Source organism: Cervus canadensis, chromosome 13 (genome assembly GCF_019320065.1).
Source record: "Cervus canadensis isolate Bull #8, Minnesota chromosome 13, ASM1932006v1, whole genome shotgun sequence".
Taxonomy (NCBI): domain Eukaryota; kingdom Metazoa; phylum Chordata; class Mammalia; order Artiodactyla; family Cervidae; genus Cervus; species Cervus canadensis.
Window position 1 is genome coordinate 27,363,420 of NC_057398.1, and position 121,896 is coordinate 27,485,315.

General features: G+C 47.2%; 2 protein-coding genes across 4 annotated transcripts in view; both read left to right on the forward strand.

Moving 5' to 3' along the window:
• KAZN (kazrin, periplakin interacting protein) overlaps positions 1-9,850 on the forward strand; it is a 1,309,958-nt gene extending 1,300,108 nt beyond the window's left edge. For all 3 annotated transcript variants that reach the window (XM_043485112.1, XM_043485113.1, XM_043485115.1), the window contains 2 exons: positions 4,400-4,514; positions 6,336-9,850. In XM_043485112.1, the coding sequence (XP_043341047.1) occupies positions 4,400-4,514; positions 6,336-6,500 (280 nt within the window). In that variant the 3' untranslated portion in view covers positions 6,501-9,850. The remainder of the gene's footprint in view (positions 1-4,399; positions 4,515-6,335) is intronic.
• Positions 9,851-56,046: 46,196 nt separating this feature from the next.
• TMEM51 (transmembrane protein 51) lies at positions 56,047-111,001 on the forward strand. Its single transcript, XM_043485646.1, has 4 exons — positions 56,047-56,248; positions 101,252-101,319; positions 106,290-106,812; positions 109,851-111,001. The coding sequence occupies exons 3-4, from the start codon at positions 106,475-106,477 to the stop codon at positions 110,257-110,259; spliced, it is 747 nt and encodes a 248-aa protein (XP_043341581.1). The 5' UTR covers positions 56,047-56,248; positions 101,252-101,319; positions 106,290-106,474; the 3' UTR covers positions 110,260-111,001.
• Positions 111,002-121,896: the final 10,895 nt, after the last annotated feature.

Here is a 121,896-nt window from a genome sequence, read left to right on the forward strand (position 1 = left end):
CCTGGGGCTGTTAGCTGATAAAAACCGGGGAGATGGAATTCAAAGCACCACACTTTGCTGCTTCCCTAACGGGTAGGAAGAGTGGTCAGAACAACAGAGGAACTGTCAGGCAGTGGTTTCACTGCCCCTGGGCCCTCCCAGGGAACTTTGTTTATCTTTAGATCAGTCTTCAATTGAAACAGAAGTTTACTCGTGGCTCAGAAATCGGGCACATTCAAGGTGGAATAGCTAGATCCAGAAATTCTTGGTTAATAAGTCTCTTTCTGATTATTGGGTGTTTCCCTTTTTTCCCCCATTTTTTAAACTGAGACTTTATTTTCTTGGGTTCCAAAACCACTGCAAGATGGTGACTGCAGCCATGAAATTAAAAGATGCTTGCTCCTTGGAAGAAAAGCTATGACCAACCTAAGCAGCATATTAAAAAGCAGAGATATTACTTTGCCAACAAAGGTCTGTCTAGTCAAAGCTATGGTTTTTCCAGTAGTCATGTATGGATGTCAGAGTCAGACCATAAAGAAGGCTGAGCACCGAAGAACTGATGCTTTTGAACTATGGTGTTGGAGAAGATTCTTAAGAGTCCCTTGGTCTGCAAGGAGATCAAACCAGTCAATTGTAAAGGAAATCAGTCTTGAATATTCATTGGAAGGACTGATGCTAAAGCTGAAGCTCAGTACTTTGGCCACCTGATGCAAAGGGCAGACTCATTAGAAGAGATCCTGATGCTGGGAAAGATTGAAGGCGGGAGGAGAAGGGGACGACAGAGGATGAAATGGTTGAATGGCATCACTGTCTCCATGGACATGAATTTGAACAAGCTCTGGGAGATGGTGATGGACAGGCAAGCCTGGCGTGCTGTAGTCCATGGGATCGCAAAGAGTCAGACACAACTGAGCGACTGAAGAGATAGTTGCTTTACAGTGTCGTGTATAATGAAGTGGATCTGCTATATTGAGCCTCCATCCCTGAGTGTGACTGGTGAGGCAAAGTGAACGCAGTGCCTGAAGCAGAGATGCCCCACGATAACTGACAGTTCATGTGCCCTGACCTCCCAGGAGCGCTGGAGTGTCTCAGTGAAGCAGTTTCCTCTTCGGTTAGTTACATGGGGCTCCACTTTCTGTCACTTTGCTCCAGTTTTCTCATTAGCGTTTCCGCGGAGAGTGATTTCATTATGAACTCAGACAGATGCAACTCCCAAGCCCAGAGAGTAAGAGGCCTTGTCACAGCTCTACCTCTGGGGCTGGCATGTGGCCCCGGTCTGAGAGATCCCAGCAGCAGGCAAAGGGGAATAGTCCTGGGCCACCCGCAGATCACCAGAGCTGGAGTGGGAGGAGGCAGACTGAGATTTGGGGGGGTACCCACGGGAAAGTGGGGTTTATAATATCCTGCCCCACCCCACCCCGGATGACCACTGAAGTGTGAGCCCAGGCCCTGGGGTGGCCAGTGCCTGCAACCATGGTCCTCTGTAAGGAGAGGGTATGGCAGGGCCTTTGGAGCTGAATTGTGGCTCCTCCTCCATCATCTGAGGTTTTTCGGTTCCCTCATCTTGAAAGGGGACCAGTCACTCCTCCTGAACCCTGGGGAGAGTTCAAGGAGCTATCACACAGGAAGGACCTGGCGTCATGCCTAGCACACAGTAGGCGACCAATTAAGACTCTGTCCTCCCCTACTCCACTCGTCTCCACCTAAGCATCTTGCACCTCGTGGGCCTCGTAAACCCTCGTTTAATTGGGTGAGACTCAGCTCTCAGGCAGCCCAGCTGGCAGAGTCTGATTCTCCCCTGCCACCTCCTACCTGCACGGGATGCCTTTTCAGTGCCCCAGACACCCTCTGTGTTGACTCAAGAAATTGCACGGAGATGCTCTGTCTTCCAGAAACTTCCCTCATTAAAGCGTATCTTTCCAGCATTCCACTCCCTCAAGGTTTGACGAAGAGACTAGGAATACTCAATAAGCCATTTCAAGCCTCCATGGGCCGTAGCCTTGCACTTGACCTAGTCCCTGCAGCATCTGTGTTTTAACCCAAAGGAGGAACAGGGTAGGATTTTAGCTGCTGTGGAAAAGCAAGAGGAAAGCTGTTTTAGCATGGTGGGGGCAGCAGCTGCCCCGTGCTCCTCTGTCTACACCACAAAGATGCCACTTTCTGCCCAGGGGATGGTCTGTTAAGACCAGAACTGAGTACTGGGCTCCACTGTACAGATGAGGAAACTGAGACCCAGCCAGGGAGTCAACTCACACAAGGGCACAGCTAGGGGATGTGCAGTGCCTTGAGTGGGGACTCAAGTCAGGTCTGTACCCCTCAATGCCTGTGTGGGTCACAGCAGTTACTCATGATATGCAGCCCCTTCTCAGCATTTTATATGTGTCCTCTCATTTAATCCTCCAGTGACTTTATAAGAGAAAGGTTGTTATTAACCCCACTTCACAGAGGACACAGCTCAGGGGACATGACTGCTAAGGGGGTGGAGCCAGGCCACTGCTGTGGAGTCCACAGTCTTACACTGACCCCCAAGGAGGTAAGAAGAAAAAGGTCTAGATCTTGTTCCTAGAAGTTCAAATTCAAGTTCCATCCCTGCCTCTGTGTATCTTGTATATCCTTGTATAAGACACACATCCCCTCTGAACTCCCATCTCTTTTTCAGTGAAAACCAAAGAAGGGACTCTGGAGTTCTCCCAAGCTCATGGAATGGCTAATATTCCATAAATTTGGAATGGGGGGGTTAATGTCCTTCTCACCAGACAGCAAACGGAGTTGGCTGTGCGAGTTTAGATTGTCATGGCTTCTGTAGTTTGAACAGCTTCCCCGCTAGACCCAGGGCGTTCCATCCCCAGGAGGAGGAGAGGGGAGGGGTATCAGTGAACATGTTGGTCCCTGACCCACCACAGAGTCAGAACCTCCCTGTGCTGGGGATGCCCTGGCACCTGGGGACCTGAGAACTCTGCTTCATCTGCCATCCAGCAGCCAGTGTGGGTCCCTGCACGACACCCTCCCGTCCCTTGAACTTTCTCAGCAGAAGTTCCCCCACAAGAAGCAGAGCATCTCTGAGGCAGGTGTTAGAAGATTCATTTCTCTTCATGTGTCTTCCGTGGTGGCCTGAGCCAAGCCTCACTGCTCCTGCGAAGCCAATTCCTGACCGCCCATCAGCCAGAGCCAATTCCTCTGTCATTAAAGTTATAACTGTTAATTTGAATTATTATCATTGTAGCCATTTACTAGATGCTCAGCTCAGCTCCAAAGTACTTTTTAACTAACCTTCGCAATCACTTGATGAAGTCGGCTCTAATACCTTCTCCACCTGGCAGCTGAAGAAACCCAGCTTTTGAGAGACAAAGCAATGAGTTCAAGGTCACACAGCCAGTAAAGAGAAAAGCCAGGCTCTCAATGCAGCTAAAGCCTCAAGGAAGATAACTGGACATTAGTGTCTTGGGACTGGCAAAGTTTGCAGGAGAGGTGCAGAAGGCTCTGCCCTAGCTGGGGAGAACCCTGCAGGCAAAGAAAGGACAGGAGCCCCAGGGACACTGAGGTTCACCCAGAATCTAAAAGAGAAGGAAGGCACGTGGGAGGACTAAGTTCCAAATTCCTGGCTCTGAACCAATTTTTTGCCCCAACTCCGTATCCCATACACACTAGCCCTGAGATTCTAACACAGGCCTCAGCAAACTTCTCCCATAAAAGGCCAGGCAGTGAAGATGTTAGCACTCGGGAGCCATATGGTCTGGGTCAAAACAGATTTGATAGCAAAAAAGCAACTGTAGACAACATGCAAACAAATGGACTAGGGTTCAATAAAACTTTATTTACAGAATCCTTCAGCTGGCTGCATTCGGCCACTGGCTGTAGTTCACCAAGTCCTAGTCTAACAAACCTTTGATGCTTTTATACAGGGAAGGGGGTGATGGGAGTAACTTCAGACAACAAGTCAGTGGGGGACACAGATTTCAAATGCAAAGTGGGGGAAACTTTCCTGATGTTTCTCAAGCTACACCTAGTGAGCTGGAATGTGGGGCTTCTCCCATCATGTCTTGCCTCTCCTGATAGGGTTTGCAGGGTCCTGGGGGCTGAAGAGAGACTTTGGGGGTCTCTGAGACCCCAAAGTTCAGATCTTGGCTCTGCAAGATTTGCTCACACACTCCAAGTTGTGTGATCCTGGGCAGATTGCTTAGCCTCTCTGTGCCCCCTTTTCTCCAGCAGAGATGGAAGCTGGACCTCTAGTATGCTGTGAGGATTATGTTTGTAAAGTGCCTAGCACAGTGGTGGCACATAAGAGGTACTAAGTGAACCGCAGTTGTGATCGTTGTGACCAGTATGAGTGACTGAGTGTCTGTGTCTCTGGGTCGCAGTAGCTGACCCCACCTTGGCCCACCACCTTGGCCACACTGACTTGCAATGGGTGTCTCCCCAGCTGCACAGGCATCCGGGAAGCTGAGCGATTTGGAACGCCCCCCGGGAGGGCCTCCAGCATCACCCGGGCAGGGAAGGAGGAGAACAGCGGTGGGATCAAGTACAAGGCTGGCCGGGTAGGTCACTCCATGTATTTTCCTGGGGGTCCCGCAGCCTTTGTGTTGTCTGGGCCCATGTTACCCTTTTCCAGCTCCCCCTGTGGAACAGTGTTGATGGACCAGGTCACACGCACAGCTGGGAGGAGGGCCCTGGAAGCCACCTTCAGGGGCACGCATGATGGTTAAGACACACACAGCCTTGTGAGGCTTTTGACACTGTATCTCAAAGTGCAGGTCTCACCTGCCTACATAAGACTCACCTGGGCGGCTGCTTAACGTGCAGACTCCAGGACCCACCTGGGCTTCCTGACACTAGGGCCTCTGGGGCGAGGGGGACCTGCATGCTGCCAGCCTGCCCAGAGGGTTCCAACGCACCCCAAACTCTAAGGGCCTTAGATTTGGAACTCCAGTGGCCTGACCAAGAACAACTGATGAGCCTTTGGTGCATGAGACCATGCACAGTTGGGCCTCAGAGTGACACAGATTCTTAAATGGAGGTGTGTGTGTAGACACAGACAGCAGAAGTGGGTAATTCAAAATTCTTCCATTCATTCAGCTGACAGTTTTGGGTACTAAGTGCGTCCCAGACATGTCCTGAGCATGGGTGATAAGCATGGATAAATTAACCATCTTCATCGTTAAGATGCTTTCAGTATAGAATGTACCTTCCCACTTGGGGGTCCTATCACCCCCAAAGTGGTCAGAATTGCTTTTCAGTGGGGAGGATGCAGAAAGTCTTACTCTTTTTATGTGTAAAGCACAGATATACACATGGCACATATACACATGCACAGAGGCCCTATGGTATGAAAATTTCATGGTGGGGGTGTGATTAGGGAAAAAATATGTAAAAGGTCATCTTTTTAAAGGGGACAATAATGGAAAAAAAGGTTAAGAAACACTGGTCTGGAAGAAAGGCAGTCAAATAAATAAATAATTACACAGTGCTGTCACGACTACTCCAATAGACATCTGTTCAAAATAAGAGAGAAATATTTAATGCGGGTCCACCGTGTCTGATAATAATAGCTTCTCACTGCCAGTGCCTTGAGGCTTCCCATGTGGCTCAGTGGTAAAGAGTCTGCCTGCCAATGCAGGAAACACAGGCTGGATCCCTGGGTCAGGAAGATCCCCTGGGAGAGGAAATGGCAACCCACTCCAATATTCGTGCCTGGAGAATCCCATGGACAGAGGAGCCTGGCAGGCTCCAGTTCATAGGGTTGCAAAGAGTTGGACACAACTGAGCTTGCACACATGGCATAGCCAGAACCTTGCTATGTGCTTCCCAGATGGGATTTCTACTCTTTGCAAAAACTCTGAGAGAAAGGAATTACTAGTTCTATTGTGTAGCTGAGAACACTGAAGCTTAGAGAGGGTGGGTGACTTGCCTAAGGTCACACAGCTGGGACGTGGCAGAGCAGAGATCCAAACCCCAGTTTCTGAGTCACCAAAACCCACACTTTTTTTTGCCACATCTAGAATATTTCTTCTTGACCTGGGAATGCAGTCAGACCTCATACCCGCACATTCTCACCTCTCATCCTGCTGAGGAGGAAGAGAGAAACTTTGATGGATAATCAGAAAGACTATACTTGTCCTCACTCTCGGCAACCAACTGGCTCCTTCAGGTTGGGGACACAACATAAGGTTAACTCACAAAAACCTCCTCTCAGTCTCCCTGAGCAATGGAGTATTATTACTCATAGAAGAAGCACAGAGTGGTTAGGTAAGTTACTCAAGGACACACAGCAATTGGAGACACCACAGTTCCCAGATCCAAGAACATTCAATTCTTTTTTCTCTTCTTCCTATCCTTTGTTCTCCTTCCTCTCTTCTCAGCTGCCCCTGGGAAAGATAGGAAGGGGCTTCAGCAACAAAGACCCTGATTTCCATGATGACTATGGCTCTCTTCAAAATGAAGATTGCGGAGACGAGGACTCCCAGGGCAGGCCGGAGCAGTGCTGTCTGGAGGGCTACAATGGCCTGGAGGTCACCAACGTGTAAGGAGCAGATGCTCCACCAGACCCAACACAGAGAGGCCCGGGGAGGAAGGACATCCCGGGACCGTCACCACTGTACATAGTCATCTCGGCCTGAGGATGCTCCTCTGGTCCCCAGAAATCTCAGCAGACTGCCATGACTTTGAATGGGATCCCAATGGAACGAGGGGGCACCAGCCTGCCTGCCTGGAGTGGACTGAAGACTTCCCTGCTCCCTGGAAGAAGACTAGCCCGAAGGACCAATCAGGGTGCCCAGCACCTCCATTATCAAGGCTCCACCACTGAGTGACTCAGCCACTGAGCAGTCCAAGTGATCCTGGGAGCCTTGAACTAAGCCTCCTGGGTGTAAAGAAGCACAGGGTTCCCCAAGATACCATCCCAAGAGGAGCAGGTAGGACTCTAGCGAGATACACAGAGCCCAGTGGTGACAATGCCAGGAGCTTGCAAAGCTGGGGACTCAGCATCCTCACGTGGACCCTTCCAGCCAGCCTGGTGGTGGTCTCAGCTCCCACATACATGCCCTCCATGACCGAGAACTTAGCTTCTGGCTTGAGTCGTTGAATCTCCCTTGGGAGAATGCAAAACAAGAAGGTCATTCAAATCTTAAAAGCCTTGTGTCATGTCAGCGTGGATGTGTTGAAGGGCTACCCGGCCCCTCCCCTGGGGAGGGATGGCAATGATCCCTGTAGAGGTGGGGCTGAGCAGCAGCCTTCCTAGGAAGCGTGGATACCCCATCATCTGGATGAAGGACATCGTGTCAACAAGACTGGGATGACTGAGTTCGGTCTGTGACAACTTGTCCCAAGTGTGACCGTAGAGCAGGGAAATGCTTGTCGTTGTGCACCCAACAGACCTTGTCACCTGACACACAGGTGTGCTCACCAGTGCCCTAACGGAGCTGAGTCTCACCAGTCGCTAAGGTGATGGAGAGGACCCCCAGCCTTCTTCTTGACTCTGCTGCTGTTTTGCTGTGTGGCTTATTCCCAGTGGCCTCACCTCTCTGTGCCTCAGCATCTTCATCTACAATACTTCTGGTTCCCTCCTGGGAATGTTGTGAGGATTAACAGTTGCTAACGTCTGTAACATTTTTTACCCTCTTAGGAGACAGGTGGGAAGTTATGGGGTCTGGGATGGGTGTCTCATTTCCCATTTACAACACAGAATTGACACTGTACTCATTCTCTCCAGCTGTTTTGGTTGGAGCAATGTGCACAAGGAGGGCAAGGCATGTTTAATGTGCAAGCTCTCTAGGGCCCCCATAGGGCTGGGCCCCCAAAAGAGGAAAATCCCACAGCCCTTGAAAACCAGTTGGATTCCTGTGTTCAGACTTGAATTCATTGACTGCATTACTCAAAAATGATTAGGGATGGACAGACAGTATTGGGGTTCCACTTACACTTTGGTTATCAAAGCACGTGATTCATTTGGAACCACGATGCTTGACTTCCAATGAAGACCTTTGGCACCGCCAATCTATAAAAGGTTGGAATTTCCAAGACTGGAAGCAGGGGTCGGCCTCCAAGAACCATCAAAGCACCTGTTCTTCAACTCAATGAATGATTTCCCCTCAAGGGAAAAGCACAAACCTAGGCCCCTGATGAGCTTAAGAATTCCTCCTCCCTGAGGCTGAAGACCATTATATTCTAAATTTAACACAAGCACAGCTTTTCTCACCATCGGAAACCAAACGCCTACTTGGTAGACAGGCGATGCCCACTCTTGTCTGAACTTTTGACCTCCTAGGGACACATGTCTGATTCCTGGGCCCAAGGAGTGAGGCTCTGGAACCTGACTTGGCTTTGCTGAGGCTCCAAACCCATTATCTTTATGACATTCAGCCACACACGTGGGGTTTGAGGCTGCAGTACCCACAGCCCAGAGAGGGGAGTAAAACCTCCCTCTAACCTGATGCCACAGGTCACTGCCAGGCCAGCATCCAGGCTGGGTGACCGGGGGCACCAGGGTCTGCCTCTCAGGAAGCAGCAAACCTGAACGGCAGTTTTTCTCACAAGGTGAGCAGGAATGGCAGATAGGGAGGTGCCTGAATGCAGGTCTGATTATATGAAACCAATGCATTGTTCCACAACTCAATCCCATTGGGGACAAGATGGGCAAGTGGACAATTGGGGCGGGTCACTGGAAGGAATGGCATTGCCCGAAACATTCTCAGCATTCGGCTAGCAGGCCTGGGGCAATATGGGCGACCTCGAATGCGCCTTTTAGTCCAAATGATGCTCTAAGTTCACATTCTCACTTGCCCAGTTCTCTGTATCCCTGGCAGTCAGGTGAGCATTTGGAACTGACTTTTCAACATGAGGATGGGTTGGTTGATAAATGAACAAGCTCCACACAGTTAAATCAGGAAAGCTCTGTCTGCGGGAAAAATCCTAAATGTCAACTCTGCTACAAGGGCAGGCAAGAAGAGCAGGTCATGTGGACTTGGCAGAGAGGTCCTGGTAGCTGGTTAGCAAAGGCTGGCAGTGTGGCCACCCATGGAACATTGACTGGCCACATCCTGTCCAAACAGCCTGGGTCATGGTCTTGGTCCTTAAAGGGTGGTGACATGACATCTGGACCTGGGAACCATATGCATGTGTTTCTCTGAGAGGTGATGCCACCTGTGCTCATGGGTGCTGGCCCTATCCAAAGAGATAGTTGCTGCCAGAGGTTGGGGAGAACCAGGGTAGGCAGAGACACCCCATATTCCTCCTAGTAGCTGGGGGCTGGAGTCATAAGAAGACTCAGCTTTCCAACCCTGCGCGCTTCTGAAAGGCTCCCTTGTCCTTGGCTGAGAGGGCCTTTCTCCCAGAAATCTGTCTCACCATTGCAGTCATTGGACCCCAGGGTGCAGGAGACAGGGAGACGCCACAGGAGTACCTTGACCAGATGAAGTTGAGGGGAAGGGCTCTCCCCACAGCCCAGCCAGCATGGAAGGGGCCTCTGAATAGTGACCCCACATCTTGAGGTCACTGAACGGGGCTGGGTCCAGCAGAATGGGATGATTTGGCAAGATGTTCCAAGCCTTCCTTTCCCCCTTCCCATCACAGCCCACATGTTCTGGACACCATCACTTGTGCTCTGCCCTTCCAGATTCCAGTGGGCTCCTGGCAGTTGAGTGGCAAGAAAAAGAAGCCCTGTGCAAAATAGCATCTTCTGACACTAACATCCTTCCCAGCAGTTGGCTGATGAGAAGAATTTCCTGAGCCCTAACACCCCCAGGAGTTTGTGGCTGCAAAGGAAACAAGTTGTCCATGAGCTAGGATGATGTTCCTGACATTTAATTGCTGGTCATGGCCCCAAATGTCTTCCCAAGAGTGAATTTTAACACTGTAACAATAAATACTACTTCACAGCACTTCATTGATGAGCTGGCCTTTTCCTCTGTGTGTTCTCATTCAGTTTTCTCAACAGTCTCTTTGATAGGGGGGTGGGGGGCTGTGGGTGGTGATTAACCCATTTTATAGATGGAGAAACTGAGGCTAAGGTTGAGAGGCTTGTCCAGCTCCATAAAGCTAAGACATTACAGAGTAGGACTCAAACTGAGTCACCCACCTCCAAATCCTGGACTTGTTCCTCCCCGTGGAGCACCCCTACCCCCACCTTCCAGCATAGGACTTACCTAGGTCTGAGGAGGCCTTACAAATAGCTATGAAAAGATGGGAAGCGAAAAGCAAAGGAGAAAAGGAAAGATATACCCATTTGAATGCAGAATTCCAAAGAATAGCAAGGAGAAATAAGAAAACCTTCCTCAGCGATCAATGCAAAGAAATAGAGGAAAACAATAGAATGGGAAAGACTAGAGATCTCTTCGAGAAAATTAGAGATACCAAGGGAACATTTCATGCAAAGATGGGCTTAATAAAGGACAGAAATGGTAGGGACCTAATGGAAACAGAAGATATTAAGAAGAGGTGGCAAGAATACACAGAAGAACTGTACAAAAAAGATCTTCACGACCCAGATAATCACGATGGTGTGATCACTCACCTAGAGCCAGACATCCTGGAATGTGAAATCAAGTGGGCCTTAGGAAGTATCACTACGAACAAAGCTAGTGGAGGTGATGGAATTCCAGTTAAGCTATTTCAAATCTTGAAAGATGATGCTGTGAAAGTGCTGCACTCAATATTCCAGCAAATATGGAAAACTCAGCAGTGGCCACAGGACTGGAAAAGGTCAGTTTTCATTCCAATCCCAAAGAAAGGCAATGCCAAAGAATGCTCAAACTATTGCACAATTGCACTCATCTCACATGCTAGTAAAGTAATGCTCAAAATTCTCCAAGCCAGGCTTCAGCAATATGAGAACCATGAACTTCCAGATGTTCAAGCTGGTTTTAGAAAAGGCAGAGGAACCAGAGATCAAATTGCCAACATCCGCTGGATCATCGAAAAAGCAAGAGAGTTCCAGAAAAACACCTATTTCTGCTTTATAGACTATGCCAAAGCCTTTGACTGTGTGGATCACAATAAACTGTAGAAAATTCTGAAAGAGATGAGCATACCAAACCACCTGACCTGCCTCTTGAGAAACCTGTATGCAGGTCAAGAAGCAACAGTTAGAACTGGACATGGAACAACAGACTGGTTCCAAATAGGAAAAGGAGTACATCAAGGCTGTATATTGTCACCCTGATTATTTAACTTATATGCAGAGTACATCATGAGAAACACTGGGCTAGATGAAGCACAAGCTGGAATCAAGATTGCCAGGAGAAATATCGATAACCTCAGATATGCAGATGACACCACCCTTATGGCAGAAAGTGAAGAAGAACTAAAGAGCCTCTTGATGAAAGTGAAAGAGGAGAGTGAAAAAGTTGGCTTAAAGCTCAACATTCAGAAAACTAAGATCATGGCATCTGGTCCCATCACTTCATGGCAGATAGATGGGGAAACAGTGGAAACAGTGGCTGACTTAATTTTTCTGGGCTCCAAAATCACTGCAGATGGTGATTGCAGCCATGAAATTAAAAGACGCTTACTCCTTGGAAGGAAAGTTATGACCAACCTAGACAGCATATTAAAAAGTAGAGACATTACTTTGCCAACAAAGATCCATCTAGTTAAGGCTATGGTTTTTCCAGTAGTTCATGTATGGATGTGAGAGTTGGACTATAAAGAAAGCACCGAAGAATTGATGCTTTTGAACTGTGGTATTGGAGAAGACTCTTGAGAGTCCCTTGGACTGCAAGGAGATCCAATCAGTCCATCCTAAAGTATATCTGTCCTGGGTGTTCATTGGAAGGACTGATATTGAAGCTGAAGCTCCAATACTTTGCCCACCTGATGCGAAGAGCTGACTCATTGGAAAAGACCTTGATGCTGAGAAAGATTGAGGGCAGGAGGAGAAGGGGATGACAGAGGATGAGATGGTTGGATGGCATCATCGACTCGATGGACATGGTTTGGGTGGACTCTGGGAGTTGGTGATGGACAGGGAGGCCTGGGTCGCAAAGAGTCGGACACGACTGAGCAACAGAACTGAACTGAACTGAACTACCAGGTGGTAGGATTCAAAATGGATGCATTCTGATGCATCTGTCCTTTAGGAAAAGTCTGGTGCCTCCTGTCAGAGTGCTGCCTTATATCCTGGGGCCCCATTGTCAGGGGGAAACAAGTCACCGCATCCTTGGTATCATTTGCTTTGCTGTGTCCCTCCTCCAGGGAATTCATATTTCCAGATGATCAGAATAGATTTTTTTGTGGTTATTTCAGTGGCTCAGGCTGCTACAACATAATACCAGTGACTAAGGGTCTTAAACAACCAACATTCATCCCTCAGGGTTCTAGAGACTGGGAAGTCCAAGATCCAGGTGCCAGCCAATTCAGCCAGTGGTGAGCCCTCTCTTCCTGCTTGGCAGATGGTGGCCTTCTCATTGCGTCTTCATATCTCATTGTGCCCTCACAGACTGGAGGGAGGGAGAGAGGATGCAAACTCCCTGACGTCTCCTCTTGCAAGGGCACTAATCCCATCATGAGGACCCCACCCTCATGACCTGATCACCTCCAGGAAGGCCCCACCTCCTAATGCCAACACCTGCAGGTTAGGGTTTATCAATGTATAAATTTTGGGAGGATGCAGACATTCAGTCCGGAGCAGTGATGGAACACACAGACTTCATTGTGCACCTTGGAGGGACAGGTGTTTCTGGAATGCAGATGCTGACTCGGGAAGTCTGCACTGGGGCCTGAGGTTCACATTTCTAATATACTCCCAGGTTGTACTTTTGGTTCAGAGACACACTCTGAGTATTAAGATCCTGGCTGACAGCTAGGCCCTCCTGACAAAGCCCAAATCACAGGAGGTGGGGGCTGGTCTGAGGGTTCCACCCAGGGGTCCCGCTGGCCCTGATGGAGTTCCAACCCAGTGAACCCAACTGTTCGCTTCTCCCAGGACAGGAGCCCAGCCTGACTCCCCAGCTCATTGCTAAATTTAGGAAGAGGGTGGACACTCAGGAAGTGTGCATTGAACAGGGAGGGTTTGGAAGAGTTAGAAGACACTGTGAGATGGGCCTGGGCACAGCCAGCTTCAGCAGGCTGACCACATGCACTGTATTTACTGAGTCCTCTTGGGTGCCATGGCCTGTTCATGGTGCTAGGGATGCAAGGGTAGAATTCATATAATGTAGTGAAGGAAGACAAGAACCTCATCCATGACTGGGGTGACTGATGTCAGATGTGAAAAGCGGCAGGTGTGATGGAGGGGTGGAGGTCCCAGAGGACTTTTGAGCTGAGACATAAGTTTTGAACAGGAGCCAGCCCTGCAAAGATCTGGGGGAAGAACATCCAGGTAGGCAGTTGTTATTTAGTCACTCAGTCGTGTCCGACTCTTTGTGACCCCATGGACTGCAGCATACCAGGCTTCTCTGTCCTTCACTATCTCCTTGAGTTTGCTCAAACTCTGTCCTTTGACTTGAGCGATGTCATCCAAACATCTCATCCTCTGTCGCCCCCTTCTGGATGGAGACAATGTGAATGAAATTCTGCCCAGCCTCTGTCTGCACAAAAATTACCGTTCAGCAGGTAAGAGAGTAGTTTTTTCAGTAGTCATGTATGGATGTGAGAACTGGGAAAAAAAGAAAGCTAGCACCAAAGAATTGATGCTTTTGAACTGTGGTGTTGGAGAAGACTCTTGAGAGTCCCTTGGACTGCAAGGGGATCAAACCAGTCCATCCTAAAGGATATTAGTCCTTGGAAGTTCTGATGCTGAAGCTGAAGCTCCAATACTTTGGCCACTTAATGCGAAGAACTGACTCATTTGAAAAGACCCTGATGCTGGGAAAGATCGAAGGCAAGAGGAGAAGGGGATGACAGAGGATGAGATGGTTGGATGGCATCACCGACTCGATGGACATGAGTTTGAGCACGCTCGAGAGTTGGTGATGGACAGGGAAGCCTGGGGTCCTGCCGTCCATGGAATCGCAAAGAGTCGGACATGACTAAGTGACTGAACTGAGGGAAGAAAGGCATAAATCAAATACTCCTGAGCAGCGTGAAATTGTAACTTTGAACAAGAGAGCCAAGATAGCTGGTAGTCAGAGAGCTTGTCTTATGAGGATTTAATGTAGTTGAGAGGAAGTGAGGCCTGGACAGAGGGGAGTTCAGCAGAGGACAAGGGTAGAGGATTTCAGACAGCAGGTCAGCATGTGCAAAGGTCCTGTGGGAGGAGCACAGTAAATAAGGCTGAAAAAAAAGGCCCATGTGTGGACTTCCCTGGTGGTCCAGTGGCTAAGACTTCCCATTCCTAATGCAGGGGCCCCAGGTTCGATCCCTGGTCAGGGAACTAGATCACACATGCTACAACTAAGACCTGGCACTGCCAAATTTTATAAATATTTAAATAGATTTTTTTTTTAAAGGCCCACATGACTGGAGTGAAGGGAGTGAGAGGCTCATCCTCTGAGGGGCTCAAGGGGCACCAGGCAGCAGCAGAGCCTCTGCTGGGTCTCTGTCCACTTCCAGGGCACTTGAGCTGCCTCCTGCCCATCTGTGTCATCCTTGATGCAATTAGAAATGTTCTCTAGTGGCAAAATCAGACACAAGCCCCCACCTTCTGCAAAATGGGTCCATCTTTCCCTTCGCTGTGGTTCTTGGCTAAATTAGGTTCCCTGGTTGCAAAATGATACAATCACCCCATGGGCACTGGGGATCCCAGGACACAGATGACTTGGAGGCAACAGAGATGCCAAGTGCCTCTTCTATCGCCCCACGTGGAAACCCAAGATGTCTCTTTTAGGCCATACTGGTTGCCAGATGTGCTGCTGGTTTCCAAGAGTAAGGAAGGAACCTCAAATGAAACTTGATCGAACCTGAATGTAATGCCCAGCTCCTCTCTTTTCATCTGAACCCAGAAGAGTGTCTTACTGGGGTTGACTTCCCATAGCCCGGCCAACCCTAGCATTTAGGGGGTGTACTGATGGACGGCTTCCCAGGTGGTGCTAGTGGTAAAGAACCTGCCTGCCAATGCAGGAGACATAAAAGATGTGGGTTTGATCCCTGGGTTGGGAAGATCCCCTGGAGAAGGAAATGGCAACCCTCTCCAGTATTCTTCCCTAGAAAATCCCATGGAAGAGAAGCCTGGTGGGCTACAGACCATGGGGTCCTAAAGAGTCGGACATGACAGAAGCAACTTAGCATGCATGCACTGCTGGATGGTGGGGGTGGAGCCCACTGCAGGGCTGAGGTGAGGGGCTGGGTCTCTGGGAGGGTCCTAAGTTTCACCACGCCCCCCAGAGGTGGGGACCCAGTTTGCATCATCATTAGTAGCTAAAACGTTGTGTGTTTGTTCTATCCATGCGGGGCTTTCCCAGTGGCAAAGGATCTGCCTGCGATTCTCCTGAGACACAGGAGATGCAGATTCAATCGTGGGCCAGGAAGATCCCCTGGAGAAGGAAATGGCAACCCACTCCAGTGTTCTTGCCTGGAAAAATTCCACGGACAGAGGAGGCAGGCATAGTGTTACTAACTCTGTTTTACTGATGAGACAACAGGCACCGCGAGGGAAGGGGCTTCTCCCAGGCTCCAGAGCTGAGAAGCAGAGCCCCATCTACGCACCGTGCTGCCTGGCCCCACCCCTCCACATGCACTGCAGATGTAGGCCTGCCTCCCAGAACAGCCCCTCAGCAACGCACAGATTCATCGATCTCATACTTGATTAATCCCCTTGAGAACATTGTTTGATGCGACCCCCAGCCTCCCTCTGGACCACAGTGGATCTCCCTGAACTTCCAAAGAATCTGATCTGGGCCTCCTCTGAAACATTCTGCATTCTCAACTTTGCATTACACTTATCTGCGTGGGACCTGTGGGGCCGTGACTGCCCACGTCCTATATCCACCAATACAGCAACGTCACCCTTTCCCTGTTCATTAAGCAAATGAACAGATCAATCCATCAATCAATAAAAATCGACTGAGCACCACCACCACCACCATGGCAAGATGCTATACCACTATGCTGTTTAATCTGGCAGCCAAGCCACTTTAAATTTAAATTACCAATCAATTAAAATTAAATAAAATTTAAAATTCCTGTTTCTCAGTAGCACCAGCAGATTTCAAACACTTCATAGCTGCCTGTAAGATAGGGAACATTCTCATCGTGGCAGAAAGTTCTGTTGCCACATAGAACCCAGAGAGAATTTAGTTTTCTATACAAGCCCTGCCCTCAAGAAGCTTATGATTTGGTGAACGGGTGGGGAGGGGATAGGCAAGGCTCTAGAAAAACTTAACTAGGGGAAGAAAGATTCTAGGACAAGTGGTATTTCTGTGTTAGTCAGTGACCCAATTCAAAAACTAGTTTAAGAACAGGAAGGAAGTGATCAGCATCTGTAAAGAATAATGCAGGATGCAACTTCCCTGGCAGTCCAGTGGTTAAGAATCTCCCTGCCAGTGCAGGATACAAGGGTTCGATCCCTCGTCCAGGAACTAAGATTCCTGGGGCAACAAAGCCTGTGAGCTACTACTGAAGCCCACACACTCCAGAGCCTGAGTGCCACCCCTGCTGAGGCCCCGTGCTCCATCACGAGAAGCCACTGCAATAAGAAGGCCACGCGCTGCAGCTAGGAAGCAGCCCCCGCCCACCGCCACTAGAGAAAGAGCATGGACAGCAATGAAGACCCAGCGCAGCCATAAATAAATAAGTTTAAAAAACAAAAAAAGAATAGTGAAAGAGAACTAGCTTTGGATGCAGAGCGTCAAGTGATATTTTCAGGATCTTCATCTTTCCTCATCCCTTGGCTTTGCCTTTTCTATGTCAGATTCATTTCCAGACAGGTTGTCCCCAGCAATTGGCAAAATTGCCACAAGACTCATAGACTCCCAGCTTAGCTACCCGTACGTAAGAGAGGCTCTCGCCCGGTAGTTCTAGTAAAGTCTCAGGGTGGAATCCCATGGGTTGAGTAGACTAGGGTCACATGCCCACCATGGGTGGGATCAGCCCAGAGTGTCACTCCCAGGGGACTTTGTGGTGTGGGATCCTTTCATGTGGCCCGAGGTGGGAGAGGTGGGAGATTTGTCTTTCCTGAGAGATGCTTTCTCTTCCTCGCAGTGGGGCAGGGCTCCCCAGGAAAGCGGAGCCCCTGATATTCAGACAGGAAAAAGAATCTTGAGTCCAGGTGCCTGACAGCACCAGAAACAGAAGTGAAAATTCAGAGATCGGGTCTAATAGCCAACACTGACCGGACACTTGCCCTTCACAGCAGAGTTTTTCGACCTTTGCTCTGCTGACACCCTGGAGGTACTTCGGGGGTTGGAATGCTGTCCTGTGCATCGCGGGATGTTTAGCAGCATCCCTTGCCCCCAGTCACTAGAAGACAAGAGTGTAACCCCCTCTAGACATGATAGCCCCAAGTTTCTCCCGACATTGCCAGATACCCACCACAGAGGCAAAATCATCTGTAGCTGAGCATCACATCTGTATGTGGTTTGGCCCATTTACTCCTCCCAGAACCCCTTTCCAATAGACATTGTTTTTCTCATCTGGGCTTCCCTGGTGGCTCAGATGGTAAAGAATCTGCCTCCAGTGCAGGAGACCAGGGTTCAATCCCTGGGTCAAGAAAATCCATTGGAGAAGGAAATGGCAACCCACTCCAGTATTCTTGCCTGGGAAATCCCATGGACAAAGGAGCCTGGGGGGCTACAGTCCACAGGGTCGCAGAGTCGGACACAACTGAGTGACTAATACTGACTTTTCTCATCGTCAAATAGGGAAACTGAGGTACAGAGACGTTACATAGATTCCCAGAGTCCCGAGCTGGCCCGTGGGAGCTGAGATCTTAACACAGCAGACGACGGGCTCTCTGCAGAGTCTGCGCTGGTACCCACTGCCCTGAGGCTGGCCAGCCATACCCAGCTGTTTACAGTAAAAAATTCCTCAAGCCAGATGTTTGCAGGGCTGAAGAGACTTCCCAAGATTAAGTGGGGGCATTACCGGAAGACGAGATCCACTCCCTCTGCCTAGCAGAAAATTGCTCTGTAAATTACAGGTTTAAAGGGCAAAGTCAGCTCCTGAGCTCCTGACTTCAAACAAGGTAACAATTTAGGGATCAGAATGGTCTGGTTGAGTGAGTACTTATAATGGCTCATCCTCCTCTATCCTCCCGTTTTATTAAAAAAACAAACAAACAAAACATGAAACAAGAAAATTAGTGATGGATTCTGACAGCAGCTGATGTGCCAGTTTGCCTTCTCTTTCAACCACCTGGGAGCTATAGACCTGGCAAGGACTAATGCCCCCTGCCTCCCTCCACTCCCCCCACTTTCCCCGCTGCTAGCTCGGCCACAGACACAGGCGGTGTGACCAGGGCCACTTCCTTTCCCTGGCTGGGCCTTAGGATCTGTGCTGAGCACACGTTCCCCTCTTCTCTTGGCCTTGTGGATTGCTGATCATGTGCCCTCTTGCCCTGCGGCCTCCATCATCAGCCCCATCCCCGCCTTTGGGGAGAGCAGATGATCCAGGCTGGAACCCTAACCCAGCCCTGCACCCCCACTCCCCCCCAGCCATTGCAGATGGCCCCAGGAGTGGGCGCTGAGACCCGAGAAGGGAGAATCAGAATCCCTACCTGGATGGTTTCGGATCATGAGTGGAAGGTTAGCTCTTGCTTTTCTTTTGGATCTTGAGTTATGAAATTGCCCCCAGAGTGCAGGCTGCCATGTCCCTCCCACAAGGAGATACCCAAGAGAAGGAGGCCAAACCAGAGCCCCATATAAGATGGGGCAGGGAGCAGGGTGGATTGTCATATTCCCTGGATCCCACTGTCCCTGAAGCCAAGTCCACCCTGCTTCCTGGGGGGTTGGTTAAATGATACCCTCACCCTTCCGACCTCCCTCACTCCTTCCTGATATTAGTTTGCTAGGGTCATCCTAACATCAGGGCTTTTTAAAACCCAGAAATTTAATGTCCCACAGTTCTAGAGTCTAGAAATCCAAGACCAAGGTGTTGGCAGGGTGGGTTTTCTCTGAGGCTCTCTTTGGTTTGTAGACAGTCATCTTCTCCCTCTGTCGCCCCTCTGCATGGGGGTGTCTTAATCTCCTCTTCTTATAAGGACACCAGTCACGTGGATCAGGGTCCACCCTGACCTCATGTAAACTTAATGATCTCATGTAAACTTAATCACCCTTTAAAAGACTCCCATCTCGAGATGGGAGGGAGGTTCAAAAGGGAAGGGATATATGCATACATATGGCTGATTCATGTTGAGGTTTGACAGAGGTTTGACAACAAAATTCTGTAAAGCAATTATCCTTCAATTAAAAAAAAGGAGGGGGAAAGACTCCCATTTCCAAAGACAGTACGGGGTTTAGGATTTCAACATATGAATTTGGGGGGCACACAATTTAGTCCATGACACTCCCATACAAGCCCACTGCCACCTGCTTAAATTGACTGGAATTGGGTTTCAGTCTCTACACCCTAAAAGAGACCCCTCCACCCACTGGGCTTCACCCCAAAGCAATTTCTGTCCTTTTTCACACCCACTACTTTCCACACACACACACATACACACACACACACACACACACACTCACATGCATGCAGACACACAACTTCCCCCTGCATTTCAAGCATTCTGTCTGCATTACATAGAATAATGGAAAGATGAAATAATCTTTAAATTCTTTTTTTTTTTTAACTGACCCAATCTTCCTAGCTAGAGATGCCCTCCCTCTGACATTGCAAAGTCAAAGGCTAAACTACATTTGCAGGGGATATGCATTTGTTATCCTGTGCCTCCTTGTTGCCACCCGCTGTCTGGACACCCCAAGGGATGTCACCCCACTTTTCATTTCTTGGGTCTCAATGCCTCTTTGTTCAGCAGGGTCTTCTCCAGAACCACTCAGCTCTGGCTCAGCACAGAGGTCAGTCTAGAGCCAAGGGGGCAAAGCCAGCATCGCCCTGGCAACACTGAGCCTGAGATCACCTGGAACCTTGCACTCCAGGCAGATGGCATCATCTGAAGTAGATGGTGGGCCCAATAAGGTCTCTGACCTCAAAAAATGGACAAAAAGGGACTTTCCTGGTGGTCCAGGGCTAAAACTTCCAGTGGCTAAAACAGAGCTACCAATGCAGGGGGCACAGATTCCATCCCTGGCCAGGGAATTAGAGCCCACACCTCACAACTAAGAATCCACATGCCAAAGCTAAAAAAGATCCCGCATGCTACAAGGAAGACTGATGATCCCACGTGCCACAGCTAAGACCCAGGACAGCCAAATAAGTAAATATTTTTTAAAAATAATGTCTAAAAAAGTGGACATAAAAGAAACAACATGAAAGCAGGGTCTGTGAGGAAAACAAACAATCCAGGAAGGGGAGAAACCTGCAAGAGATGCCCGGTAGGTGGGCAGGGGGCCAAGTAGGCAGGTTCATTGGCACCTTCGTTCTCTGGAACTGCCCAGGGTTGTGGTTTTGCAGCCACTTAACTGAACGAACTCTAGCATTGAAGTGGTCAGCAGCATCAGGCTGACTTGCTAAAGATGGCTTCCCTTTCACAGATGCAGCCCCTTGGGTATGTGGAATCATGGGGGGCAGTGTACATTCACGGGAAAACAACCAGGAGCATCACCAAGGTCTGCCTCCAAACCTGAGTGGACAGCTCCTCTGAGGCCAGGTTACCCAATACCACTCGGACTGTGTCTGCCACACCCTCAAACCAGCTATACATCAGTGATGTCACATCTTAGTCCATTTGGACTGTGATAACCAAGAACCCCAGACAGGGGTGAGGAGGGCTTCAAAACAACAGAAATATGTTTCTCAGAGTCCTGACGGCTGGAAGTGTAAGATCAGGGTGGTGATGCAGCCAGGCTCTGGTGTGAGCCCTCTTCCAGGTGGAAGACAGGTGTCTTCTCATTGCATCCTTGTCAGGAAGAAGGGGCAAGGGAGCTCTCTGGGGTCTCTTATAATGAGGGCACTAATCCCATTCATGAGGGCTCCACCCCCATGACCTAATCATCTCCCAAAGGCCCCACTGCCAAATATCAAGACACTGGGATTAGGTTGGGGGTGTAAACATTCAGTCTGTAACATATATATGTGTATTTTAAATATAGCTCAGGCCCCACATTGCTACTTATCTCTGTGAAACCACAGCCCTGGGATTTTTTTTTAAGATTTTTTTTGTTTAGATCATTTATAAAGACTTTATTGAATTTGTTACAATATTGCTTCTGTTTTATGTTTTGGTTTTTTGGCCTCAAAGTATTTGGGATCTTATCTCTACAACCAGGGATTGAACCCACACTCTCTGCATTGGAAGACAAAGTCTTAACCACTGAACCACCAGGGAAGTCCTGCCCTGGGATGTTGACTTTATTTTTTCTAATATATCAACATACATACATACATACATGTGTACATGTATGTACAAAGTATATGCACATATATGCAACAAGTATGCCAAACTATGTAAATGGCTATCACAACAAATGTTTGTCTGTGTGTCCCCCGTGGTCAGAGCACACTCCATGAGGGGTACAGGTAAGGCACTGGGAACCACTCATGTTCTATTGCATAGAGTTCTCACACAGTAACTGAAGGTTTCCATGACAGCAACCTGGTAATTATTATGCAGTACCCTCACCTTGCTCCCCAAGACCTCTGCCTCCCAGATACAGAACCTCAAGCCTTCCCCTTGGTTCTTCCTCAAGGTCTCCTCTCCTCTCACTTCCATCTCCTCCTCTTCTGGACATCGCCTTCATAAATATGTCACTGAAATGAAACTCCCAACAGATCTGAGCAATCTGTCCGGTAGACTGTTAACACAGGGCCCATTTCCTAAGGGCCAGGTAGCACTAATGGTAACGAACCCGCCTGCCAATGCAGGAGACTTAAGAGACACAAGTTGGATCCCTGAGTTGGAAAGATTTCCTGGAGGAGGGCATGGAAACCCACTCCAGTATTCTTGCCTGGAGAATCCCATGGACGGAGAGCCTGTAGGTGTCTAGTCCATAGGGTTGCATAGAGTCAGACACCATTGAAGTGACTTAGCACATACATAGGCCCTGTGCTAAGCGCTCTGTACATTATTTATTGTATCAAGTCTTCCAACAAACCCGACAGACAAGACATTGGCCTAAGGTCACAAAACCAGCAATAGCAAAAGTAGGACACGAACCTAGATGCTTTTAACTACTATATTATATTCTTGCTTAATCTAGACGGTATGTTTCTAATAATATGACTGAATAGAACATTGTTGTTGTTTTTTTTTAAGTCCACATCCCACAGTTGGCTCATTTATCTTATGAGCTGCTGAATTAGTAGTGTTAAAGTCAAGTTGCCCTTTGGAGTCACTGGAGAAGTCTGGTTAAGAATTCAGATTCCAAGGACTTATTTCAAACCTAGTAATTAAGAATTTAGAGGTAGGGCTTGGGGATCTATACTCTAAAGCTAAATGGCAAGTTTTCTGATGGAGGTGTGGAGTGGGGCTCGAGCAGATGTATTTTTCAAAACCTCCCTGTGTGATTCTGTGGCACCGCCAGAGGTTGGGACCACTGCCCCGGGTTAACAGCCAGGGCAGATGCTGGGCTTCCCTGGTGGGACATTGGTAAAGAATTTACCTGCCAATGCAGGAGACCCAGGAGACACACGTTCGATTCCTGGAGGAGGAAACGGCAATCCATTCCAGTATTCTTGCCTGGAAAATCCCATGGATAGAGGAGCCTGGCAGGCTACATACAGTCCAGGGTGTCGCAGAGTCGGACTGAGCCAGAGATCGTGTTTGGGCAATTACGTCCTGCAGTCCCACAACTCGCCACTAGATGGCAAGATGATACACTCCTCACCACAGCCCCGCCCAACCCAGGAAGAGCGGACCAGCACAGACTGCCCAGCAATCCAGGCCCAGGACCCCTGCCCCATCCTGCAGCCCAAAAAGCGCGGCTCTTCTTTCCACACAGAAGGCAAGGAACACATCTTTAGTGGGAGAAGCAGAATTTGGAAGCTGGCCTCAGGACAAATTTGCCACCTGTTGACCCACCCAGATTCCCTCCCACCCAGGAGACCACCCCGCCCAGCAGAAGTCCAGCTGCAGTAAGGGGCCAGTACCAACCAGGAGGCCTGCCTCTGTGATGCATCTTCAACATGAGGCACCAGCTGTTTCCCTTCCCCGAGAAAGTCCCAGATGGGTGGCCTCCAGGAGCTGGACACCTGTGGTGAAGCAAGTGGGGAGCAGCCATCCATTGTTCCCAGGGCGAGAGGGATAAAGACAGCCTCTGGCGACTCTGTGAGCAGCCTGGAGGGAGTCAGACACACAGCTGGGGTGCCTTAGGAATGTCCATAAACTTCACCTTGTCCAGCACCTGCCTCCTCCTCATGTTCCTGCAGAATGAATAGGCCTTCCTCCTGGCCTCTGGGTGTGCCAAGGAGAACCTCTGCCTCTTGGGTGCCAGGATGCCACAGGGACAATCAGGCAACTGTGTATGGGGTGTGGAGTGTGGGGTGTGGGGAGGGACACCTCAGGGCAAATGAAGACAGGTATGTGGAAGGACTACAGGAGAATTTATGGCCTCCAAACCTCCTAATCCCTAGAACATGTGGCTGTGTTACCTTATGTGACAAATAAGGAATCAAGGTTGCTGGTGGAACTGATTGCTTATCAGGAAACCTTAAAATAGGGAGATTATCCTATTTTAGGATTGTCCGGGTGGACCCACTGTAATCCTATGGGGCCTTAAAAGATGATGAGAGAGATGGACAAGGAGAGCTGACACATTGGGAAAGACCTTGATGCTGGGAAAGATTGAGGGCAAGAGAAGGGGCCACAGAGGATGAGATGGTTGGATGGCATCACTGACTCAATGGACATGAATTTGAGCAAACTCCAGGAGATAGTGAAAGACAGGGAAGACTGGTGTGTTGCAGTTCTTGGGGTCGCAAAGAGTCAGACACAACTTAGCGACTGAACAACAACAAAGGCCCATGTCAGACTTCTGCCCTACAGAACTCTGTGTGTGTTAGTCACTCAGTCGTGTCCGACTCTTTGTGACCCCATGGATTGGAGCCCACCAGGCTCCTCTGTCCATGAAGTTCTCCAGGCAAGAATACTGGAGTGGGTTGCCATTCCCTTTTCCAGGGATCTTCCCAAGCCAGGGATCGAACCCGAGTGTCCCGCATTGCAGGCAGATTCTTTACTGACTGAGCCACCAGACAAGAACTCTAAAATAATGCATTTTGGTTGCTTCAACTGCTAAGTTTGGCAACTGTTACACCAGCCCCAGGAATCCAGTACACTGGGCAAGGCAGCGTACCATGGTGGATCACACTTGATTCACATCTCAGCCCCAGTGGGGCAGATGAAATGGCCCCCATTTTACAGATGAGGCTCAGTGAGGTTGAGAAACGTGCGAGGTTTACCTCACAGATAAAGAGGAAAAGCTGGCATCAAACTGTTTCTGCCTCACTCTAAGCCCGTGTTTTTTCTAATGCACCTGATCCCAAATTGATGCCCAGGTGTGGCAGGCAGCTCCTAAAATGGCTCCAATGGCCCCACCTCCTGGTGTTCAGGCTCTGACCAAATCCCCTTCCCCGGAGCGTGACTTGCTTCTAAGAATATCGTTGTTGTTCAGTCACCCAGTCATGTCCGACTCTTTGCAACCCCATGGACTGGAGCACACCAGGCTCCTCTGTTCTTCACCAACTCCCAGAGTTTGCTCAAATCCATGTCCATTGAGTTGGTGATGCTATCTAACCATCTAATCCAGCAAACAGGGTGGGCTGTCACTCTTGAGGTTAGGTTATAAAAGACTGAACTCACTCACTCTCCACCTCTCTTCTCATTCTCTGGTCCTTCTTTGCTCTCATCAGCGGAGCCACCTGCCAAGTTGTAAGCTGAGTTACAGACAGACTCACGTGGCAAGGAGCTGAGGTCGATCTCAGACCAACAGCCAGCAGGGACCTGAATCCTACCAATGAATGAGCTTGGAGACAGCTCTTGCCTCGTGGAAACTTGAGCTGATGCAGCCTCAGCTGGTACCTTCATTGCAGCCTGTGAGACCTTGAGCCAATGTCCCCCAGCTAAGCCACACCTGGATCCTGACCCTTAGAAACTGTGAGATAGTGACTGTTGTTTTTCCCAGAACCACCAAGTTTGGAGAAAATTTGTTACACAGCAGTAGATAACTAATACACCAAGGGAATAATGATTTACAGGAACAGAGCACTTCCCTTCCAAAATGTACTTAAAAGTTTGATAAAAACTGATAAAAAAAAAATTGAATTGGTGTGTGTGCGGTCAGTCACTCAGTCGTGTTTGACTCTTTGCAGCCCCATGGACTGTAGCTTGCCAGGCTCCACTGTCCTTGGAATTTTCCAGGCAAGAATACTGGAGCAGGTTGCCACTTCCTACTCCAACTGGTAGCTAACAGAAATTTATTATTATTATTTAACACCAAAAACATTTTGCATTGGCGTATAGCCAATTAACAATGTTGTGAGTGTTTCAGGTGAACAGTGAAGGGACTCAGTCTTACATATACACGTTTCCATTCTCCCCCAACCACCTGTCCCATCCAGACTGGCACATAACATTGAGCAGAGTTCCATGTGCTGTACAATAGGTTTTTGTTGGTTATCCCTCTTAAATAGAGCAGTGTGTACATGACCTTCCCAAAGTCCTCAACTATCGCTTTCCCCAGGCAACCATGAGTTCGTTTTCTAAGTCTGTGAGTCTCTTTCTGTTTTGTAGGTAAGTCCATTTGTATCATTTAACAGAAATTAAAAATAATAATAGCTCATCTTATATAGTACTTGCTAAGTGCCAGGCACTTTTCTAAGTTCTTTAAATATAATAAAATTCATTCAGTCCTCACAGCATAACCACAAGCAAGTATTCTTAGTATCACATTTTACAGATGAAGAAAAAGTTAGATTGTACTGTATATATTAAAGCAAATGTGAGTACATTGCCATTCAGATCATCATTATTGTGAAAATGTTAAAACAGACATTATGAAACAATTCGATAACAAGCATAGGTATATTCGCCATCTGGATTATACTATTTACCTTTCTCTATACTTTCTCTATCACATATCTATCTCTTATGCCTGTTATCAATCCATCAATACATCTGATTTTTTAAAATTAATTCATTTATCTGGCTGTGCTGGGTCTTAGTTGTGGCCTGTGGGGGTCTAATTCCCCTGACCAGTGCTGTGCTGGGTGCACAGGGTCTTAGCCACTAGACCACCAGGGAAGTCCCAGTATTTTATGCACACAAATGTGAGTGTCTTATTGAGAAGACTGTGAAAGTTGCATGAATTTGTTTAAGATAAACCACAGTATTGCACAGCAAGTCTGTGCCTGCCAGGATGTGGCTCCAGCTCTGCCCCTTGTCCTGGGGGCACCCATCCTTCTCTGGGCCCCACCTTGTTCCTGGCAGGGCAGAGTCTGAGACATGGCATCACATGGAGCCTGGGGTTTCCGGCCACAGGTGAGCTGGTGTTCCTGTGGGAAGCCCTTGTCCAGGACAGAGGCCACCAACCCTCACAGCACAAGGCTGGGGGCACAAACACCCCAGGCTTGAAACACAGGACATTCGAGGGAGCCTGGGGCAGGTCGCAGAGCTCTAGGTTAACATCTCAGCACCCAACCTGAGAAAACCCATACACCATGCTGCATGCCCTGTGTTTAATGTTAAATAGGCATCCTCCTCCCTCCGGAAAGACTGGCCAACATCTGTCAGTCACCTCCGTCATGCCAGGCACTGTGATGGGCACTGGTCTTTCATCGAGAGAACAAGAGTGACCCTCATGCCGCTGACAACAGAGAGGGAACAGGTACCAAAGGTTTTTTTCTTCCTTAAGTTTTCCAATTTATTATTTTTAAAAAGTTTTATTGAAGTATAGTTAGTTTACAATGTTGTATTAGTTTCAGGTGTATAGCAAAGTGAATCAGCTGTACATACACATAGATGCACTCTTTTTTAGAATCCTTGCCCATATAGGTCATTACAGAGTGTTGGGTAGAGTTCCCTGTGCGCTACAGTAGGTCCTTATTAGTTATCTATTTTATAGTTGTTTTCCATGTAATTGTGTATCTAAGTCACTCCTAATCTCCCATTTATCCAAATGACATTTGGGATAAACGTCACCAAGGCACAACCCAGCAGGTCTGAACGCCACCTTTCAAAAAGGAGAAAATACTTTTCATTCTTTTCTTGATTTCTGCCCCCAACTCTTGCCCCATGAACCACTTAGAAATGGTGGGCGGGAACGCAGTTAGCAATGACGGGTCCCAAGGCTATGCAGGCAGAGAGGGGATCATTTTCCTGCCCTCGCTGGGCATACGCAGCCACTGGAACGCATCCTCTGAATTGCGGCTTCTGGCTGTAGGTCTGATTCTGAGGGAAATGAGCCTCTCCTTAGAGGATCTGTGGCAACTAAGACCCTGCCCATGAGCCTGCTTGCCTGCCTTCAAATATTTGCGCAGCCTCTTACCGACGGTGGGACCTTGGACGTGTATGTTACCTCTCTGAGCCTCAGTCTGCTCATCTGTAAAATGGGGTGGCAGTAACCCTTCCCAGGTTGTCATGAGGATGAAATGGTAAGGGACCCATAGGCCCTGGGACATGGTCTCCCCCAGGTGGTTGTTAGGGTCTATCAGTTACAGCTCTTATAATTTTTCTTCTCACCCTTGTACTGTTTCCCGAGTGAGCCCTTGTAACCAGCTGGGAAATTCCTGCCTCAGGGGCTGTGGGGGTCATCTCCAAGGCTGAGGCCAAAAAGCTGGAGCAGGGTGAAAACAAGATGCGGTTCTCTGGGCTCCTCAGGAAGGGCTGTGACAAGAGGAGGTGCGAGGCGGGTCGACCAGGCTGGGCAGGGCCTGGGAGGCGGCCTGGGGTGGCCCTGCCAACACCCCTCACCCAGGCCTCGTGCACCGTCTTCAGCACCTCTGTGGGTCTGGCTCCTTTCCAGCTGCGCCCTGAGCCTCTGAGCCCCTCAGCTGAAGTGGCCTTGTCAGGGAGCTGCTACAGGCAGAGAACCAATGCTTTTCAGGAATCTTTCAGAATCATCCAAGACAGGAAGACCCCTCACCAGCCGAAGCAGCAGAGAGTCCTGGGACCAGCGCTTTGTCTCTTGTCTGGGCCAGCCCCGGGACGTGGGAGCTGGCTAGTGGGACCCCTGCCTTTCTTGTGGACAGTGGGGCATGTGGCCTGACGAGCTTACATCACAGGTGAGGGGACTGAGGTCCACACAGGAGACGTGGCTTGGCCAAGGTCACACAGCTTGCAAGAGCCAAAGCCAGGTATTAAAAAAAAAAAAAAAAAGCCAGGACTGGAGCTACAACTTTGGTCCTTACTCTTCTTAATCCTGGCAGAGAGAATGGCTCTACAATCATCGCTTAAGGAAAAAATCCCTAAAGCAGTAGTGGTCACACTATGCTCTGCAGAACCCCAGAGGGCTCTGAGGAAACCCGCAAACCATCTAGGAACATGTGATCCACAGCTCACCCGATAAGGAGGTACTTTTAGACAGTCTGTGGAGGCTCAGTCACAGCTAAAAGGGGATGGTATTCAGCACCCAGGGACCTGCCTTCACCACTTACCTCCTGCATGGCCTTGATGTAGAGGAGAACCCAAGCTCAGTTGCCTCATTTGGAAGGCACTTAGGAACAGTCATATCTTTCTCTCCCTGGGTTGCGGGGGAATGAGCCTCACATAAAGGAGAATTATGAGCAGCAAAACCTTTAAATCCCAGCATAGAATAATCACAGCTGAGTTTACCATGTACCCACCCATGCACTAGTGTTCAGAGTGGGGAGTGGTTCTAGCTAAGAAGAGGGGCAGATGAAGGCAAAGATATAGTTTGGAATTCTATTTGGAATGAAAGTAGATCACGCTGTGATAAGGGCTTCCCAGGTGGCTCAGTGGTACAGAATCCATCTGCTAATGCAGGATACGTGGGTTTGATCCCTGGGTTGGGAAGATCCCCTGGAGGAGGAAATGGCAATCCACTGTAGTATTCTTGCCTGGGAAATCCCAGACAGAGAAGTTACAGTCCATGGGGTCACAAAGAGTCAGACATGACTAAGCACGCACACACACGCATACTATGATACTCACACATTCATTCATCAAATGCTTATCAGATGTCCTTCTCTGGGTGGGATCTCAAGCTTGTCATGGGCATAACGAAAGCAATGGGATGCAGTCCCTCCCCACTCAAGGAGTTTATGTTCTACCAGGAAAAGACTTGTGGGCAAATCAATTCCCTGGAGAGTAATGGGCGCTCTCCTAGGGTCCCAAGGCTCAGAAAAGGACAAAAAAAGAGGGCTGGCCTGGCCTTCTGGGGCTCTCCAGTGTGCCTCATATGCACACCTGGGGCGACAGGACAGCTGTTTTCTTTAACCAGAATTTGAGAAACATAAAGGCAAGAGGAGAGGGGTGTTAGGGCAGAGTAAAAAGGGCTATGCACTGGCGGTCAGAGTTGCTGCTGCTGCTGCTAAGTCGCTTCAGTCGTGTCCACCTCTGTGCGACCCCATAGACGGCAGCCCACCAGGCTCCCCCGTCCCTGGGATTCTCCAGGCAAGAACACTGGAGTGGGTTGCCATTTCCTTCTCCAATGCATGAAAGTGAAAAGTGAAAGGGAAGTCGCTTAGTTGTGTCCGACTCTTAGCGACCCCATGGACTGCAGCCTACCAGGCTCCTCCATCCATGGGATTTTCCAGGCAAGAGTACTGGAGTGGGGTGCCATTGCCTTCTCCAGGTGGTCAGAGCAGGTGAGTTCAAATCTAGTGCCGCCTCTGATCGGCTGGGTGACCCTGAGCGCAGGAGCCGCAACCTTTGCTGGCCTCAGATTCTCACCCAGAAATGAGAGCATCTGGACAATGCAGGCCTTCCAGACCCGACTATGGGGATTCTAGAAAAGATGGTGATGTTACGATTAGGACGCTTGACCAAACAGGCCCTGAATTTGATGGCTCGGTTGGACTGCATTCCTTAGGGAGACAGTGGTGGTGGGGGTGAGGGGCAGCCCCTCCCTCAGCTCTATGCCTTTGTCCTAGAGGTGTCCTCTGCTCCGCACAAAGCTCATCCCCAACATCTCCTTGTAGCTCTTCATGAGAAGCGGTGGCCCCGGTAATTAATGTTTATGACACACGGCACGTGGGGCCGCCAGGTCATTTAGCACAGTCAGGAGTGGGCAGAAATGACCTGTGTGTGATTGCCACCTTGGGCTCGGCTGAGAGTGAACAGTCGGGCTGCAGACTGTGGGCCCCGTTATGCATGTCAGCCACGAGGGACGGTCATTATCAGGATGGTACCCCTCCCTGCCACCTGATAAATGTGCTTGTCACACACAACTCATTTGCTGTTCTAATATTATCCTAGTTTGGGAAATACAATGGACGCAGAAGACAGGACATGGAAAAACAAAAAAGATAAACGCATTATATGCCCAAAACTTATGGATTAGGAAAGAGATGTAAGTATTTTTGTAATGACACAAATTCTATTAACTCTTAATCAGTAATTTTTTTTCCTACCTAAAATGTTAGATGAGTTATGTAAGTGATAAGTTATTCCTATTATTCCATTTCAGCACTTTCTACAATTATTCATAGGACTTGAATGGATCTTTGTGAGCTAGCTTAGAAAATCACCTTGGTTTTAATAACACGGTCGCTGTAAGAATATAAATTTTGATTCCCAGTCACCCACCTATCAAGGAATCTTTGGAATAGAACTAGCTCCCATAAAACTTTCTTGAATATTACAATCAAGAGAATTCAGTGTACAATTGTGACTGGTAGTATCATTGGGTGAATAAGGACAGAATAACTTTTCCTCCCCCAGGTAGCCGTTCTGTTAAAGAAGGTCCACACCTGGGAGAGGAGAAATAATTCTCAAGTCAATGCAGAGGCAAAGTCTAATTTAAAACCTTCCAGGGAAGACGCTGTTAGTTTCATAGGAACATGAGACTATCAAATAATTAAACTGGGGTCCTTCTACAGGGGGTATCACAATTTTAAAGATTCACAGATGCATAAAAGAGAACTTGGATCTGGTTCGCACTGCAGAATGGTGAAACGGTGCTTGAGATATTCATCCAAATACCCTCAGGTGGCCAGCAGGTGTACCCAGGCTGCTCACCTCTGCCCAGGAGCAAGCAGCCTTCTCTGTCGGCCCCAGGGTGCCAAGCTACGATGGAAAGCAGGGGGCCTTCAAGCTCTAATACGCATAGGAAACACCTGGCTGGTTGTTAGACCTACAGACGCCTAACTTGAGATGAGCTAACCAGTTGTTCTTAGTCCTGGAGGCTAGGTGCAGTAGAAACATCTGAAGAGGTTTTTGTGTTTTTTTTTTTTTTTCTTAACCCTAATGTTAGGGTCCCAAACTCAGAAATTCTCATTCAATTGGTCTGAAGTGGGGCCCATAGTTACTCTTTAAAAGGTGATCCAATCATACAGTCAGAGTTGGACACCACTGATTTTTTAATCCAAACTCCCTCTCAAGTTTCCTAAGATGCCTTAACAGGTATATGTAGCTGAGTTCCCAGACATCCTCCCTCTTTCTTGCCACTGAGACCAGATTAAGTACTCGGTAAATGTTGGCTGCTATTGTTATTGTCATTATTTGGTCATAACTGCAAGTTCAACCCACCTGGCCCCGTGTCCCATGTGCCATGACCCTGTGGTTTGGATGGAACATGGGAGCTAGGCTAAGCCAATCAGAGTGTTGTTCCATTCTCCTACCTGCCCCCCTCTCCCCCAGTGATTGGTTCAGCAATGAGCATCTGGCCCAGTCAGAGCCAAAAAGATTTATATCGAGACTGTTGGCCAAGAGAATCTCTCTTTCTCCCGCTTGTACCCGGGAAGATGTCAGCCCTAGAGCAACCAGGGACACCATGATGAAAGAAAAATAAAAGCAACACAGAAAGTCAAGAGATGGAGACCTTATCTAGATGATGTCATTTATACCCTGGATCCAGCCATACCTGAAGCTGGTTATAGTCACAGACTTTACATTTCATTTTCTGTTTAAGTCAATTTCTGATTGGTTTTCTAAGACTTGAAATGACATAGATATCCTATTACATTACCTAACATCCCAGCTCACTCACTGGAGCATGCCCACACTGTTATCAGCCTAGAAGGGGTCTTCTGCCCCTGAGCCTCCTACTGGTGAATAAGGCATTTCTACATGATTACAAGTGTCTCATATGCTAACTACCTGCCAAGCTACACTTTTTCTCCATTGCTGTGCTCAGCTCACATGTCAGAACACCTCTGGGTCATCTTGAATTCGGATGATCAACTGTTGCAATCTGCCCAGCACTGAGGGAGGGTCCCAGGATACAGGACTTGCAGTGCTAAAACTGGGAAAGTCCCAGACAAATCAAGGAGGGTTGGCCACCTAATCTGTATTGGACAGAAACTGCTGGGGCCACTGGATGTTGGGCTCTAAGAGCTGCCAACACAGCTGCGGCTGCCCCCCAGGGCTGACCCATACCAGGGGGCAGGGAAACTCTACCAGACCTTTCATCTTGCCAGCCTGCACCAACGCCAACACCCGCCAAAGCCTGACACGGCCACCCCTAAGAAAGCAAGCACAGTACAAATAGCACACAAATGCATCCTTCCCACTGAGGGGAAACTCACTTTCTCACAAGGCAATCTATTTTTGGTTGGAAAATCTAAGGTGTTAAAAATAACAAGATCATGTATATAGAGATTTTAGCACATCTGTAACTCTATTGCTGTTTGGTGGATAAGTTCATCTGTCCCTTTAAAAATATCTCACAATATTGTAAAGTAATTAGCCTCCAACTAATAAAATAATTGGGAAAAATAAATAAATAAATAAAAAGTATCTCACATATGAGAGATATCACATAGAGTTAAAGATACAGAAAGCAACTTGTTACTGAGGAGTAAGGGGGGGAAGATAAATTGGAAGATTGGGATTGACAAACACAATCTATATATAAAGACAAACACAATACTATATATAAAGTAGATAACTAGTAAGGACCTACTGTATAGCACAGGGAACTCTATTCAATACTCCGTAATGGCCTGTGTGGGACAAAAATCTAAAAAAGAGTGGATATATGTATATGTATAACTGATTCACTTTGCTGTATACTTGAAACTAACAAACACAGCATTGTAAATTAACTATACTCCAATAATAAAAAAAATTTTTGAAGAGATTTCAGTACAGTATCTGATATGCTGTGAACCTTAAATAATGATGGTAGCTGATATTCCTGCTCAAAACAAAAATTGATTATCTGTTTCCCCAGTTAGCACTAATTTTATGGTGCTCCTTATATGCCAGGTCTTATTCTAAATACTTGCATGATATTGACTTACTTAATCCTCACAGTAACTTCAGGGGGTAGGTATTGCCATTGTCCTAATTTTACAGGAGAGGAAACCCCAAAACTTACCTCATGAAGACTGACTCTGTCAGCCATTATTCTGGAGTCAGCCTCCCCTCAGGCCTGACTACTGTATACTCATTCAGCAAACATTTAATTGAGCACCTGCTCCATGCTAGGCACTGCGTTAGACACTGGGGATATTTCACTGAATCAAAAAGTCCCTGGAGCTTACAGTCTAATGGAAAAGACAACAATAAAGTGGTAAATCAATTGCAGAAGCTGCTGTCCGCAGGTTCCATGGGTAGAATTTTGCTTCATCAGAGAAGCCTCTGCTCTGCTTATACTCTCTTCAACTGATTGAATCAGACCCACCCAGACTATTTAGAATAATCTCTTTTAATTAAGGGGCTTTGCTGGTGACTCATACAGTAAAGAATCTGCCTGCAATGCAGGAGACATAGGTTCAATTGCTGGGTCAGGAAAATCTCCTGGAGAAGGAAATGGCAACCCACTCCAGTATTCTTGCCTGGAAAATCCCATGGACAGAGGAGCCTGAGGTCACAAAGAGTTGGGTACGACTGAGCGACTAACACACTTTTATTTAAAGTCAATCATTATGAACTTTGATAACATCTATAAACATGCCTGTAGCAGCACCTGTATTAGCATTTGATTGAATAACTGGGGGTAGAACCTGGCCAGGTTGACACACAGAAGTGACTTCACTAAGTCTCTGAGAAAATGTGGCATGTTTAGGGTTGCCAGATAAAATAGAGGAAAACTTAGCACCCTGTTAAATTTGAATTTCAGATAAACAATGAATAATTTTTTTAGTATATGTATGAAAGAAAGAGATGGAGAGGAAGGAAGGAAAGGAGGGAGGGAGGAAGGAAGGAAGGAAAGAACGGGAAAGAAATATACTTTAAGCCTTCCTGCACAAAAAGACTTGGAGCTCTGAAGCAACCCTGGGAAGGATCGTGGCATATAAGGACTGGTGCATGTGTGCTAAGTCGCTTCAGTCATGTCTGACTCTTTGTGGCCCTATGAACTGTAACCCACCAGGCTCCTCTGTCCGTGGGGTTCTCCAGGCAAGAATACTGGAGTGGGTTGCTGTTTCCCCTCCAGGGGATCTTCCCAACCCAGGGATTGATCCCAGATCTCTTATTTTCCTGCACTGGCAGGTGGCCACCTGAGAAGCCCCAAGGACTGGTGGCCCCTCTCATTTATCAGACAGCCATGAGTTTGGAGAATGTTTACTGAGCACCTATTATATGCTAAGTACCAAAAACTTCAGCTAACACTCACATAGCGTTTCCATGTGTCAGGGTACTCTTCTAGCTGCCTTTTAAATTATTAATTCATATAATACACACAACAAAAGGGGAGTAGGTGTAATTCCCATTTTATAATGAGGTAATCAAGGCAAAAAAACTAAAAAAGTATCCACAATCCCAGAGTAGGTAACTGGTAGACCTGGGCTTTGAACCCAGATAGTTTGGCATTAAGATCCATATCCTTGATGGCCTATGTACCAGTCAGGATTCAGAGAAGCTGAACCAGTAAGAGATTATATATACAATATATAACATATATGTTACATAATGTGTGTATATATGTATGTACATACATACAGACGAAGGTGGAAGGAGGGGATGGTTTCAATTTTGCCAGCCGCTCATCTCCTGCCATGCCCATTTCATTACAGGCCATGGACTGGGAACATGGTCCAGGGGTTGGGGACCCCTTCTTTAAATATACATATACATGTATTCAGCAGGGAAGGCACAAGCTGTCACCTCCACCATCCCCCCACTGTCAGTCACACAGGATCAGCCCTCTCTTGTGTCCAGGAAATGGCCCAAGGGCGGTGGATACCTTGGGAAGAGGGGTCACCCAGACCATCCCAGAGGCTCTGCCACACTTTTCTGCTAATCTGCCCTCTAGATCCTGAGCTTGGTACTTGAGGAATTCATAGTCAACAAGACTAACTCCCTCCTTGATCTTCTAATACCTTAGAATGTGAGGGACGAAACCATCAATAAGTAAACAAACTGTTGGTGTTGTTTAGTTGCTAAGTCATGTCCGACTCTTTGCAATCTTATGGACTGTAGCCCACCAGGCTCCTCTGTTCATGGGATTCGCCAGGCAAAAATACTGGAGTGGATCGCCATTTCTTCTCCAGGGATCGCCCACGGATCAAACCTGCGTCTCCTGCATTGGCAGGAGGATTCTTTACCGCTGAGCCACCTGGAAAGCCAAAGCAAATATATAAACCATTACAAATCAGGGTATGTTTGAAGAAAGCAGCAACTGTACCTAGGGTGGCTGAATTCCAGTAAGGATATCAGGGAAGGCCTTTCTGAGGAGGTGACATCTGAGCTGAGACCTGAAAAATAGGAAAAAGATGCCACTCAAAGAGCAGGGCTGAGCAGGGCATGCAAAGGTACAGAGGTGGGACAGGCTGGCAGGAGCCAAAGGAGGAAGGTCCGTGCGGCTGGAGTGTCTTCAGCAACCAGGGGGCATCCTTAGAGGAAGTGCCCTTGGGCAGGCACTTGTAGGCCTGGTGAGCAGTGAGAGCTTTGTCAAAATGAGAAAAGAGAAAGTGGGGGAGCAGGTAAAGGGACAGACTCACAGTGACTTCCCTGGTGGCCGCGTGGTTAAGAATCCACCTGTCAACGCAGGGGACACAGGTTCAACCCCTGGTCTGGGAAGAGTCCATATGCCACAAAGCGACGAGACCCACAGCTCCTGAAGCATGGGCACCTAGAGCCAGTGCTCTGCATCAAGAGAAGTCACCACAGTGGGAAGCCTGAGAACCACAACTCGAGAATAGCTCCCGCTTGCCGCAACTACAGAAAAGCCCATGCGCAGCAATGAAGACCAAGCATGACAAAAAAAAGTGACTTCTCCACCCCAAACACACACACACACATAAGCACACACACATGCACACTGACATTTACTTGGCTGAAGGGCTCCACCCCATGTTGGAAGGAGACACAGTAAGACTTCCCCTGCTGACTATAGGAAAGGGAAACTGAAAAAAGGATATAGAAGAAAGAGAAAGACCTTGTACCTGAAACTCAGTAGTAGCCTTCTGTGCAAAGTGCATATGCTTTGCATTTAAGGTGCAAAGGTCTCTTGCCAGGACCAATGCTCAACTGCTGGAAGTCCTGTTGGTTTGACATCAAAACATTACCAGGACCTGTCTCCCTCCACTGTCCCTGTCTGGCCAAGCCCCACCATATGTCACTGAACTATCATCAGAGCCTCCTAAATGGTGTCTCCCTGCTTCTGTCCTTGTATTCATCTATATTCTCCATGCAGAAGAATATAGATGCTTGCGACCTCATGGACTTCAGCACACCAGGCACCTCTGTGCTTCACTGTCTCCTGGAGTTTGCTCAAACTCATGTGCATCGAGTCGGTGACCATCTTATCCTCTGTCATCCCCTTCTCCTTCTGCCCTAAATCTTTCCAAGCATCAGGGTCTTTTCCAATGAGTCAGCTCTTCACATCCCGTGGCCAAAGTATTGGAGCTTTGGCATCAGTCTTTCTAATGAATATTCAGGGTTGATTTCCTTTAGAATTGACTGGTTTGATCTTCTTGCAGTCCTGAATATAATCCCTTTCTCTCAATATATAGATGAGGCCCCTAGAAGCCAGAACTCATGTTCTGGGCCCTTTAATTTACCAGTTGTGAGGTTTTCATCAAATCACTTCCCTGGGCATCACTTTTCCTACTTGTAAAATAGGAAAGAGGGATTCGATCATCTCTGAAGACTACAAGACAGTCAACACTTCAACAGGCATCATCAGGAGGGGAAGGGGGATACTTTCTTCCAAGATTCAGAGAATCTCTCATGCACATTGCCAGGAAAGATCAGATGACATTTTGAAAGGGGAAATGCTGCTGGCAAGTAACCAACATCTTTTCACATCTTCTTAATGGGATTGCTGTGGTGGGGTGCCCTCTCTCTCCTTTCTGCTTCTCATACCCTCACACCTGCAACCTCAGAGTGCCTGTGTCAGAGGAGGGAGTGGGAGGGAAACACAGTCGTGCCTTTCCCCTTGTTTTGAAGCATTCTCAAACAGAATGTCTCTAAGGCCTGGGCTCATTCCAGAGTATATGCCTGACAGAAATGAGAGCTTCTACGCACCAAAAAACAGGTACAAAATGGATCATAGTTGTTTTGTTCTTAATTGCCCCAAGTTAGAAAAAACCTAAAGTCTATCAACAGAAGAATGAAAATACCAATTATAATATATTCAGACCATGGAACACTATAGAGCAATGGAAAAGAAATAAAGTACAGTCCTACAAAAACCTTACCTGGATCTCCCAGACACAATACTGAATGAAAGAAGTAATGCAAAAAAGAGTACATACTGTATAATTCTGTTTATTTGAAGTTCAAAAACAGGCAACATTTATTTACAATGATGGAGATTAGAATTAAAGTTACTTGGGGCTGTTTGGACTAGGACAGGGTAAAAGGTAGCCTTCTTGAGTTCTGGAAATGCTCTTGATTGATCTGGGTTGTGGGTCCATGGACATGAACTTAAGTAAAATCTCTGAATTTTACTTTAAAACTTAAGAGTTTTACACCCTCACTGAATATAAATTATGCTTCAGTAAAAAAAGAAGAAATAAATATAAGTAACCCATCTCAGGGATCAAACCCAAGTCTCCTGCATTACAGGCGGATTCTTTACCAGCTGAGCCACAAGCAAAGCCCAAGAACACTGGAGTGGGTAGCCTAACCCTTCTCCAGCAGATCTTCCCAACCCAGGAATCGAACCGGAATCTCCTGCATTGCAGGCAGATTCTTTACCAACTGAGCTATCAGGGGAGCCCAAGAAGAAATAAATATAAGCAAAAGGCCTGGAACAAAGGAGGGTTCCAGCACAAGGAGATTCTAGGCCACCCATTTGTAGGGGATTTCCACAGATTGGGTGGCAATTTCCACCACCCTTGTCAGCTCATAGGGTCACTAACTCAGAACTCAGCATATCTGGTCACTGCTTCCCCCTTCTGAGAAGCCTGGTCCCCAGAAGCCAAGAGGGCATAGGGCACAGCTGCTTCTGGGTTTAAGCTGCGTCACTCACCCACCACCCTCCTACTCTTTCCCATCCTCCACCCTCCTGCCTGAGAGCCAAAGCCTCAGAGAGGGCCCCCTTCTTCCATCTTTTGCTGGTTTCCCTCCTCCCCACCACCCCACACAGTATTCCAAATCCTGGATGAGATGGAGAGAAAATCCCAGCCTGGCACTCTCCTCCTGGACTTTGTGGGTCTCTGGGTGAATTCTCCAGAGCATCTACAGTTGGTTCTCCAGTACCAACCAAGACACTTGAGAGGGACTTCCCTGGTGGTCCAGTAGTTAAGAATCCCCCTTGCAATGCAAGGGACACAGGTTCAGTCTCCGGTCAGGGAACGAAGATCCCACATGCCAGAGAGCAGCTAAGCCCATATATCCAAACTACTGAAGCCCACATATTCTGGAGTCCACCACTATAACTAGAGTCTGTGCACCACAACAAAAGATCCTGCATAACGTCCCAAAGATCTGGAGTTCCACCACTAAGACCCAACACAGCCAGTTGAATGAATAAACAAGACTGGAGAGTTTAATTCAGCTATCAGACTAGGTCCTTGATACACAAATCAGAGGTCTGCTGGGACTAGTGACTCCTGCCTCAGGGCAGAGACCCTATCGACTCACCCCCTTCCTGACCCAGAATGGTTTAATTCACATTGGGAATTTCTCTCCAATAACAATAAGGGCCTCTTTGTACAAAGCAACTTTTCATTGCTTGCGGCTTCATTTCACAAATGTCAACTTTTCAGGATTGTTACTGACCCCATTTTACAGATGAGTAAGTTGAGACTCCAAAAGGATAGATGACTCACCCAAGGAACTGCAGTCAGTAACTGTAAAACCAGGACTGTAGAACTGTTGAACTTAGGCAGCTCAACTACAGGGCCACGTGCTCAGGACCAAGTTAGACTACCTCACACAGGCACAAGTCTAAATATAAGTGCTGGGAAATCCATGGACAGAGGAGTCTGGCGGGCTACAGTCCATAGGGTCTCAAAAGAGTCAGACATGACTTAGTGACTAAACAACAATATAAGGTGAAAGAAAGGGGTACATTTCTAACAGGAAAAGATCATGATCCCAGTTAATACAAAATTTGAAACTCTGAATTACATTGACTTGTGTAGAGAAAACCACTTTCTCCCTTTCTGGCCAGAGGACCAGTTAGCCTGATGGTGCTGTCCAAATCAGGTCCACAAGCCAAGCTAGCAGAATGCAACCTCTGGGAAAAATCCAAAGCCATGGGATAGGTCTATCTTTCCCAGGGTTGCACAGACTTATTGTCCCCAGCCCACTGGCTGCAGAAAGCCTCAGAGCAGAGCCCCTGGCTGAGTGGAGGGCTGGAGGTATAGATGGTTTATCAAGTGCTCCTCATCAGAGATGAGGGAGGAATGCCTTCCTGCCCGATCGCTTAGAGAAAACAGCTGCCCTCTGAGCCCCAATGACTAGCAAGCTCTTGGATTGCTCAGAGCCCTTTGACAGGTGACAGCCAAGGGACATGGGGTGAGGCTCTGCAGAGAGCTGAGCAGAAACCCAGGGCACCTTCTGGGCTCTGCATTATAATTGGATTTTCCAAGAAATGGCTTTGTCCAGCTTTTCAAGCTGCTGATTTACAAACTGACCTCAGCCACCATTTACTCTTCCCTGTAACTGGATCTGCCAACTCTCAGACTCGGCCTCTTGTTTCAGCCTTCCATTTTTATCCCTGCTCTTCTCCAGGGAGTTGAGCTGCCCCTGTTGTCTGGACTCTCTCACTGCGTTAAAGTGGCGCGACGAGGGTCAATATACGTCTCTATGTCAATAACGGCCTCCTGTCAGTCACAGCCATTCTGCCAATCGTCTAGGGGATAGGCGGGCCTTGGAAAAGTTCGACCAATGGCCTTTCACTTTCGCCCAGGTGAGCTTGTGACTGGCCGTGACCGTGCAGAAGGGCAGGGACACGGGGTGCTGGAAGCAGGAAAGGTGTTCGTGAAATAAAGCCATACCTTTGTGAGAAGGTTCAAGTTCCAGCTCTGCCCCTCACTAGCTGTTGACTTTGGACAAACATTCCATTTCCAATTTGAGGTTGAAATGAGATAATGCATGTAAAGTGTTTAGCACAGCACCTGGCATGTACAAAGATGATGAAGGGTTATGGTTTAACGGATGGTATTCTTCAGTCCCAGTTTTTCTTATTGTTTCAAGATCCTCTCCACCCATAAAACTCAGGCAGCTGTTATCATAGGTCTGCAGGAAGCGATGACACAGCGAAAAAAGAGAGCTAAAACAGTCCTTGCTTTTGAATTTTGAAAGCCTAGGAAGTCAGGGAAACAGAATGGACAAGTGTGTGCAGACAACAGAATAGCTTGAGGGGAGGGGCGGGGGGACAACCAAAATACTGGACTAGCAAAGCTTCCTGCCTCTTAAGACAAAAACAAAGCTTCCCAGACAGGCGGAAGGAGAGTCTGAAAGCAAGCAAGAGAAACCGAGAATAAGGGCCCTGGACTGTGTCCCATGGTGTCTCTTTCCCTGTGGAGCCAGGGAGGGCAGTGGAACCTTAGACAGAATAGTAGGTTTTATCTGGCAGGTATATCTGAGTTCCATAATGTTTCTCTGCACCAGAAAGGGCAGGAGAAAAATCGTCCCAGGGGACCCAAAAGTGGCAGAAGTATGGAAAAGTGCGGGTTGCCATCTCAAGTGTTTACACGGACCGACAGTTTTTATAAATGAGTGAATCCAGAGTGGATGCATAATAGGAAATCTGCAGTGAATCACGTGCCCAGTCTAAAGCAGCAGCCGTGACACAGTTCTAAGATTGTTGCCGTATTGGGACCAGTGCTCAGAGCCCTCAGCTTCAGATAGCTAGATCCTTATATGAAAACTCCTAAATTTTCAAAGACTGGCAACTAATTTTTTGTAAAAAAAAAATTGAAAATGTGCTATTTCTTTCTTTCTTTTTTTTCCCCTTCCACTTGTATTGAGATACAATTGACAGGGACTTCCATGGTTGTCCAGGGGTTAAGACTTTGCCTTCTAATGTAAGGAGTGTGGAAGCTAAGATCCCACATGAGTTGGGGCCAAAACACCAAAACATTAAGCAGAAGCAATACTGTAACAAATTCAATAAAGATTTTTAAAATGATCCACATCAAAAAAACAAAAAACTTTAAGAAAAGTTTTTAAAAAGATAAAATTGACATACATACAATTGACATACATTGCAATGGATAAGTTTAAGGTGCACAGCATAATGATTTGACTTACATAATCATGAAATGATGCCCACAATAAGTTTAGGGAACATCCATCATCTCATATAGACACAAGGAAATTAATTTAAAAAAAATACTATATGGGCCAAATCAAACTGTGGACTACATATGAATCAGAAGATGCCAGGTAGGGGCTGGTCTCCCTGCCAGGTTTTCCCTGGGCCCAGCATGGGGTGGGAGTTGGGATGAGGAATGGCTCAGCAGGGATTTGCAGGGACCAATAGCCAGCAGCCAGTCTAGGTGGAAAGCATTGGCCCCCGATATGCTCCTAGACTGGGGTGAGTGGGGCAGCGCTACACAGGGCTCTCAGAACCTAGAAGCAACCCCAGCAAAGAGGGGAGGTGAACATGTCAGAACCTGGCAGAACAGGGGCTTGGATCATAAATTAGGCTGAGTCATGGAAAAATAGTTACATTTCCTGCCAGCTCGAGTTTGTGGTCTGAGTCTCATCTCCTCTGGTGATTTGGATCAGCCAATCAGAGGTATAGATTGGTATAGAATTTAAAGACTCAAGAGACAGTTTTCTATAACAGGTTAACCTGGGGTATCCTCTAAGGCACATTAATGAAGTTTCCTTTATGTTCGTTTGGGAAGGTCCCCTGGAGGAGGAAATGGCAACCCCCTTCAGTATTTTTGCCTAGAGAATCCCATGGACAGAGGAGCCTGGTGGGGTATAGTCCATGAGGTCACAGAAAGTCAGACACTACTGACCAACTAATACTAATACTATGCTGTATGTGGGTTTTGGGGTTTTTTTTTTGGAGAATTCTTTTATTCCTTATGTCTCTATGTATTCGTTTATTTTATTTATATATTATTTGGGTTAAAATCTTTATTTCAAAATAATTAGATTCACAGGAATTTTTTTTTAATATTTGTATTTAATTATTTATTTATTTGTCTCCTCCGGGTCTCAGTTGTGGGATTTTTAGTTGCAACATGAGGGATCTAGTTCCCTGACGAGGGATTGATCCTGGAACCCATGCATTAGGAGCATGGAGTCTTAGCCACTGGACTGCCAGGGAAGTCCCAGAAAGTTTTGTTGTGGTTTTTTTATGTACAGGAAGATCTTATGTGTTCTTCACCCAGATTTCCCCAATGGTAACCTTTTGCATAATTATGGTATAATAGCACAGTCAGGAAGTTGACATTAGTACAATCCATGGAGCTTATTCAGATTTCATGTTTTTACATGTATTTGTGTGTGTCTGTGTGTGATTCCATGCAGTTTTATCACACGTGTAAATAAGTATGATCACATGTGATCAGTCAAGATCTAGAAGTCTTTCATCACCAGAAGCTCCTTTACACAACCATTCCCTCATCCTGTCCCCTCAGTTCAGTTCAGTCGCTCAGTCATGTCCGACTCTTTGCGACCTCATGGGCTGCAGCATGCCAGGCTTCTCTGTCCATCAGCAACTCCCAGAGCTTGCTCATGTCCATTGAGTTAGTGATGCCATCCAACCACCTCACCCTCTGTCATCCCCTCTTCCCCCTTCTCCACTCCCCTATCCCCTGCCAATGATTTTCATCTGTTATTTAATTATTTTAAGAATATTATATCAATGAAATCAAATACTAAGTAACCTTTTGAGACTGGCTCTTTCTACTCAGCATGATTCCTTCAGCTCTGTCCAAATTGTTGCATATATTGACAATTTGTTCATTTTGATTGCTGCATGGTATTCTGTGGTATGGCTATACTACAGTTTAACCATTCCCTTATTGAAGAACATTTAGATTGTCTCCAATTTGCGATTACTATGGATCCTTAGTGAATATAAAGCTAGTTTAGGAACTGTCAGCCAGGGAAGCTGTGTTCTGAGTTTGGACAGAGTACAATGTTTTCTCTGGCCCCTTAGTCATAGAATTTTGCACAGGCTTTTTCATTGGAAGCCCTAGGAGGAAGGCAGGGCAGAGATTCATTCAATAGACACAATTTTCTTGAACACTTACTATGCACCATGCATCATTCTAGATATTGGAGTTACAGTAGTGAATGAAACCAGTTAAACCCCCTCTCCTTATTTATTATTCCCACTACACATAGATGAAAACTGTGATCTGTTCATGGTCACACAGGTAAGAAATGTCCCTACTGGACTTGAACCCAGGTCTTCTGGTTTCTGGGCCACTGCTTTTCTGATTCTATTTCTCTGGCTATCATTATCAGACATCAATATCAGAGCAAAAAGCACATGCTGGAAATCTTGTATGTAATGTTCTAAGCAGCAGCCCTTAACTGGGGCTGACCGACCCACAGGGACATTTGACGCTGGAGTCATGGTCAGCTGTCCCAGCGTGAGAGAGGGCAGCCACTCACGTCTGGTGGGTAGGGTCTCAGGGAAGCAGCTAAACATCCTGCAGTGCCCAGCACAGTTCAGAACTCTGGGCTGAAGAGCCATAAGAGTCACGGACAACGGTAACAGTCACCCGGGCAACAGTGTCATATTGAATTTCCACCCAAACACACAATTATGTACTTGGCAAGTATGGTTAGAGCAGGTTGGAGGCTGATGGGGGCAGGTCCTTATCAAGTAGCTACAAAGAACCATCACCTCCACTATCTCAGTACTAGGAGGCTTTTCTGCAGGAAACCAGGGTGCAGTGAGAGCTGAAATGGTGGAAGACAGAGACGTCTAGGTGGGCTGCCTAAAAGAGGAAGCAGAAGGACTTCCCTGGTGGTCCAGTAGCTAAGACCCCACAGTCCTAATGCAGGGGCCCAGGTTTGATCCCTGGTCAGAGAACTAGACCTCGAATGCCACAACTAAGAGTTCACATGCCACAGTTAAAGATTCCATGTGCTGCAACTAAGACCCAGTGCAGCCAAATAAAGAAATTAATAAATACATATATATTTTTAATATAAATTTATTTATGTTAATTGGAGGCTAATTACTTTATAATATTGTATTGGTTTTGCCATACATTGACATGAATCCACCACGGATGTACATGTGTTCCCCATCCTGAACCCCCCTCCCTCCTCCCTCCCCATCCCATTCCTCCGGGTCATCCCAGTGCACCAGCCTTGAGCACACTGTCTCATGCATCGAACCTGGACTGGTGATTCATCTCACATATGATAATATACATGTTTCAATGCCATTCTCCCAAATCATCCCACCCTCGCCCTCTCCCACAGAGTTCAAAAGACTGTTCTATACATCTGGGTCTCTTTTGCTGCCTCGCATACAGGGTTATCGTTACCATCTTTCTAAATTCCATATATATGTGTTAGAATAGTGTATTGGTGTTTTTCTTTCTGGCTTACTTCACTCTGTATAATAGGCTCCAGTTTCATCCACCTCATTAGAACTGATTCAAATGAGTTCTTTTTAATGGCTGAGTAATATTCCCTTGTGTATATGTACCACAGCTTTCTTATACATTCATCTGCTGATGGACATCTAGGTTGCTTCCATGACCTGGCTATTATAAACAGTGCATTGGGGTACACATATCTCTTTCAATTCTGGTTTCCTCAGTATGTATTCCCAGTAGTGGGATTGCTGGGTCATATGGCAGTTCTATTTCCAGTTTTTTAAGGAATCTACACACTGTTCTCCATAGTGGCTGTACTAGTTTGCATTCCCACCAACAGTGTAAGAGGGTTCCCTTTTCTCCACACCCTTTCCAGCATTTATTGCTTGTAGACTTTTGGATAGCAGCCATCCTGACTGGCGTGAAATGGTAGCTCATTGTGGTTTTGATTTGCATTTCTCTGATAATGAGTGACGTTGAGTATCTTTTCATGTGTTTGTTATCCATCTGTATGTCTTCTTTGGAGAAATGTCTGTTTAGTTCTTTGGCCCATTTTTTGATTGGGTCATTTATTAATTAAATACATATATTTTTTTTAAAAGATGGACTTCCTTGGTGGTCCAGTGGTTAAGAATCTGCCCTCCAATGCAGGGACACATGTTCGATCCCTGGTCTGGGGACATCCCACGTGCTGCAGGGCAGCTAAGCCCTGCACCACAATGAAACCCGAGCACCTAGAGCCCATGCTCTTCAGTAAGAGAAACCACCACAATGAGAAGCCCCCGAACCCCAACTAGAGAGTACCCTCTACTCACTGAACTAGAGAAAGCCTGTGAGTAGCCATGAATACCCAGCACAGTCAAAAATAAATAAATAAAAAAGAGGATACAGAAAGGGCAGGAGTATTATTTCTCTGCTCCACACTCTGCCTCCTCTATGTCTCCTGAAGACCCTTGTTACCCTCCTTCACGTAGAAATATACAAAAGGGCAAAGCTGAACCAGACAGCCCTGTGAGGAACAGCAGCTCTCACGAAGGACCAGACCTGGGCAGGGGGGCAGCGGCGATCTCATCTCTGGCACCTGCTGAGGTCACCTTGTTTCTGTCTCTCAGAAGACAGTTGTTCCCTCCTAGGCCTCCTGGAAGCGCTCTCTGGGCCCAGCTTCTCTCTCTTCTCTCTGCTTCTTCTGTCTTCTTGGGCACACTGGAGGCATAGGCAGGGCCTGGCAACCCCCTGCAAGGCCGTCTTGGCCCCTCTGCCAATCACTCCATGTGACCACCCCCCTGCTCCCTTGCCATGTAGGGTAAGCAGAGACATTCTCCCAGGCTCGCCCCCAACCCACACTCTCTCACCCAGACAGCACAGGGTCGCTGTTTCAGCCACCACTCACTTCTCTGGAGACCCAGATAGAGATCTGTCCCTCTACCTGACCCCCCAACCCACGGACCCTTGACCTTATCTGGGCTGGGGGAAATGGCTCTGGGGTCTCTCAATCTCTAAACCTTTTGTTAATAACATAAACATTATACCCAGGGGCCTCTAGGACTTCTGTTTTGGAAACTCAAAGTCCACATTCTTGCAACTCAAACTCCTGACTCTCGAAATTCACAAGTGTTTCTGCTGAACTAAGCTTTTCCCAAAGTAAAAGGCACTAAGATCTGGAAAGAGCAAAAGGGAGAAAAACCAGTGTCACTAAGCATTAGCCCACTGTGGCAGCCTGGGCAAGATGAATGGGCCACCAGGACCCTGGCAGGTGTGGAAGACTTGACTGTGCCCCTCCTGGGGTCCACCTCCTCTAGGGAAGCTGAATCTCTGTCCCCAGGTTCATCTTTCATCTTCGAAACCTGAATCAAGGAGTCCCTCAGGGTATCATAAACACCACTTACATGAGAGCCAGGGTGGAGAAGTAGGTGAGAGCATGGGCTCCAGGTATGTTGGGGTCATAGGCAGACCTCATCACTTACCAGCTGAGTGAGCTTGATCAAGTCATTTAACTTCCATGAATCTCAATTTCCTCATCTGTAAAATGGGGGAACTATAGTATCTTCCTTATGTAGTTATGAGGATGATTAAATGAGGCAGTTTCAAACTGGGAAAGGAATACTTCAAGGCTGTATATTGTCACCCTTCCTATTTAACTTATATGCAGAGTATATCATGTGAAATGCTGGGCTGGATGAAGCACAAGCTGGAATCAAGATTGCCAGGAGAAATATCAATAACCTCAGATATGCAGATGATACCACCCTTATGGCAGAAAATGAAGAGAAACTGAAGAGCCTCTTGATGAAAGTGAAAGAGGAGAGTGAAAAGCTGGCTTAAAACTCAACATTAAAAAAACAAAGATCATGGCATCTGGTCCCATCACTTCATGGCAAATAGATGGGGAAACAATGGAAATAGTGACAGACTTTATTTTCTTGGGCTCCAAAATCACTGCAGATGATGACTGCAGCCATGAAATTAAAAGACACTTGCTCCTTGGAAGAGAAGCTACGACAAACCTAGACAGCATATTAAAAAGCAGAGACATTACTTTCCCAAAAAACATCCATCTAGTCAAAGCTATGGTTTTACCAGTAGTCATGTATGGATGTGAGAGTCGGACAATAAAGAAAGCTGAGTGCCGAAGAATTTATGCTTTTGAATTATGGTGTTGGAGAAGACTCTTGAGAGTCAATCATAAAGGAAATCAGTCCTGAATATTTGTTGGAAGGACTGATGCTGAAGCTGAAATTCCAATACTTTGGCACCTGATGCAAAGAGCTGACTCATTGGAAAAGACCCTGATGCTGGGAAAGATTGAAAGCAGGAGGAGAAGGGGACGACAGAGGATGAGATGGTTGGATGGCACCACTGACTTGATGGACATGAGTTTGAGCAAGCTCTGGGAGCTGGTGGTGGACAGGGAAGCCTGGCATGCTGCAGTCCATGGGGTTGCAAAGAGTCGGACACGACTGAGCAACTGAACTGAACTGAACTAAAATGAGACAGCACTTGCAAGTTGGGTAGAATAGTGCCTGGCATATAGTCAGTGCTCTGTGGCTGCTATTATTATTTACTTATCCTAGAGGTGAATGTTTTTCCTTGAAATCCAAGTCCCACAGGGCCCTTGTGTTTGCTGCTCATGGTTTCAAAGCAGTTAGTTAATAGGAATAGGATTAGGACATCTGTGCTTGGTCTCTGGCCCTCTTCCAGGCTGCTTGCAAAAGCTTCAAAAGGATTCTCTTAGGGTCCTTTTGTTGTAAGAAACGGAAACTCATCAGACTAGTTTAAGAAAAAAGGAAACTTGGTGAAACAGGAATACTGCTCAGCCTTAAGAACTGGAAGGCCAGCAGGAATCCCAGAAGCATCTCTCTCCCTCTTTCTCTGCAGAGGGTTTTCCTGCCTTGGCAAGTGCCAGCCCAACACAGAGACCTTCCTGTACTGACAGTGGCTGCTATAGTGCCTGCTGGGGGCTACCAACCACCACTGGCTTCCTCCTGTTGGCAGAGTCTTCATTTGGTTCAGGTGTCTGCACCAGCCCCAACTGACTCCAGGTACATTCTGAACATGTACTCCAGTCTGGAGGGTCCTCACTGTGATGGATTTAGGAGCGGGCATGTGACTCATCTGGGCTTCCCAGGTGGTACTAGTGGTAAAGAACCTGCCTGCCAAGGCAGGAGACTTAAGAGACAAGGGTTTGATCCCTGGGTTGGGAAGATCCCCTGGAGGAGGGCATGGCAACTCACTCCAGTATACTTGCCTGGAGAATCCCATGAACAGAGGAGCCTGGTGGGCCACTGTCCACAGGCTGTAGTCCACAAAGAGTTGGACACAACTGAAGTGACTTACCACACACGCACGCATGCATGTGACCCAGCTCCAGGAAGGGAGTGATCAAGGAAGTTTGCTGGGAGCTTCTGGGAAAGGTTTCGTCACTGATGGAAAAGGGACCCACCAGAAGAGAATGACAGAGCAGGGAGCCTGAAGCAGCATGAGTAATGAGGCTGAGCACATCAGAAGGGCCCGCATGATTATGAAGTCCGTGGGTGTCCTTGTCACGGAGCCTGGACTTAATGCCAACGGCAGAGGGGAACCAGTGCCCCTATCTGTGTTTCACACTGCTGACCCTTCAACAGGGAGAATGGATCCAAGGGGAGAGTTGGGAACAGGACCCCAGTTAGGAAGTAGCTGGATGAACTGACTGGTTATGAGATCTGGAGAAAGCTTTTCTGCAGGGTGGGGCACAGAAGAATATGGGGTGAAGAGGAGAAAGAATTGCTGGCTCTCTGTGCTCAGGGGTCCCAAGAACCTGTACTCCAAGCCATATCTTCAACAGCTCCATTCTGGGCCATCTGACCTGTCTACACAGACCTCATTAAATAGGTAACTCAGGGAGATGTGTATTTCTCAAATGAAAACATTTCAAGAAGTGGGATGAAATGGTTTTAATTAAACAAATGGTCCAAGGATCCAATTTCACTTTGTACTATATGACCACAATTTCTCACTACACAGACCTGATTCAACCTTCAGAGAGGTTGGGCTGGTATGTCATAGATGATACATGCACACAAGACACATCCTTTCCTGGTGGGTGTGAGCCACTCTAGGCGAAGGCCAGGTTACAAGGACCGATGTGTGATTTACTGCTGACTATGGTAAGAGTCACAAGGTGAAGACATTGCTTAGATTCTCAGAGTTTATAAATGAGTAAAAAGGGGGTCACAGTGGGGAAAGACCATGGTGAGAAAGAGAAGACACAGGGGCAGACTAAGGAGTGTGTGTTCTTGGTGAACCATACAGGTGGTTCCTGGACCCTCTATTTTTCTAAGTTTTATTATTAAATATGTTGTTACTGAAAAAGTAATAATTACCTCCCCATCACACACACACACACACACACACACACACGTACACACACACACCTCTCCTAAATTTCTAGGGATAATTATGTTTTGCTTTGGGTTGATCCCTCCTGAACACTTTTTATACTTAATCAATGTGTCTCCATCTCTTTTATTTTTAAAAAAGATTTATTTATCTACTTTATTTTTTTAACTGTGATGGGCCTTTGTTGCTGCACGCGGGCTTCCTCTAGTTGTAGCAAGTGGGAGCAGGCAGGGGCTACTGTTCATTGCAGTGTGTGGGCTCCTCATTGCGGTAGCTTCTTTTGTTGCAGAGCACAGGCTCTAGGCAGATGAGCTTCAGCACCTGCAGTACACAGGCTCAGTAGCTGCGCACCTTGGGCTGTAGCGCAAGGGCTCAGGAATTGTGGTGCATCGGCTCCATGCACCACAATTGCTCCATGGTGTATGGAATCTTCCTGGACCAGGGATTGAACCGGTGTCCCTTGCATTGCAAGGCAGATTCTTAACCACTGGACTACCAGGGGAGCCCTCTCCATCTCTTTCAAAAGCCATTTGTGTGGCATCAAAATGCTTAGTCTCTTGCTTTTCTCAGTTAATGATACATCTTAGATATTCGTCTCTGTGAGATAACTCTAGCTCCTTCTCTCTTCATGACTGCATAGCATTCCAGTATAAGCCTGGGCTGTAATTAATTTACCATATCTCCTTTTGGTGGCATTTAGGTTGGTAGCAATTTTTCATCATTATAAATAATCATGAATGAAAATCTTTGAACACACCTTCTTAAGCACACATGTGAGTTTTTCTACAAGATGATCGCTTCCTCTAGGTGGATTTTTCAGCTTACTTTATAACCGACCGAGATCTAATTGGTGAGTCACCAATTAGAGATAGTCTAATACTTTAAATTAGTTACTTGTTCATTCAGGCAGAGCAAGTCAAAATGAATGCCAGGAATGCTCAGAACAGTATGCAATCCTCCTAGAATCCAGACTTTCAGAGCTGCGCAGGCTAATGCCCCAAATGACTCATGTTCAGATGCCACTGGACCATTTATAAGGCACTTTCCCACATTTTGGTTCACCTGATCCTCATATTGGTCCTGAAAAATCTGGCATCACTCTGTTTATAGACAAAGAAACTGAGGCTCAGAGAGAATGAGATATTTGCCCAAGGTCACACAGCTCATAAGTGGCAGAGGATTCAGAAACCAGAGAGGTTTGATGTAATCCTGCCTTCTTTCTAAATCCATGATACAGGTTGTATCACAGTGCCTCATATGAGAAGAGTTTTACAGTGAACAGTTAGCTGAAGAGATGCGTGAAATAAGCATCTACCTACATGGCTGAGTTTGCAGGATTATTAGATTCCACTGCTACTGTAATAAATAACCACAAACTTTATGGCATAGGACAACATGAGGTTCAGTTCAGTTCAGTTCAGTCACTCAGTCATGTCCAACTTTTTGTGACCCTATGGACTGCAGCATGCCAGGCTTCCCTGTCCATCACCAACTCCCAGAGCTCAAACTCATGTCCATTGAGTCAGTGATGTCATCTAACCATCTCATCCTCTGTTGTCCCCTTCTCCTCCTTTCCTAAATCTTTTCCAGCATCAGGGTCTTTTCCAATGAGTCAGCTCTTTCCATCAAGTAGCCAAAGTATTGGAATTTCAGCTTCAGCATCAGTCCTTCCAATGAATATTCAGGACTGATTTCCTTTACAATTGACTGGTTTCATTTTCTTGCAGTCCAAGAGACTCTCAAGCATCTTCTCTAACACCACAGTTCAAAAGCATCAATTCTTCAGCATCCGGCTTTCTTTATGGTCCAACTCTCACATCCATACATGGCTACTGGAAAAACCACAGCTTTGACTAGGCAGACCTTTGTTAGCAAAGTAATGTCTCTGCTTTTTAATATGCTGTCTAGGTTTGTCATAGCTTTAGTTCCAAGGAGCAAGCATCTTTTAATTTCATGGATGCAATCACCATCTGCAGTGATTTTGGCGCCCAAGAAAATAAAGTCTGTCACTGTTTCCATTGTTTCTACATCTATTTGCTATGAAGTGATGGGACCAGATGCCATGATCTTCGTTTTTTTAATATTGAGTTTTAAGCCAGCTTTTTCACTCCTCTCTTTCACTTTTACCAATAGCCTCTTTAGTTCTTCTTCAGTTTCTGCCATAAGGGTGGTGTCATCTGCATAACTGAGCTTATTGATATTTCTCATGGCAATCTTGATACCAGCTTATGCTTCATCTAGCCCAGCATTTCGCATGATGTACTCTGCATATAAGTTAAATAAGCAGGGTGACAATATACAGCCCTGATGTACTCCTTTCCCAATTTGGAACTCGTCCATTGTTCCATGTCCGTTTCTCACTGTTGCTTCTTGACCTGCATACAGATTTCTCAGGAGGCAGGTAAAGTGGTCTGGTATTCCCAACTCTTTAAGAATTTTCCATAGTTTGTTGTGATCCACACAGCCAACGGCTTTAGCATAGTCAATGAAGCAGATGTTTTTCTGGAACTTTCTTGCTTTTTCTATGATCCAACAGATGTTGGCAATTTGATCTCTGAACATGAGGTTATTATCTGACAGTTCTAGAGGTCAGAAGTCCAAAATTGGTCTCAGTAGGCTAAAATTTAGGTGTCAGCAGAGCTGTGCTTCTGCTTGGAGGTCTAGAGGAGAATCCATTCCTGGCCCTTCTCAGCTTCTAGAGACTTCCCACATGCCTTGGCTCATGGTCCCCTCCAGCAAGAGGGGGCATTGCATTACTCTGACCTATGCTTTCAGCGTCACATCTTCTCTGACCCTATGGCCTCCCTTATAAGAAGCCTTGTGGACTTCCCTGGTGGTCCAGTGGTTAAGAATCCACCTATCAACGTAGGGGACATGGTTCAATCCCCGACTGGGGAAGATTCCACATGCTGCAGGTCAACTAAACCGGTGTGCCACAACCACTAAAGCCCACGTGCCCTAGAGCCCTTGCTCCATAACAAGAGAAATCACTGCAAGGAGAAGCCCGTGCATCACAACTAGAGAGTAGCCCCGGATCACTGCAACTAGAGAAAGCCCAAGAGCAACAATGATGACCCTTGTGATCTTGTGAGGTCCACCAGGATAATTCAGGACAGTCTCCCCATCTCAGGATCCTTAACTCAATCACATATGTGAGGTCTCTTTTGCCGTGAAGGTAACATATTCACAGTTCTGGAGATCAGGCTATAACATCTTTGGGCAGTCATTGCTCTGCCTACCACACAGGGTTCCTAGCATAGCGGTTAAGAGCAAATACATACCTTGGTTCAATTCTTGGCTCAACCACTTGCTAATGGATCCAGGTACATAACTTCTCTGAGTCTTAGCCTCACCTGAAAAACAGGAGTAATAAAATTCTCCTTCTAAGGCTGTTGTAGGGATTGAATAACACAGTGCTTGTAGAGCACTTGAAACATAGGGATCAGTATATGGTGCAACTGTCATCGTCCCCTCTGCCTATTATGGTAACAGTAACAGAAACTCCACCCTTTGAGATTTATTTTTCTGGCTCTTTCCCCAAAGGCATTTCTCAAGCCCTTGTCAGTTGACGGGGGATCAGGTGGTGGTTACATTGTCAGCTCCTCGGTGGGATACAGAGAACCTGGGAAGATTCAGAGACACTCACCACCTAGAGGGAAAAGGCTTGGAGGGGAGGATGGCAAGGAGAAATACGCTTTCTTTGCCAGCTTCTGGATTTTGCCTGTGGTTCAGCTTTGAGAATTTCTCCAGCCTCTCCCCAGATTAGCCAGGCTGAGCCTGACTAAAAGGAACACTCTGAAGATGATATTCTCAGATAAATGAGACCTGCCCAGCTGGGTGTGCAGCAGAGCAGGGCGGACCCAGAGTTGGATCCTGGCATGGAAAAGTACTGAGGCCCTTTGCCTCTGGGTAGAAGCTAGAGCAGCTGTCTGAAATGATCACCCCCAGCCCAGGCCTCTCCAAAGTTAGTCTTGCAGAGTGAAATGAAAACCAGATCCCTGGTCTTATCTGAGGACTATGTGACTGTTTCCCATCACTTCTTTGGAGCCTGGAAGGTTCCCAAATTCATTGTCTAAACTTTGCAATGGATACACACAGCTTTCAAACGGGAACCTGTTGTACAGGTCCCTTCTCCACATATGTTCTCCCCATTTGCTAAAATAATATTATTTGGAGTCTTCAATCATCCAGTAAATATTTATTAAGCACCTGCAGGGAGTCAAGCAAAGACTGTTGGGAGCACAGTGGTCCCTGTTCTCAGAAGAGGAGACTGACTTGTAAAGAATTACATCACTATACAGAGTGTGACAATCATGTCTTCTTCCTGAGTGACAGACTGGAGACACAGGGGAACTTGTCTTAGGGCCCAGAGCCTGATGGGTGATTTTTCTATAGTAGGGAGAGGAGAGGCTCTGGAGGGGACGCATTTGGGTCAAGCTCCCGAAACTCCTCATTTGCCTAAAGTGTGACTTTGGGCAAATGACCTCATCCCCTTAAGCTTCAGCTTTCTGTTCTATAAAGTGAGCATAACCAATAACCATCTGCAGGGTTGTTTTAAGGATTAAATAAGATGGTGCAAGGGAAGCAGGTGGTAACTGGGTTCTTGGTTCACAGTAAGGAAATGAAGAATACCAGTTATTGATATACTCAGGGAGACTCATTACTGTTTCCCTAAATGCCTTTCCCTCCTCAAAATCACAAGACAGCCCCAAACTGACCTCTTCGTAGACACTAAGGTCCTATCGAACTATTATCATGCACGTTAAGACCTGGAGAAGGGAACTGCGACCCACTCCAGCATTCTTGCCTGGAGAATTCCATAGACAGAGGAGCCTGGTGGGCTACAGTCCCTGGGGTTGCAAAGAGTCGGACAGGACTAAAGGACTAACACACACACACATGCATGTGAAGAAGCAGCAATGGGGAAAAATACCCACGTGCAACCACTCTGTAGGTACACACACATGCAAATCTGGTGTACTCACGAGGCTGGCAGTTTGAAAGTGAACCTGATTGCAATTTCCACCAGGGTATCTGTTTTCCATCCTGGACAGGGCAGATTCCCAGTAGGAGGCGCCTTCTGTCCTCAGCTAGATTCTCTGACACCTGGCCTATCAGCTTTTCTCAGGATTTGAACTTCAAAGGGCTGGACACTCGGAGAAAAGGGATCCTGACCTGACCTGACCTCTCTTGGAAAGCAAAACAATCTAAGATTGACGGAGGACGAGGACGGCTACCTGCGTGTTTAGAATCGGGCTGGGTCCCAGAAGCGCAGTTCTAGGCCAAACCTCCAGGCAGGGGGCAGAGGTGCCTTCCGAGCTGTGGTTCACCCTGCCCAGAACCAGGCCTCGGGCAGCAGCTCTGAAGATCTAAGCAGAGGCGGTCCGCCCGCCTGCCACCTGGTCGGCAAGACACCAACCGGAGCTTCCATGCTCAAGTTCTCGGCAAAGCTGGAGACAAGACGCCAGCTGGGAAGGCACGAGCCAGGGCGCCCCGATCCCGGGCCCGGGCGCAGGCTCCTGGTGGGCTCCACCCCGACCAAGGCTTAAGTGTGCGACCCGGAGGGCGCTCAGGGGACCCGGGGTGGGGGGTGGGGGCAGGTCGAGGGCCTGAGATGACTCGCTTTTCCAAAAACTCGCTTCCTCCTTTCCTACCTCCGCCCATCAATCACCTTGCAGGGACCAGCCCTGGGAGGTGCGGGCGGGGCCCAGCGCCCAGACCCTGCCCGAGGGTGAAGAGGGAAGGGCAGCCTCCCCAGGAGGGGGCGGAGGAAGAGGGGAGGCTGGGAGGCGGGCGCACCGGCTGGCCAGGTGAGCGCCCCACCTGGAAAGGCGCAGCGGGCGGGCCGGCGGAGCTGAACCTCTGCACTCGCACCGGGTCTGGTCTCCTTAACACTTAAAACCCGGACTCCCGGCCGACACACCCTTCCCACCCGGCGCCACATGAACTGTGCCCCGGGGGGCAGGCGCAGGCTGCTCTCTCCCCCACATCCCGGGTTAGCCAATTTCGTGGGGTCCAACTCCCCCGGCCCGCACTCCCCCAGCCGATCCGGGGAGTGGGTGTCTTCTCTTCGCAGCTGGGGCTCGGTGCCCTGGGGCTCCAGGTGGCCCGGAGGGCCGAGGGGGAGGCTCGACTGGTGGGCGGTGCCTCCCGGGGCCGGAGGCCACTCGGGGCCGGCACCGCCCTCCGCCTCTCTCGGTCCCTCCCTCCCGCACGCAGCCGCTCGGGGGCCGCGCTTCCTGCGTCCCCATCCGAGTCCGAGAGCTGGCGGCGCGCTCTCCGCCACCGTGCTCCTTCGACCGAGCCTCCCCTGATCCCCCAGCCCCGGGATCGCGGCACCCTAAGCAGGCAGCCTAGGGGAGGGGGCCGGGGTCGTGGAGCCCCCAGCCCCCGGCCGCCCGACGGAGACCAAGCTGGAACCGCCGCCGCACCGGTGAGTCTGCGCCTTCCGCCCCGCCGCGCCTGGCGGAGGGACTGTTCCCCACGGGGCCCCGGAGGGAGTCGACGGCTGTGCGGGTCTGTCTGTAGGATCGTCTGAGAGCTTCCTGCCCCGGGTCTGCGGCGGAGGAACTCCGTACTCGCATCCTCTGGACCACCCAGCTCCCGGTCATCGCGCTGGGGCCAGCTGGCTTTGGCTGAGAGGAGACAGCCGGCCTCCGGGCTCCTGTTGGGGGGGACAGGTGCCATCCGCCTGTCAGTTCCGAACCCGTAGCCAAAGAGGCATCTTCCCCGGTGCTTAGGGCAGAACTTCTCACTAGGTCCCAGGAAACTACCCTGGCGCTGCCCGAACGAGGCCCTTTCCCCCATCCCTTAATCCTTTTTGGAAATGGAGAATTTTAAGGGATTTAGGTTCGTGAGTGTGTGTGTTTTAGGTACTAGAGGCAAAGGGTGACGAATGGGGTGTGAGCAGAGTAGGTGTGACCAGGTTTCTTCATCTACAAATGGGGTGAGGTGGGGCATTCGTGCCTGCCGCAGAGCAAGTACTGCTCAGATTCAAATCACAGCTCTAGTCTGCACCCTGAAGGGAGCCCTGTGGCCCCGAACTCCGGGTCTGATTAACTTTCAGAAAGAAAGCTTTCCTAGCCGAAGGATAGGATAGTCATTTTCAGAAAGAAAGCTTTCCTAGCCGAAGGACTAGGGTGCAGGAGACCTGCACGTCCCTGCGGTTTCCCCGGTCCCGCCCGGGACTTTCCAGGCGGGTAGCGGCCCCGGGCACCTGTGCTGCGCAGAGACGCCTGTGTGGTCCCGGGTCGGATCCCTCCTGTCTTTGCCAGTGGTCCAGAAGCGCGGAACCGAGGCGTGGCCGGAACGCGGTGGGCGGGACCGGAGCCAGCCTGTTGGGCCGCTGGAGAGGGATTGGCGTCTGATATTGCTGGCTTCTGGCTTTCGTTTTGAGGGGATCACTTGAAGATGGCTTTCCTAGTCGGCTCTGGGACCTGTGAAAGGCCTTCGCACTTTGCAGACGTCACACGGGGATCTTGACCTAGGCTGATAGGGCCAAATGAAATTGGCAGGGAGCCCCTTTCCCTCCAAATGTGTCCCTCCCCAACTTGCCAGAAGTACTGCCCAGACCGTGAGAAAACACGGAAGACAGAAGAAGGGGAGGGGGCTGACTGTGATCTGTTCCTCTAGGTGTCCTGAACTGACAGTGTTTCAGTGATTAGGGCTTCTTGAGCATGACAAAGGCCCAGGCCTGCCCCGAGGGTACAAGGTCAAGGGGCCTCAGAGAGCTACCAGTCTAGTGAATAGTAAATGGCAAGTGTATTAAAGAGGTGGCAATATAGTCAGACCCCACCATTTCCTGGCAGTGTGACCCACAGTGGGCTGTCACAGCCTCTGTGAGCCTCAGTTTCTTCACCTGTATAATGGGAATGATAACCTAGGGTGTGGGACATTCATGCCTAGCACATGGCAAGTACTCTGTAGGAAGCTGTGGTGCCAGGTTAGGGACGAAGAGAGGAAAGAAAGAAACTCAGGGTGAGGCATGCCAGGAGATCCTGCTAAGAAAAGAATGTTGGGATATTAAATAGTGAAGTGGAGTCTCCTGGAGGGATGGGGTAGGAAGGGTGTCTGGGCAGATGGAACAGCACAGGCAAAGGCATGGAGGTATGAAGGTGCACAGGATGTACTGGGAGGTGCTCAGGTCATGGCAGGTTTGTGGGAAGATGGGGGGAAGTAAAGGGAGTGGAGGATCTGGGATGAACTGGACTGGAGAGGCAGGGCCAGGTCATCACAGGTGGGACTTTGTTCAGTAGACATCTTGGAACCACAGATGTCAACTGCATGCCTGTGTGGGCCAAGCAGTGTCCTGGGTGCTCAGCATACATCACTGGACAGGAAAGACAAAGAAAGATGCAAATTCCGTTCAAGTTCTTTAAGCAGAAGAGTGATTCGGCCCTGTTGATGCGTTCAGAAGATAAACCTAGCTGCATAGAAGTTAGGTGGGAGTTTGGAGAAGGTTGACAGAGAGGAAAGAGGCTGGCCTGCAGGTTGGTGGGGGCAGAGGGGATGATAAAGGAGGCTGATACGGAGCCCCAGTCAGGAGGCAGAGATTAACATGTGCTCTTAACACGTGACCACTGGTCAAGGGTGAGATTTGTGGATGTAGGGTGAAGCTCAGGCTGCCAGCCTGTCTCCTGCCAGAGTGAGGTGGTGGGATCTTGGCAGGGTCCAAGCCAGTCCAGCTGTGGCTTTCCAACTCTCCATCTCTAGAAGTCATGGGGTCCAGGAGTTTCTGTGTGCAAGGAATGGCAATGCTGGAAGCAGAGCCAGCAGGCCATCTCCTGTTGACAGTTACACTGGACAGCCTGCCCCTTTGAGGGGCTCCTGGGTCATGGTTCTGGTAAATGTTCTTCCCTCCTTCTATAGGGCTGGTAGTAAAGCCCTCCGAGCCCTGGGGCTGGAGGAGATTGGAGCTCCAGGGCCTTTGACTCTGGGCTTCTCATTTGAGGCACTGAAAAGACTTTTCTCCCTAAGTGCTGGGGAAGTTCCCGAACTTCAGATGCCTTCTGACTGGTGATGAGGTAAAGGGTCCGCTTCTGGCTACTGGCTTTTGCTTTCACTTTCGTTGTCCGCTCTGAATCTTAGAGGAGTTCTTTTTGCAGTTGACAGATGTAAGAGTATCCTTCTTCCGATTATAAGTCTCCTTTACTTGGACGTGGACCATGCATGGTCTTTCACCTGCCACAGGAGGACCTAGGCATGTCCTCTCATTTGGGGAGAGGAGAAGGAACTCACCCAAGGGCACACAGCAAGTCAGCAGTGGAACCTGTTATCCCAGGAGATTGGCCACAGTCAGGTCAAAGGCTTGTTCCAGGCCCTGGGTTAGTCCAGGGAGGAGGTTGTCTCAACATCTGTTTCGCTCCTCCCCAGTTTGGACAAGTGGCCCTGTTTAGCCTTGTGATGCTTTTTCCTCTCTCTGGATTGAGCATTTGGTGCACTGGCTGCCCTTGCTGGGAGCTCCGGCTCCACAAAGAAATGGGTCACTTGTTTGGCTTTGCCTACTCCAGGCCAGACTTCCCTACCCTTTGGAGACAACCCCAAGACACTGACCAGAGGCCATGCTCTGGGGGCGGGGGGCTTGCTAAGAACCTCGGGCTGATTCTCAACTCCTCCCTCCTCTCGGCCCCAAGCCCTGTGTCAGGACGCTAGGCTGGGCCCTCGCTTTCTACTCTGAGTTGTTTACTCAGCCTGAGCAGCCGAAAGTTCCCTTATTCTCTCTTGCCCTAGATTCATCAGGCTTAGCAACCCTTAAATCTGAGTGCTGGTTCCTTTAGCTCTTAGAATATTAGAGCCAAAAGGGACCTTACAAATGGGGAAATTGAGGCCCAAGGAAGGGAAGGGACAGGCCTGAGATCAGAGCTAGGGCTAGAGCTCAAGTTTCCTGATTTTGCCTTGAATGATTTTAAGGATGTTTCTTGAAGGAAAAAAAAGAAAAGCAGAGCACACACCCCCTCCAAGAACCCCTCTCTCTATATACTCCACACTGCCAGGAATTTAGGGGGACACCTACAGTCACATGTCCAGAAGGAGTAAATGCTGAGCTCCCCCCCCCCCAAAACAAGGAATATATGTGTCTTGACATTTTCAGGACCTATCTCTTCAAACTGACATTCACGCCAGGGACTAAGATAGTGATTAAACTTACTTGCTGCTCCCTGAACCATACTTTATCATGTGCCCCTGGAGAGACAGGCTCTTAAAGTTATTTTCGCCCCCAGATTACAAAGGAAGTACATGCTTATTGTAGAAAACTTGGAAGGAATATATCACGAGGTGCTGACACCCACTGTCCATACGGTGGTGTCTTATTCAGACTTTTCTTTTTTTCAGCTTGCTTGCTCTATTTCATACTCTGGTTTTTCAACTCATAATCATAATGTGTACTTTCCTGTGACAACTTTTTCACACTGGTTCTAACCTGCCAGTCTCATGTGCTCCTACTATCTGATGGCTGGAGGTACTTAGGAGGCCAGAATTTTGAGTTGACTCTGACAGAACACTCCAGGAGCCTGAATCCTACGCACACATGCGTGCTCAGTTGCTGAGTTGTGGCCAACTCTTTGCGACACTATGGACTGTATGTAGCCTGCCAGATTCTTCTGTCCATGGGATCCTCTAGGCAAGAATACTGGAATAGGTTGCTATGCCTTCCTCCAGGGGATCTTCTCGACCCATGTCTCCTGCGTCGCCTGCATTGCAGGCAGACTCTTTACCACTGAGCCCAAATTCTGTAACCCTATGCAAATTACTCACCAGTGTAGGACTTCTAGGGGCCATTTCTCTGCATCACCATGGGTGTTGGGGAAAGGGTCGTGTTTACCAGATCTAAAGCAAACATTGATTGTCAGCAGCCTCTTAGAAATGGAGGACATCAGTTATCGGGGTGGGGTAGGGTGGATGTGATCCACAGATTATAGCGGGGAGGTAGAGAGCTTTGTTTCTTCCGATCCTTGGCTGTGTTGGTTTTAACCTAGCCTGGTGCTCCCACCCTGTTGTCATCACGCCTTCCCCAGATCTCCCCAGGACTAGGCACCAGGGTGGCAAGTGCGGGTCCCTAGAAAAGTCAGTATTTGGTTTGCTCGTCTCCAAGCCCTGTGTCTTGGAGAGTAGGTGTTTCAGTGGCAAAGATGTGCAGAAAATGTGTTACTCAGGTGATAAGGTCAGGCACTCCACCCTGGGGACAGGATTTTCTGGCATCTCTCATCCTCTAATAGGATCACAGCTTTACTGCATGCCGGCTACATGCTCAGTTGCTCAGTCATATCTGACTCTTTGTAACCCCATGGACTGTAGCCCACCAGGCTCCTCTGTTCATGGTATTTTCCAGGCAAGAATACTGGAATGGGTTGCCATTTCCTACTTCTCAGGATCTTACCAATCCAGGGATCAAACCTGCATCTCCTGCATTGACACTTTACCACTTAGCCACCTGGGAAGTCTAAGAGTTTTACTAATGTCAATACTAGAAGTGATCTCAGTACTAGAGATCATCAGTACTAGAAGTGTTCTCAGAGGTTCCTTAGGCTGTGCTTACAGTCTACAGGCAGCGACTTATTCATGGGTTTAAAAATCAGGGAAACGGTTTTCCACTGGCTCTTTTGAAGTGAAATAGAAGAAAGTAAACTAGCAAGCAATGCATCTCCTGCCGTGAGAAGTATTCTTCAGTGAAACTTTCATCTCAGTTATTTGTAGGCAGCTAGGCAGCAGGGTAAGAACCTTGGGCAGCAGTGCTCTGGTTCACTGGTTTTTATACTGTGATCCTGGAAAACTTGGGATTCCTTGGACGGATTCCCAGAAGCAACTCAGGGGTTTATGAGGGGCCAGCTGGAAAGAAACTCTGCTTGCAAATATTCCAGATGTCACTGTGCGAAAATCGCTTTAAAGAGATTCTGCAACTTTAAATAAGGAAAACTGCTGCTGGTCAAGCTGCCTTGATTCTTTTTTTTAAATTAATTAATTTATTTATTTTACTTTACAATATTGTATTGGTTTTGCCATACATTGACTTGAATCCACCATGAGTGTACATGTGTTCCCTATCCTGAACGCCCCTCCCACCTGCCTCCCCATCCCATCCCTCTGGGTCATCCCATGGCACCAGCCCCGAGCACCCTGTATCATGCATAAAACCTGGACTGATTCTGAGAAGAAGAAACGGAGGCCAGAAGACAGAGTGGCCTTTGCGGGTGAGGTGGGCTCACAGGCACCCTTGACAAGGGTCTCCATGAGGTGCTACAGTCAATACAAGTCAGAGCTCCTGGCTGAAGACACAGGTTGGCCCTGCAGCCTGAGTCTCCCCTGAGCCACACTGGTATGTTCACTAGGAGCTCATGTTTATCATAAAGCCTGTAACTGTCAGGCCAACGGTCTCGCTTAAATTGTCACAGTGCACAAAACAGGCACTTGTTCAATACCAGTGTTTAAAACACATCACAGGTTTGGTTAGCTAGCATTACCAGACATAATTTGAGTAAACTCTGGGAGATAGTAAAGACAGGGAAGCCTGGCGTGTTGTAGTCCATGGGGTTGCAGAGAGTCAGACACAACTTAGTGACTAAACCAGGGTTCATTAAGCCTTTTGGCATTTCTTTTTTTGATGTCTCCAGAGCTTCCCAAATGGGAACATTCCATAGGCAATGGGCCCAAGGTCACTCAGCAAATCTTGGCAGAACCAGGATAAGAATTCACTGGGTGAGTGAAGTCCTTTTTAAAGATCGTGATCCTTTTTAAAGGCGTGGGTCAACAGTGGCCTGCTGTGGGGTCAGAGACACTGACTGTAGCAGTCCCGGGAGGCGTGACTTGCTGGCGTAAGTCCTTTTGGAGGAGTTCGCCATTATCCCACTCCAGTATTCTTGCCTGGGAAATCCCATGAACAGAGAAGCCTGGTGGACTATTGTCCATGGGGTCACAAAAGAGGACACAACTTAGCAACTAAACAACTTATGTGATATATTGTTCTGGTTGTCTCCAAAAGGTTCTGCTGTTTCTTCTATTCAAGACCTAGAACCACGTAGCTCTAATGCTTGGTGGATTTTATGTCTTTGCCACTTTTTCTTTTTCACAGCTGGTCTGAAAGAGACAGAGTTTACTTACCTTACTCTTGGTCCACATTTACCCCATGCCCAGCTGGGCTTGTGTTGGTTAGGGTGTGGGCATGGTTTCTTGAAAGTTGGGAATGGGGGGAATGTGATAAAAACAAAACAAAGCACTCACACCCTGACTCCAAATATTCAGCTTCATTAGCTGCAGTGTGGTGCGTAAGGATATGTATGGGAGTTGTTCTTGGTTAATTGTTTTCAAACACTGACAGATGCAAATTCTACTGTGTGGGGTGGAGAGGAAGTTGTCTTTGGCTGCCACCGGCTGTTATGTAAAGAAATGTATTATTAGTACTGTCAAAGTACTGAGAGTCATGTCAAAGCTATGGTTTTTCCAATAGTCATGTATGGATGTGAGAGTTGGAGTATAAAGAAAGCTGAGCACCAGAGAATTGATGCTTTTGAACTGTGGTGTTGACGAAGACTCTTGAGAGTCCCTTGGACTGCAAGGAGATCCAACCAGTCCATCCTAAAGGAAATCAACTCTGAATATTCAATGGAATGACTGATGCTGAAACTGAAACTTCAGTACTTTGGCCACCTGATGCAAAGAACTGACTCATTTGAAAAGACCCTGATGCTGGGAAAGATTGAAGGCAGGAGGAGAAGGGGATGACAGAGGATGAGATGGTTGGATGGCATCACCAACTCAATGAACATGAGTTTGAGTAAACTCCAGGAGTTAGTAATGGACAGGGAGACCTGGCATGCTGCAGTCCATGGGGTCGCAAAGAGTTGGACACGACTTAGCAACTGAACTGAACCGAGTACTGTGTCTTGATCACAGAACTGGTGGAGAACCGAAGAGGCCAGCTTTGCCCCCATAGGTAGGCCAGTCTTCCCAGGAGTCACCATTACAATACAGCTGACCAGTGATGAGGAAACCCAAGAGCTTGAAGGAGGCAGTTTAACCCAAACTTGGAGAGTCAAGTAAGGATTTTCAGAAAGAGCTGAGTCTAAGCTGAAGCCTAGAGGGGGAACAGAAGGTTAGCTGCTATGCCTGGTGGAGGCACAGCCTGTGCAAAGGCCCAGTGGTATAAAACAGTTTAATTCACATGGGCTGGCACTAAATTCACATCTAGTGAATGGGGAGGGGTGGGGAAAACCATTTACTTGATTTCTTTCATTCAACCAGTATTCACTGAGTTCTCTCTACAGGCCACATGTTCAGGGTTTTGGGGTAAAGTGTTCCATCAGTGAGACTCACTTCCTGCTCTCCTGGAGCTTACACTTTATTGGGTGAGGGGAGGGGTCAGTAAGTTAGGAAACAGACAAATGAAATAAACCAATAATCATATCAGGCAGGGAACTAAAATCTTTGCCACTTCGCTACTGTCTGGTCTTCCCTCTTGGCTCAGATGGTAAAGAGTCGTCTGCAATGAAGGAGACCTTGTTTTGATCCCTGGGTTGGGAAGATCCCCTGGAGAAGAAAATGGCTACCCACTCCAGTATTTTTGCCTGGAGAATCCCATGGACAGAGGAGCCTGGTGGGCTACCATCCATAGGGTCATAGAGAGTGAGACAAGACTGAGCGACGAACACTTTCACTTTCACTTTGCTGTCTGCAAGATCAAGTCTGGGCTAGGCCTCTTCGCTGTCAAAGCTCTGAAGACTCCACAGCCCCAGTGTTTTGGTCAGAAGGAACCAGGAACCACTCCCTAACTCACTTTCCTCCCCCACCTCCACCCATAGCCCAGACTTCAGTGGCTTTTCTTGCCTGGACTGCTCTCTGTCCCAATCAAAGCTAAAAGAAAAACTGGAGGGTGGGGGGCATTGTACATAACCGAAGTGCACATTTCAAAACTAAGAAATTAACGTTACTACTGACTAAATGACTTTATTTGGCTCTCACCAGTGTTCCCACTGTCTCATTTCTGTATCGGGATCTAGTCCAAGATACCACCTTGTACTCAGTTCTCACATCCCCTTCTTCTCTACTGATCTGTGACCATTTCTCAGTCTTTCCTTGAATTTCATGACCTTGAAAACTTTGAGGCGTGCTGATCAGTGCTTTGTAGGATGTTCTTCACTTTGGATTTGCCTGATATCTTTTCATGATTAGACTGGGGTTTGAGGTTTGCAGAAAGATTACTGCAGAGATGAAGTGTTCTCATGACATCATGTCAGGATTTCCACAGTATCAGCATGACTTTTGGGGAATGTTAACCATGATCATTTGGTCAAAGTAATGCATACAAGATTTCTCCACTGTAAAGTTACTCAGGCCCCTTTTAGGAAAAGGCTTTTAAAGCATTGTAGTGAAAGGTCAAATTATAAAAGGAATTCTAGAAAGTGATTGATAGATTGGGCTCCTAAAATTAAAAAACTTTGATATAGCAAATATTAAACTACAGCAATATTTGCAACACAACCAGACAAGAGGCTGTTTTCTGGACACAGACAGGATCTTTTCTATTCAGAAAGAAAAGACTATGGGCTTCCCCGGTGGCTCAGCAGTAAAGCATCTGCCTGAAATGCAGGAGGTGCAGGTTCCATCCCTGGGTCAGAAAGATCCCCAGGGGTAGCAAATGGCAACCCACTCCAGTATTCTTGCCTGGAAAATCCCATGGACATAGGAGACTTGTGGGCCACCAGCCAATAGGTCTCAAAGAGTTGGACATGACTAAGTGGCTGAGCACATCCCATGCAAGGAAAAGCTAAATGCCCTAGTCAAGAAATGGAATAAAGAAGAATTGCCATTGGCCCATAAGCACATAGGAGGAGAAAAGAGGAGGAATAAGAAAGAAACACATTCAACCTCATCATATTAAGAAAAGGCTGGGACTTCCCTAGTGGCCCAGTGGTAAGAATCCACCTTCCAATGCAGGGGACACAAGTTCGATCCCTGGTTGGGGAACTAAACTCTCATATGCCACGGGACGACTAAGCCTGTGCCTCACAGCTAGAGAAGCCCACTCACTGCAGCAAAGACCCACCACAGCCAAAATTTTTTTTAAAAAAGAAAGAAAATTGCTAACTAAAACAATGTCATCTTTCACATGTGAAATTTTACATGTTTTTAAAATTAAAAAAATTTAAACTAAAAAGGGAATGCTAATATGGGGAGTTGGTGCTTTCAGGAGCTGAGGGGGGAATATAAATTGGAGGACATTCTGAAAACGCATATCAAAGCTTGAAGAAACATAGCAGTTTCAATACCAGGAATTTATCTAGAGGAAACATGATTTTATAAGAAGTTAGTTTCAACAGTTATTTTTTTTTATAATAGTAGTAAAATTAGAAACCAACTGTATGTCTGGAAGTAGAGAATTGGTTATATAAATTAGGGGTCTGCCATGTACTGGTATAGTCCTTAACCACTAAAAATTACAGTTTAGATGAATACTGCTGATGTGCAAAAATTATTCATTATACATCAAAAAAAATTTTCAAGGTCACAAAAGCATATTGCATTAAGATCTCATTTTTGTAAAAGAAATAAGTCTATTTGCAAAGAACTCAAAGTCCAGCGCCATCATAGGTAGTATCAGTAGTTAACAGAATAACATCCATTACTCAATGGATGATTTTAATAGATTTATTCATTTTTGTTTAATAAACAAGCAGTGTTTTATGACAAGAGAAAATATTTAAGTTTTACAAGTCTCATAGGGTTTTTGCAGATCCCCTGAGGGTCACTCCTAGGTAAAGTACTTTGTAAGCTATAGAAAGTGAAAGTGAAAGTCGCTCAGTCATGTCTGACTCTTTGTGACCCAACGGGCTATACAGTCCATGGAATACTCCAGGCCAGAATGCTGGAGTGGGTAGCCTTTCCCTTCTTCAGGGCATCTTCCCAACCCAGGATCGAACCTAAGTCTCCCACATTGTACGCAAATTCTTTACCAGCTGAGCCACAAGGGGGATTTGCAAATATTAGCCATTATTCCAGGTGATTCCTTTCCCATTTTTAACTTTGAGCATCTGGGTCTCCTTTCCTAGGCTTAGTTCAGTTCAGTTCAGTTCAGCCACTCAGTCGTGTCCGACTGTTTGCGACCCCATGGACTGCAGCATTCCAGGCTTCCCTGTCCGTCACCAACTCCCAGAGCTTGCTCAAACTCATGTCCATCAAGTTGGTAATGCCATCCAACCATCTCCTCCTGCCTTCAATCTTTCCCAGCATCAGGGTCTTTTCCAGTGAGTCAGTTCTTCACATCAGTTGGCCAAAGTATTGAAGTTTCAGCTTCAGCATTAATTCTTTCAGTGAATATTCAGGACTGATTTCCTTTAGGATTTACTGGTTTGATTTCCTTGCGGCCCAAGGGACTCTCAAGCATCTTCTCCAACACCACAGTTCAAAAGTGTCAATTCTTCGGCACTCAGCTTTCTTTATAGTCCAGCTCTCACATCCATACATGACTAAAGTCTCTCACTGTTTCCATTGTTTCCCCATCTATTTGCCATGAAGTGATAGGACCAGATGCCATGATCTTTGTTTTTTGAATTTTGAGTTTTAAGCCAGCTTTTTCACTCTCCTCTTTCACTTTCATCAATAGCCTCTTTAGTTCTTCGCTTTCTGCCTTAAGTGTGGTGTCATCTGCATATCTGAGGTTATTAAATATTTCTCCCGGCAATCTTGATTCCATCTTGTGCTTCATCCAGCCCGGCATTTTGCATGATGTACTCTGCATATAAGTTAAATAAGCAGGGTGACAATATACAGCCTTGACGTACTCCTTTCCTGATTTGGAACCAGTCTGTTGTTCCATGTCCAGTTCTGACTGTTGCTTCTTGACCTGCATACAGATTTCTCAAGAGGCAGGTAAGGTGGTCTGGTATTCCCATCTCTTGAAGAATTTTCCAGTTTGTTGTGATCCACACAGTCAAAGGCTTTGGCGTAGTCAATAAAGCATAAGTAGATGTTTTTCTGGAACTCTCTTGCTTTTTCAGTGATCCAACAGATGTTGGCAGTTTGATCTCAGGTTCCTCTACCTTTTCTAAATCCAGCTTGAACATCTGGAAGTTCATGATTCACATACTGTTGGAGCTTGGCTTGGAGAATTTTGAGCATTACTTCACTAGCGTGTGATATGAGTGCAATTGCGCGGGAGGCTTAGGAAGCTGAGGTAGGAGTTAGGCAGGAACCACCGCAGCTCACTCATCTGTGACTATGAAAGCTGTCTGTTCTAGGTTGAATGTCTGTGTTCCCCCCAAATTCACATGTTGAAGTCTTAACCCCCAATGTGATGGTATTAGAAAACAGGGCCTATGGGGGATGATTAGGTTTTGATTAGGTCATGAGTGAGACTGTCCTCCTGGGATTAATGTCCTTATATGAAGAAAAAGAGAGAGATCTCCTGGAAAGGCCATATGAGGACATAGTGAGAAGGCTGCCATCCACAAGCCAGGAAGTGGGGCCTCAGCAGACATCAAATCTGCTGACACCTAATGAAATATTAATAGCACCCTCCTCTGCAATGTGGAACATTAATGACCTGGGTTGAATACCCAGTAGAAACAATTTGCCATCTCTCCTTGACTGATATTTTGCATTTTCCCCCAACTGATGTGGATTCAACTCTTCCAGGAAGTAAGTTGACTTTTCCCTGCTGACCACCTCCCCCTTCCCTATGTGTCACAGAAGAGGAAGTAACAATGGCTTATATATATAGTTCCTAACTTAAATAACTTTTTACTAACTTTTTAATTAGCATTTAATTAGAAAATATTTTTATACATGATAAAAAAAGAATTGAACAGTGTAGAACCATAGCCAGTGAAAAAATGTAAATCTCCCTCTCATCCCAGACCCTGATCCCTTTTCCCAAAAAGAACCATGGTTCATAATTTCTTGAATATGGTTCCAGAAATTTTCTATGCATATAATGATGCTTGTAAAGGCAGTTTTTGGATATTCTCCTGGAAATCAAACAATAAAACATTATAGTTGTCTGGATCACTTTGAAATTGTTGGGTAATGTTAGACTTGTAATAACTCATATCCTGATCCTCAGAAGAGGTTTAGGGACCCAGTAACCACCTGAAATTTCCTGTCAGACCTTCCATCTCTGCATTTTTTGTGGAAGGTCAGTAGCTTCCATGAGATTTTTTAAAGGGGAAAAATTGGGGAAGGCAATGGCAACCCACTCCAATACTCTTGCCTGGAAAATCCCATGGACGGAGGAGCCTGGTAGGCTGCAGTCCATGGGGTTGCAAAGAGTCAAACACGACTGAGCGACTTCACTTTTACTTTTCACTTTCATGCATTGGAGAAGGAAATGGCAACCCACTCCAGTGTTCTTGCCTGGAGAATCCCAGGGACGGGGGAGGCTGGTGGGCTGCCATCTCTGGGGTCTCACAGAGTCGGACATGACCGATGCGACTTAGCAGCAGCAGCAGCAGCATGTACCAAAATAGGGAGGTGGGGAGAAGCATGGCCAGTGGTATAAGAGAAACAACCTTTTACAGATAAACAGAAGATAATGGGGGATACAAGTTCTGAATTTATGGATCATTGGTGATTAACTTTGTGGTTGGAAGCTGATGGAGCCATAGGTTGAACAGGGAAGTGTGCCTGACTGAGCCACCAAGGATGAAATTCTTGGAGTTCTCCAGCCCTGGGTGTTACTGCTAACTCATCGCTTGTGGGGAAGTTAATGTCTGAGGCTTTAGAACACTTGTATGCTCTTGCCTAGTTAGTCGGAACTGGAATGAAGTTGTCCAGTTACTGGGAAATTCTCACGGACAGGAGCAAGACAACTTGTTTCCTAACAGAGAGTTTCAGGCTGAAAAATAATTCAAAATGAGTTTAGGGAAATTCCTGGGAGGCAGAGCCATATCCGGTGGGTCATGAAAGTCCCAAATGTTTGGGGAAATATCCTTCATGGGATCAATATCCTTGATGGAGTTTTGGGGGTGAGGGATGGTAGGGAGGGTAACCAAGTTTTACGTTACCCCCATTTTGGGTTGGCAGGCTGGCTGGCCAGAAGGTCTGACCTTACAAGGCATTTCTAATATTAGTTTAAATGTTTGTAGCAATAGTGCCAGACACTCTTGCAAGCATTTTGCATCTATTAACCCCTAACTCCTTGATCCTTGTAATAGTTCTACAACATGGGGAAACTGAGGTTGGAGTATGCCAGCTACTGTGCAAACAACCCCACATCTCACCAGCTTAAGATACTTAGTAGGTCAGGACCTAATGTGTTGGGTGGGTGACTTAGGATCCACCAAAAGTCATTCAGGGCTGCCCAGGACTCCCCATCTTGCTGGGTTGCCACCTTGACAGTCTCAGCGGAAATGTTGCTGTTTCTGAGAGATCTTCCTACATCACCTTGCCTGAAGCACCATGTTCTTCCTTTACTGAGTGACTGAACTGAACTCAACTGAACAACAAAAGACAGAAAGTAGGGGTGAAAATGACTTCCTCAAGACATGTGTGTGTGGCCAGTTGCAGTTGGCTGAGACCAGTGCCTCCCATCAATGGCTCAGAGGGGAGCTGCTTCCTGCCGGCTGTGGGGGAGGGGAATCAGCTGGATGTGAAAAGAGGCATAGCCTTCCTGGTTAGCTGCAGGGAGGGGAGGAAGCCAAGGCCCAGAGTCTCCGTGTGCAGAGGCTGGGAGACAGACCCACATGACCTGAAGGCTGACATCAGGACTGTTTCTCTCCCTTGGGTGTGTCCCTGACGTTGCACTGATCTTGCTCTTGCTAGAGAGCAGGTTTTTAATCCATGCTGGTACCACTGGTGCCTGGTACAGAGCCCTGCGCCCAAGGCTCGTTCATTCAGGAACACCAGGAGTAAGGTTGAGTAAGCATGGGGCAGCCCACACCCTCCCAGGAGTTTGGACTTTGTTCTGTAGGCTATGAGGGACTCCTTTGATGGTTTGACCTACACAATAGCTGGAGGGCTGTGTGGCTGCACTTATAGGCTGAGAAAGCCTTAGAGAAGCAGGTTTTTAGTCATTCTTGAAATCCACCAGCCCTGAGAAATAGGAGGGGGAGCTGGGTGGGGCAGGAAGAATCACTGCAAAGAGAGGCTTTGAGAAGAAAAAAGAAACAAGTTTGGGGACCAATGGAATGTGGAAGTGGGCAGCAGCTACAAACCCACTTGTCTGAAAGGATGAAGCAGCCGGCCTTGAGAGTGTCTGGCCAGAGGTGAGGCGGCAGGGAGTGGTGGGGATTGTGGCAAAACACACGGCAGGCCCCTTGCATGGGAGACAGCTGCAACTCAGCACCAGCTGCCTGTTACATGTGAGAATCAGGCCCAGGGTTGCCAGGTTTTCAGGTTTTATGTATGAGATCACCATGTTTTCAATATTGGCAGCTACTCTATAATATATAAAATAAATAAAACTTCACGGGCCAAATAGGATATATCAGTGGGCCAGATACAGCACCCCGCCCCCACCCCCCAGGTTGCCGGTTTGAGACCTGGGTGTGTGTGTGGGTTGGGAATGGGGTGAGGAGGGGAGAGAAGGCTCAAGGACACTGAGATTTCCAGGCCAAGTCACTGGGAGAATGGTGGCCTTTCACACTGTAATTAGGAAGTCTGGAGGCGAAGTCTGTGGGGAAGGACTGAAACAGGAGGGAAGCAGGTAGGGTACAACCTTTGAAAGAATGATATAGGCTGAGGATGCAGCATAAACTGATTAGAATTGAATGGGTCCATGATGGCAGAGAAGTCAACTCCTCAGGATACGCTCACTGTAACACATCAGCAAGCTAAATTACATACCCAGAGGCGCCATGACAGTTCTAAGACCAGCCATCAAAGACCAAAAAGTGAACAGTGGCCCAATTCCTGGAAATCTCTGCCCCTTCCCCCAAACAGTTGGAATAATCCTTCCACTCATTAGCTTGTGAAATTACCCAGCCGATAGAAGCTAACTTACCTCATTTTGCAACTGCATTCACTGTCTGGGACAGCCCTCACTCTTGTCTGTGAAGTGTGTTTCTCCCCATGAAAAGGCAAAAAGATATGACACTGGAAGATGAGCCCCCCAGGTTGGTAGGTATCCAATGTGCTACTGGGGAAGAGCAGAGAAATTCCAGAAGAAGTGAAGAGGCTTAGCCAAAGCAGAAACAATGCCTAGTTGAAGATGTGTCTGGTGGTAAAAGTAAGGTCTGGTGCTGTAAAGAACAGTATTGCATAGGAATCTGGGATGTTAGGTCCATGAATCAGGGTAAATTGGATGTGGTCAAACAGGAGATGGCAAGAGTGAACATTGACATTTTAAGAATCAGTGAACTGAAATGGACGGGAACGGGCAAATTTAATCCAGATGACCATTATATCTACTATTGTGAGCAAGAATCTCTTAGAAGGAATGGAGTAGCCTTCATAGTCAACAAAAGAGTCGAAAATGCAGTACTTGGGTGCAGTCTCAAAAACGACAGAATGATCTCGTTTGTTTCCAAGGCAAACCATTCAACATGTCAAGTCTATGCCGCAAGAAGCTGAAACTTAACAGTTCTATGAAGATCTACAAGACCTTATAGAACTAACACCAAATAAAGATGTCCTTTTCATCACAGGGGACTAGAATGCAAAAGTAGGAAGTCAAGAGATACCTGGAGTAACAGGCAAGTTTGACCTTGGAGAACAAAATGAAGCAAAGCGAAGGCTAACAGAGTTCTGCCAGAGAATGCACTGGTCATAGCAAACACCCTCTTCCAACAACAGGAGAGACGACTCTATATGTGGACATCACCAGATAGTCAATATCTAAATCAGATTGACTATGTTCTCTGCAACCAAAGATGGAGAAGCTCTATGTAGTCAGGAAAAGCAAGACCAGGAGCTGACTATGGCTCAGATCATGAAAACCTTATTGCAAAATTCAGACTTAAAGTGAAGAAAATGGGCTTCCCTGGTAGCTCAGCTGGTTAAGAATCCACCTGCAATGCAAGAGGCCCTGGTTCAGTTCCTGGGTCAGGAAGATCCCCTGGAGAAGGGATAGGCTACCCACTCCAGTATTCTTGGGCTTCCCTGGTGACTCAGATGGTAAAGAATTCACCTGCAATGCAGGAGACCTGGGTTCAGTCCCTGATTCGGGAAGATCCCTGGAGGGGGGCATGGCAACCCACTCTAGTATTCTTGCTTAGAGAATCCCCGTGGACAGAGGAGCCTGGCAGGCTGTAGTCCATGGGGTCGCAAAGAGTCGTACACGACTGAGTGACTAAGCACAACACAGGGGAAACCACTTGGCCATTCAGGTATGACCTAAATCAAATCCCTTATGATTATACAGTGGAAGCGACAAATAGATTCAAGGGATTAGATCTGACAGAGTGCTTGAAGGATTATGAGAGGTTCATAACATTGTACAGGAGATGGTGACCGAAACCATCCCCAGGAAAAAGAAATGCAAGGCAAAACTGTTGTCTGAGAGGCCTTACAAATAGCTGAGAAAAGAAGAGAAGCGAAAGCAAAGGAAAAAGGGAAAGATATACCCAACTGAATGAGGAGTTCCAGAAAATAGCAAGGAGAAATAAGAAAGTCTTCTTAAGTGAACAATGCAGAGAAATAGAGGAAAACAACAGAATGGGAAAGACTAGAAATCTCTTCAAGAGAATTAGAGACACCAAGGGAACATTTCATGCAAAGATGGCACAATAAAGGACAGAAACAATAAGGACCTAACAGAAGCAGAAGAGAATAAGAAGACGTGGCAAGAATACACAGAAGAACTGTACAAAAATGGTCTTAATGACCCAGATAACCATGATATTGTGGTCACTCACCTAGACCAAGACACTCTGAAGTGTGAAGTCAAGTGGGCCTTAGGGCATATTACTGTGAACAAAGCTATTGGAGGTGATGGAATTCCAGCTGAGCTATTTCAAATTCTAAAAGATGGTGCTGTTAAAGTGCTGCACTCAATATACCAGCAAATTTGAAAAACTCAGCAGTGGCCACAGGACTGGAAAAGGCCAGTCTTATTCCAATCCCAAAGAAAGGCAATGCCAAAGAATGTTCAAACTACTGCACAATTGCACTCATTTCACATGCTTGCAAAGTAATGCTCAACATCCTCCAAGCTAGGCTTCAGCAGTACACGAATCAAGAACTTCCAGATGTTCAAGCTGGATTTAGAAAAGGCATAAGAACCAGAGATCAAACTCCCAACATCTGTTAGATCATAGGAAAAGCAAAAGAATTCCAGAAAAACTTCTGCTTCTTTGACTACACTAAAACCTTTGTGTGGGTCACAACAAACTGTGGAAAATTCTTAAAGAGATGGGAATACCAGACCACCTGACCTGCCTCCTAAGAAATTGTATGCAGGTCAAGAAGCAACTGTTAGAACTGGACATGGAAAAATGGACTGGTTCAAAAATTGGGAAAGGAGTACGTCAAAGTAATGTATTATCACCCTGCTTATTTAACTTACATGGAGAGTACATCATAAGAAATGCTGGGTGAATCACAACCTGGAATCAAGATTGCCAGGAGAACTATCAGTAACCTCAGATATGCAGATGATACCACTCTAATGGCCGAAAGTGAAGAGGAACTAAAGAGCCTCTTGATGAAGGTGAAAAAGGAGAGTGAAAAAGCTGGTTTAAAACTCAACGTTCAGAAAGCTAAGATCATGGCATCCGGTCCCATCACTTCATGGCAAATAGATGGGAAAACAATGGAAACAATGACAGACTTTATTTTCTTGAGCTCCAAAATTACTGTGGATGGTGACTGCTGCCATGAAATTAGAAGACACTTGCTCCTTGGAAGAAAAGCTATGACAGACCTAGACAGCATATTAAAAAGCAGAGACATCACTTTTCCTACAAAGGAAAAATGGTTTTTCCAGTAGTCATGTATGGATATGAAATTTGGACCATAAAGAAGGCTGAGTACCTCAGAATTGATACTTTGGAACTGTGGTGCTGGAGAAGACTCTTGAGAGTCCTTTGTACTGCAGGGAGATCAAATTGGGCAATCCTAAAGGAAATCAACCCTGAATATTCATTGGAAGGACTGATGCTGAAGCTCCAATACTTTGGCCACCTGATGCAAAGGACCAACTTATTGGAAAAGACCCTGATGCTGGAAAAGATTGAAGGCAGGAGGTGAAGGGAATGACAGAGGATGAGATGATTGGATGACATCATAGACTCAGTGGACATGAGTTTGAGCAAACTCCGGGAGATGGTGATGGACCAGGAATCCTGGCATGTTACAGTCATGGTGTCACAAAGAGTGGAACACGGCTTAGTGACTGAACAACAGCAATAACACATCAGCAAGGTAAATCACACACCCAGAGGCACCATTACAGTTCTAAGACCAAAAAGTGGGTGGTGGCCCAGTTCCTGGAAATCTTCACTCCTTGCCCCAAACAGCTGGAATAATCCTTCCACTCATTAGCCTATGAAATTACCCAGCACATAAAAGCTGACCCCACCACATTTTGAGGCTGCACTCACCCTCTGGGATGGCCTGCACTCTTGTCTGTGAAATGTGTTTCTCTCTAAATAAATCCACTTCTTACCCATCACTTTATCTCTCACTGAATACTTTCTGCAACGAGACATCAAGAATTGAACTTCATTACATCCTGAAACCAGGTCTGTGATCTTAGTTGAAAGATCATGGGTTTTGGCTGGATTCGAGTCCTGGCCACATGGGTTCAAATACCAGTCTGAGGCCAACGTTTTCAAGATGATGGTGAAGTGCTGTGGACGTCAAATGACACAGGAGGACTCAGACTGGCAAAAGGAGTTTTTATGTGGAAACAGCTGGATCACCCGGGTCATTGGTTAGAGACTGGAGGGAGGGCCTGTGAGTGTGGTTATTTGGTGATGGGTATGGCAGTGATCTCTCTGGGACCTTTTATAAGAGGATCATTCTGTTTTGGATTTGGCAGAAGGTTTATTTATGATTTGCACCCTGCTATGTGTTCATTGGAGGGACAGATGCTGAGGCTGAAACTCCAGTGCTTTGGCCACCTCATGCGAAGAGTTGACTCATTGGAAAAGACCCTGATGCTGGGAGGGATTGGGGGCAGGAGGAGAAGGGGACGACAGAGGATGAGATCGCTGGATGGCATCACCGACTCGATGGGAATGAGTTTGGGTAAACTCCGGGAGTTGGTGATGGTCAGGGAGGCCTGGCATGCTGTAATTCATGGGGTCACAAAGAGTCAGACACGACTGAGCGACTGAACTAAACTGAACTGAGGAGTCAAAGGGGGCTTCCTGGGTGGCTCAGTGGTAAAGAATCTGCTTCCCAATGCAGGAAATGTGAGTTTGATCCCTGGGTGGGGAAGATCCCCTGGAGAAGGAAATGGCAACTCACTCCAGTGTTCTTGCCTGGCGAATCCCATGGGCAGAGGAGCCTAGCCGGCTAGAATCCATGGGGTCACAAAGAGTTAGATATGACTTAGCGACTAAACAACAACGAGGTGAACGTAAGAATGCTATGTTACAGCCTTTGAGACACAGGTTCAAATCCTGGCTCAGCCCCTGGCTGTCCAGTACCTTGGGTGGAGTCTCTCCAGGGGCCCCCCTTTCCAGAATCTCCATCCCATGTGGATGATAATATTGGCTTTGACGGGTTGGGAGGAGGTGTCCCCAGCTCCCTCCCCAGGTCCCCCTGCCCCACATAGAGTACTCAAATAGTTGTTTTCTGGCAACCCTCATTCCCCAGGACCCCGGCGTCCTCTCCTGGAACAACGGGCTCGGATGGGGTGCACACAGGGTCCTTCCTGGTTCCCTTCATCCCGTCTAGGCCTCATGAATTTCCCCCTCCCCCAGTGGGGCTGCCCCCTCAGCCACCTAGAGCCATGGCTCACCCTCAACATCCAGAAGAAACTTCTTTTACTGCTGGGGACTCAGCGCCCCCGGGAGGGGTCCTGAGGAACAGTGAGTGGCCCCCTGGTTCAGGGCAGCTGGAGAACATCCTGAGGCTGTGGACACCGATTCCGGGTTAGTTTTGTGTGACAAGGGCCCTGTCTTCATGGAGCTTCTAGCCTCTGGCAGGATGGAAGCTGCCACAGGCTACTCAGGACTATCACCAGATGACAGTGTTTGTGGTAACATTTATTGAGTACTTATTGGGTTGGCCAAAAGATTCATTTGCTTTTTTTTTCTGGAAGATGGCTCTAGTAGTGTTTAGTTGTCTTTGACTTCATTCGAAACAATTCTGTTAGATTGCATTGTGACCACTCTCATATCAACGTGCATTAAAAAAAAAAGCTTATCAAAACTGGTGAACATTTGCTTAGATGTTTTAATATTGAAAATGGAGGGGGGAGCAACATTTTTGGCATACTTTGCTTTATTATTTCAGAAAAGGTAAAAACAAAACTGAAAAGCAAAGAAAGTTTTTGTGCAATGTATGGAGAAGTTGCTGTGATGGATTGAACATGCCAAAAGTGGTTTGTGAAGTTTCGTGTTGGTGATTTCTCACTAGATGATGCTCCGGTTGGGTAGACCAGATGAAGTTGATAGCGATCAAATCGCGACATTAATTGAAAACAATCAATGTTACACCACATAGGAAATAGCTGACATACTCAAAATATCCAAAGCAAGCCTTGAAAATCATTTGCACCGAGCTTAGTTATATTAATCAATTTGATGTTTGGGTTCCACATAAGTTAAGTGAAAAAACCCTTTTTGACCATATTTACACATGCAGTTCTCTACTTATTAATAATGTACCAAAGATGTTCCATTTTTAAGATGAATTTTGACAGGCAATGAAAAGTGGATACTGTATAATAATGTGGAAAGGAAGAGATCGAGGGGCAAGTAATATGAACCCCCCTCCACACCAAAGGTCGGTCTTCTTCCAGAGGAGGTGATATTGTGTATAGGTGGAACTGGAAGGGAGTCCTCTATTATGAGCTCCTTCCAGGAAACCAAATGATTAACTCAAATAAGTACTGCTTCCAATTAGACCAGCTGAAAGCAGAACTCAAAGAAAAGCATCTGGAATCAGTCAACAGAAAACACATAATTCTCCACCATGTTTCTTTGATGACAAGGCAAACACTTACAGCTTGACTGGGAAGTTCTGATTCATCACACTGTAATTTACCAGACATTGCACTTTCAGATTTCCATTCATTGTGGTCTTTACAAAATTCTCTTACTGGAAAAAAAATTTAATTCCTTGGAAGACTGTAAAAGGCACCAGGAACAGTTCTTTGTTCAAAAAGAAAGTTTTGGAAAGATGGAATTGTGAAGTCACCTGAAAAATGGCAGAAGGTAGTGAATACTTTTGAACTGTGGTATTGGAGAAGATTCTTGAAGGAGATCAAACCAGTAAGTCCTAAAGGAAATCAGTCCTGAATATTCATCGAAAGGACTGATGCTGAAGCTGAAGCTCCAATGCTTTGGCCACCGGATATGAAGAACTGACTCACTGGAAAAGACCCTGATGATGGGAAAGATTGAAGGCAGGAGGAGAAGAGGACAACAGAGGATGAGATGGTTGGATGGCATCACCCCCTTGATGGACATGAGCTTGAACAAGCTTCGGAATTTGGTGATGGACAGGGAAGCCTGGTGTGCTGCAGTCCATGGGGTCGCAAAGAGCTGGACATGACTGAGCAACTGAACTGAACTGAGTGGATACTTAAGTCCCACGACAATACACTAAGGATTGTTCTCTTATGATGCCCACTTCACAGATCAGTAAACTGAGACTCAGTTAAGTAGCTTGCTCCCCTTCCTTCTTGGGTTGCAGAAGCTGGGCCCCCCTGACTCTCAGGATACCTCACTGTTTAGCTCTAGAGAGCTAAGCACATGGATTATTAGGAGCATTGTGGACAAAGTGGATTCAAGCTGAGATCCAGTGGAGGGAGAAAATACTTGAAAGGAACAGCCAGGTGCACAAGAGAGCCTTGTCTTCTGTGCCCACATTCTGTGCACTGGGGAGTATTTCTCAGCTGTCAGCAGTCACCCACTGCATCCCTGAACCCAAGATAAGTCCTAGTGCTGCATCAGTACCAGGTGATGTTGGTAAATACCCTACACACTTGAGCTCATGACTTCCTCTGGCAGCTCCAGTAGACAGACACACTTTTTATCATTCCCCTTTTATGACTTTGAGCTTCCCAGCTGGCTCAGACAGTAAAGAATCTGCCTGCAATGCAAGAGACCCAGGTTCAATCCCTGGGTCAGGAAGATCCCCTGGAGAAGGAAATGGCAACCCATGCCAGTCTTCTTGCCTGGGAAATCCTATGAACAGAGGAGCCTGGCCAGCTACAGTCCATGGGGTTGTAAAAAAGTTGGACACAACTTAGCAACTAAACAGCAGCAACCACACGATGGACTTCTGAGTCAAAGAAAGGAACCAAATGAACTACAGACACAGGCAACACTGCGGATGAACAAAAGAAGCAGACACACACTCTCTTGGTTCATTTATGTAAATTTCTAGTGCAGGCAGAACTAATCTATAGTGACAGAATGCAAATCAGTGATTACCTGGGCCAGGGGTTGACTGGAGGAAAGCACACACAGGGAACTTTCTGGGAATGGCTTGTGTCTTAATCCCAGCGGTAGTTACAGGACAGATATTGTTAAAACTTATCAAACCGTACACTAAGACCTATGCCATCTATGAGATGCAAGTTACACTTTAAGTAATCAAGTAAGTGAGCAGATGCCTCCACCCCAGCCCTGGCAACTCAGAGTCAGCAGTCTTGGGTGGGGTCCAGGGGTACCTGCCACAGACAGCCTCAGCCCTGGGTGGGCACCCCAGACTCTCATTGCTAAAGTCTCTTCTGGCCAGGACAGTTGAATCTTAGAAGATGTCGAGCATTTACTATTGGTCTGTTTCTAAGCATAAACCTAACTCGGGTCAAAGTTTGGTCCTGGGGCTGACTCCTGATAGTTGGCAAGACCAGCTCTAAGCCGTGCACAAAGCACCCTCAGTCGCCGGGCTGATCCTGGCTGTGTGCCAGGCATCACAGGGTCTGCCGTGCGGGGGCAAGAGGGCGGGACTCCTGCACAGGGCTGCGGACATCTGCCTGGTGCTGGACATCAGGCAGAACTCGACAGGCCCTCTCTGGGTTCTGTCTCCCTGCCCACCAGAAAAATCATGACTTTGGCTGTGTGTTGAGGAGCTGTTGTGTTATACTGTTTTGTGTACTCGTTGAATTTTGTAAGAAGATGCTCTTAGGGTGTTTCTTAGGTGCCTTAGCTCAGAGGCAGCCTGGCTTAGGTCCCCCATCTCCACAGTTAGCTATGTCTTTGTGCAAGTGACTTAACTCTCTCTGCTCCTCATCTGTGAAATGAAGAAGATGGCAATGCTTCACAGTGCCTTGATCAGGGGAAGCATAGTAAATGTTGACTGTTACAACTATTAATACCTAACTTAATGCTTATAATAACCTGTAGGTGCTATTTGTATGCCCGTTTTACAGCGCCAAAACTGAGGCTTAGAGAGGTCAAGTCAGTCTGCCATCAGACTTGTGGGGATCGGTGCAGAAGCACCCCCCCTCCCCCATCCTGGAATGAGAATCCATCGCTGGTTAAATAACAGATGTGTCCTCCTTCAGGAAGGCTGTGTGTACTGGTTCTGAAAGGGGGTTCACATCCTGGCTTGGGCAGCTGTGGAATGCTGGGCAAGCTGCTTAACCGCCTCAGTTTCCTCATCTCTAGAATGGGAGTGCTAATCCTGACCTTAGCAGGCTGCTGTGAGGATGACATGAGTCAGCATGTGTGTGTCTCCCAGAAGGGCACCCTGCACATGGTCAGCTTTATTTACCGCCACTGTGAGAGCACGCACGTCTCTGCAGGGCAGCCTGTGGCAACAGGAGGAGTCAAAAGCCACGTGCAGGGCATCTGAGGTTCTGTGGTTGAACCCTCTCTTGGATTCTCTCATTTTACATACTCAAAGCCTTGTCCCATGGGTCCTAACCATGATGTTTACTCCACTGGAAGAGATTCAGGGCTGACAGTCACCGTCATGTCTAAATGGGTGGTGACAGGCTTCTCGCCTCACTGACACTGGTTCTCAGATTGGGGGATGGGGTGATAGCAGGTGCTGGACAGGACTGGGCTCAAGGTGAACAGACAACCCTTTTGTTCATTGACTTTGTGGATTTTTTTTTTTTTTTGCCTGCATCTTGGGAACCACAGTGTGGGTTTCTCAAGCTGTTCTGTTTCCTTTGGGTTGAAAACAAAATAAAAGGCAGACCATCAAACCGGAACATCCCGATGCCTGCACGAGACTCCGAGAGGACTGGTTTATATTGAAAAATGTGTGACCTCACTAAGCTGAGAGCAGAGGGGTCACACAGCACGGTACATCTCTTCTGAATTCTAACCCCTGTGCTCTTCTTGGCCTGAGGAGGAGCCAGTCTGCCTCTCAGAGCCTCAGCTTCCCCATCTATTAAGTGGGTACAGCTGTGGCACCCACATCCTGGGGCTGCTGTGAGATCAGGCTGTCAAGGTCTTAGCACAGTGCCTGGCACACAGTACAGACTCAACAAGCATGAGCCAAAGGGATTATCGATTTGCCAGCCCCACTCTGGGTTGAACTGTTCAAGTTCTGGATATCTCACCAACTGGCTGGGTGATCTTGGGCTAATTACTTCACCTCTCTGAACTTCAGGTTCTTAGCAAAAGTGAGGCCCCATGACACCTATGTAAAAGCTTGTCCTGAGGACTAAATTAAGGAAGATAACTCCTAAAGGCAGCCTGGCACTGTCCTTAGGATATTCAACTGATTGTGCTGACCATGCAATGCTGGGGGTACATGGCCTTGACTTTCAGGGAGGTCAAACAAAGTTATAAGCATCCTCCAGTGATGCTGGGGTGCCTGGTCCAGCCCCAAGTGAGAAGGAACTTGGTTGATGCTTCTTAGAGTGAGGGAGAGGCCAGGCACAAAGCGCCTGAGAAAAGCACTAATCTCCAGGGATGAACATCGGGTACTTACCAGGTGGTGGTGAGGGGTAAAGGAGTGCCAGACGACAGAGGGACGGAAATAGCAACCGTTCCTTAGCTTGGGTGGCCAGTGGGACTTCTGTGTTGGGCTTGTTTCTGGACTCATGTCTGGAAATAAAATGTTTTATAGCAGCAGTCTTTGGGAACATATGGATGGACAGAACTTGCTTACATGGATTCTGAATACAAAGATGTCATTTACCCAAAAAGCACATGAAGGGATTAGGATTCCCCAAAAGCAGAATTCTTTACTTTATAGAAGCACTCAAGGAAATTCTTCTCCATGTCAAGCGCCTCTCATGCATGTAAAATGTGGTTTGATTTATGAATAAGAGGGCAAGATTGTGCAGTGGTAGTGGGTATAGTCATGGGGTCAGATTTCCCAGGTGGAACCCCTACTCTGCCTATTACCACCCACGAGACCATGTGTCATGTGCCTCTGTTTCCTCATCTGCAAGATGGGGATTATCATAAACAATACCTATTTCACCTCATAAGTTTCATGAGAAATAAATCAGATAACCCATGTGAAGAAAAGTTAATGCCACATACTAGGAGCACAATACTTGTGGCTATTATTAATTCCAAAAATATTTACCAAGCATCTTCTATGTGCCTGGTGCTCTCTGCCCTGTGTCTGCCCTCGTGGAGCTTATTCTAGGGTGTGGGATATGGTTGGGGTGGGGCAAAAGTCAGGCAAAACATAACCTAAACAAACAAGATGAATTCAGGTTGCCATCATAGCTGTTTCCCAAACCAGCAGGAAGCTAAGATGCAGGATCATGTAGGGCAACTACTTGCAAACATTCGACTTTGAACACCTCAGTGTGATAGCGATGTTTAAGTGACAGATGAGAAGGAGCCAGGGTTGAGGGGCAGAGTGGTTGGAACATGGGGTGGGGGCGAGGGGCAGACTGGAACAGCTCTTCACAGGCTTGAGATACAGCTTGCATCACCTGTGGACATGCAGGTGCTGCTCCAGCGGGCCCAGGTGGACCTGAGGTTCAGCTTCGCTAACCAACCCCAGGGCCTCCAAGACCGCTGGTCCACGGACCACACTGTGGCCAGGACCGGAAGACAGAGGAAGCCACGGTCCAGGTGGCAGAGCACCTGGAAGGCCTGTGGGGAGCTGGATTTCATTCCTGAAGACAGTAGGAAGGCAGGCAGGAGAGTGACATGGCTGAAGGACACTTCTAGAATCTCATCTTGGCTGCTGTGTGGAGAAGACTTGCTGGGGTCAGGGTGGCAGCAGGGAGACTCAGCAGGAGGTGATACAGTCCTCAGGCTACATCGGAAGAGGCAGGAAGTAGGTTTATTTGAGCACTTTGGACGAGTAGATTGACAACACTTGAATGAATACAGATATTCATTCTATATTCAGTGTTGAATATAGATATCCTTAATAATCTTTTTTTCCTTAATAATCTTAATAAATATTCTTAATGTGTGCTTTATTTTAAAATATTTTACATCAATAGTCTAAAGCAGTGGTTCTCAGCCAAGAGTGTTCTGCCACCCTCCCCCCAACCCCAATCCAAGGAACATTTGGCAATGTCCCAGCTGGGATCAGGTGCTTTTTACAGGACTTCCTTGGCAGTCCAGCAGTTAAGGCTGCCAAGCAGGGGGCTGGGGTCCCATCCCTGGTCAAGGAACTAGATCCCACAACTTAAAAGCCTGCACTCTGCAACTAAAGATCCCTCGTGCCACAACTAAGACCTGGTGCAGCCAAGTAAATAAATAAAGATAAATATATTTTTTAAAAAGATGCTCCTGGTATCTAGTGGGTGGAGACCAGAGATGCTGCTAAAAGGCCTATGATGCACAGGACAGCACCCCAGCAAAGAATTATTGGGCAATTGGGCAAAGAATTATTGGATCCAACATGTCGATGGTGCTGAGGGGGGAAACCCTAATGTAGAGGCATAGAAAATCAGACGTGCACAGCCCCCTCCTCTCACCCCAGCCCCACACCCCGAAGAGAACCACCGTTACCAGTTTGCTGCACAACTGCCCAGGCAGTATTCTGTGCATACACAGTACACAGATTTCCTGTGAATGGTCTCACCCCAGAGGGATGCTAGGGAAATGCTTAGAACCCAAGGGCACTGAGATGGGCACGCAGGAGGGCATCTGTTTGTTTTGCTAAATCTATTCTGTTCTCACCTGCCGAAGGTCACACCAGCCAGGGGAGGGGTGGGGAAGTCACCGAAAGCCTTAGTTAGTCAGTCAGTTCAGTCGCTCAGTCATGTCTGACTCTTTGCGACCCCATGGACTGCAGCAAGCAGGCCTCCCTGTCCATCATCAACTCCCAGTTTACTCCAACTCATGTCCATTAAGTCAGTGATGCCATCCAACCATCTCATCCTCTGTCGTCCCCTTCTCCTCCTGCCTTCAATCTTTCCCATCATCAGGGTCTTTTCCAGTGAGTCAGTTCTTCACATAAAGTGGCCAAAGTATTGGAGTTTCAGCTTCAGCATCAGTCCTTCCAATGAATATTCAGGGTTGATTTCCTTTAGGATGGACTGGTTGGATCTCCTAGCTGTCCAAGGGACTCTCACGTTTTCTCCAACACCACAGTTCAAAAACATCAATTCTTTGGTGCTCAGTTTTCTTTATAATCCAACTCTCACATCCATACATGACTACTGGAAAAACTATAGCTTTGAAAGACAGACCTTGGTTGGCAAAGTAATATCTCTGCTTTTTAATATGCTGTCTAAGTTGGTCATGGCTTTTCTTCCAAGGAGCAAGCACCTTTTAATTTCATGGCTGCAGTCACCATCTGCAGTGATTTTGGAGCCCAAAAAACTAAAGTCTGTCATTATTTCCTTTGTTTCCCCATCTATTTGCCATGAAGTGATGGGACCAGATGCCATGATCTTCATTTTCTGAATGTTGAGTTTTAAGCCAACTTTTTCAGTCTCCTCTTTCACTTTCTTCAAGAGGCTCTTTAGTTCCTCTTCACTTCTGCCATAAGTGTGGTGTCATCTACATATCTAAGGTTATTAATATTTCTCCTGGCAATCTTGATTCCAGCTTGTGCTTCATCCAGTCCAGCATTTCTCATGATGTACTCTGCATATAAGTTAAATAAGAAGGGTAACAATATACAGCCTTGACATACTCCTTTCCTGGTTTGGAACCAGTCTGTTGTTCCATGTCCAGTTCTAACTGTTGCTTCTTGACCTCCATACAGATTTCTCAGGAGGCAGGTCAGGTGGTCTGGTATTCCCAACTCTTTCAGAATTTTCCACAGTTTGTTGTGATCCACACAGTCAAAGGCTTTGGCATAGTCAATAAAGCAGAAATAGATGTTTTTCTGGAACTCTCTTGCTTTTTCAGTGATCCAACGGATGTTGGCAATTTGACCTCTGGTTCCTCTGTCTTTTCTAAAACCAGCTTGAACATCTGGAAATTCATGTTTCACATATTGTTGAAGCCTGGCTTGGAGAATTTTGAGCATTACTTTGCTAGCGTGTGAGATGAGTGCAATTGTGCAGTAGTTTAAGCATTCTTTGGCATTTCCTTTCTTTGGGATTGGAATGAAAACTGACCTTTTCAGTCCTGTGGCCACTGCTGAGTTTTTCAAGTTTACTGGCATATTGAGTGCAGCACTTTCACAGCATCATCTTTTAGGATTTGAAATAGCTCAACTGGAAGTCCTAAAACCTTATACCTCTATAAACTGTGATATTCTTTCTTTTCTCCAAAGAGAACTCTGAAAACTGCACATTGTAATGCAGGCAACCTCTCTAACTCATGGGACTAACTCTTGGAGTCCAGGATTTCAGCACAGGATGCAACGTTGAGATAATCTAGTCCCACCCAACCTCTTATTTCACAGATGGGAAAACTGAGGCCCAGGACTTTTTGTAAATAGAAAAATCCTTTTATCAGTCTCTGCTTCATTTACTGGGACTTTTAATCTCAGACTTCCACTGTAATGCACAGTGACAGCTTATGTTCCTGATTTTTTTTCGTGGACATGTGCGTATGTGAGGTTGGTTATAGTGGCTGACAAAGGGGATGTAGTTTAGCAAAGTTGGAAAGCTAAGGACAGTGTCCCCTTCGTGGGTCACAGCCTTGTCATGACAAAGGGGCTTGCATAACTCAGGGAACCTATGAGCCGTGCTGTGCGGGGCCACCCAAGATGGATGGGTCATAGTGAAAAGTTCTGACAAAGAGATCAAACTAGTCAGTCCTAAAGGAAATCAACCCTGAATATTTATTGGAAGAACTGATGCTGAATCTGAAGCTTCAATGGCTTTGGCCTCCTGATGCAAAGAGCCAACTCTTTGGAAAGGACCCTAATGCTGGGAAGGACTGAAAACAAAAGGAGAAGGGGCCAGCAAGGGATGAGATGGTTGGATGGCATCTCCAACTCCATGGACATGAATTTGAGCAAGCTCTGGAAGATAGTGAAGGACAGAGGAGCCTGGCATGCCACAGTCCATGGGGTCACAAAGAGTTGGACACAAACTTAGTGACTGAACAACAACAGTGTATTAAATTTCCCTGAAATCAGAATTATTTTTCAGTGTGCCCTATACTCCAAGATTATCTCCTACTTTTTTTTTTGTTTTGACTGTGCCATGTGGCATACAAGGTATTAGCTCCCCAACCAGGGTTCATACCCTTGCCTCCCATTTCGGGAGTGTGGATTCTTTACCGCTGGATCACCAGGAAAGTCCCTCTCTGCTTTTAAAGGATGGCCATAGCAAAGGGGAGGAGTTTTTCTGTTCAGATTTGTTTGGTTTCAGTGCCCTTACGAGGTGGAAAAGAAAGGTTGCGACCCAATGACAGTCTTCTTGAAAGAGCAGGAGGGATTCTACTGGTCTGTGAACTCCCAAGGTCTAGGAAGTACTGGTTTAATCCCTTCACTGGCTGAATTGAGGGCAGGGCTTGCTGTCATTTTCCAACACCCACTGAGGAGCCTCATAACTTTGGGGAGGTCAGGTTTTAATGCAGTCTCAGGTATGGAGTGTTCCCCCCAGGGGTCATCCTCCCATCTCCAAGCTCCTGTCCTTTACAAGGCTCCAAGGAGCCCCCAAGTGGAAAGCGTGATCACTGCCCATGCAGGACACCAAGTGAGGACCCCATAAAATCGGAGGTCAGTTCTGGCAGCAGTGAGGGCACCCACATCTGGAATCTAGCTGTGGTCTCCATCGGCCAGCCCTCTCCCCGCCCCCATGCCCAAAGCATTTGACCCCCTGCCTGGCCAACTCCTTGGAAGAAAAGGGATGACAGACCTAGACAGTGTATTAAAAAGCAGAGACATCACTCTGCTGACAAAGGTCCATATAGTCAAAGCTGGGATCTTTCCAGTAGTCATATGTGGCTGTGAGAAGTGAAGTGAATGTCACTCAGTTGTGTCCAGCTCTTTGCGATGCCATTAACTATACAGTCCATGAAATTCTCCAAGCCCAAATACTGGAGTGGGTAGCCTTTCCCTTCTCCAGGGGATCTTCCCAATCCAGGGATTGAACCCAGGTCTCCCGCATTGCAGGCGGATTCTTTACCAGCTGAGTTGTGAGGAAAGCCTGGATGTGAGAGCTGGACCATAAAAAAGGCTGAACACCGAAGAATTGATGCTTTTGGAGTGTGGTGCTGGAGAAGACTCTTGAGAGTCCCTTGGACAGTAAGGAGGTCAAAGCAGCCAATCCTAAATGAAATTAACCTGAATATTCATTGGAAGGACTGTTGCTGAAGCTGATGCTCCAATACTTTGGCCACTTGATGGGAAGAGCTGACTCATTGGAACAGACTCTGATGCTGGGAAAGATGGAAGGCAAAAGGAGAGAGGGCAGCAGAGAATGAGATGGTTGGATGGCATCATCGACTCAGTGGGCATGAGCTTGAGTAAACTGTGGGAGACAGTGGAGGACAGAGGGGTCTGACATGCTGCAGTCCATTGGGTCACAGAGTCGGACATGAGTGAGCAACTGAACTGGCTACAACAACTGGCTAGTGAGAGAGGTGGGAAACTTAGTGAGGAGGGGCCGCGTTAGGAGGACTCCCTAGGCATCCTCCTTACCTGTTTTCCCAGATCCCTCAGCTGGAGGAGAGCCTGAACTCTGAGCTAAGGGGTTTGGCTTAGACTCTGGCACTGGGGAGCCCCTGAAGCTTCTGAGCGGGTGAGAAACAGAATAAAAAAAGCTGTTTCCTGGAGATCAAAATGGCAGCAGCCAATTCCAGGAATTTGACTGGAAGGCTGGGCTGGGACAGGAAGCCAGATGGGCACGGGCAAATGTGAGGGCTGCCTCTGGAGTGGCAGCCATGGGAACCGAAAAGGAGGAAGAAGAGGAGTGGGCGGAACTCAGGCCTGGATGAGGGAGAGCCCCGGCCCTGGATGAACAGGGTTTCCAGCGCTGATGGGGAGGATGGTGGCTTTGCCAGTGGGGGAGACCGCAGAGGTCACAGAGCCTGTCCCAGCCTCAGTAACATTATCTGCAGAGATCGGGCCATGGAGTCGGGCGGGAGGCGGGGAGACGGGTATGCAGTGAAGGTGTGCCTGGAAACCACCCAGGCCACAGGGGAGCCGCAGACAGGTGCCAGGGAGCTGTGAGCAGGGCTTTGTCCTAAGGGCCATGGGGGTCCATGGAAGGCTCTTGATAGCCAGTGATATGATCATATTTGCCTTTGGGAACCAGCCCCCGAGAGCAATGGAGAGAGGGCAGGCTGGGCAGCAGGGGGGCAGTGCAGGAAGCCTCTGTGGCCAGTTGTCAGGTGAGGTGTGAGGTCGGCCTGGGCCAAGCAGGAGGTGATGGGCCCTCCTGGAACATGGCCACCCCCACCCCAGGACCCAGCTTGCTTTCTGTCCCCTTTGTGCACAGGCAACCAGTGCGATGAATGGAGGGTGGCAGGCATGGGTCCCAGCGACCCCACTCTGGGGCTCCCTGTGACCGTGTCTATGCACACAAACCATGCCCTGGGCCGGCCGCTGCGACAGTTGCCAGGACAGCAGAGGCCTGGCCATTTGACCAGAGAGGCAGCAGCTGCCTCGTGGGAACATGAGGTCCAGCACCAGATCTAACTTTCCTTCCAAAGAACTTACCCCCACCCCCCACCTCCCAGCTCCCCATCCGCCCCGCAGCCCACAGCAGTCTCCCCGCCACTGGCCTGCCTCACTGGGGACCCGATCTTTATTTCTCCTGCCTCTCCTCTCTCGTCTTCCTCTTCCTGTGATTTCACGGTGTGCACGTCATTTTTTTGCTCACTTCTCTCTCCCTTTGGATTATTAATGCCTCTTTGTTCCTTCCTGTCTCCTTCCCCAATGTGTCAGCCCTCCTAGTTTTTCTTCTCTTTTGCCTCCTCTTGCTGCTGATGGCTATCTCAGTGCCCGGCACAGCACCTGGCCCACAGGGCACAGATGGTGTCCCCTCGGGCATGGCGGCCTGTTCCCTGTCCCCACATGTCCTTCCAGTGCATTCCCTTCCTCCTTCCTTTTCTCTATTTCCTGCTGACTACCTAGAGGCATTCCCAGCCCAGTGATTTATGACAGTATCTACCAGGTAGCATGTTCTACAGCTGTGTCCCAGGGACAGACTTGTCAGCTTTTCTCCCCTGTGATGGTGTCTTTCCTTGGTCACACCCACAGTCACAGGCCTCTCTTAGTGACTGACTCTGACAAGCATCATCAAAACATTCCAGCCGAGGAAACAGGCCCAGTAACCCTGGAGTCAGGCCTTGTCTCTCCCCCAAGCTCCAGAACTCCCACTTGTGGCCTGACACTGCTATCTGAGGGGACATGGGTGGGGGATGTCAAGAGGTGGGTGGCTCTGTCAGCACCAGCTTGCCTGGGAAAAAGGGAAGGTTGGGGGCAACTGGCTAGTTTTATTTTTTAGTCATTATTTATTTTTAAAAAAATTTTATCAGGCAAAAAGGGTGTGCATTGGTTCATGTAGCAGAAACATTGTAGGGAGGTGTGAGGGCTCACCCTGGAAGGGCAATGGAAACAGAAAAGGAGGAAGAGGAGTGGGTGGTACTCAGTCCTGGATGAGGAAGGGACTCATGGGTTCAAGTCTTGCTCACTCTGCATCACAGATCTCCTTTCCTCCATGCTGGCCCCCTCCTTGAGCAACCTCTCCCCTAGGAGGACCAGATGGCCACCAACAAGGACGCTACACCTTGTCCTTCCAGCATACAGGACAGGGGAGGGCCCCTCAGGAGAGGACAGGACTCCCCGAACCAGTAGTTCCTGAACAGTGGAGATCTGAGTCTTATTGGTCCTAGCTGGGGTGAGGCCCCACCCATTGGCAAATAGGAAGATCTGATTGGCCAGACCTGGTCACACCTAGTCTTAGAGCCAGGAGAAGGGGGTTGGCACTCAGCATTATGCACCCCTCTAGGTGTTCCTGGGCAGCCTGGCTCCCCCAGCCCAGTGTGTTCCTTCCTCCAGACCTCCAGTGACCCTCTTCAGGAGTGACCAATGCAACAGGCTCTGGATCACTATTCGAAGGGTCCCTGTAGAGATTTCTGGAATAGCAATAGGCACCACTCATGTTACCTGTTTGGGATTTTCCTATTTGATATTGGAGTTTTATAAAGGCAGGGCATCCCTATGCAATGCCTTTTACTGGCTGGTTTCTCTAATATGCCTGTTGCCATGTCCCCATGCACCTGGACTACTGCCCGGTGTGTTGTGGGTGTGTGGTTAGTGTTTGCAGAGTCAGTGACTGGAGGGGGACCGCAGGCCTTGCTCCTGCCCCTCAGGGCCCACCCCCACCAGGCAGCACCATCCCTCCATCCCTGCCCAGCTTTCAGAGCCACTCAGCTATCTTATCATCATTATAATTATTGGTGGTGGTGGTTACTTGTGACTGCGTCAATTCAGTTCAGTTGCTCAGTCATGTCCGACTCTTTGCAATCCCAGGGACTATAGCACACCAGGCTTCCCTGTCCATCACCAACTCCTGGAGCATGCTCAAACTCATGTCCATCGAGTCGGTGATGCCATTCAACCATCTCATCCTCTGTCATCCCCTTCTCCTCCTGCCCTCAATCTTTCCCAGCATCAGGGTCTTTTCCAATGCGCCAGTTCTTCACACCAGGTGGCCAAAGTATTGGAGCTTCAGCTTCAGCATCAATCCTTCCAATGAACATTCAGGACTGATTTCCTTTAGGACTGACTGGTTTGATCTCCTTGCAGTTCAAGGAACTCTCAAGAGTCTTCTCTAATACCACAGTTCAAAAGCATCAATTTTTCAATGCTAAGCTTTCTTTATGGTCCAACTCTCACATCCATGCATGACTACTGGAAAAACCATAGCTTTGACTAGACGGACCTTTGTCGGCAAAGTAATGTCTCTGTGACTGCATGGCCATTGTTATTGTTCAGCCTAGAAGTATCTCCCAACTCAGGGAGCAATCTTTTGGTTTGTTCTGTTTTGTTTTTTAAAAAAAACTCTTTATTTTCTATTGGAAAGGAAAGTGAAATCACTCAGTCGTGTCTGACTCTTTTTGACCCCATGGACCAGGCTCCTCAATCCATGGAATTTTCCAGGCAAGAGTACTGGAGTGGGTTGCCATTTCCTTCTCCAATTTTCTATTGGGGTATAGCCAATTAACAACGTTGAGATAGTTTTCAGTTCCTAGGAGACTTTAAAACCTGGGGAGGGGGAGGGGCTTCCCTGGTTGCTCAGTGGTAAAGAATCCGCCTGCCAAATGCAGGAGACACAGGTTCGATCCCTGATCCAGGAAGATCCCGCATGCCACTAAGCAACGAAGCCCATGCGCCACAACTATGGAGCCTGTGCTCTAGAGCTCTGGAGCCTCAACTACTGAGCCCACACACCACACCTACTGAAGCCTGTATACCCTAGAGCCCGTGCTCCACAGTAAGGGAAGCCACTCCAGTGAGAAGCCTGCACGCACTGCAACAAAGAGTAGCCCCTGCTCACAGCAACTAGAGAAAGCCTGCTCAGCCATGAAGACCCAGCACAGCCAAAAAGAAATAAAAAGCCTGGGGGAGTGGGTGGCGGTGAGTGTAGGCTAGTAACAGGCTGGGGAAATTCAAATGTCATCCTTCCCTCTCTGCACCATGTCTTGACACTTACTGTATACGCAGCATACTTAACATGAATGAGACATTCACTCCTCAACCCTATGAGGTTAATTCTGTCTGTTCTGATTACCTCTTTCTAGAAAAAGATGGCTTTCACTCTGACCCTTGCCCTGATTGTGCCTTGACCTCTTTGCAGAGTGGGGGAGGCAGCCCAGCACTCACAGGGAGAAGACATTGGAAAGCATGAGCTATGTCGTGAAGGTACTAAGCTCTTGGCCAGGGGTAGTTCTTGTTTTGTCTCCCAACGTGCAAGAGGTGTCAAGGCCCCCAAGCAAGCCCCCTTCCCCAGGCTGTTTTTCTCCTTCCGCTCTCCTGCAGGCTGCCCTGTTTTAACCTCTATTCCAGTTTTATGATTAAACATCAGTGTCAATTATTTACAGTCTGTCCAGATGAGTATCAGGGTTGCAGGGGACTGAGTGACTCACACGGGGGGAGTTGGTTCTTATGGAGGGGAAATGAGAGGAAGGAAAACAAGAAATTCTACCTCCTGACCACAGAGGCTGAGGTTGGCCTAGGCAGGGCTTCCGGTGAACGGGGTATAGGGACGGGGCTCTCTGTTGGAATTTGGAGACTGAGAGACCATGGGTGGTGGGGCATGCTAGCTCTGGAGTCAGACATAACCAGTCTGAATCATTACTATGCCATTCACTGTGTGTCCTGGAGTAGGTACCTTAACTTCTCTGAACTTCAGTTTCTTCATCTGTGAAATGGGGATTTTTCTAGATACTTTCTCATTAGAGTTTGGGGGGGGAAAGCAGGATAGTAAATAATAAATTAAAATGTAGTTATATTAAATAACAATGATAAATTTCAATATTAATGTCAAATATTCTAAATTTTATAAATAAAATATTACATGAAATTAATTTGTGTTGTTCTTTAGTCACTAAGACGTGTCTGACTCTCTTGCGACTCCATGGACTATAACCTGCCAGGCTACTCTGACCATGGGATTTCTCAGGCAAGAAGGCTGGAGTGGGTTGCCACTTCCTTCTCCAGGGGATCTTCCCGACCCAGGGATCGAACCCATGTCTCCTGCATTGCAGGTTGATTCTTTATCACTGAGCCACCAGGGAAGCCCAACCTGAAATTAATCATAATAGTAATAAATGCATGGAGAGCAGCCAGCACAGTGCCTGGCACTTGGGGTGTGTGTGTGTGTTGATTGCTCAGGCCTATCTGACTCTGAGTCCCAGGCTCCTCTGTCCATGGGATTTTCCAGGCAAGAATACTGAGAGTCAGTTCCTAGGCAGATTGATAAGATCAGGGTCCCCAAGGAGGAGAAAGGGGTCTGGGGCTCTGGAAGTGGAGATTGGGGGTCTGAAATTCTCAAGAAGGAGAAAAGGACAAACGTTTTTTCCCTCTGCATTCCTTAGTCTTAGTCAAATACACAACTCAGTTTAAACTCTGTGCTAGGGATTATACAACAGTGTATCCGGCTGGAAGACAGTTTCTCCTTCATGGAAACCTTCCGGGAGTAATGCTGATATTTTAGAGTGTGTATAATGGGAGTGGGTCTGGAGGATCTTTCTGTTGTTATATTCTAATCTTGTTATCCTAAAATGTAAATTGCTGGAGTAGGTTTGGTAACATTTTCACAAACTTGAGACATTCTTTTGATTCATTGTAATAACTAATTAAAAGGTATATAACTCCATTGCTAACACTAGCAAGGGGGTACTCTTTCTGCCCCCTTCTGATGTCTATGTCAGAAGCTTTCTCTATCCCTTTTATACTTTAATAAAACTCTATTGCACAAAAGCTCTGAGCAATCAAGCCTCGTCACTGGCCCTGGATTGAATTATTTTCTTCTGGAGGCCAAGAATCCTGGCATCTTTTCGTGGGTCAGCAATGACCTTTCAATCCTGCACTGGGTTACCGTGCCCACCTCCAGGGAATCTTCCAAACCCAGGGATTGAACCCAGGTCTCCCACATTGCAAGTGGATTCTTTAGCGTCTGAGCCACCAGGGAAGCCCAAGAATAGTGGAATGGTAGCCTATCCCTTCTCCAGGGGATCTTCCCGACCCAGGAATCGAACCAGGGTCTTCTTCATTGCAGGCAGATTCTTTACCAGCTGAGCTACTGGGCACTTGGTAAGTGCTTAGGAAATATTCAAGGGTGTTGCGACAATTCCAAAATTTAACTGTTGGAGAAAGAATTGAGTGTGACAGGTTATTTCCTAAAAACCAGAAGCAGGCGGAGACAGGGGGCTGAAGGTGGCAGCTCTGGCTAAAATGCTTCCAGTGGGAATCACTGGTGAAAAGTGGAGAGGAGAGGGTAGGGAGGGGGTTGGACGGCTCAACTATGTTCCCAAAGGGCTCTTGGCAGAAGGTTTGGGAACCACTCCTATGGAGGCAGCATTGCTGTAGCTAAAAAAGAAAATGTCCAGATATGGGCAGGATAAACTTTCTCAAGCTGTGTCCTAATCTCCAGAATCAGGGCCAGTCCGATAAAGGCCTGGGAACAGGGAGGGTTTGGATCTGCAGGATTCATCGACCCTCAGAGGTCTGTCTGTCTCCTCCACACACCTCTGTTTGGTTGTTAAAACCCCCTCATAGAAATACCACGTAAAATAAATATCTGCCTTGTTTTGGCCTCACAGTTTAGGAACTTTAGCTTTGAGCCACCAGAGAGCCTGCTGATACAAGCCTGAGAGTGTTTCGCCTTTTATCACACTTTCTGCCAAGCAGAGTTAGAACAGGTGCTGACTTGGCTCACGAGCAGAATCGCAGGTTATCCTGTAAACCAGGTCAAAGAGTGCCAGGATGCCCAGCCTCCCTCCAACCCAGTCCCACAGGGAATGGGTGCAAAATTCACCAAGTGATTGGTTTGGTCAAGAGTAAGGAACTGTGCCTGATTAAACCAACTGTTAGGTAAGTAAACAGCCCCAGTGTTGGCAGGTGCCATAGAACATGAATGCTGCTTGTATTCATTTCCTGTGGCTGCTATAAAGAACTACCCCAAACCTGGGGACGGAAAACAACACAGATTTATTCTCTTGCTAAAGTCAGAGGGGCTAGTTGCTTCTAGGGGCTCAGGGGAGAATCCCAGTCCTTGTCTTTCCCACTGTAACAGCCCAGGGAGGGAGATCCCAGTGTGGTGGTGGCATTGGTAGTTCAGTTGCTAAGTCGTGTCCGACTCTTGCAACCCCATGGACTGTAGCCTGCCAGGCTCCTCTGTCCAAGGGATTCTCCAGGCAAGAATACTGCCTGGGTTGCCATTCCTTCTTCAGGGGATCTTCCTGACCCAAGGATCGAAACTGCATCTACTGCATTGCAGGTTCCTGCATTACAAGTGGATTCCTTACTTCTGAGCCAGAAGTAAGGCTCAGAGGAGGATGGATCTGTCCCTCCATCCTCTTACAGATAAGGGAACAGGATGAGAGGAGTTAGAATTCACCTTTCTAGGTAATGATTCAGTAGCAGAGCTGAGATGCAGATGCATTCTTTGGCCCGGAGCCCACTCTGGGAATCCCACCACGTGGAGGGTGGAGCTGACCCTTGCAGTCGCCCTCCATAGTCCCAGATTTTAGAAGTTCTCCCCTCTGCCCTCCTCTACTATGTGCTGCAAAATGACTCTTGAGAAGGAAGAACCAAAGGACTCAAGCTGGTGCCCAAAACAGCCTGCTACACAAGGACAAACGGTGTGTCCAGACCATGCCCAGGTTCACATGAGCCTGTCTGGCAGCCGGGGGTGGGGGGCAGTGAGGTGAGATGAGCTCCATGCTCTAGTCTATCCCCCTAGTCCTCCCACCTTCCCAGACTCAGAGCTGCACCTCGGATGCCTGTGGTTCTGGTCCCCGGAAGGTCTGCTGTGACGTCTCACTTAACTTCCTCCTTGTGCCCAGAGGACAGTCTCAGTGGTGGGACCATAGACCCAGCCCTTAAGAATAGCACTGCTGCCCTGCCTTAAGTGGAGTTCAACAGGCTTGGCTGAAAGGCTGCTTTTCCATCACCCCACAGATGAGGAAGATCTGAACAAGAAGCTGTGCTCAGGGCCACCACCTCTAAGCTGTGAGACCTGGGACAAGTTTCTCAACCTCTCTGTGCCTCAGTGTGCTCAGTGATGATGTGGACAAAGGTGGGGACCGCCTCATCTGGTCGTGGGGCAGGATAAATGAGCTCACTTGTGCAGAGCGCTTAGTGTGAGCCTGGCATGCAGTCAGTGTCCAGGAAGCAGCAGCAGATATTTTATAGTTGCTGATGGTGGGCTGGGGCTGAAGTCAGGGAGGCCAGGTAGGATGGTCAGTGCCTGTGTTCAGCCCTGCTTGCCAGAGCAGGAGGCCGTTGTTGGCTCATTCCCAGAGCCTGGAGAAAGAATCAGGCTCGCTTTGATGGTGACAAGAGCTCTCAGACTCCATCCTGGCAGGGAAACACATGGAGATGTCACATTTCCCGAGAAATATTGAGTGTGGCGGGAGCCCTGGAGATCAGGTCCCAGTGCCAGCCCTGTAAGTAGGATCACATTCCAGCTGCCTGCTTAGTTTCTCTGTTTCTTGAGAAACTTAGACAAAAACTTAGTTTCTTGACACCAAGTCAAGGTCCTGAAGAAAAGATACCCGGTTTATTAACTTGCTCCTTCTGTTTATGGCTCCTGGAGTCTTCAGAATGAGTTAGTCTTCCTTGATTTCCTTCCTTAATTTCACCAACACTTAGTGGATTAGCAATGAGACTGAGGACATCAGACCTTATAAAAATCACTGATGTCTTATGTCGGGGAGGGGAAGCTGCCTCTTTTCTCTTCAAGAAGTGGTGCATCCTGGGAGGTGTCTGCACCCCCTTATATATATCTACTCCCGTATATGTGTGTGTGGGTATATATATATATATATATATGCGTAGCTCATTCATGTCCAACTCTTTGTGACCCCATGGACTGTAGCCTGCCAAGCTCCTCCTCCATGGGAATCTCGGGGCAAGAATATGGGAGTGAGTAGCCATTCTCTTCCCTAGGGGATCTTCCTGACCCAGGGATCGAACTCCGGTCTCCTGCATTGCAGGTAGATTCTTTACCCTCTGAGCCACCAGGAAAGCCCATCTCCTTTCCCATCTCTGTGCATTTTTCCAGACTCAGCCCTTCCCACAGGACACTTTACCTCCTCCTGTCCCCAGACTTTGCCCCAGTAAAGTTTACAGATGCCTCCAGGCCCTGCAGAACTGCTGCTTTATCCTCCTCCTTCCAGCCCCCTTCAAAGTGAATCTGTGACTCTTTCTGTAGGCTCTTTGGATATGCCCTGTTTTAGCAGTGCTGGGTAGTGATGGAAAGCATGGGCTTTAGAATCAGACATAACCTACTCCTGTCTTGTACCAGCTGTGTGGCGTCTGAACCTCACTGTCCTAAATGGAACTAATAACTAACTATTAAATGATTGGGCACAGAAAGATCTCAACAGAGGGCCTGGCACAGAGTCGGCATTCAACACACGTTCCCTCTCACCTGATGCTGACTTCCCTTCTAAGAAGAAGAATAACCTGTCTTTCTGCTGGACTGTGAAAGTAGTCTCACCCGTCAGTTTGTCCTCCAAAGCCCCCGGCACACAGTAGGGACTCACGAGTTGTTGGGACTAGATTCTTTAAAAAGCCATTTTAAAAGAAATGCACACCTGTTACCCCTGATGCTTTGGTGATGAAGTATCTCCAGGGGTCAACTGTACATTGCCTATTTCTGGCCTATGTGACCCCCTCCCTCCCTCCCTGGGAGTGGCCCACAGGGACTAGGCCTTGTGGGAACTGATGTGATACAAGGGGAAAGAAGTGGGCTTCAGAGTCAGACTTGATTGTGCATCTTGACTCTGCAGCTTACAGCTGTGTGACCCAGGGCAAAATGCTTAACCTCTCTGAGACTCAGAGGTCCTGGGGCTAATCCTCTTTGAAGGGCACCTCTGAGGTTTGGATGCCTTTAGAAAGGGTACCTGTCTCCTTCTTGAACTGTTCCTATTATTATCCTTACTCTGTCTCTCAATTCACTCAATACCCTTTCTTTTTCGTCATCCTATCAGCTCTCTCTGGCTCAGGCAGCCCTCCCCTCTCCTCTGCCTTTATGACTCATTTGCACAGTGCTCTTCATTTTTTCCCGAGTGCACAGTCTACAAGAACCTGTCCTAAAAGAACAGGAACCTGATACTCTTTGACCTTAGGGGAGATGGCCTGAAACCCCCAGGAGGGACGGAGCCAGCGGCAGAGGTTGCTCAGAGCCTTTCTTCCTGCCCCCACCCCCTCCCCACGGCAGGGGACTGGAGCTTGGTGACAAAAGTGATTGTGAGCTGAAACTTGGCAGAAAGGGCTTCACTGAATTCTTCCTTTGTGACGGAAATGTAGCACTGCCTGGTCCCTGCGAATGGAGCCGGGGATCCCTTTCCCAATTATGCAGCTTGGCAGACAGAGCTTGGGGCGCAGGGAGAATGGTCAAGGAGCCTCTTTGTCACGGGGGCTGGTTATGCTGCCAGACACCTCCGACTGCCGAGATCTCCTCCCCCTAAAGCCAACCGGGCGGGCTGGACACTTCTGGAACTATGCCTTCCAGGGCCTGAGAGCAGAGCTCAGAGGCCACATGAGGGTCTAGATCACAGCCTAGGTTTCTAAACTGTGTTCCGGAGAATTGCTGGGATTCAATGGGAGAGGGTCAAGGGGAGGCTTGCCCATCAACACTTGGGACACTGTGCTGTTTCAGCCAGAGCAGTGCTGTTTTCTGTTGTTCGATTTTATTTGAATTGTTATCTTTATACTGTCTCTGGGACTTCTCTGGTGGCTTAGCTGGTAAAAAATGCAGCAGACCTCCTGCCATCAGGAGACCCGGGTTCAATCCCTAGGTCAGGAAAATCCCCTGGAGAAGGAAATGGCAACCCACTCCAGTATGCTTGCCTGGGAAAATCCCATGGATGCAGCAGTCTGGCAGGTCCATGGGCTCACAAGAGTCAGACACGACTTAATAACTACACCACCACCACCTACTGTCTCTTTGTCTATATACTGAAAAGTGAAAGTGAAAGTCGCTCAGTCATGTCCGGCTCTTTGCGACCCCATGAACTATACAGTCCATGGAATTCTCCAGGCCAGAATACTGGAGTGGGTAGCCTTTTCCTTCTCCAGGGGATCTTCCCAAACCAGAGATCAAACTCAGGTCTCCCACATTGCAGGATTCTTTACCAACTGAGCCACCAGGGAAGCCCGCGTCTGTATAGAAAGAGATTCTAGGTGTGGACTGGTGATAAGTATCCACCCCCCTCCACAACTCAGCCAGGTGAGCACTCAGATGTCACAGCCATGGTGGGGCTCAGCCCTCTCTTCCCCTCAACTCTCCAGGGAAATCCCTTGTTCTGGCTGTAGTTAGTTGGCCAAGGATGTGTGTGGGAATAAAGACAGCAGATGCCCAGCTTGGAGGAGCAAGGCTCAGGGTGCTCACCTACCTGCTGGGAAGACCAGGGACCGGCTGAAACCTCAAACCCCACCAGGAAATACTGACAGAGTCACCGTCTTGGGTCAGAATGGAAGTCACATTTAACCTGGGTGACTTTCCCGTGTTGTTGGGAAATCATTTGCATAAGGACACAAGACTTGGATATCCTGAAAATTAGCTTTATCTAATCCTGTCCCCCTCGGTGCCAACCTTGGACTTTTCCCTAATGGATACAGGACATCAGTTAAACTTTTTAACTTGCTAGGTAGTCGTTCATTCATTCCACAGTAGTTATTAAGCACCTGTTACAGTCTTGACGGAAGGTACTGAGTGCTGGGTATACAGAAATGAACAAGGCGGATGGGACTTTTCTGTCAAGGCGTTTACACTCCAATGGGGAGACAAGGAGACAATAGGAAAGCAAAGCAAGGCTGCTGTAGACTGAGGTAACATCATTCATCCATAGGAAGGAATGTCATAAGGACCAAAGCATGGGGCTTGAGAGTAGCTGGGTAAGGGAGGGGAGGGGACATTATTTATAGTGTGATCAAGGAAATCCTAGCTGAAGAGGTGGCATTTGAGCTAAGAGACAGAAGTGGTAAGAAAGTGGATAAACAAAAAAGGCAGGTAGATGGGAGGGAGGTTCAAGAGGGAGGAAACATATGTATACCTGTGGCTGATTCATGTTGATATATGGCAGAAACCAGCACATTATTATAAAGCAAATATCTTGCAATAAAAACTTTTTTTTAAAAAGAGATTTTTTTTAAGGGGTGGGGGAGGAAGTTTATAAAAGGAAGACCAGAAAAATAAATACATCATGCTCAAATCCAGAAAAAAAAAATACATCATGTTCAAATCCAGAAAATAAAAAAGCAAGAGACAGGTGGAAGAGTTTCAGGCATTGGGAACAGTAAGTGCAAAGGCCCTGCAGCGGGATGTGTTTAATGTGACTAGAAACAGACAGGAAGCCCCCTGAGAGTTGGTGAGTCAAGAGATAAGATATGAGAGAGGCAAGAGCCCAGTCCAATCTGGAGGGATTTGAAGGCCACAGCAAAGGAGTTTGAATTTTATGCTAAGAATAATGGAACGATATCAACTCTTAGAATCTCCTACTGTAAAATATTCCAGCCAATCAAAAGAGTATATATAGGTGTATATATATGTGATATTTGATGAATAATTTAGTGAATACCCAGGTACCCTTCACTATTCCTCCTTGACACCATTTCTCACTCTTCCAGGGAGATACCTGTTGTCCTCAATTTTAATTCATAATTTTGCCTTTCTTCCTAATAATTACAGAGATAAAGGAATACATTGCTTGGTTTTGAACTACATATAAATAGAATCATGCTATGTGTGTTCTTCTGCAATTTCCTTTCCTGTTCAACCTCACATGTTGTCAGAATGGTCCGTGCTGGTGCATGTAGCTGTGGTTTATTCCTTTTCTCTGTTGCATTGTACTCCACTGGACCATAACCGCATAGTCAGCTACTGTCAGGGTTTATTTTTTCTCCTGGGACATGACATTATTCGATTTTCTAATGTTGAATCAACTATGCATTATTGGGATAAATCTTTTTGAAAAATGTGGTTGGATTCCATTTGCTGATATTTTGTTTAGGATTTTCGTTTCTGCGCTGGCAGATCAGCTTGACCTGTCATTTTTCTTTCCTGCCTTTTTGCTTTTGGGGTCAAGATTGCACATTCCCCATAAAGTGACCTGGGGACACACACAAAAATAAAAATAAAAAAAATAAAGTGACCTAGGGAGTGTTTCTCCTTTTACTCGCCAGAGCACTTGTGTAAGATGGAGAAAACCATGGAAAGATTTCATCAATGTGACTGCCATATCATCATCCTTTTGTAGCCCCACTCTTTGTTTCAAGAGTCTTGGCTTCTTTTGATACAACTTTTCTTGCATGTGCCTTCTCCCCCAAAAGCAAAGAAAACATGTGCCTCCCCCCGAGAGTACCTCAACTTGACATGCTCACAGCCTACTTAGAAAGCTACATTTCTGGTTTTTTACAGATGGGTCCTTAACACAAGACTTTAGCATGAAGAGTTGTTGTCAGACCTGTCTCCCCAGCTAACCACAGGTAGGTGCCTCTCTTAACTGGTTTACAGCTTTCTTGAAAACCTAAATACAGGATCATTCATTCATCTCTTAGGGCTGCCTCGAACCTGAGCTGTGACAGATCCAATTCCTGGGTCCGAAGTGAGTCTAGGCCAGCTGGGACCACAGGCTGCTCACCAAGGCTGCTTTGTTTTAAGGACATCTTGGAAACTATGTGGCCCAAATCCTCTAAGCACAAAATTAGCTTCTTTCCATTATTTTTGAAAGGGAAAGAACACCATGCTAAATATAACGTGGATCAACAAGCCAGAAACAAGATAAATAGCCACCAGCTGCACATTGGGGAGCTGGGTCTCCACGCCCCCTGGTGAACCTTCGAGGTCTTGGTTTCCAGAGGGTGGGAGGAACCAGCAAACGATTTGAAGCTACCATTGGACACAAAACCCTGCCGCAAACCCAAAAAACAAATGCCTTCATTTTGTTTTCTTATTTGAAAAACAACACATTTCTGTGTTTTCCAGTTATTACCCTCCCAAGAAGAAAAAGAAAATAAAAACCATTCTGATCCCAGCACCCAGAGAAAATAACTATAAACATTGTGGTGTTGTGAAATTTAATATAACACATTCAGTGGTGTCTCTCCCAACCTTTTATTCCCCACTATCGTTCTTTCTTTTTAGATGTTCTTTTTGTAATGCTCCCCCACCCCGCCACTCCATAAAACTTTAATACCAGATAGGCTGAGTATCTATGTTCCATGGAGGACCGCAAACTTTTGTAACAACTAAGATTATTTTACACTATCCCCAAGAGCTAATTTTCCCCCGTTGTGGGTAAGCTCACCCCATGGAGAATGCAGGCTTTAAATAATATTAAATAACAAATCTTCCTGTAAGAACTCACTGTGTGCTGGTCATATACTGTTCTGGGTACTTTATGTACATTTACTTGTTGACTTATCATAACTCTCCTATGAGGTTGAGTCCTAGAGAACTTTTATCTGCATCTTAACAGTTGTAGAAACTGAGGCACAGAGAGGTTAAGTCATTTGTCCAAGATCACTCAGCTGGGAAGGTGCAGAGAGCCCAGGCAGCCTAGTTCCACAGCTCACACTTAACCACCAAGCTGTGTTGCCTTAAGACAATACATTCTAACTGTAAAAAAATTCAAACTACAGAAATGGAGTGTGCAGGTCTTTTGTCTCTAAAAAAATACAGAAATAGAGTAAAAGTTACACTTCCTAGGCCCCCTTCATCCCCAGAAACAATCTTTGGCACAAGTTTGGAATGTGTCTCTCATCTGGGATTTTACATATATGTTTACATATATGAAATATATTGCCTCTTTATTTTAACATAAGTAAAATCATTCAGCCTTTCCGCCTATATATTCATATGAATAATACATGCCCATGTATAGAGCTTTATAAAAATTAGGATCATACTGAACATATTCTTATTTGATTTTAAAATGTATCATTAGCTGCTTTGAGACCATAATTCAGTAAGTGCATATTTTATTTAACCAGATCCAGACTACTGGCTGTCCAAATAGTTTCTAGTTTTTCACTACTATCAAGTTATGATGAATATCCTTGCCCTGTACATAATTCTTAGAAGTTGTAATGACAGCGCCTGAGGGTATAAACATTTTTGAAACTTTTGATCCCTAAATGCCAAAGCTTGCCACCCAGAAAAACCCATCCCAACACCCTCACCCACACTGAGTGTTAGTGCCTGTTTTCAGACATTGACAACAGGCCAAAAATGTGTTCATTCTGACCTTTTCATCTCTGCCCGTGTCCCTCATCAGGGGCCTGTTTTACTCATGTGACAGCACAAGGCAGACCTTGAATTGAGAATGAATGAGAGCAAGGAGCCAGTTTGGGTAACGTGGCCACATCACTGCTTTAATAAAAACAGGTTGTCAGCCTCCCGGTTAAGAGGCCTGGCTGTCCAGCCCTGAGCAGGTGCTCAGTAGGTAGTTTCTTCATCTCCCCTGCTTCCGGCACAAGGCTCAGGCTGCACCTCTCTACCACTGAGCCCCCCAGGTCTGACCTTTGTCTCCAATCTATTTGGCAGCGCTAAGGCATTCCTAGGGCTGCGAAACCCCTCATCCTTCCCTTCACTGGTCGTGAGTGATGTGAGAAGCACACAGCCTTGTGTATACAGTAGGCTGTTAGCAGCTGGCCTCACTGCAAGTGTCTCTAACAGGATTCTTGTTCAGTGTTCTGCATGCACACACGTGTATGGTCATACACTAACACATGGGCATGTGTGTGCATGTATGTATGCACTTGTGTCGACCCATATAGTATAGCACATTCAGGAGCAGACCCTAATGTGTGAAGTGGGGCTTCTCTCTCACGAGATTCTCCATATGCCCTCCAGCCTGAGTTAGGACCCCCGGCTACCTAGTGCCACAGTGCCTGTACTTTCTTCTCATTATTTTTTTAATTTTTTAAAATTTTATTACTTTATTTTATTTTTAGCTGTGGGTCTTCATTGGTTTTATTTTGTGGGTCTTCAATGCTGCAGGGACTTTAGTTGCAGTGAGACAGGGCTACTCTAGTTAATGTGGCAGGCTTCTCACTGCAGTAGCTTCTCTTGTTGCAGAGCCAGGCTCTAGGGCACATGGGCTCAGTAGTTGTGGCTCCTGGGCTCTAGAGCACAGGCTCAGGACTTGTGGCCCATGGGCCTCGTTGCCCCATGACACGTGGGATCTCCTGGATCAGGGCTCGAACCCATGTCTTCAGCATTGGCAGGCAGATTCTTGACCACTGAGCAATCAGGGAAGGCCTTTTTAATATTTTTTAATGTGATAAAAGTCAAAATAAAACACACGGTTGTAACCATATTTAACTATGCAGTTCAGTGGCACTAAGTACTTTCACATTGTTGTGCAGTTCTCACCATCATCACCATCACCCATCTCCCAAATTTTTCATCTTCTGAAACTGAAACCCTGTCCCCAGTAAACACTAAGTCCCCATTCCCCCTCCCCACCCCCACCCCTTGGCCCCTGGCATCTACCAATGTACTTTCTGACTCTATGAATTTGACTCTTGTGGTGCTAGTGGTAAAGAATCTGCCTGCCAATGCAGAGATGTAAGAAATATGGGTTTGATCCCCTGGAGGAGGGCATGGCAACCCACTCCAGTATTCTTGCCTGGAGAATCCCAACAGAGGAGCCTGGTGGGCTACAGTCCTTGGGGTCCCAAAGAGTCAGACATGACTGAAACAACTTAGCACCCAATGTATATTGGAATGCCTTAAGATTAACTTAATATATGTCCTAAAAACAGGTTATGCCTTATTTTTTTTCTCTCTTTCTTCCTACTTTATTGTTCTTCCCTGTGGACTGTTTTCCTGCTAGCCTGAAACCTCCCCGCTAATCTTTAACTTGTTCATCAGTATTTCTCTAGTACTGAACACTTCTTAGCAGGTACATGTGAAATATTTGTTGAGTTGGAGAAAAAAAAAGAAGGAATGGACTTCAAGCCGATAGAGGATGTTATCCCAATTATTTTTAGAGTATTTTTGAACAAAGTGGGCAGTTTCAGATGGAGCCCAGTGCTTGATGAGAAAATATCTCGGCAGCATCAGATTTCACGTGGCCTGGTTAGCTGTCTTTTTGCAAGGAGCGGAAAGAATGTGGAATGGCAAATAGGACCCTGGCCATCTAAACAGCTGTAAAGTTTTACTATTCTGCAAAGATTGCTGTACCAGGGATAATGTATTGAGGAATAATTAGCCAGGAGCCTCACTCGCTGGTCCTCCAGCCCCCTGAAAGTGTTCTAATCTCAAACCTTCAAGTCACTGGCTTATCAGGCTTCCTCTCCCTGCCAGCAGATTGCTATGGACTCCCAGCTGACTGATCCCATGAGCCAAAGGTCTCAGAGCTGCTTCACAGGAGAGGGTTTTTCATCCAGCTGGGCACAACAGCTAAGATGATGGATGTGCAGGTTTCTGCCCCTTTAAGAAAAGCAAAACTCAGAACTTCCCTGGGGAAAAGCAAAACTCAGAACTTCCCTGGCAGTGCAGTGGTTAAGACGCCCTGCTCCGCATACAGGGGGCACAGATTCCATTCCTTGGTTGGGGAACTAAGATCCCACATGCCACACATGCTGTGCCAGACAAAAATAAACAGAAAAGCACCCTTTAAGAGAGAAGGAAAAAAAAAAAGGTAAAATTTAATGTGGCTGAAAAGAAGCATGCCTTGCAGGACAGCTTCATCTGGCTATTTCATTCATTTGATTCAGCAGGCATTGGGGGAGGGAGGGTGCTGCTATGTTCCAGAAGCAGAGTGAAAAAGATGTGGTGCCAGAAAGAAAGCGATTTGCCACAGAAGATGCTGGGGGCTTGCAGGAGACACAGAAGGGTAGCTGAGCAGGGTTGATCAGAGAAGGGCAGAAACACTGGAGGGAGTGTGCGAAGGGGGGCAAGGTGCAAGATGAGTGGGAGAGGCAGGGTCAGTTTGAGCACGCCACGAGCAGGATTCCAGGGAGCCTGGATTTTGTGCTGCCGACAATGGGAAGCCACTGAGGGTGGTGAACACATCACAGAAGGCCCCTTCCACTGGGTCATATCATGACTGATGCCGGTCAGCCAGGCAATATTGACATGGCTCAGGCAGGCCATGGTTCACTCTCACCATAGCTGGTGAGAGGGTAAGATTGTACTGCACTTCACTAAATCCCACAAAATATCTGAATGACCTGCAACTCTGACCTTTCTGGCCTCCTGCAGGGAAAGGTCTGGCTTCTCCTTTTCTGGTGGAGGAGGCAGATCACAGAAGGAGCAGGAGCATGTAAGACGTCTGGAATGCATCAGAGGCGAGCCCAGCCCAGACCATGACTCAGTCCTGCCTCCCCCTACCCACCCCCCTGCACCCCCCCTCCACCCGCCCCTATTCAGGAGCACAGCCACTGCATTCAGCAGAGCGCCTTGAATCAGAAGTGACTTTGCTCTCTCCTTTCTGTTTTCCTCGCAGGCCTCCCGGACATAGCCGTCCACACAGGATGCCTCACGTTGGCTTGCAACCATCCCTCAAGAGTCCAGCCGCCGTTTTTTTAGTGTGGCACTAGGGCTCTCGTTCAGGGCGTTTTGCTGCGGCTGCTGCTTTTTATTTATTTATTTTCTCTCTTTGAACCTGGACTTTGCCCCACTCCTGCTGGCATGATGGCCCAGTCCAAAGCCAACGGCTCGCACTATGCGCTGACCGCCATCGGCCTGGGGATGCTGGTCCTTGGGGTCATCATGGCCATGTGGAACCTGGTCCCTGGGTTCAGCACTGCAGAAAAGCCGGCTGCTCAGGGGAACAAGACAGAGGTAGGAAGCGGCATCCTTAAGAGCAAGACCTTCTCTGTGGCCTACGTGCTGGTCGGGGCCGGCGTGATGCTGCTCCTGCTCTCCATCTGCCTGAGCATCCGGGACAAGAGGAAGCAGCGGCAGGGCGAGGAGCTGGCACACATCCAGCACCCGGGGGTTGAACCACACGCCCACGAGGAGGACAGGTGAGGATGGCCAACCGGACCCAGACAGGGGATGGACACACACACCCACATGCATACCCACGGGCTCAAGGCTCAGCGATGGTGAGAACATTTTAATCTAAGGGGCTGTCTCCCATGACTGCTTCTGTGAAACAGTTCATTGTTTTACAAATGACTTTATCTTTTGATCCCAGAGTTTCCCAAATAATACAGTTTGAATGGATGATTACAGTTGTGTCAAGATTTTGACACCCCCCCCCCAGGGGACCTGCATGGCACCTGGGGTGGCCAGAGCCTCCCCACTGGAAGCTTGTCCATTTACCCAGTGCCCTGGATGTTTATGCTTTGAGTTGAAAGGTTGGGAAGCTAGGTTCTATTTGACCAAAAATGCTACGAACACATTTAAAAAGCAATTGCTAAATTGTGGGCATAAGATAAAAGTTGATAGCCCAAGTATAAAAAGAGCACTACTGTGTATAAAATAGATAACTGATGAGAACCTACTGTATAGCATGGGGTGGGGTCGGGGGAAGAAGGTACAGTCTGTTTGTAGGACAGATATTAAGTTAACCTTAAAAATGCATTCCAATATACAGCAAATGCAGACAAATACTGTTTGATTCCACTTATACAAGGTACCTAGAATAGTACCTCACATTCATAGAATTAGAAAGTACATGGTAGATGCCAGGGCCCAGAGGTTGGGGAGGTGGGAGATAGGGGTAGGGATGGGGAATGGAGACTTAGTGTTTAATGGGGAGAGTTTCAGTTTAGAGAGGTGGAAAATTTGGGAAATGGATGATGGTGAGACATGCACAACACTGTGAATGTACTAGTGCCACTGAAATATACAGTTAAAATATGGTTAAAATATGGCTTTATATTATGTGACTTTTATCACAATAAAAAAAAATTTTTTTAAAGGTCCCTAACAAATGAATGTTAAAGAACACACAGTTGGAAAATGGACCAAGAACACAAACAAGCATTTCATAGACATTCAAATGATAGTTGTTCAGTCTCTTTAGTCTGGAAATACAAACAACCAACAAAAGGCACTGTAATTCTTTGCCTACCTACTGGCCAAGATAGACTGTCCTCCAGATTAAAGATTTGTAAGGAAGTGAGTTGCTAATGAGGGGTTGATTGACATAACCTTACTGAAGGGGAATTCACTGTAACTGGCCATTTTAAAGATGTGTGCACCTATGAATTCTCTTCCTAAGAGCTTATCTTTGAGACACAGTCACAAAAGTGCAAAGGGGTCTGTACTCATAGATTTATCAGAGCCTTGCTGAAAATAGCATAGACAGATGTGACGACTAAATATCCATCAGTCAAGCTAAATTATAACATGCCCATTCAGTAGAATTCTCTGCAGCCACTGCCAATCTATATTTGCTAATGTGGATCTGTATCTCTGAGAAAAGGAGGTTTATAACACAGCATGTTAAGGTCTTCATCACATCAGACATTGTGGCTATGGGACTAGAGAAGGATCTGGAAAGGTATATAGCAGAATATTGTTATTGTTCAGGCACTAAGTCGTGTCCAACTCCTTGCAGCCCCGTGGACTGCAGCACACCAGGGTTCCCTGTCCTTCACTTGTCTCCCAGAACTTGCTCAAACTCATGTCCATTGACTCAGTGATGTCACCAACCATCTCATCCTCTGTTGCCCCCTTCTCCTCCTGCCATCAATCTTTCCCAGCATCAGGGTCTTTTCCAATGAGTCAGCTCTTCGCATCAGGTGGCCAAAGTATTAGAACTTCACCATCAGTTCTTCCAATGAATATTCAGGGCTGATTTCCTGTAGGATTAACTGGTTTGATCTCCTTGCTGTCCAAGGGACTCTCAAGAGTCTTCTCCAACACCACAACTCAGAAGCATAAATTCTTCGGTGCTCAGCCTTCTTTATGGTCCAACTCTCACATCCATACATAACTACTGGAAAGATCGTAGCTTTGACTATATGGACCTTTGTTGGCAAAGTGATGTCTCTGCTTTTTAATATGCTGTCTAGGTTTGTCATAGCTTTTCTTTCAAGGAGCAAGTGTCTTTTAATTTTGTGACTACAGTCACCATCCACAGTGATTTTGGAGTCCAAGAAAATAAAATCTGTCACTGTTTCCACTTTTTATCCATCTATTTGCCATGAAGTGATAGGACCAGATACTATGATCTTAGTTTTTTGAATGTTGAGTTTTAAACCAGCTTTTTTACTCTCCTCTTTCACCCTCATCAGGGGGTTGTTTGGTTCCTCTTCACTTTCTGCCATTAGGTATCATCTGCATATCTGAGGTTGTTGATATTTCTCCCGGCAATCTAGAGAGTTGTTTTTATTTTGGAAAAATTAAACAAATTTTCTGAAAGTAAAAGATAATCAGGCATATTCTAGAAAACTTGGGAAATACAAAAAAGAACAAAGGAAAACTAGTCACCCATCATTAAAGGTATGACCAAGTCACTTGACCTCAATGTATCTGTATTCCCATCCATAAAATGAAAAGTGTTAACCTCCCCTGCCTTTTAGCCTCATATGTTAACAGCATGCCAGGTGGGCTATTCTGATGCCCAGATGGACGTCCTTTGACCATAGACAACATAAACATACATGAAACAGGTGCCAATTTGAAGCAAAGTGGTTTCTGGATAGAGAAAGAATATCTGGAATATAAAATTTACATGTATCTCAAATTATTCTGTAATTTCCCATCCATAAAATGTGTATACCAATATTGGGTTGGCCAAAAAGTTCATTTGGGTTTTCCATATTATCCAATGGAAAAAACCCAAATAAAGTTTTTGACCAACCCAACAGTACCTAACTCATAGTGTCTTTAGGAAGATGACATTAGTTTATACGTACTTAGAACAGTGTCTGGCTTGTAGCCAACAGGTGAAGTGATAGCTCTTCTTCCTCCTTAGATACACCTGTTTTTAACAAGGCTGGTATACCGGGTCCCAGTGGCAACATGTGGTCTAGGATCCATCTCTTTGTGATCGTAAGTGACTCAAATACATGCTAACCCTCCCATGTCTGTGCTTGCTGTCTTGCAGCCAGGAGGAGGAGGAGGAGGCCTCCTCACGGTACTATGTCCCCAGCTACGAGGAAGTGATGAACGCAAACTACTCGGAAGCAAGGGACGCGGACCAGAACCCCCGGATGAGCATCTCTCTCCCCTCCTACGAGTCCTTGACGGGGCTGGATGAGACAAGCCCCACCACAACCAGGGTCGACATGGAGACCAGCCCAGGGAACCCCCCCGACAGGCAGAACTCCAAGTTGTCCAAACGCCTGAAGCCGCTGAAAGTGAGAAGGATAAAATCCGAAAAGCTTCACCTCAAAGACTTTCGGATCAACCTGCCAGACAAAAACGTGCCTCCTCCCTCCATTGAGCCTTTGACACCCCCACCACAGTACGATGAGGTCCAGGAGAAGGCCCCTGATGCCCGGCCCCCCGACTGACGGCCCCTCCCAGGCGGATTCCCTCCTGTTTCTCGTCCTCTGCACCAACAGACCCTGAATGAAGCCACTTCAGCCACAGTTGAGAAGCGGAGGGGCCAGGTGTGTACTTAGCTATCTGGATGGGGCCAGAAGCTGAGGGCATTCTAGGACTGGGGAGTGACTCTGCGGTCCCTAGGACCTCTGGTCACAGGTGCATCAGAAAGAGCTGCTGCCTCAGATCTTGTGAAGCTGTGACCCCATCCAGGGAAGCAGTGCCGGCATCTTCCCCTTTGTCCTTCCTTGACATTGAATTGCTGGGGACAATACTCCTCCGTCTACTTAGGAAAGGATATGTAGCAACTGGCTTAGATCATGGCTTTGTTTTGCTTCCACTAGGACTGTTTTGTTTCCAAGAGAAAATAAGTTATGCCTTCACTTTCTCCCTGGAGTCCTGCACTGTGGGTAGGAAAGATGACCAGCTTTGCAGAAAGGACATGCCCATGTCATGAATTAAGCTGAACAAGAGGCTGGATGATTACATGGGGGTGAGACCCAGGTGGGGTTCTCAGAGCCCCTGATGCCATCAGTTGTTTTGAGGCCTCAAGACCTAAGGATGCATAAAATCCTAGTTTTATTGGTAGACTTTTACTAGTCTCTCCTATGTATTGGCAAAAAAAAAAAAGGAAAGCCATCTGAGATGTTCTGTTCCTTCTAAAATGCCGTGCAACTGAGCTTTTTGTAATAAAATATTTTATATGTCGTACATTTGGTGCTAAATTACCTTAACAGCTCTTCCAACACTGACTTGCTTAGGGAGAAATCTCACCAATGAGAACAATACTAGCTAATATATCCTGAACACTTAGTATATGCCAGGTGCTGTGCTAAGCACTTCACATATTTATCCCTTTTCAACGGTACCCAAGCCGGGTATTGGGCTTCCCAGGTGGTGCTAGTGGTAAAGAACCTGCCTGCCAATGCAGGAGATGCAAGAGATTCTTCAATCTCTGGGTCGAGAAGATCCCCTGGAGTAGGAAATGGCAACCTGCTCCAATATTCTTGACTGGAAACTTTCATGGAAAGAGGAGCCTGGCAGGCTACAATCTATGGGGCTGAACACCACAGAGCACACACCCACACAAGCCAGGTATTCCTACTGTGGGTTAGTTCATGGAGAATCAGGTTAATTAAGGGGCCCCAGGTCACACCACTAATAAGTGGCAGAGCTGGGATTTGAACCTAGGCCCCCAGGGCCTGAGTTCTTCCACAATCTACTGTGCCACTCAGTGGAAAGGGCTCTTTCAGACTTTAAATGAGGACTTGTGTGTCCCAAGAGCTGAGAGTGTCCCTGTCAACCCACATGCCCAACAGAAAGTTCTGGATATTTAGACAGCAGCTCTCTACCTGTCTAAACGTCCTATGACAGCTCCTCTCCTGAGAACTGACCCAGATGGGCTGTATGATCATGCAGGGTGCAGGTGTCCTCATAGAAAAGGCAGAGTGCCTACCTGTGGAGCCCAGGAGAGAAATTCAACAAACGAGAACATACAAGGGGACAGTGGACTGCTGAGGCTGGGCTAAATGAGGGGACATCTAGGGTCATGGTCTTGACCATGGAGTAGGAGTCTGGGAAGTCAGATCTAAGTCCAAAGTTCCCTTTCTGGGATGTGATTAAGTCCAGTGGTTAAGACTCCATGCTTCCAACATCAGAGGCATGGGTTCAGTTCCTGGTTGGGGAAGTTCCATATGCCATGTAGCATGGCCAAAAAAAAACACAAAACCGAAAATAAAACTACAAGTTCCCTTCCTGGTGTTGATGAGCCTGGAGCTGGCTGCTAGGGGTCTGTGTGGCTAGGCGCATGGCTGGGAGAGCAAATTCTCAGGCCCTGAATGTTTTCCTAAAAGCTCCTGTGGGAGGGAAGGAGCAACCATTAGAAGGTCAAGCACCCTCTTATAACAGAATTGGCAGCAGTGCCGAAATCCCAACCTTTCATTTCCTCGTGTAAATCCATCTATAAACAGGGAGCTACAAGGGTCTGCTTGGTGGCCTGGGATACCTAGAGGTATCCTGGTATACCTGGGATACCTAGAGGTACCTGGGATACCTGGGATACCAGTCCACCCCTGAGCCACCCAGGGCCTCTCCATGTATCTCTGGGCTGGACTTGGCCTTCGTCTACTCCTAATGCTTCCCCCTGATTGGAGGACAAACAGGAGGAAAAAAGAAAAGGGAGGAGCAAGGTTCCAAATGAGCTGAGAAATGACCTTCTAGGGACTTCCCTGGTGGTCCAGTGATTAAGAATCCGCCTCCCATTGGAGGGGACACAGGTTGAATCACCTAGTTGACGAACTAAGATCCCACATGCCACAGGGCAACTAAGCCCATGCATCACCACTACGGAGCCTGCATTCTAGAGCCCATGGTCTGCAACAAGAGAAACCCACGTGCCACAATGAAGACCTAGCACAAGCAAAATGAAAAAGGAAGTGACCTTCTACAAGGGCTCTTGATCTGGTCTCTGGTAGACATCTGTCAGGGTGTCTGCCCAGCCTAGACCCTCCTCAGGAGAGAAAGACGTTTGGGGCTTGCAGTAGGTTGATCTGTGGCCCCAAAGATCTCAGGCTCTAATCCCTAGGACCCAAGAACGTTGCCTTAAAAGGTAAAGTTTTGCAGATGCAATGAAACTAAGGATTTTTGAGTTGAGCTTATCCTGGATTGTCCAAGTGGGTCCTAAACCCATCCAGAAGTATGCTTGGAAAGGCAGGAGGAGATTATACACACAGGAAAGGAGGAGACAGTGGCCACAGAGGCAGAGACTGGAGTGATGCACATACAAGTCAAGAGACACCCACAAGAGACACACACCAGAGCTGGAAGAGACATGGAATCGTTCCTCCCTAGAGCACTCACAGGAGTTCAGTCCTCCTGAAACACCTTGATTTCAGCCCAGCTGATGCTGACTTGGGGCTTTCAGCCCCCAGAACCGTGAAGAGAGTAAGTTTGTTGTTTTAGACCACAAAGCTCATGGGAATTCATTACAGTGACTTTAGGAAACCAACAAGGGACTCAATCTTCAACTCATTAGAGACTAGCCCTTGCTTTGATCTGAATGCTTCTGGACTGATCCTATAAGGCAGGAGTGCTTTAGAAATTGGGGGCTTCCCAGGTGGCACACACTGGTAAAGAATCTGCCTGCCAAAGCAGGAGAAACAAGAGATATGGCTTTGATCCCAGGGTCAGGAAGAGTCCCCTGGAGAAGAAAATGGCAACCTATTCCAGTATTCTTGCCTGGAAAATTTCATGGGTAGAGGAACCTGATGGGCTACAGTCCATGAGGTTGAAAAAGAGTCAGACATGACTGAGTGCATGCGTACACACACACACACACACACACACACACACGGAAATTTCATCAATGACCCTATTTGTTTTGTATGCTTGGAAACGATCAAGTAGAAAATTATTTTATGTTGCTCAGAGAATAGATCGTGGATATTTAGTAGGTAAACTATGGAGCATGGATGCACCTCTGTCTAAAAGCAAGGCAGAGAGAATGTTAGCTGGGAATGTAGCAATAAGTTCTCTGCAATATTAAATTAAAACCAAAGCAGGAAGTCACTTTCACCTCAAAATTCCCCAGGGCACACTCATCCTGTTTGTTCACTGGTTCAGACTTATCAGAGCTCTCTATCTTTTGACTAAAAAAAAAAAAAAAAAAAAGAGCTAAAAAGGTGAAAACCAGAAGAAAACCCTGGCCCTTCCTTTTCTCTCCATTGTGTTTTTGTTCTTAAGGAAAATATAAGAAAGGCAGGGACTTCCCTGGTGGTCCAATGACTAAGACACCACGCTCCCAATGCAGGGGACCCAGATTTGATTCCTGGTCAGGAATCTATTAATAGATCCCATATGCTGCAACTGAAAAAAAAAAAAAAAAAAAACCCACATGTTGCAACTAAGAGCTGGTGCAGTCAAATAAATAATCTTTTATAAAAGAAGAAAGGCAGAGAAGCAGGTCAAGCGGGGAAAGTCAAGAAGCCACCCACCTGTCCCTGGACCCTAACTGGTCCCAGGGCTATGAAAGAGCAAAAAAACTTCCCCATTAGCACTCCCACCTCACCCAAAAGGAAGAACCTCAGCAGCCATGTCATTGTCCTGTGATTTCCACCCTCTCAAGTCACAGCTGGTAGGTATGTGTTCACCTGACCCAGGAGAACCAATCAGAAGCTGTGCTAGGCTAGGCTCATCTCTCCCAGGTCCTGGAATGGAGAGGCTGGCTGGGCAATGTGGTCTCGGGGATTAGGGGGCCACAAGTGAGTGAAGCAGGGCAAGTTGCTTAGCAGAGAGAGAAGCTGAGTGCTGAAAGAGGCAGAGGTGAAGATGAGACTTCAGAGATGACTGTCTCTAGATGACTTTCTGGTCCTTGGTCCTGGTCCCTTGGTTAGCCCTGCTGTACGTCTGCTCCCGGGTTCCACAAAAGATGCTGTGTCATGCCAGTAAATTCCCCCTTTTAAGCTCTGATCCTAAATTTAGCCCAAGTCCTTGAAGGTGGGCACTGCCTTTGCATCGTAGGTAGTACTGGTCTCACAGTGGACACTCCACTTGGTCTCGGTTCTGATTTTCACTTTTCTCAGACTGGTTACAGTTCTGATGAAGGGGAGCCACAAGCAGATGACAGAGGCAGAAGATCATGTTGAGACATGACTGTAACTGCAGCCCAGAGCACTGCCTGGAGTGTGTGTGTGCACAGCTAAGTCAGCTGGGTGCACCCACAAATACATATCGAGCTCCACAAATACCTTATGAGCCAGGTACCATTCTGGGCTCTAGGGATACAGCATGAAGCCCTGCTCTCCATGGGAAAGGTTCTCACTTGGACAGTGTTTCCCAAAGTGGGTCCCATGGCCTTGGGTGACAATGATCATGCTCACTTTGGACTGGCTACTTGCTCTGGGTATAATAAACTTGAAAACCACCAGGCAGCCAGGTGCACAGAGAACGCTGGTCTGCAAGAAGAGACTCGTGAAAATGGTCCATAGAAAGAGAGATCAGCTGGTTGGCCTCTCCTGGGTTCTCCTTTGTCTGACCTCATTCGCTGCCCTTTGGGTCTCTAGAATGCCCCAGGCTGCTTTCAGTAAAGTCCTATTTTTGCTGAAATGACTTGGAGTGGGGTTCTGCTGCTTGCTGCCAAATGCCCTGAGATACCTTGGTTCCTGGGCTTCCTAGGTGGCTCAGTGGTAAAGAATCTGCCTGCCAATGCAGGAGACACAGGTTCAAACCCTAAGTGGGGAAGATCCCCTGGAGGAGGAAATGGAAACCCACTCCAGGATCCTTGCCTGGGAAATCCCATGGACAGAGGCACCTAGAGGGCTACAGTCCATGGGGTCGCAAAGAGTCAGACATGATTTAGCGACTGAACGACAACAAAGCCTTGGTTCTAGATGGACAAGTGTTGAGATGGCAAAGCCAAAATAAACCCGCAAGTGCAGAGAGCGAAATTGAAAATGCGACACAGCTTTATCCCTGGAAATGGGTGAATCAATCAAACCACAGGCCACAAAGGACAGTACTCAAAGAGCCCTTCTGAGGATTAACGGTCTCATTCTTTGCCTTAAGGGCCCTGACAAGGCCCATTTAGCTCCTAGGACAAATCGCGCTAAGTATTTAAGTGTAGATGTATGAAAGGACAGCCTCTGTTCTGTCTGCAAGCTCAGAGGGTGAGAGATGGGCTTTCGATCAGGGAGGATTTTGTTTTAATCCAAGCACTGCTGCTTCCTAGAAGGATGCATACGTGCTAAGTTGCTTTAATCGTGTCCGACTCTGTGCGACCCTAGGGACTGAGGCCCACCAGGCTCCTCACTCCAGGGGATTCTCCAGGCAAGAATACTGGAGTGGGTTACCATGTCCTCCTCCAGGCGATCTTCCCAACCTAGGGATCGAACCCACATATCTTAAGTCTCCTGCATTGGCAAGTGGGTTCTTTATCACTAGAAGGATGATCTTGGGCAAATAACTGGATCCCTCTGAGCCTTGATCTCTACACTAGCAAAATGGAGGTGACTCATTTTGAGATGGGTGCCGGAGAAACACACAGGTAAAGTGCCAAAGCTACAGCTGCACAGACAGTGGGAGCCACGTGGTGGCTGTGACTAGACCACTGTCCCCTGATAGAGAACTTGAAGATCCAAGCACTACTCCAAGCATGAGCCTCACAATCATTTCTCTTTTTTTAGATTTTAATTTATTTAATTAAATAAATAATTAATAGGCTGCGCTGGGCCTTTGTGACTGCGGGCAGGCTTTCTCTAGTTGTAGTGAGTGGGGGCTACTCTCTAGCTGCAGTGGCTTCTTTTATTGTAGTGTGGGCTCTAGGGCTCTCAGGCTTCAGTAGTTGTGGCTCATGGGCTCAGTAGTTGTGGCGGATGGGCTTAGTTGCCCCACAGCATGTGGAGTCTTCCTGGACCAGGGATTGAACACTTGTCCCCTGCATTAGCAGACAGTCCTCACAATCATTTCCGAAAACAAGTCTGGGGAAAATTCACTAGGCGCCACCAATAGATTGTAAGGAATCCTCGCAGAAAACCATCTCCAGGGAAACAGCTGCAGGGATGCATAGGTAAGGCCAGTTGAGGAAGTCCTGGGGTCAGCCTTGCACAAGACTTGACTCTTCAAGGCACATGATGGCAACTCCCATTGCACAGAGTGGACAAATCAGTCCACTTTGTTTTCAGCCTAATGCTGAGTGGTCAGTGTATTCAGAACTGAGTGGCTGGTACTAAGAAAGTGAGCACAGCTCTAAGGGTTTTAGCCACCCTCTTCCTGTTTGAGTCCCCAGCCATATTTCCCTGGATTGTAATGGGTAGAAGGGGAAAACATCCTTGATGAGCTGTGTTTGGGAATCCCCAAGTTAAGCAAAGTCTATTCATTCAACACGTTTTTATGGAGAACCTACTATGTGCCACATGCACATAGTAGGGATAATCTGCAAAAAAAAAAAAAGGTGGATCAAGTCCCGGCTGACACAGAGGCCATATTCTGGGTGGAGGGAGGACAGATAATAAACAAATAAACCAAAATATGATGTCATGGCAGAAAACTAGAAGGATGTGAAGAAAAATGGGGCAGGAGAGACAGGATCACCAATCTGGGTCATCAGGAAAAGTCTCCGAGGGAACTAACATTGAGGAAAAGTGGGGAGTGAGCCACATAAATATCTGGGTGCAGAGAATTCCAGAAAATCTCTCCTACACTTGCACACATTATGAATCTCCAAGCAGATGCTGCAGCATCTTCCAAACCCATTTGGCTACTGAAACTTTTCTCCCCACAAAGCATCTTTCAGGGTCAGCTTTCACAGAACATCCTTCAAGGAATAGTGATTGAACCAAACCCTATATTCTCTAGAGGGAGAAAGAGACCCAGAACAGACAAGGATTGGCCAAAGTCCTACAGCTCACTGATGAAGTTGTCCATCAGCTTTCTCTCTGTGTGCATTCAGATCACAGATCACCAGTGAAGGCAAGCTACCAAGATGTCCCAGCACCTGACGGCAGCAGGGAGAACCAGGTTGATGGGTCCAGGATGGGTCCCTGTGCTTGGAACACTCAGCACAGACCTCCTCATGTCCACTTCCTGGTAGGGAAGCTTGTGCCTCTGATGGGAAGCCTGCATCCCCTCGCTAGAGCCTCAGGGTGGAGCGGTGGATGTTCCCCAAAGTTCTTGCCACCTGTGAGGGTGGCAGTTCACAAGACACAGTCAGACCATTCAGAGATACCTTTCACATTGAGCCAACAGGAGAAAGCCATTCCCCTATCTCTTTGCAGCAATGTAGTTGGCCTAGAAAATTATATCCTAGAGTACCTGAAGCTGGGATGGTACCTGACCATGAGCAGCAACACATCAGGCTCAGATCCTCCAATAATCGATAGAGGGCAGAGGTCAGGAAACCTGCTCTCTTTGGACACTGTGAAGCAAGCTGACCAAGAGAGGAAGGGAAAGACATAGAAATACAGATTGTGCAATACATAGATACAAATTTATCCAGAAAAGCCACCCGAGATAACACATATACATGCACACCAGACACCTTTAAAACATAGCCCTGGCAGCAGAAGTTTCCTCGGGGCCAAACCAGCTGACTGCTCTGTGTCTCGTCAGACCCCCTGGAACTCTGCAGGTTCCAGGAAGGCAGTTAGGTGGATGACACTGATACAAGCTGACCCACTCCCAGATGCAACATGAGACAAAAGATTCTCAGCTCCCAGTGACACTGCTAAGGATTCAAGCCAATGCCAGAACTGAATGCTTTTACCTTAGATCAGTGGTTCTTAACCACTGGATTGATTTGCACCTCCCCTCCAGGGGGCATTTGGCAAATTCATGGCTGGAGCGGGGCTGCTGCTGCTACTAAGTCGCATCAGTTGTGTCCGACTCTGACTGACATCTAGGAGAGCAGGGATTCTGCCACGTACTCACCAATGCACAGGCCAGTCCCCACAACAAAGAGCTGTTCTACCCCAAAGTCAACAGTGCCAAGGTTGAAAAACTCCGCTCTGGACAAAGGAAAATCCATCCTCCTGGGCAGTGAGGACTCGGGTCATAGAGCCTGGCTCCCCAATCCCAGCAAGGATACTGAAGTGGGTCGCCATTGCCTACTTCTGGGGATCTTCCCGATCTAAGGATGGAACCCATGTCTCCGGTGTCTCCTGCATTGGTAGGTGGATTCTTTACAACTAGCACCACCTGGGAAGCCCCAAATAAATAAACAGATAAAATTTAAATATTTTTTAAAAGAAGCAGGAAACAATCATGCTTGGAGATCAGTCTGAGGGTGGTACTTACCATTTTTAAGAACTTTAAAGAACTGTCACTTTTACAAAGATTGTTTTCCAATCCATGCCCAATGCAGACTATAAATTGAATTCTCCAGGGCATGATATAGACAAATATCTCTTCCCTTTCTCCTTTTCTCTATTCCCTAGTCCTAACTCTGTGCATTGAAACCTGGAATTTATTAACTGTAATATAAAAAATGTAAAAAAGAAAATAAAGTCAGTAGTAGTTACAAACTCCAGTCAACTATGAGAAATTTTAGATTATTTAAAAGCCTACTTAGAACTAATGGAAGGGTATGTAACAAAACAACTAGAATACAATTTGGGAAGCAAAAGTTATGGCAATAGTTTTCCTTATCAGGGAAAAAAAAAACACAAAAACAATGTCAAACAATACAGCATGCATCTCAGAGATAAAGTGAAAGTCATTCAGTTGTGTCTGACTCCTTGAGACCCCATGGACTGTAGCCTGCCTGGCTCCTGTGTTCCTGGGATTCTCCAGGCCAGAATACTGGAGTGGGTTGCCATGCCCTCCTCCAGGGGATCTTCCCAACCCAGGAATCAAGCCCAGGTCTCCCACACTGCAGGCAGATTCTTTACCATAAGCTGGGCTCAATACTGTATACAATTTGGGAGGTGGGTGGGAACTTTAGGCTCAAGAAAATGTTCTTAGTGTTTGTCTTCAAGATGTCTTATTTCAGAATGCATCCTTGACAATTGTGTCCAGTGAAGAAAAATCATCAGCATCTACTTTAATAAACCACAAAAGAGAGAAAAATCATATAATGTGATAGCAAGCTCTTTCTTTCACATTTTGGGTAAAACTTGACAAGCTGTGGATATATGTGTTGATAAAAGAAATTGTGTGAATACTTGATATGAACAAGTGAATAAATGTACCTGCCTTATCTAAATGCTGCCTCTTTCAAAGTTGAACAACAACCACAAAAAAGACAAAAGCTGCAGTTTTTTGTTCCTGACAAATTGTCTGTTCTAAAAATCAGATTCAAAGTATGAGTCCATAAATTGACTTTCTGAACAGAAAAGGACCCACTGTTCTAGCAGTTGCCAATGATAAATTCATTTTAGCACCAAATGGTTCCTTTTAAATCAGCACAAATACACCAGAGAAAAAGATATAGGAATATATATCTTACAGGAGATGCTATGAGCAGAAGAGCACAATAATTTGAAAAGTAATGCTAAGTTTTTTTAAAATATCCACTCAATCAATTAAAATAGCAAATAGGAATTGAGACCCCACCCCCCCCCAAAAAAAAAAACTAACTGCTATTTAGGATAAAATTTGTTTTTAATGTTTATTTCCCAAGTTAAAAAAAAAAGTTTGAGACCTAAGATTTTTCCGTTGGCCTGAAAGCAGTAAAAATTGTCCATTAATCTCCCTTAGGCCAATAATAGAAAGGTCTCAAGGGGAAAAATAGGAGCCAGAAATAAGACTGAAGGAGAAACAGTAAGGAAAAGCACATCAAATGACCAAATTCTATAGATAGGTTGTAAGCAGACTGGCCCATCATCCTTCTGCGTGTATAGCTGAATGCTCAGATGTGTACAATTTTATATGTACTTTTTTTCATTGAATAAACATAGCAGTAAAAGAAATATGATTTTATCTCTATGGATTGCTTCAAGTCAGGGTTTCTCTACTTTGGCACTAATGACATTTGGGCTGGAGAGCTTCTATATGAAGGGGTGAGACTGTCCTATGCATGGCAGGCTGTTTAGCAGCATCCCTGGCCTCTACCTAAGGATGTCAGTAGCCCTCCCAGGTGTGATGATAAAAAATATCTCTACACAATGTCAAAAGTCCCTTGGGAGGAAAAATATCCCTAATTGAGAACTACAGCTTTAAGTCTACTGGGGGAAAATGAAGTATGAAGAAGTAGAAAAAAAATAGTATCACTGGGTGGTAATTTCCATGTTTGCAAAATAAGAAGGAAAGTAAAAGTCGTTCAGTCATGTCCAACTCTTTGCAACCCCATGGATCATACAGTCCATGGAATTCTCCAGGCCAGAATAGTGGAGTGAGTAGCCTTTCCCTTCTCCAGGGGATCTTCCCAACCCAGGTATCGGACCCAGATCTCCCACATTGCAGGTGGATTCTTTACCAGCTGAGCCACCAGGTTATAAAGGTTGTAAAAGATGTTGGTAACTGCATTTAGTTACAAGACTGGAAGGGTTTCCCAGGTGGTGCAGTAGTAAAGAATCCACCTGCCACTCCAGGAGACGCAAGAGATGTGGGTTTGATCCCTGGGTCGGGAAGATCCCCTAGAGAAGGAAATAGCTACCACTCCAGTATTCTAGCCTGGAAAATTCCATGGGCAGAGAAGCCTGGCTGGCTACAGTCCATGGGGTTGCAAAAGATCAGACATGACTAGATACACATGTGACTAAACTATAATGTTATATGTGGTGAAAATGCTATAAAATGGAGTTTTGAGTGGGAACGGTGCCAGAGCTTATTTTGTCCAACTTCCTTGTACCGGGAAGGAAAACCAAGACACAGAGTTGTTTGTCTAAAGAACACACCAATGCAATACAAACATAGGTGGTTACAATTCATTACCGTGTGGATTCCACCTGGAAAAACAAAAAACATAGGAGCCAACCTGCATCAACCCCTGAGGTAGCGTAGTGTGAGCCTCAAACCAAACAATGACTTCAGTGGATTGAAGCACATCAACACCTTTTTAAATCAAAGATTCCTAATGATGTTTTGAAAAACTCACTGGTCACTTTGGTGGTTGCTTCTTACTTTGCATATTGACACATAAAAGGAAAGAACCAATCTCTTAGCCTGCCTTTCCT

Coding starts and splice junctions, on each gene's coding strand:
- TMEM51 (XM_043485646.1), top strand. CDS start 106,475: ATGATGGCCCAGTCCAAAGCCAACGGCTCGCACTATGCGCTGACCGCC. Junction 106,813..109,850: donor CACGCCCACGAGGAGGACAG/GTGAGGATGGCC, acceptor GCTGTCTTGCAG/CCAGGAGGAGGAGGAGGAGG.